Here is a 136,580-nt window from a genome sequence, read left to right on the forward strand (position 1 = left end):
ATCCCTGGTATGTTTTTGTCTTCTTATGGATGTCCTGTTGGATTAGACCTCCACCCTTATGACCTCATTTAAAGTTAATTACCTCTGGGTAATTGAGCCTGGCTGGATCAATCAGTTAAGCGTCTGACTCTTCATTTCAGCTCAGGTTGTGATCTCAGGTTCATGAGATCAAGCCTCATGCTGGGCTCCATGCTCAGCATGGAGTCTGCTTGAGATTTTCCCTCTCCCTCTGCTCCTCCCCACCAGTCATGTGCTCATGCATATGCTATTTAAAAAAAAAAAAAAGTTAATTACCTCTTTAGAGGTCCTGTCTTCAACACAATTACATTGAAATTTGGGGCTTCAACATATGAATGGGGCTGGGGACCACAATTTAGTCCATAACACCTCTAAAACCTGGACTGCATGTCTTTTTTTTTTTTTTTTGCTTTTGAATTTTCTTTTGTTTAATTTAATTTTATTTTTTCAGTGTTCCAAGGGTCATTGTTTATGCACCACACCCATGCAATACGTGCCCTCCATAATACCCACCACTAGGCTGGCCCATCCCCCCACCCTCCTCCCTTCCAAAACCCTCAGTTTCTTTTGTGGAGTCCAGTCTCTCATGGTTCCTCTCCCCCTCTGATTTACCCTAATTAACTTTTCCTTTTGGAATGCATGTCTTAACTCATAATCTGTCGCCCTTGCTAGTAATATCTACATCAACAGCACTCCCTTTTCCTGAAAAGTACAAAGACTTGGGTGTTTTCGTTGTCACTCCTCTCTTCTCCTACCCTCGAGGAGCTAAATAGAACATCATAATTCTGCTAGACTTTCTTATTCAAACAAAAAGTGTCATGTCACTTAAATTCATGTTTTCGTCCCATTGATTTATGGGCTGGGGCTGAAACAGCGACGTGAGAAAATTGCTTTCACATGAAAAATGCTGGTGCGCCTGTATCTTCTAAATGGTGGGAGTAAGTCTGGTGCTGTGACATTGCTGTGCATCTGATTTGATTTAGGACTGGACTGATTCCAATTCTGAAAGGCTCAAGAGGACAGACTCAGCCCAGGGAAAGAGAGCTAGCTGGGTTCTCTCTGATGGGAAAGAAAAGGAAGCCGATTCCATCACGCCCCCCACGCTGAAGATCCAAGCTGTCAAATGGACCCACTGGGGGAGCTGCTATAGCCACCTCCTAGAACAGTGGGGACTCAAAAAGCTGCTACTACTGGAATTGTTGGCTCCAGAACCACGCCACGCTTGCTAGAATCACACAGATAAGAGCTCTCAAAATGCACAAAGCCAGTCACTGGTGGTGCCCCAGAAAAAGACACCAGCCTCTCCACAACTATGCTTGTCAGAATCCGTGGCAGAAGCATCATAAGCTTGGCCCCCACTTCACTTCTCCTTTCCAAATCTCACGAAGTATGTCATATTGGCAGAACCCGGGCTTCGAGGGAAGGGAGGAAGTGTGGTTTTAGCTTCCCGGTCTCTATAGCACGGAGAGGCACACCAGAAGAAAGAAGGCTTGAGCCAACAAATTCACAGTCTAAAACCCCTGGGACATTTTCTCTTCAGGTTCCTACATCCAGGGGAAAACCCAAATCTGGTCTTTTCCCTGCCTAAGTAGGGCCTGCTTTGCAGAAAAAGCTCCAGATAATCTCAGTTTCTTTGCACCTACTTTTCTACCAGTAACTGGGCAGAGACTTAAGATCTCAATGAATATCACCTTTCATCCTGGCCTAAAGGCAGAACTAATAGAGAGAGAGAGAGAGAGAGATGCAGAAGTAAACGAGAGAGAGAAGGCAACATGTTGGCTTTATTACCTGAACAATAAAGAGTATCAGGAAACCTGAGTGAGCTATGTGCCCCAATGGATTTGCCATTACCTCCCTCTTTTCTGCTCCCTTAAATTGAGCAGCTTAATTTAGGATATAAATTTGGCTGTGTATGACAGTCAAAATAAGAATAGCTTTAGTTACATACAAATACATGGAAATGTATTCTCTCTGCTGTAACAGTGCAACCGCTCTGTTCTGTGAAGGTGTCAGGAGCCTGGGCTCTTCCATCCCGTTCTTGGCCATCCCTATGGAGTTGTGCTTGTCCCCATGGTCCAAGATGTCACGCCACCTCGTCCCCACCCTAGACCGAAGGAAGGGAAAACAAGAAAGGAAGGGCCCAGTCCTTTAAGGGCATGACCCCAAAACTGCACTTCTGTTCACACCTCATTGACCAGAACCTGGCCTCCAAGCCACACCTGCTGCAAGGGAGGCTGGGAAATGTAGTCTTTATTCCAGGCAACAGTGTGCCCAGCAAGAATTTCTTTAACTGTGAAAGAGGGAGCTAATAGATCAGGGTTGTGGGCACCACTAATTTCTCTCCCGTATAACCTTACCTCCAGTAGGCCCTTTATCACGTGGCAGACCAAAATGGACTCTTTTTAGAGAAAAGCAAATCCAAAAATGGAGGGAGGGGGTCTGAGCCATGCAAGCTCAGTTTCCTCTCCCAGACTCATCAATCTCATAACAAGTCTGTGTCACAGAGGACAGTCCCTCCTATTACTGCAGGACATTTAGCCCAGTAAACACGAGTACTGTTCTGTCCTCAAGCATGGTGACAACCAAAATGTAGGCAGATATTTCCAACCCCCCCGGAAGGAGCTGGGGCACTAGACCTTCCATGGAAACAGGAAACACATGGGATAGGACCTCACTCTATCCAAACCTAGCCCTGGCGGGATGCGGTGTCCTTCGGCCTTCCAGCTGCCTTTTACAATTCGTCTTTGTCCAGAGCCCCCCAGTACCGGCTATTTGTCCTGTTATTAGTGAAATGATGCTTTACTGCTCCCCTCTAACACATCACGCCCTTGCACATGTGCGCATGCCTGTGCACGCACCCGCACGCCAAGAGACTTGAATGATGATGTTGCCAGGAATACAGGACCTAATCTGGCCTCAGGGAACTCATCATCCCAGGACCGGAGGAAGTGAAGCTGGCTTGGAGTGAGCATGCCTTAAAAGGTTTTGGCTTTGGACTCTCTCCTCCAAGTGGAACTCATGTTCTTCCTTTCTTTCTTTCTTTCTTTCTTTCTTTCTTTCTTTCTTTCTTTTTAACTCTAAACATGATTCAAATTTCACCAATTTTTCCATTAATGCCCTTCTTCTGTTCCAGGACCCCATCCAGGATCCCATGTTGCATTTAGTTTTCATGTCTCCTGAGTCCCCTTTGTGACAAGTTCTCAGTCCTACCTTATTTTTTCATGGTCATGATCATTTTAAGGAACACAGGGTATTTGGTAGAATATCCCTCCGTTTGGGTTTGTCTAAATTTTCTCCCACTTAGACTGGAGTTCTGGATTTGGGGGTGGGGGAGAATACCATTAGATGAAGTGGTTCTTCTCCTCCTCCTCCTCATCTTCCCCCTCATTCTCCTCCTCCCCCTCCTTTTTCTTCTCCTCCTCCCCTTTGTCCCCCAACATCCCTTCCCCCCTTCTTCCTCCTCCTCTTTTCCTCCTCCGCCTTCTTCTTGAAGTATCCTTCTTATCATATTATTTCAGGGCCTACATAATATTCACATGACATCACTAGCCAGGTTAAACTTGCTCCATCGGTTAAGCTATCTGACCCTAATGAAAGAGAATGACTCATTAGATGTTGTATCTGCCATTTGCATGCTGTTTTCCTACTTGATTAATCCCTTCCCCAAATTATCTATGGGTTTGATGATGATTTGTTCTGATTTCTGCAAATGTAACTTAGCTATTTCCTGGAGTACAAGCAAGGGTTGATTTCAACTTCATCCAACCTTGACTGGATGATAAAGACAAACTATGTATATGACTGCTCCTTGTCTTTTTTCTTTAAATAATTTTAAAAACTTTTAATGGTTTTTTTTTTAAAGCTCATGAAATAAAAGTTACCATCTTAACCATTTTAAAGGTACAGCTCAGCAGTAAGTGTCTTCAGATCGTTGTGCAACAGATCAGGGCTCATGTTCTTTCAGTGACACACCCAAATTTTTTGCAGTTATGTGGACAGATATGTTTCATTTTATCATTATGTTTTTGCTGTCATCTGCATTGATGAAAGTAGCCTATTAGTGAGAGTAATTTTGTGGGTGGTGTTTAAAAACTGAGTTGAGCTTATTTTAGTGGTTTTAAAGTCAAATGTTGAGTAAATAAATAAAAGCGCAGATGGGGTGTGACTATGAAAGGAATTAGGATGTGGTATAAGAAAGGCTGAGGTTTGGGAAATGCAGACTGCTAAATCCTCCTCCTCCCCCCAGGGCATCCCTTGCCCATCCTCAGTTTCCACTAGATCCCAAACCACGTGCTCTCAAAAAAACTCTGTTTTTCACCTTTCTTTCCATCAGAGTTCCTTTGGAAGCATGTAACTAAACCCCAAATCAAACTTCCATGAAGATCAGTGGGAATCTATAGCCTCAGATGACACAAAAGCTGAAAGATTAGACCAGCTTCAGGCACAACTGGATCTAGCTGCTTAAATGATGTCATCAGAAATCTGTTCATCTATCTATTCGCTATGCTTTCTTCTGTGTTGGCCTCCTTCTAGGCAGCCTTTGTAGGCATGGTGGAAAGAAGGCCACAGCTGCTCCACAATTAGTTCCCTTCAGCTTTGCAAGGCAGACAGAAAGAAAATGCTTTACTCCCCAGAGTTCCAACAGAAGTCCTCTGTTTAATTTCCCTGGGCTTGTGTGGGTGGTGCGCCCAGCTATCACAGAAACACGGGGTTGAAATGCTCTTGTTGGCTAGGCTTGGGTCACGTGCCCAACCCTCCCCCAATCACTGTGATCGGAAGAAGAAACGCTCTGATTAGCCAGACCCAGGCCTCCTCTCCCTGGAACCGTGGGAAGGCTGGTTTCTGAAAGCAAAATCCAGATGCTGTTACCCCAATAAAAGAGGCAGCAAGCTAGATAAGCTGGAACCCCAGACTCCTCATCCACAGATGGTTATTAATCGTGTTGCAAATATTTGCTTATCACCCGCTGGTAGTCCTGTGGCCTGGTTAGTCGCCCCAGCAAGGTCTCATAAAAGTCATAGAAAAAGGCAGTGTGGGTAATGCTAATAAAGATATCACCAAGTCACTTGATAAAGACTATTTTCAAAGACTTGTTAGTGAAACTTTGCCCCAGAGAAGAAACCTGGACCTCACCAGGAGGGGAAAGCATGAGCTTCTGAGTCAGATATGAGTTCAAATTCCAACACTCCCATGACACTCACTCACTTACTCATTATTCATTCACTATTGAAAAAAAAACAATTACTGAGCACCCATGATATGCCAGGCACTGTCCTAGACAATGTGGACACAGCCAGACAAAATCTGGACAAAACCGCTACCCTCCTGATGTTCTAAAGATGGTGTGGGAATGGGGAGATAAAGAATAAACAAGTGAATGAAGAAATGAATCATTTCAGACAGTAGCAATTTTTGGAAAGAAAAGAAAACAGTGTATCTTGCCAGCAAGAAGCTGGGGTTTCCCCTGGTGCAGACACTAGGGAAGACCCTTTGGAGGAGTTGCTACTTGATTTGAGAATGGAACAATGAGATGGAATCAGCCATGAGATGACTTGTGAAAGGTGCTAAGGCAAGACAGCAGCAAGTGCTGAGAGCCTGAGGTGACTACCTCCAAGAATTGACAAAAGCCATTGTGAATAGCTGTGAGGTTAGGTGAATTGCTTAGCCTCTGTGAGCCACTGGAAAGTGAGGACTATCATACTGACTCCCCAAGGTTGCTAGGAAGATTCAATTCAACAACAATCCTTAAAAGTCAAGTGCTGTGCCTGGCATATAGTAGGTGTTCAATAAATGCCAGCTATCTGTTTGAACGATACAACTATTGAGGAGGAAAGAATGGGTCCAAAGGATAAGAAAATGGAGCTTTTGTAGCTTATTCTTCCAGAATCCAAATTCAGGATATAGTATGAGCAAGGCCCTAAGAAAGGGCTTCTCAACATGCCTCCAGGACATCCTGGATACCAACAACAATACTTCGCATTATTTTAATAGCTATTGTCATTCATCGAGTACCTACTCTATGCCAGGTACTCTGCTGGGCATCTGATGTCCACGGGCCCCCCTGACTCTGAGGCAGGCACTATCATCAGCACCCTCATTTCACAGAGGAGAAAAGTGGAGACTCTGAGCTGATAGTCATGGAGTCTGGAGCCAAGTCAGGAGGCAAGAGAGGCCCCTGCCACCTCCTACGTGATGACCTTTGGCCATTCCTCTCTGGTGTGACGTGACAGAGGCGGGCCAATTCCGCCCCACCCTCCATCTTCATCCTCCTCCAATGCAGAAGGGCTGGAAAAGGGAGGCAGGGAGGGAAGAGAGCGAAACCCCAGAACCTCTCCTCCCAGAATCCCATCCCTGCATGCTCCCCACCCACCGCTACCATTAACCCAGTGATGGAGAAGAGCGCAGGTCTGGGAGGTGAATTCCCAGCCAAGAGCAGGAGCCAGGCAGGGAAGCAGGGGTGTGGCCAGGCCGGGGGCAGGGCCAAAGTCACATACTTGACTGTGAAGTCTAGAAGGCCCCACTCCTGACAGGGCAACCTCCCCTGCGTGACGCCACATCTGGACAGAACGCGGCATGAGGTGTCCTCTGGACGCCAGACCGGGCCACAGCCCTGCCTGGAAGGGGCTACTTCTAACAGGTGCGTAAGGAGCAATGGGTTCACCCGCAGGTTGGGGACAGGGAGAGGACACCCCCAGGGAGAGTCTCTATCCAAGTCAGACTTGCCCCCCTCAGAGCTCTGCCTCTAGTCAGTTGAAAGAGGTACAAGAGCTCTTGAGGTCCCCCAAGAGGCTGTGTTCTTTTTATTTTTTATTTTTTTTTTAAGATTTTTAGACACACAGTGAGACAGGGAACACAAGCGGGGGGGGGGGGGGCGGGAGAGGGAGAAGCAGGCTTCCCGCTAAGCAGAGAGCCCGATGCAGGGCCCTATCTCAGGACCCTGGGATCATGACCCAAGCTGAAGGCGGACGCTTAATGACTGAGCCACCCAGGCTTGACCCTTTTTACCAAGGAAGGAAGTGAGGCTCGGAGAGGGGCAGAGTCACCTGTCCAAGATTGCAGGCTGGGGAGGGTAGAATCAGAACTCAGGACCAGGACCACCCCCGCCCAGTCCTTTTCCACTGAGCACCATGGCTCACCCCAGCTAACTACATTTAATAATAATTTTTAAATAATAATAATAAGATAGGGGCACCTGGCTGGCTCAGCTGGTTGAGTGTGGGATTCTTGGTTTTAGAGCAGGTCACAATTTCATGAGTCGTGGAATGGAGCCTCTCCTGGGGCACCACACTCATCACAGAGTCGGCTTGAAGATTCTCTCTCTCCCTCTGTCCCTCCCTCCACCCACATGCTCTCTCTCTCAAAATAAGTAAATGTCTTTTAATAATAATAATAATAATAATAGGGATGCCTGGGTGGCTCAGTCAGTTAAGCATCTGCCTTCAGCTAGGGACATGATCCCGGAGTCCTGGGATGGAGCCCTGAGCCTGGCTCCCTGTTCAGTGGGGAATCTGCTTAAGACTCTTCTTCTCCCTCTGCCCCTCCCCCTGCCCGTGCTCTTTCTCTCTCTCAAATAAATAAATAAAATCTTAAAAAATAATAATAAAATAGAGTCATAATATCAAGAGGTCACGTGACTGACTTCTCCATGCCATTCTGTTCTAAGTGCTTTCATGTTGTAACATATAATTCTTAACCCTATGAGGCAATGGCTGGATGATCTCCACTCTATGGTAGGGGAAACTGAGGCACGGAGAGGTTATGTGCCTTCCCCAGGCCACCCAGTTTAGAAGTGGCAGAGGGAGAATTTGAACCCAGATGGTCTGGCTACCAAGACCATACTTTCCAAAGATGACACACACGCACCTCTCAGAAAGTGAATGAATTGCCTCCTTTTCCAGGTCTTAAAAGGTCTGGTTCCATGTCGTTTCAAAACCCCAAACGCCACCCTATGTTGTTTCCTCTTCCCCAGCTCAGGCCTGTGTCTGACTATAGTGAGATTGTAGTGGGACATGGTGCTCCTCGGGCCGATTTCTCTGTGTGTCCTTCCTCCCCACCCAGAGATGTGGTCCATGGCCTCCTCAGGGCCATGGGCAGAGAGGAGGAAGGCAAGGAAGGGGGCAGGAAAGCTCCTATTTGGCTACTGTACTTGTAACGAGTGAAGGTCTTCTGTATGGTTGAGGCACCGTAGCCGGATCTGTTGGGGGGCGGGGGACACTTTGAGGACCCTTGTCACTGCAGACTATGTTCCTGGGGCTCCATGAACTGGGCCCCACTAGAGGCTCGCCACCATCTCCCAGCGCCCTCCAGCCTCTTTCTGCCAAGGTCAGCCCCTTGGGAGCCCCGTCCCATGAGGGTCTTTGCCAGATAGCCTCCGCCTGGCTCCCTGCAGAGGCATCCGCCACTGCCTCATGGGAAACACGAGGACACATCTGTTGTCCCACGGAACGTGGAGGCGTGGGTCATGTCCACTCCGGCCTCTATTTCCTCAACCCCGCAGGCCCTTCCCTCTCCATCCCTCACTTGGGAGACCTAGAGGTCTAAGTCCCTGCAAATTCCAGCCGACACATTTCTAGCTCTCCGGGACAGGTTCCCTTGGAGCCGCCCTCACTTGGCCTGGGGAGGAGGAAAGCCCCAGGACTCCCCTCACCCCTGTGGCGAGGGCTCGAAGTTCATTCTCCCCCAGAAAGTCTCGCTCTGGGCCTCCCCCTCTTCTCCAGGGGCTCTTGGCCTCCATTCCCACAGAATGGCAGGGGCTGGAGTGGCGGAGGCCGAGGCCAGCAGAGCTAGTGACGTAATCCCGATTTTGAGACCTCAGCTGGGCATGGAGGTTCTTGGCAGCTGCTGTTCCGCTCTCAGCCTCCGGGACCGCTGTGGAAATTTTGAGAGCCTGAGGAAGTCAAGTATAACATCTCGAACGTGTCTCTATATTTAACTGCCGATTCGGGAAGTGTCCCTGACTGAAATAGCCACGCTCCTAAAACCTAAGAGTTCTGGAATCATCTTGATGGTTCCAGCTCTGAAATTCCATCCTTCATCCTGCATACTTAAAATATATGTGTGTGTATATATAAAATCTATATAATACCTGAATGAGACAGTCCTCAGCCCTGAAAATTCATGATCTCACTGAATGTCAGGCACTGCTGTGAAACGATTACTATCCAGAACCTTCCTTGAGGTGAGCAGGGAACCTGAGGCTCGGCCAGAAATAATAAGTGGCAGAGTCAGGGTTACAAACCAGGCTCCAGTGGCCTCCAAGTCTCCAAGTGAAATCATGATTTTTTTTTAATTTTTTAAAGATTTTATTTATTTATTTGACAGAGAGATCACAAGTAGGCAGAGAGGCAGGCAGAGAGAGAGGGGGAAGCAGGCTCCCTGCTGAGCAGAGAGCCGGATGTGGGGCTCGATCCCAGGACCCTGGGACCTGAGCAAGGCAGAGGCTTTAACCCACTGAGCCACCCAGGCGCCCCTGAAACCATGATTCTACAGCAGCTGAAGGAAGGGTCTCCAAGATGCGAGGTCTCCTTAAGGTGCCTTGGGGACACTCGTGGAATCACCAGGGACCTGCAATGGTGTCAGAGTCAGAACTCCACCTCAGACTGCAGACCCGGTGACCTGAGATCTTCCACTTCAATTACTTATTCGACAAACACCCCTGCTCTCTTGGGGCTCATGGTCCAGAGAAAAGGCAGACCCATCCCGGAGTGGGTAGGGTAGGAATGTGGGGGCCCAAAGAAGCCAGCTGAGGCCTGAAGCTGGGGAGGTGCTGGCCAGGGAAGGCCCTTTCAAAATAAGAGCTCAGGAAAATGTGATGTCACTTTTGCAAATTGCATCCCTGTGCCCTTTGTTTCATAAAAGGGTAAGAATGCGGATTTTTTTTCCATCAAAAAAAAGCAACACCCTGAGAGCTCCCATCACTCCACCTCCTGAGGTCCCTGCCCGGACACGGTAGTGTCCATCACCAAGCATCCCTGAGGGTCAGGGTGGGGTTCAGAAGGGGGGTGCCTGGGCTGAACCTGGAATCACAGCTGGATGAAGAGATTCCAGGTAGGGGGACCCACGCGTGCCAAGGCCTGGAGGCCGGGGCAACTGCACAGAGCTCAGTCTGCCTGATGCAGACAGTGAGGGAAGAGCGGTAAGACGGGCGTGGAGATGTAGGAGTGCTAGGTGAGGGGATCTGTGCTGTGTCCTGAGAGCACTGGCGAGCCACGGAAGGCTTATGAGCAGGGGAACAGAAAAGTCACACCAGGGGTGCCTGGTGGCTCCGTGGGTTAAGTGTCTGACTCTCGATTTTGGCTCAGGTCATGATCTCACAGTTGTGAGATCAAGCCCCAGGCGGGGCTCTGTGCTCAGCGGAGGAGGCCACTTGAGATTCTCTCTCCCTCTGCCCCTTCCCCAACTCTCTCTCAAATAAATAAATCTTTTTTTAAAGATTTTATTTATTTATTTGACAGAGGGGACACAGCGAGAGAGGGAACACAAGCAGGGGGAGTGGGAGAGGGAGAAGCAGGCTCCCTGCTGAGCAGGGAGCCCAATGTGGGGCTCGATCCCAGGACCCCGGGATCATGACCTGAGCCGAAGGCAGACACTTAACAACTGAGCTACCCAAGTGCCCCGAAATAAATGTTTTTTTTAAGAAGAAAAACATACCAGTTGCCCACTCAGAGATAAAAATCAGTGGAGGTACGAGGGGGGCAGTGAGCCCCACCCACCCACCCAGAACGCCCTATAACGGCGTCCTATATTTCTGATCCTTAAAATGTAATCTCTTATTGTATTGGATTTTTTTTTCATTTTTAAAAGACATATTTACAGCACACCGAGGACTTGCGATTACAGAAGCAAGAATGGTTAACAGTGATGGTAATGATAATGCTAATGTCAAGCATTGATCTGGCGGTCACCTTGTTGGCACACCGTTCTAAGCCTTTTATAAGCATAAGATCAGGGCTTTTCAACATCGACACTACTTGCATTTGGGGTCCAGTGCTTCCTTGTTGCCAGGGCTGTCCTGAGCATGGTAGGAGGCCGAGCAGCCTCCTTGGCCTCTACCCACGGGGGTCCAGCAGCAGCCCCCCACTGTCATGACAACCAGAAAGACTTCTACATATTGCCAATGTCCCCTGTGAGGAGCACATCATCCCCAGTTGAAAATCACTGGAGGCATTATTATTCCCATTTTATAGATAAGGAAACTGATGCTCAGAGAGGATAAGTAGCTTTCCCAAAGTCACTAGAGCTAGTAAGTTTCAGGACTTGCACGCTGGCAGTCCAGTTCCGGATCTTACACTCTGGTGTGTGTGTGTGTTTGTGTGTGTGTACGTGTGTGTGCATGTATGTGTAAAAGACTACTGAGAACATTTATGCTTTCTTATTTCCTTTATTCAAACTTAAATTTTTGAAGGGGTTGTACGTTCCAACGCTTCAAATCTCAAAGATATAGAAAAGACCTTGTGAAGTCTCTGTCGACCCACCCAGTACCTCTGACCCTTCTCTCCCCGCTGTCACACACACAGAGACACTGTTTTTGTGTTTCCGGGGTTCCTTTGCATGCTTATAAGAAATGAAAATATATATTTACTTCTCTTCCATTTTTACACCAAAGGTAGCATATCATAAGGACTGGCCAGCAGCACGCATTCATTTCTTAACTACATACCCTAGAGCTCTTTCCCTCTCAGTTCATGCCATTCTGGACTTCTTCCTCCTCCTTTTGTATAGGTGTATCATTCCACTGTGTGGATGGACCATAATGTATTCAATTGGTTCCCTATGGATGGGCACGTGGATATTTCCAATCCTTAACCATTATAACTAAGGTGTGGCAAAAGAACCCCGCCCATTCGTCATTTTACATTGAGAAAGTGTATCTGTAGAACACATTCCCTGACATTTAATTTCAGGATCAAAGGATATAGAGGGGCACCTAGGTGGATCAGTTGGGAAAGCGTCTGCTTTAGGCTCACGTCATGATCTCAGGGTCCTAGGATCGAGTCCCATATTGGGCTCCCTGCTCAGTGGAGAGTCTGCTTCTCTCTCTGCCTGCTGCTCCCCCTGCTTGTGCACTTGCTCTCTCTCTCTCTCTCTCTCTCTCTCTCTCTGTGTCAAATAAATAAATACAGTCTTTAAAAACAATAATAATAACATGCATTTCTCTTACCATGAGCATGACTGAGCATTTCCTAATGTTGACACATCTGAATTTTCTTTTCTATGAATTGCCTACCCATATTCCTTGTATATGTTTCTGTTAGGTTGCTGATATTTTTCTTACTGATATCTCAGAGCTTTTTACATATTAGTGAAATGAGCCCTTGGTCTGTGAGATCTGTTGCAAACCGTCTTTCCTGGTATGTCATTGTTCTTTTGATTGGTGGGTGGTTATTTGTTGTTGTTGTTTTTTTTCCACTTGGCCAAAGTCTTTTATGTTTTCATCTCAGTTGTTTCAGTCTTTTATGGCTGGACCTTGTGTTCTTACTGCAACAGCCATCAATCCAATGAGAGGCAGAAGACTGGGGTGGCTGGGTATGTGCATAGGGTCTGAAGCCAGACCCCGAGGATTCCACTCCAAGCACTAAGCCACATGGAAATTTAATTAAAGGAAGTGAGAGCAACTGGAGATGATAGGGGCACACTCACCAGTCTACTTTACTGACAGATGTGTGCCTGCCTGGGTGTGGATCACAGCCCTGCTTTTACCACCTAGGACATCCTAGACAATGGTCTTCAGGTCTCTGAACTTCCATTTCCTCAGTCCCCCTGGGGGTGTAATAATTGTGTCATTCAGGGTTGAGGCAGGAAAATGGTCTACTCAGAAGGAGTCATGGGGGGAGGGTAAAAAAAGGGACTATTTGCAGAGGTGTAGACAGAGCATAGATAAAACCATCTGAGATCGTGCAGCACCCAGAGGCCAGTCATGGCAGAAAGTTCTTACCTCCTCTGTGCTAGAAACCCTAAGAGGAAGACCAGACCTCCCAAACCCAAAGACAATGAGTGGTATATGGAGAGGGACACCAACAGGAGCTCTAATAGAGGGACACAGCTGACTGGTGTTGATGGAGCAGGGAGGGAGTTGGGGGACCAGCTACCTCAAGGTCACTCCCATTGGCAAAAGCCGACCTGAAGCAAAAGACACAGGGACCTAACAATGCAGATCAAAGAAGTCAGCCTTCCAGGAAGCAGAGCGGGGCAGAGAAGGTCAGAAAATGGGTTGGCAGGATTCCCTGAGTAATGTGTGCTTGGTGGCGTCGATGAAGGAGTAAGTAAAATAATAAAGGCTCAGTGCTTAGAACAGTGTCTGGCTTGTGGGAGGTGTTCAGTGAGCATTTCCTTTTATTTCTTTTAAGATTTCTTTATTTGAGAGAGAGAGAGAGAGAGAGAGAACAAGCAGGGGGAGGGGCAGAGGAAGAGGGAGAGAGAGAATCCTCAAGCAGACTCCCCATTGAATACGGAGCTCAAGCCCAGGACCCTGAGATCATGACCTGAGCAGATGTCAAGAGTCAGACACGTGACTGACCGACTGAGCTCCCCAGGCACCCCCCCACACACACTATCTCTGTTATCATCACTGTTATCGACTCTCAATGTGCCACACTCCTCGCAAGCTCGGGAAGGGTTACTTGCTGGGGCAGCATCTCACCTTTGGTCCCATTTGCTCCCTCTGCTCTCTCCTCTCCCTTCCTACCTCTTCCAAGGCATCCTGATCGCCTCCTGCACCTGTTCTGCCTCCTTGGAGCTGCCCGCCCCTGCATCTCCAGATGCCCTGACTGAAGGAGCCAGTGCCCGCCTGCCTGTCCCCAGAAGCCCGAATGATGTTCTCTCCACTTCTTGGTTCCGAGGGCACAATGCCCAGCCAGAGACTATGATCTTCTCCCCTGAGGGCCTCCCAGGGCCCAAACACATGGGCCAAGAGACACTGGACACCCAAAGCAGCCTGATCATAGGAAACCCAACAGCTCAAGACGCAGTGCTGGAAACCAGCAGAGGACGCAGGAGTGCGACAGAGCAGATAGCTGACCTAGGTGAGTGGGGCCCATAGGGACCGAGTTCTCAGGCAGAGAGAACAGCGTGGGCAAGGCTGGAGGGTCCAGAGAGATCCGTGAAGCACAAGAAATTGGGAGCAGAGCCCTGTAGGGGGTGTGGGCCATGAGAGGCTTTGGGAGGCAGGCAGAGCTGGTGGTCTGCAGGGCTGACCATACAGGGCCTGAGATTTCCACTCAACAAAACACTTAACAGCGCTGATGCTTGCGTATGCATCAAATCCTTTTTTAGTGCTTCTCTGTCCTGGGTGCGGCTGGGCTCATGAGCAGAGACATGGGAGAATCCAGCCTAGGAGACAGGTAGGGCTCACCAGGGGAGGGGCCATCTGAGCTAGGACCTGCAGGCAGAGCAGGAGTTGGCCCCAGGCCGAGTGGGAGAAAGTGCTCCTACGGAGAGGTGAGCTGGAGTGAACACCAAAATGCAGGACGGACTGGCTCCAACTTACTAAGCTCTTCCACTACATACCAAACACAGGGGATTTCACAATGACCAGAGAAAGAAGATGCTCTGAGCACCAACACCACTGCACAGGTGGGGAATTAAGGCCGAGAGGTGATGTCAATAGTCTGTGGTCACCTAGAAGCCAAAGGCCAAGCCGGGATCCATAAGACTTTTTATGGTCCTGGAGCTTATCTCCTTCCCCCATGACCTCTCTAGCCCAGCACCATCTTCAGCATACCAAATGGGGGAGAGGCCTCCCCATGCCATGCTCAGCCCAGAGCTTGTGCAGACCCTGAAACCAGGACGGCCTTGCAAAGATGTGGCTGTTCCGCCTCTGACCAGCCAGGTGTCCTTGTAAATTGACTTCCCATCTGTGTACTTCAGTGTCCTCATCTGTAAAATTGAGTCATGGTAGAACCTACCCCATAAGGTTGTTTTGAGGATTTCAGAAGTAAATATGGTGGTTTTCAAGCTTTGTTGATGATGACCCACCGTGAGAAAAGAACTTCACATCGTGACCCAGTGTGAACACACACACACACACACACACGCGAGTAAGACATGTGTCATAAAATAAGTTACTGCTATGCACAATGCATTCTGATATTTTCTATCATATTATAGTTCATATCACGTTTCAAATGTTGATTATAACTTCCTAAATGACTTCGGCCAATCATGGATGGGTCTCACTCACTCATAACCAGCCGTGAGTTAGCATGTGTTTGGAATGGTGTCTGGCTCCTCGTAAGAGCCGGATCCAGGTAGATATTACACTGATTCTTGTTTCTACACCTGGAGTGCTCTTTCTCCTCCTGCAAGGCTTAGCTGAGATACCATCTCCTCCAGGAAGCCTTCCATGAGTTCCTGGTTGGATCTAAAGTTCTTTTCACTTTATCACCATAGCACTGAAATTGGGAATCAGTTCAGTGGGGAGGCTCCTGACACTCACCATGACATCAGACTTCCAGGTCCAAATACTCACTGTGCCTCTCTGATCACGAAGCCTGGGTCTAAGAACCCCTGGACCTCAAGTCTTTAATCTGGAAAGAGAACTGTTATGGGTGTCCCATCTCTGTAAAGAGGGTTCCCAGCAGCCAGTGGCACAGGTCCCAAGCCTTGGAGGCCCTCCCTTGACTCCTCTCTCTCTCTCTCTCTCTCTCCAATCCATCAGCAAATCCTGGGGGTTCTGCTTTCAAACTGATCCAGAATCCAGGCACTCCTTCCAGGTCCTTGGCTTTGCCCTGGGCCAGCTGAGGGATGGGCAGCTGGGATATTTATACAACAGTCCATGTCAGTCATTGCACAATGCCCTGGCTCGGCCCATCTCCCAATTCTCTGGCCTGCTCCCTCCTTGGCCGGAGCAGGCTCTGGCAGCTGAAGAAAGCGCCCGGGCAACAGGTGCAATGTAGCCGTTGGACGTGGTGAGGGTGAGGGGCTGGGACAGGGGCACCAACAACTATGCTACGGCCCCGTGTCTGGAGCAGCCCTGGACACCGATCAGGAACTCCAAACACACTTGTTGAATGAATGAATGAATGTTAGACAAGAGAAGTGCTTGGCCTCTGTGAGTGCTCCCCATCCACATGACCGTGCTCTCCGTTCACACAGCCAGCTCCAACGGCGTGATGCTGCTGACATTCCCCTATGACTCTGAGGGCGTTATCCAGAGTGACCTAAACTACTCAGTGATCCTGGAGTGTCTGGCTTCTTCCATCCAACCCAAACCTGTGCTGCACTGGACCTTCAATGGGGAGCCCTACCAGACTGGGGCTAAGCTGATCATCCGGAGGCTGTCCCAGGAGCATCTGGGCACCTATGTGTGCACAGCCGAGAACAGCCAGGGACAGCACTCCTCCTCTCCTGTGACCCTCGCGCTGCCACGTGAGTCCCCCACTCCCACCCCAGACTTTTGCCTCCCCGGTTGCATTGAGTCACTTACACAGCAGTCCCCTCTGAGTGCCTTTCTAGCCAAGATGTCGTCCTGTCCTTCCATCTGCCCAGCAGAGTGGGGACTATTAGCCCATTTTACAGAGTCTGCAGCTGATAGAGATGAACTCTAATGAAAGCTCAGCTTGGGATCTGGAACTAGTTGTTTGAGTCCCAGCTCCAACAATTTATTGGCTATGTGAACTTGACTTCTCTAGGTCTCAGCACACATCTGCAACACACACACACACACACACACACACACACACAATGCAGGTGGTAATGAGTGGTTCTGAGCACAGGCTTTGCAATTTGAATTCTGACTCTGCCACTTCCTAGCTGTGTGACTTTAGACCACTTCCTTGACTTCTCTGTGCCTCAGTGTCCTCATCTATAAATTGGGAAAATAATAGCTCCCACCCCGAAATGTAGCTGTGAGCATTCAATAAGGAGGCGAACAGCTTAAAATCATAGTGCCCAGTGCTACTGAATGCTAGTGCTCAGAAAGCATGAGTTAGTATCATGGCTGCAATTGCCATTATCCATATTAGTGTTAATTTTGTGACCATAACTATACGCGGTGGCATGTGTGGAGCCCCATGTGGCAGCTGGGATCAGGAAAGTGGTCTGGGAGAGGGTTAAGCCTGGGTTCAATTCCCACCCTTGTGCCTTCCTAGCCAGGTGATTTAGGATAAGTGACATCCCTTCTCCGGGCCTCTGTTTCTTCCTGGGTGTAACAGGAAGTGACAACAGGGGTGACTCTGTATACCTCCGCATGACTGTCATAAGGAGCAGAAATAATACATGAGTGAGGCCAGCAGAACACCTGTTAGAAAGCAGATGCTTTAAGGGTGCCTGGCCCGTTCTGTCAGTGGAGCATGTGACTCTTGATCTTGGCCTTGTGAACTCAAGCCTACTTTTAAAAAGAAGAGGAAAGCAGGTCCTTTAAATAGAAGCTATCCTCATGAATATTATTTTTCATGTACTTATGCATGGAGGATGAGAGGCCTGGAGTGAACTAGAATGGTACAGAGAACCTGGCCAGTAGGGAAGCCAGGGAAGGATCTGGGCAGCAGGGAACACATGAGCCAAGGTCTAGAGCATGGAAAGGGCAGGGGTGATGGAAGGTCTGGCTTGGCTGGGTCTCAGAGAACTGCTACTTCTTCCCAGCCAGGCTCCAGTAGGAGCTTCAGGATTTGGTTTGGGAGTGATTCATTGGGAGAAAAAGGGTTTAAATCCTGTAGCAGCAGGATATGTTCATTGAGAATGACTTTCAAGACTCCCTTTATTCGTTCATCAACTGTTCTAGAAATGTTTACTGGCTGCCTACTACATGACCACCCCGTACTGGGGGGTGCTGGGGACATCCTGGAAGACAGCCCTGGCCCTGTCCTCAAGTAGTAATGTTTGAGCAGAGCAGCAGGGGACAGACCCTTCCACAAACAGTAATGGTCAGAGTGGGCAAGACTGGGGTGGGGGAGCCAAGGGATGTGGGACCCAAGGGGCCACCTGACCCAGCAAGTAGGTCAGGGAGGGCTTCCTGGAGGAGGGGACATCTGAGCTGGTACTTGGATACATAAGAATTATCCAGGCCAAGGGAAGGAAAATGGCGTAAATTGCATTCAGGCCAGGAGGTTGGAAAGAAAAGTGAACTTAGAAAATTGAGTAGAGTCCAATGGAACTAAGTTATAAAGGTGAGGAGAGAGAGAGGGCTGGCCAAGTGGCAGGGCATCAAAGGCCAAAATGAGGGATGCTTCCTCCCCAGGTCCTGGGAAGCCACAGCAAGGTTCTGAGCAGGGGAGGGACAGGGTCAAGTCTGATCTTTCCACAAACCTCTCTGACTTCTAGTGGTGGGGAAGTAGAAAGGGAAAGACTAGGGCGGGAGAGCCAGGAGGAGGCTGGAGTGGAGACCAGAGTGGGGAAGAGGGGGTAGACTGAAGACACATTTAGGGGGTGAAAGGGTGGGAGCAGGGGTGTGGAGGGAAGATGGCTCCTCCAGTCTTGCCCCTTCTTGGTCCCCAGAAGACAACGTGGATCCCACAGACGCTGAGCCCATCGAGCCAGACCCCATTCTCTCTGTGTCAGGAGGAGGTGCCATTGCCCTCCTCTTGGCTGGAAATGTGGGGGCCGCGATGCTGATAGGAGGCATAGGCTTCATCATCGTCCAAAGCATAAGGTATGTGCTGTCCTTCACCCCTGTCCACTGCCTGACGTGCTCAGTCCCCACAAGTCAGAGCTCACTCTGCAGCAAGGCAGAAGCCCAACTAGTAGCCTCATCCAAGAAGCTTTGGACTCAGGGAAGAGCATACAGATACTGATGCACCCACCCAACAGGACACCGGGGAACAAAGAGACAGAGAAGGATTCTGGAGCTCATCTGCCTAGGTTCAAACCCCAGCTCTACTCCTTACCCACAGTGAGGCCATGGGCAAGTCACTCCTGTGGTCTGTGCCTCAGTTTGGCCATCTGCAAAATGCCATCCCCGGGGCCGTTGTGAGGATGAAACAAGTTAGTATTTCTACAGTATTTACACCTGTGCCTGGGATGTGGTCCACATCGTATTCAATCCTTCTACAAGTATCGACCCACTGCACACTCTGCCCACACTGGAGAAACCATGGGAATAGCAGCAAGAAGTCCTGGACCTCATGAACTTGCATCTGAGTCAGAAACACCAGCAATTTACATGATGGCCAAGTAAAATATAGATAGCATGTTGGATAATGATGAGTGCTAAGCAGAGGAGTAAGGCTGGGAAGTAATGCCAGGGTTGGGTGAGGCACGGTTTAACTAAGTCAGTGAAGGCCTCCCCAAAAAAGTGACATCTGAACAAAGACACTGAGCAAAGGAGGGATGGATGTCAGTGGATGTCTGGCAGAAGGGCATACCCAGCAGGGAAAACAGCCAGTGCAAAGTCCCTGAGGTAGGACTTGCCTGGTGTGTTCAAGCCATAGCAAGCCACAGCATGGCTGGAGCGGTATGAGGACTGGAAAGAGATCAGAGAGGGAATGGGGGTAGGGATGGACAGACAGCGTTAAGGTCTTGCAGGCCCTATAAGGACCTGGTTTGTGTTCTGAGTGACACAAAAGCCATGGACGTACATCTGACTTGCATTTCAATCCTAGATGTATTAGCTATTACTGTAACACTATAATATCTTACCATGTATTGAGTGTCTATTATGTGCTGGCTAAACAGTATTCTATTTAATTTCCACAAGAGCTCTGCAGGTGTCGGGGAGGAGAGGGAGGAGGAAGGGCGGCTATAGATAAGAAAGAAACTTGTTTTTGTCAAAGAGGAAATTAAGGCTTAGAGAGAAGTGACTGGCCCCAGACCCCATACCTAGAGAGGGTTTCAAACCCAGAACCCTGCCTCACTCCTAGTTCTCGCCCCTCACCTCAACTGCCTCTTTTCCTGCCATAACAACACAAGCCTTCATAGTTTAGGTACTACAAGCTGACATGGTTCGCAAAGGCCTTGCCGATCAACAGGGAGAGGCTGGGGCCAGGTGTCCAGTCCCAGAGTCCCATGTAGAACCTTCCAGGGGTGGGGGAGGGCGAGACTGTTGCCTGAACCCCCTGCATCATCCTCATCACTGTAGCAGCTGCAACTTCCCGGACCCTCAGTAAGTGCCGAGAGCCTTCAAGTCACAGCTACTCTGAGGGACAGGGACGTTCTTGTCCTCATTTTCCAAGTGAGTAAACCAGAGAAACTCACCTTGCCCGGGCACGCGCCTCTGCCAAATGGCTCACGCCGAACCAAGCCCAGATCCACATCCAAAACCACGTTCTTAGAAAGGAAGCATGATGAGATGATGAGACACCCAGTCCCTGCCTCCACGGGCAGGGAGGAGGGGTCACTTCCGGTCCTCCCACCATTTTGGCCAAGGCGTACAAGGACGTATGAGGACATACGAGGACATATGAGGACGTATGAGGGCGTACGAGGACGTACGAGAACGTATGAGGATGGACGGAAGTGACGTCAACCAGGAGGAACCAGCCTCTTCCAATCATGGCAGCTTTGGAGATGAGGTCATGAGAACAGGCGTGGCTGTCTTGCCCCTCCCAGTGGGGAAGAGCAGTGCTGGAGAAAGAGGGTTACGGGCTCCCGGAATCCCCACACATGTTCATCACACCCACCCACGACCACCGGAGTTCCCTGTTGTTCGCGGTTAAGGCCATGGGCTCTGAAGCCAGGCTAACCCTCTGCCTTATCAGTAAAACAAGGATAATGGTAATTCCTACCTCCAAGGGGAGGTGTGTGGATTACACGACACAGCGGGAGTGAAACACGGCAAATAGTGCCTGGCAGTGGTAAACCTTTCATAAATGTCTGCCACACTAATAATGATGATGATGATGGCGATCGATCTCTCTCTCTCTCTCTCTCTCTCATTTTAGGTCTAACAGACGAAGAATACGGTCATGCTGCTGAAGTGGGCCCTTGTCTCTCAGCATCAGAGGTGATGCTGGGAAGGCAACAAGAGAATCCTGGGGCTGGGACAAGATGAAGTTCCCGGGGGCTCCAGATGCGACCTCCTCCATCCTGATAATTTGTCGGGATGTTCCCATCTTGCTGAGAGTCCCAGAGGTTGCCTTTCTCTCCCTCACTCCAGCTGCCAGTGCCCCATCTGCCTAGCTCACCAAATCCCTGGAAGCCACCTACACAAGCAGTCCATACTTCATAAAATTCATGGGCTGAAAGCAAAGGATACTTCCTTAAGTGGTTCAATAAAAACAAAAGGAGGAATTTAATACAAGGATCCGGGAAGATTTCCAAAACTCTAAGGACCTATCAGTTAGCACTTGCTGTGTAACAAACTACCTCTCCTCCACCAACCCCCAGTTTAATGGTTTGAAAAGACAGCCATGGGTTTAGCTTACAATTCTGTGGGGGTACCAGTTTGGGCTGTGTTTGGCTGGGCTGTTCTTCTGGTCTCTGCTGGGCCCACTCGTGCACCTGTGATGAGTTGGCAGTTACCCAGGGGCTGTCTGGACTAGGACAATTGTCCGGAATAATTCACCTGTCCTCCACATCATCTCTCATTCTGTAGCAGGCCGACCCAAGCTTGTTCACATGACAGAGGGAGGATTCCAGGAGTAAGAGCAGAGGAGCAGTGCCTCTGAGGGCCAAGGTTAAGAATGGCAGTCATCATTCCTGGGGCGCCTGGGTGGCTCAGTTTGTTAAGCATCTGCCTTTGGCTCAGGTCATGATCCCAGGGTCCTAGGATCAAGTTCCCTTGTTGGGGGTGGGAGTCCCCTATTCAACAGGAAGTCTGCTTCTCCCTCTCCCTCTACCTCTCCCCTGACTCGTGTTTTGTCTCTCAAATACATAAAATTTTAAAAATAAATAAATAAAAAAAATTTTTTTTATTAAGAAATAAAAAATAAAAAAAAATAAAGGATGGCACATCATCATTTCTGCCACATTCTTCTGGCCAAAGCTAGCCATGTGGCCAGTCCAGATTTGAGGGGTGGGAAAAGGACAGCACCTCTTGATGAGAAGGAAAGAATCCGTGGCTCTCTCTCTGCCCACGGGTGCTCAGTGTTTCTCCAACCATGTGGGGAAAGGCACAATCCCATAACTTCTAAGACCACAGAATTCCTTCACCTTGTCCCCAAAACCCCTGGAGAAAGCATCTGATTGGCTCACTCGGGTCAAGTGTCAACCATGGTCCCATTCCTGTGGCTGAGGTGGGGGCCAGGAGGATTTGTACAAGCAGAGTTCAGGGGCTCAGCCCTGCCTGTGGGGTTTGTTGCTCATAAAACCGGGGAGGTTTTGCCTTGTAAACTGAGCAGACACCCCAAAATGTCTTCTACACATGCGGTTTATTTTTGCTCCTTTTCAAAAAAAGAGAAAAAAAAAAAAACCTGGACACAGAGAAGTGGGGGAGGTGGTCACAAGCTCCAAAAGTCTGTGGCCCATTTTTTAAAAGATTTTATTTACTTCTCAGAGAGAGAGAGGTAGAGAGAGAAAGCACAAGCAGGGGGGATTGGCAGGTAGAGGAAGAAGCAGGATCCCCGCTGAGCAAGGACCCCCCCCCCCCCCAATGCGGGACCTGATCCCAGGACCCTGGGATCAGGACCTGGGCCAAAGGCAGCCACTTAACCCACTGAGCCACCCAGGCGTCCCTTCATGGCCCATTGGTAAATAAGACTGACCACTTGATTTTGAGCTGTTGGAGAATCCCGGTAGATGGCAGGAGGAGGGGAAAGGAGTATGAATGAAGCTTTGGCTGGGGAGCATCCGTGCTTTGTGACCAACAAAAAACCACCTACCACATCATCATGATTCACAGTGATAGGAGCAGACCTGGGTTCAAATGTTGTCTGCCAAGGGCTGTCTCTGTGTCAGCCCCTACACTATGTACCTTTGAGGATTCATGGGTCATATCTTCTTCACTGAACCCACTGAGGAAAGGAGAACCCACCTCCGTTTTCCTGACAAAGCAGGGGAGGCTCAGAGAGAGAGTGACTTGCCAGGGTCACACGGGGTAGCACAAAGGGGAGCTGTTCTCCAAGACAGGTTGCCTGGCTCTGAAATCCCTGTTCCCAATCACCCTGCTTTCCTGCCACTCCCTCCTTGGGGCCAGACCCCCCCTTCCCCTTCTTTCATAAGCTCCCACCTCCTGTATCAGGTAGTGGTCATTGTGCTTGAGTACACAGGATAAAAGTGATGCTCAGAGAGGGCAAGTGATTGGCCCGAGGCAACACAGTCATGCATGATCTCAACTCAAGTCCGCCCAACTCCAAAACCCGTGCCTTAGACCAGTGCTGTCTGACAGAACTCTCTGCGGCGATGGAAACGTTCTATACTTGCACCATCCAGTCCCTGTGGCTACTGAGTTCTTGCAGTATGGATAGTGTAACTGATGAACTCAATTTTTGTTTTTAATTCAATTTAATTGCCGTTTATATTACCCCCTGTGGCTAGCCGCTATTGTACTAGACAGTGCAACTCTAACTCCTCATTGTTAAAAATAAATAAATCCCCCCAGGACCCGTATGTGTCAACCACTGACTCTGGGGTCCTTGCCCTGGTCTGTCCAAGGGCTCAGATTTGCTTAGAAACCCCTAATATCTAACCAGTTCCTTGGTCACCTGAGGCATCCTGCTGTTCCCCACCCGTCCTCCCCTCTCCCTCCACTGTTAAAGAAGTTAGTCATTTCCTGCTTGGGTGGTGGCAGGGCAGGAACTGGTTCTTGCAGCTCCAAAACTGGCCAGGTCTCAGCGGGTGACACTGAAGCCACTGCCCAAACCAGCCCACCGCCTGCTGTCCTCTGTAGCAAGTCCATTTCCCTTGCCCTCGGGAACAGCTGAGAATCTTTGTGAAGTCCCTCCCCACTCCTAAAAGTAAACTGGGAAAGTTTCCTCAAAGAGACCTCCTGATGACCCCGTTATAAATTTAGTCCGCTGGTGGAACACTGTCCTAGCCCCGTCCTGCTTAATAGCAGTTAACCACATCGTGTCACTAAATGTTTGTTGGTGTGAATATTGCTATTTATCTCATCTGTTAGACTGAAAGCTCCACCACAGCAAGATCTGTCTCTGTCACACAGGTACGCGCTCCACGAACCTTGCTACAGCGTGCTCACCATGGAAATTGGAACAGTACAAGTCAGAGGTTTTGTGGGCTTTGTTTTGTTTTTTTTGGAATGCCAGTTTACCAACATCCCCCTGAAAAATGGGTGCCATTTTTCAGAGATGAAAGAGACTCCGTGAAGCCATCCAATTGGCTCTGTCTTAAATTCCTCTGGATTCTTTGTACCTGAAAGAAGAAACAGCCCTCTTTTTTAAAAAAAGATTGTATTTATTTATTTGACAGACAGAGATCACAAGTAGGCAGAGAGGCAGGCAGAGAGAGAGGGGGGAAGCAGGCTCCCCGCTGAGCAGAGAGCCCGATGTGGGGCTCCATCCCAGGACCCTGAGATCATGACCCGAGCCGAAGGCAGAGGCTTTAACCCACTGAGCCACCCAAGCGCCCCAAGAAACAGCCCTCTTTCTTACTTACACCACTGTTGCCTTCGTTCCATGGTTCCTTGTAGCCAGTCTAATACCCATGCATACATCTAACCCTAAGATGTAAGCCATAAAGTCAAGGATTTAAACAACACTTGGCAAAACAAAGCTGGTGTGACTAGGAGGAAAGCTGTGCCCACAGGTAGGTGTGGAGGAGTTGGTCAGTGAAAATGTGAGCCGAGAATAAGCACAAGCGTATCCCAACATCCCCCCGGGGGGGGGGGGGTGGAAAGTGCTGTCAAAGGCAAGAGATGCAGGACAAGAAAATTGAGAATCCTGCACCTGTTCTTACTCTGTGACTGTGTAGACATTACACACTTTGTATCCAGGTAGAAGACAAAAACAAAGAAAACCTGGAACTTTCCTCCTCTCTCCAGGCATTCCATACATCCCAGGCAGCCATACGGGTTGTCGTGTTCTTGAGGACCACAGGCAGAAATCAAAGAAGGAAGAAGTGGGAGAAGGGAGATAGAATTTCTGGCTGTAACTCTGGCCACAATTCCTCTCCATTTTCACATCCATTTTGCCAGGATGCATTCCTCCTCAACTACTATTTTTTTAAAAGATTTTATTTATTTATTTGTCAGAGAGAGAGAGAGCACAAGCAGAGGGAGCAGCAGGCAGAGAGAGGGAGAGAAGCAGGCTCTCCGCTTAGCAGGGAGCTCAATATGGGGCTTGGTCCCAGGACCCCAGGATTATGACCTGAGCCGAAGGCAGACACTTAACCAACTGAGCCACCCAGGTGCCCTCAGTCCCCCCCCCCCCTTTTTTTATTCGTTTATTTGACAGAGAGAGAGCACAAGTAAGCAGAGAAGCAGTCAGAGGCAGAGAGAGAAGCAGGCTCTCTGCTAAGCAGGGAGCCTGATGCGGGGCTCGATCCCAGGACCCTGGGATCATGACCTGAGCCGAAGGCAGCTGCTTAACCAACTGAACCACCCAGGCGCCCCCTCAGTTCCCATTTTTGATAGACTGGCAGTAGCTCCTCTAAGTAGTATACTGAGAGTTCTAGAAGCCCACCCACACTCCCCAAGAAGGAGTGCCGGGACTGATGTTCCCCATCTAGAATAGAGTGGTGACAGCAATCCCATATTTGTCTCCCATGCTTATCAGCAATGAGTCAGACTCTCTCCTCCCTGAAAGGGACAAAAAACATATTTTCAGTTCAAGACCTGCCCAAAGCATACCATGATCAGCAATTATAGAGGCACAGCGAGATTCCTAGGCTACTTTAACAACACCTGGTTCATTCACTCACCCAAGGAATATTTATCAAGGCTCTTCTGTGCGGCTAGATGCTGGACACGGCCCCAAACAAGACAGACATGGCTTCTGCCCTTTCCGGGCTCAGACTCCATCTCCAAAGTCTAAACTCCAGCCCATGCCTTGCCCAAGTCCTCAGCCCTCCCTGCTTCCTACCCCGCCCCTGTCTCTTCCCTCTTGGAACACACCCAAACTCTCAATCTTGCTCTCACTCTCGCTCTCTCTCTCTCACACACAACTTCATAAGAAAGTTCCTTCTAAATTCCAGTATTGACAGGAAACATAAATTTATGGGCTAAGGTGGGAAAGAGGACTAACAGACAGATAACAGTCAGATCAAATAATTGCTAAAGCCATCCATCCATCCATCCATCCATCCATCCATCCATCCATCCATTTGTTCAACGTGCCTTCCCCTGGGCCCTGGTCCATGTAGAACCCTGTGCTGGGAAGTACTGGGTCCTCAGAGCTGACCACAGCAGCTGCAGCCCTGCCCTCCTAGAGCTCATGGTCCAGTGGGGGAGAAAATCCATTCCCAGTGGTGACAACCCAGAGTAGTCTAAGTTGGGACGTGGGAGCCCAGAGGAGACTCCAGATCTAGCCTGGGGAGGGGAGGTCCAAGAGGGCTGCCTGGGGAAGGGGTCAGCTATGTTGGAGAACACATTAAGAGGATCACAAGAGTAGCCATGTCCCTTGAAGGCATTATTTATGCTAAAGGGTTCTAAGGCATCATTTCTGTTTATTAACCCAAACCCTGGAGAGTAGATGCTATTATTAGCTCCATTTTAGAAATGAGGAAGTTGGGGCGCCTGCGTGGCTCCATCAGTTAGGTGTCCAATTCTTGATTTGACTCAGATCATGATCTCAGGGTCGTGGGATCAAGCCCTGCATCTGGGACTCTGAGCTCAGTGGTCAGCCTGCTTGAGATTCTCTCCCTCTCCCTCTGCCTCTTCCTACACCTCGCTCGCTCTCTCTCGCTCTCTCTCAAATAAATACATCTCTTTAAAAAAACAGAAATGAGGAAATGGAATTCTCAGCACCCTGGGCCCTGCCTCCATGGAACTTATAGCTTCAGAGACTCAGGAACACCAGAGAAGGGATTGCCCAGCCTGGGGATCCAGGAAGGCTTCTAGGAGGAGGCACAATCTCAGTCATGAACTGAAGTGTTAACAGCCATTGCCAATCCAGAAAGGCTTCTAGGAGGAGGCACCATCTCAGTTATGGACTGAAGTGTTAACAGCCATTGCCAGGTGGAGAACAGAGGAAACATGTCCCAGCCTGAAGGTGAGCAAATACACTTTATTTAGAGGGACTGCAAGGGCTTTGCTCTTTTTGACTTGTAAAGCGGAAGAAGTGATCATTGCTGTCGTCAGGGACCAGGTCATGTAGGAGCTACAATCTGGACCTTGTCCTTCATACAACAGAGAGCTGCCTGTCGGAGGGTATGGCTCTGATTAGTCACCAGTGGTAGAAGTAGGCTGGGGAGGGCAGGTTTCAATTCCTTCCTTGGGCTGTGAGAGGCCTGTGGGATTTGGAAAGAAGAAAGAGGGAACAACCGTGCGGCGGCACCAGTACACCCCTGCACGGCAGTGGACGTGGGGGAGCTGGCCGGAGATGTCGGAGAGGAAATGATCTCAGGGTTGTGGTCTGGTAACCAGCCGGTGTTTGGGGAAGGGCAGGCAGGTGGTGGTGGTGGTTTGGGGATTTCTTTCCATCTTTTTTCCTGCCTAGCTTCAGAGTGTAGAAGATGAAAATTTTACCCCAGGACACCAAGAATAGTTTCTGCTATTTGTGGACCACATGAACAAATTTACTTGTTTAACCGTATAGCTTACTTGCAAATAACTTATTTAACCATCATCACACAGTTTCTTGATCCTCTGTTTTACAAATGAGAAAAAAAGGAGGCAAGAGAAATGATCCGGGTTGTTTAGGATCACCAGCTACTACTAATTGGTGAAACCAGAATTTGAAGAAAAAGAGTAACTCTCCGGAACCCCTCCCTTCCCTCCCTCCCCTCTCCCTGCTCTCTTTCTCCCTTCCCCACCCCTCCCCTCTCTCCTGCCCCTTGTCTCTCCTCTCCACTCTTTCTGGACCCCCTCCATCTCCCTTCCTCCCCTACCCAGTCTCCAGGTTCCTATGTCAAAGTCTTGGGACAAAGCTTCACATCTGAAATTCTGGAAGCTCCAGTTTACTGCCATGCGGGTCCCTGGACTGCCACCCTCTACCTTGCCGGTAAGAGCGCTAGATGACAATCCGGCGATGTCCTCCTAAACCACAAATGTGCATGCCCTTGGACCCAGCCAGTCAGCTTCTAGAAACTACCGTGGACCTGACTGCATCCCACACCAAGGGAAATGGCGTGGACATGGTTTCTCTGGGCGCCTCCCTTTGCACGGGCGAAGCAATGGAAATACCCAAAAGGACAGGTTCAAAACTGATGGTGTGTTTGAACACAGGAACGGTTCGACTAAAGGAGAGTGGTTTCAAGGAGATCCCAGACCAACCCTAGGGCTCAGAGGTGGGGAGGGGTCCCAGCAGGGGCTGTCTAGGGAATGGTAGAACATCTTGCCTCAGACTACCCATTCCAACTGGCAACAATCTCCCCCACCCCCCACCCCATGATGCTCTCATTGAGGTTCATCCAGTCCTAAAAGAAGACACTTACTTGAATTCAGAGATTTTGATAGCATGGGTGTTTCGGCCTTCCCAAGTATCTATTGACCCAACTTTTGGGGGGGGAGTGGCCAGAAATACCAGCCACCGAAGGCCCTCCCCCTCCCACTGACCCTCCTGTCATCCCAGCCCCATCCCGAAGCCCTCCCTTTTCTTGACCCCATCTCTGGTTCCATCCTTAACCTTCACCACATCCCTGACCCTTGGCTCTGCCTTGACCCCACTTTTGTGCTTCAGTGACCGAGGGCCGGTATCATTCCCTTTATGTGCCCGTTGTTTAGGACCAGGATTCTGATGGCCCATTTTCAGACCCAGGCTCCATTCCTGTCAAAGAGGAGTCAGATGTCCAGGGGTGAAGAGGTAGAGTATGGGATGAGGTGGGCCCCAGATCTGAAGCTCAAACATCAGTGGAGGAGGAGGCAGCCTCTGACCAGCTGAGCTCTGCGAGGAGGCTCCCCACGTGCGGTAGCTGGGGAGCCCTGGAGGAGGGGGAACCCCGGAGGGTGAGAGCACGGTCCACAGGAGGAACGCAGTAGCAGCCACAGGTTCCGGATTCAGAGAGAACTCAGCATCCCAGAACGAGAGTGCCAGAAAATTCAGAGATTTCCCAGTGACTAGCATTCTGTGTTTCCATTCAGAAATTCACCCACAACCAGGGCAAGAGACACCAGGCATCAGAGCCACCCTCCCACGGCCATGCACCATCAGTGGACACCAGCTCCAAGTCAAAGACGTCGGCGGGATCACAAAAGCCTCCAAACTGGCCAAAGTCTAAAAGGGGACTTGTCTAGAAAGATAGAGAGATGTCACAGAATAAGGGTCAGAGCTGCTGGGCGGGGCCGGGTGGCGGGGGGGGGGGGGGGACCACCAACTATAGCCAGGATAGACAGAGCTGGGGAGAAAGCCGTCTCCCAAGCTCTGTGTCTGAGCACGCGGCTCCCTGGGTCTCTCTGTCACCTCTCAGTTCTCTCTCGTCTCTCTCTATGCTGTGTCTGCCTCTCCTCTCTCTCGGTCTCTCATCTTGTGTCTCTCTCTGTGTACGTTTTTCTCTCTCCCTGCTTCCCAATCACTGTCTCTGAGTGGCTCTGTTTCTCTCCTCTCTCTCTCCCTCCCTCGCTCCCTCCCTCATCCTTCTCCCTGTTGTATGTGACCCTGGGACCATCATCACCACCAAACAGGACAGTGTTCTCTGCATTCATTTGTTAACACCTGTTTCCCTCCGGTAGAAGGTGGGCTTCATGAAGGCAGAGATTTTTGTCTGTGTTATTTTCTGCTGCCTTCCCTGTGCCAGGAATAGGGCCGGATTCAATAAATTGATGTTGAATGCAGAATGGGTGAATCATCGTTCTCGCCAACATGATTATTCAGTGATATCTGTAAAAACACTGATACTGGTTGTTACTGGTATAGCTACTGCCTATACCAATCGAGTATTTGTCGAGTGCAAACGGTAATACCAGAAATCGGGCTAAGCAGTTACTTCTTTCAGCCTTACAAACCTTCCTGTGTAGGCGAGTCCTGTTACCGTGCCCATTTTTCGGATGAGGAAAGTGAGGGAAGCAACTCACCCAATATGAGCCCAGGCCGTGTCTGACTCCAAAGTCCAGAGGGTTTAGACCTGGTGGTTAAGAACTCGGGATCTATCCCAATTGTAGGTTGGAATGTCAGCTGCAGCCCTTAGCAACCTTGACCTTTAAAAAGTGAAGTAAGTCAGTGAGAAAAAGACAAATACCAGATGATTTCATTAGGTAGAATTTAAGAAACAGAACACGGTGGGGGTTGGGTGGGGGAGACAGGTTCTTCAATACAGAGAAGGAACTGGGGGCTGCCAGCGGGGAGGTGAGTGGCGGGTAATGGGAAAACAGGTGAGGGGGACTAATAGCACTTGTCAGGGGCGAGTACCGAGAAATGTACAGAAGTGTTGAATCATAGGGGCGCCTGGGTGGCTCAGTGGGTTAAAGCCTCTGCCTTGGGCTCAGGTCATGATCCCAGGGCCCGGGATAGAGCCCCGCATCCAGCTCTCTGCTCAGCCCGGAGTCAGCTTCCTCCTCTCTCTCTCTCTCTCTCTCTCTGCCTACTTGTGATCTCTGTCAAATAAAAAGTGTTAGATCACTATACTGTACACCTGAAATTAATACAGCACTGTGCTTATTACGCCTCCATAAAAAAGAAGAAAGCACCCGCTAAATCCTGGACAGCCTGGGCGGTGTCTGGGGTGGCGCAGGCGCAGAGGCAGCTTCCCCCCCCCCCCGCCACCCCCCCCCCCTCCCGGCAGGGCTGGGTCTAGAGGTGAAGATCGGGGAACTTCCCACTCGCCTGCTCGCTAGGGCAGGCTGGGGTGCCTCGGGGTCTAGACTGCTGCTCCCAGTCCGCAGCGGCGGGCGAGGGAGAAGGAGCCCGGCAAACCAGGGAGGAGGCTAGTCCGGAGCGGCGGAGCGGCGACCTAGCTGCGGGAGGAACCCAGTATGGTGCCGCCGCCGCCAAAGCTGCCGCCCTTACTGCTGTCGCTGCCGCTGTTCCTGCTGTCGCTGCCCTCGGTGACCACGGAAGCCAGTAAGTGACACCTCCCCCCATCGCGGCGCGGCGGCCGCGGCTTTCCCCCCACACATCCCGCACTGGCAGGATGGTCGGCCTCCCCCAGGGCTGAACGGGGAGGGACCCCAGCCTCCCAGAAAGCAGCCGGAGTTCCTTACGGTAGAACCGTCAGTCAGTCTAGGAAAGCCGAGAATGAATGGCACATGCCCAGACACCTCACCTCCTGCCAGACCCCAAAGGCTGGGCCCACTGACCTCATCAGAGAATGCTTGATGGGATGAGTGGGGGGCGGTGGGGGGGTGTAGAAGAGGGCAGGAGCACATAACCTCTTCCCCCTTCTGACCCCAAATGTATGGCTCTAAGGCATGGCCATTCATTTATCCATGCAGCCCGGCAGTTCATCCCACACACGTTCACCGGGTGTCTCACAATGTTCCAGGCCCTGGGGATATAGCTCTGAAGTCAGATGGCCCCGGTTTCAAAACAGCTTTTGGCATTTAATACCTGTGTGAGCTCAAGAGAGTTTTAGGGAAACTAAAACTGTTTCCCTAAAAAGTGTTTCCCTAAAAAGTGTTGGGGATGGGGGGGATGGAGATTCTACCTACCTTCTAAGACTCTGTCTTGGGTGGATGCCGAGCAAAGTCGGTTGCACTGGGTAAGAATAATAACATGGTAATTCAGATGAACAATATTAATACTGAATGCAGACTTGGGGAAGCCACAGTCGATCATCTCAGCATTTCCCAAAAGGTGATTCCCAGAACTCTGGGCACTTCTCCAGAAAAGAGGGGCCCAAGGCTCGAGAACTTCACAGAGAGCTACCAACCCAAACCTCTTAAGGAGATTCCCAATACGAGCCCCACTGTGACCTCCATTTACAGATGAGGAGACTAAGGCACGGAGAAGGGAAGCAACTTGCCCAAGGCAGCAGCAGGTCCAATGAGTGAACCAAAATGGTGCATGGAGCCCCCTCCACCAGGATGGGAGAGCCTGGTGTCCAGGAGCAGGGGCGCAGGGTAGACCTAGGCAAGTGGCTTGACCCTCGGAGGTGCACCTGACCTCTCCGTCCAGTGGGGATGAAAATGCGAGTGCACATCTCACAGGGTCGTGGAGAGGGTTGGGGGAGGCCACCTGTAAGGAAACAGCTTGGTGTCTGGCACAGAGGAGGCACTTGAGTGTGGTCGTTATGCTGCACCCAATGTCATCTTCATGGCAACCATGCCAGGGACGAGACCTGCCATCGGGTGGACGAAAGCACCGGAGAAGGAGACCCGCGTGCCCAGAGCCACACAGCACATCAGTGGCACAGCCGGCATTCAGACCCACACTAGCAGGCTCCCCACTCTCCAACTGCCTGTGTCCAAACCGTGCCATCCTCCACACAGCACGCTCTAGGCACCCCTGTCCGCTACTTCCCAGCTTCCTCTTCCTCATAACCAATAATTACAATATTCACCTTGACAGAGTCATTGGCACATGCTAATCCCTCTAGGTAGAGTTCATTGCCTCGTCCACTCGGCAACTCTAACCACCCCCAGTTTACAGATGACAAAACTGAGACTCGGAGAAGTGACACCACCCACGCAGACTCACAGCTCTGCTAGCAGTGCCAGGATTCAAAAAACTTACCTCCTTCCCACCTTCTACATTCTCTTTTATTATTACTACTAAGAAAGGATAGCATTGTGTTTATTAACAGCAGTATGCACCAAGACATATTGAGGACCTACCATGTGCTGGAGCCTGAGGCTGAAAGATTTTAATATGGAGCCTGGTGGGTTAGAGGTCAGGACTCGGGAGCGCAGAGCGCAGGGTTCAAATCCCCCTTCGGCCATTTACCTTCTCTGTGACCTGGAGGAAACGATTCTGTGCCTTGGTTTCCCCATCTATAAAGTGGGGCTGATGGTAGTGTTCACTTCAAGGAGCTGTTTAAGGACTAAACCCTGAGAGAGACACGTGAAGCACTCAGAACAGCCTGTGCATGTTAACTGTTATTAGTCCCACATTACAAACTAGGAAAAAGAATCAGAGAGGTTAGGTAACCTGCCTGAAGCCTCACAGCAGAGATGGGAAGGGATCCAAAATCCTCGGGTTATAATTGCCTCCCTTCTTGTGCCAGGATCCCCTACAAACCTTCTCCCAACTGGGGTCCATGCATAGTAATCATAATAATAATATCATATTTCATGGATTCTAGGACTTAGATGTGCTGCGCCTTTTCCCGCCCCTCAGTCAGAGTTCCTGTAAATGACAGTGTCACAGTGGCATTGATGACAGTGAGCTGATGAAAACGCTGTGGAACTAGATAGTGGTGGTAGTTACATGCACAGCTCAGTGCCACGAACTGTGCGCTTTAAAATGGTTTAAATGGGAGATTTAAGTTTTCAACCTCAGTATGGACCACAGTTTAAAGCGTCGATGGGGAAATACGGTAATCACAGCCCCGCGAAGGTGCTCGGATGCAGACAGGGAGCAGCAGACCCAGTCCAGCCCAGGAAGGGTGAGTGGCCTCCCGGGCGCCCCTCGGCATCCCGACCTCGGACTCCCGGGTCTGATCAGCCCGCGTTTCCCCCGCAGGGACCGGGATGGTCGATGTGCTGGCGCCCCGGGAGGTGAGCGGCCTCCTGGGCGACACGGTGGAGCTGTCCTGCAAACTGCCGCCGCTGGAGCACAAGGTGCACGTGACGCAGGTGACGTGGACGCGGCAGGACGCGGCGGGGAACGAGCTCAACGTGGCGGTCTTCCACCCCATACAGGGCGCCAGCTTCCCCGAGCCCGGCCGGTTGGAATTTGTGGCCGCCAGGCCGGGCCTGGAGCTGCGGGACGGGTCGCTGGCCCTGCGGGGGTTGCACGCCCAAGATGAAGCCAACTACACCTGCCGCTTCGCCATGTTCCCTGAGGGCAGCAGGAGCGCACGAACCTGGCTCCGCGTGCTGGGTGAGCTGAGGAGGGGGGACCGAAGAGAGTTGCGGAGGTGGGAGGGGCTGGAGGGGTGGCGCAGGGATGGAGGGGGGAGATTTTGTGAGGAGGAAAAGGGGAGATGGGGCAATGATGGGGAGGGGGGCGGGAGGAAGGGGCTGTAGGCTAGGAAGAGAGTTGGGATCCTGGAGAGTAAGGTTAAGCTCTTGCAGACTGAGGGCAGAGCATGGGGGTGGTGGATAAGAAGGGGGGATAGGTAGAGCCCTGGCAGGGGCCTGGGAGGCCTGGAGGCCAGGGTTTGCCTCCCAGCTGGCTACCACCAGCTTGGCAAACACCTTCATCTCAGACTCTCCTTTCCTCGACTGTAAGGTATGGTTAGTTAGAAGAGGGCGGTCCTCAGAACGCTGTCCCTGGGGTCTCCGGAGTTTATCCAGCTGAACCTTAGAACAGAGGCCCCTGTGAGCTCCTGATGGCTGTCAATCATTGTTACTCCCTTTGGTGAGGAAGGGAGAGTTGAAATACACAGACAGGAAGGAGGGCCATTCTGACACCCAGGAGAAGAGGTTTTCCCCACCATGGGCCCAGACGCCCCAGGCATTGTCATGGACTCAAGGTTCATGTTCCCCAGCAGAACATTTCCTTTTTGAAGTTGAGTAAGTCCCTAAGCCTCTGGGAAGGAGAGATCACCCTGAGGATTAGTAAGAGCTGCTGAGTACTTACCGGGTACTCCCTTCCTGTGCTGGGAAGGGATCCAGGCCCTTACAAGACGGACTCCTGCACCGTTAACGGTGCCCACAGCGCCCAGCCAAAGGCAGCGCTTTCAGCAAATCTGGGACTTCAGGTCTTCGGATTGAGAGTAACCCAGAACCAGTGAGCAGCCCCGGGGCCAGGGGCCCGGATCCCAGCATCTAGCGGCCGCTTGCCAGGCAGCCTGGGCTGGATCCCAAGGATGCTGTACTGAGTTTCCTGTTAGCGGGGACTTTGCTGGGGATGGAGCAGGTGACATGAAGGATGGCAGCTCGTGGTGGCTTCAAAGCTGTTCTGGCGGATTTCAGTGGCACACTTCACACTAAAGGTGCCGCTGTCCTGGGCGCATGGGACACTCTTAAAAGGTTATGTGGCACTTCGGTCGCGGTTAGGTGTGTGATGAGTACCAACCAAGAGAAGAAGAAAGACCTGTTGGGAAGGTGGAAAAAAATCGTGGTTTGAGATCTCTGCAGCTAAGATAACATCTCCTCTGGCTGCTGCCAGAACTTTAGTAGAGCAGAGGGGCGCCTGGGTGACTCAGTCAGTGGAGCGCCCGATGCTTGATTTCAGCTCAGGTCATGATCTCAGGGTCATGAGATCGAACCCCGTGTCGGGCCCCACACTAGGCATGGAAACTTCTCGGGATTCTTTCTTTCCCTCTGTCCCATCCCACCCCTGCACAAGACCTCACTCATGCTCTCTCTCGCTCTCTCTCTCAAAAAAGAAAAAATTTAGTAGAGCAGAAACAAGTTGGACCTATGCTACTAGACGATCGGGTACTACCCGATTCCAAAAGAAAACAAATGAGTCATCCTAACCCTGTGGTCATAGGATTGGCATCAGAACATTTTCATTATCAAATTCTGCAGGGAGCTTTCTGGTTACTCCCAGATGGGGCACCTCTGTTAGCACTCTACCAAGCCAGGGGCGCTGGCCATGAACTGAGGAGGTCATTGTGATAGGAGACCTTGGTGGGGCTCAGACCGTCAGCATGCTGGTACCTTAGTTACAACTGGGAAATATCAAGCAGCCCGTGAAGAAAAAAATTAATCTACCTCCTTAACTTTGGAGAGCTTCCCTCGGGCTGTAGGCCACATTCCGCAGCCTCTACTGTGATCCTTTAGGTGAGTCAGAGGCAACTGGAAACACAGCTTTTCGTGTCTGCAATGAATCCCTCCCCAGCTCCACGCCAAAGTAGATAGACCCAGACCAATCTTCCTCTACTCTACGTTAATCAGAAAGAAAGGTGTCGAATTGCAGCAGCCCCTAAGCCTTGCTTATGTCTTTTATTTTATTTTTGTAAAAGATAATGAGACCTAAAGAAAGGGAAGGGTGAGATTTCATGCTATGCTTTCACATACTTCAGTGAGGCTGGGCTGGAAGGGAGCCTCCTCTCCAGGAAATCAAGTTCTCTGCTGCCTCCTCGCTGGTGCCCTGGCAGTGGGGAGTGTTCCAATTGTGGCTAAAATTGAAGGGCGTTTCGCAAATTATAAAATAATGCGTTTTTGAAAAGCGCATTTGGCTGTAGTTTTAAGAATGAGTTCAGCTGTGAAATCCATCAGACATGCCAAGCGAAGCACAAATTGGGAAAAGCAAAATAAATTGAACTTGAGCCCAAGTGATGGAGGGAATTTGCTTCAAGAGAAGTGGAAAACTAGATCGTCTAGCAGATTATTTCCAGCACCTGTGATTTCCTTTTCTCTTCATTAGCCAGAGATGACTAATTTAAATTTAGAAGCTGATTTTAACTTAAAATTTCCATGAATAAACTATTCATTGCAGATGCCTATTATACTGTGTAACCATTGTTTTGGAAATTTTGTGTAAAATTAAAACTACCAGTATTTTACCAAAAAAAAAAAAAAAAAAAGACAAAAAACCCACAACCAGTGAGTCAAATTTAAGAGAAATCTCCAGTCCATAATAACACTACAGTAACAAGTAATAATGAGGAAGGAACCAAGCGGAGCCCCGGGTTTGGGAATTACCAGAATAATGAGGAGACGGTCACACGAGGGGTTTGGAGTGGAAGCCCAGTTCTGTCCCGTAGAACTGTGTGACCTCAAGCCTGTCTTCCCTTCTCAACCTCCACAGCACTGCTCTCAGCCCTCCCCTCCTCCATGAAGCCCTCCTTCACCACTCCCCCAACATGGAGACACCCCTTCTGGGCTCCCCCATCCCAGCCTTGCCCATTCTGGGTTGCCACTCTCTGAGGAAGTCTGTCTTCCGGTTGGACTGTGTACCCCCTAAAGGCAGGGCTGGGGGCTGCCTCGGGCATTGCTGGGTCCCCAACATCGCCCATCCTCCAGCCAGGCACTGTATTCCATTCCCAATAATAATAGCAGCATTTCGTGAGCATGTATTATGCGCCAGGTACCATCTTGGGAGCTTCACCTGCATGTTCTCATTGCCTGTGATCCTGTCCTTATCTCCCATTGACGAAGAAACTGAGCACAGACATGCCCATAGCCACCCAACAGCTTGCGGACGGAGCTAGGATTTGAACCCGGACCTCCAGTGCACTTGCCTAGCTGCCCCCCTCTCCTGGTGTGCTGTTGGCTGAAAGACCACAGGCGAGGACTGACCAGTCCTTTTCGCTCTTGTCCGCAGCCCAGCCAGAGAACAAGGCCGAGGCTGAGGAGGTACCGCTCAGCCCACTCGGCCTGGAGCCTGTGCCTGTGGCCCGCTGCATCTCCAGTGAGGGCCGCCCGCCCGCCCAGGTCTCCTGGCCACACCTGGATGGGAAGACCAATGAGAGCCAGGTGCCAGGACACCAGCCTGGCACGTACACCGTCACCAGCTTCTTACTCGTAATACCCTCAAGCCAGACAGATGGCAAGCCTGTCACCTGCAGAGTGGAACACGAGAGCTTCAAGGAGCCCGTCCTGCTGCCCGTGACTCTCGATGTGCCTTGTGAGTGTGCCCAGATGTGAGCAAGGACAAGGACCACTATCCCACTGTCTCCGCTACCACCCCCACATTGTCTACTGGGGCCCACGGGGACTTTGAAAATCTTCCCTGTCGATCATATTTGGGGCGGATAAACAGCAGCTGAGGCAGGTCATCCAGGATTCTTCCCAGCAGGACTTGTCAGAGCCTTGAATGTGCTCCTGTATGTGATGGGTGTCCAAGAGGCCTTTTCTCACAGAACACCCATGCCATGCCAGGACTTGGCTACCCACGAAAATGACTAGAGAGAAACAGATCCCCAAAAGCCTTCTCAGCACCCCGCTACCTCCCACCCTGCCATGGACTTCTGGCCTTCTTTGCTCTGAGGGAATCCATTACCCCAGACTCCTCACAGGCCTCTCTGTCTTGGGCTGTTTCTGAAACCCACTGAAGCCTTTTCTCGTTATGATACGATCCCACGTATCTTTAGGCCCCTCTGAAGGGTCCCTGTCTTTGAGCCTGCGTGTCTGTTTCCCTCAGACCCCCCAGAGGTCTCCATCTCCGGCTACGATGACAACTGGTACCTCGGCCGCAGGGAGGTCACCCTGAGCTGTGACGTCCGCAGCAAACCGGAGCCCACAGGCTATGACTGGAGCACGTGAGTCCTGGGTGGACCTGGGCACCTGGGTCCTGGGTCTGAGGGAGTCAGGTCCTGAGTCTGAGAGAGGAGGGGCCAGGGTCTGGACCCCTGAGTCTGAGGGAGGAGAGGCTGGGGGCAGGACCCCTGGGTCTGAGGGAGGAGGGACTGGGGGTCTGGACTCCTGGGTCTGAGAGAGGAGGGGGCTGGGGGCCTGGGCTCCTGGGTCTGAAGGAGGAGGGGAATGGGGGCCTGGGCTCCTGGGGTCTGAGGGAGGAGGGGGCTGGGGGCCTGGACCACTGGGTCTGAGGGAGGATACGGGTACAAGAAAGTGAAGAGAGAGAAGTGGAGTCTAGGCCGCAGTACGATTTCTGTCTCACATGCACAGTTTATGAGGCGGTTTAGGGCAGGTTCACTATTATACCTGCTCTTTTCGGCTGTCTGCTGTGTGCCAGTGGTCACCTTATCCCATGTGACCCCCACACCCCAGGCAACACTGTCACCGTGCCCGGGGTTAAAGATGAGTTGGGCCCCAGTAGATGCCGTCACCTGCCTGGGTCCCACGGCCACAAGGGTGCAGAAGTGGCTCCACACTGTTCCTCCTAACCTCTGGCTTCTGCCACCTCCGCGGTCGCCTCATGTAACCCACCCAGTCACTTCTGGTGGAGTGGGTGCCATCCCCATTGTCTCGATGAGGAGGCTCAGAGCACTCCGATTCCCTCAAGTTCAGACCAAGGCGGGGAAAGAAAAAGGTAAAGGGATCAATTGTTTTTCACGCTCCTTATTGGGCTCTTGTTCTTATTATAAATAACTTACGGCCGTTGTAGAAACTTCAGACAATCCGGTTATGAGCAAAAAGAAAATCTGTGGGCAAGTGTCCAGAAATATACACCGTTACCCTTTGTTACACAGCCCTCCTGCCTTTTGTTCTCTTTCTCAGCAAAAACTGTGCCACGGGCACCTTTTTGAAACTTTCCCTCTGTCTCAGGATCGCCTTCCCGCGTGACCCCATGTAGATCCCCGTTGCCATGTCCCCCAGCGTTTCATCAGGCCAATTTGTAGACGTACAGAAAAGAAGTACGACTTTCCCAGCGAGCACTCAGGAACCCACCCGGGGCATTCTCCTGCTTACCTTTTACTGGATTTGCCCAATCGCATCCATCAGTCTGTCCCCTCTCCCCATCCATCCATCTTCTACCTGTTAGGCATGTCAGAGCCCCCACAGCGCCCTTTTCAGTGCTGCTGGGACCCCGTTCCATCCAATGCACATGCCATCAATTATTTAACCAACCCTGGACGGGGCTCACGTCCCGGCTTGCAACCCTGCAGATGCCACGGGAGCGCCCATCCCCCACCAGCCCACCTCTGTGGATAACCACTGCTGTGTCTCTATGGTCAGTCAAGGGAATCATGGTCAAATGTTTTCCAGTGGTGAAGGCAGACGCCTCTCCCGTCCTGCCTCAAAGCACTGTGATCCAGGCTCGTGAGCCACGGGGCTGGGTTTCCGTCTGGGCTATGCCGGATGCCCAGAAACCCATGCTTGCGTCTTCTCTGTCCACTAAACTGAAGCGTGTTGACCGCTTGCTCTGTGCCAGATCACAGGGGCCAGCGTGCCCTGGTAAATGAAACGGACCAAATTCTCTCCCCTCCTGGGGCTTCCAGTCTAGTGGGACAGGAAAATAATAGACAAAATAACGCTGTGAAGTCGGTAGTGCGTCAGATGGGGAGAAAGGCTGAGTTAGAGGTAAAGCAGAGGTGGGGGGGCATTGCAGTTGAAATCAGGGTGGGGGCAAGAAAGGTCTTGCTAGGGTGATGTCTGAGCAGCAGACTGCAGGAAAGGAGGATGAACTGGGCACATACCCAGAAGAGCATTCCAGGCAGAGGGAACAGCATGCAAGGACCCTGAGGCGGGGGTATTCAAAGACCACAAGGAGGCCACCGTGGACATAGAGCAGAGGGGAGAGTCACAGACAGTGTGGTCGGTGGTATCTGCCGCCGGCACGTGGGGTCTGTGGCTGTGTAGACACTTTGGGTTTATGCTGAGTGAGGTGGGAGCCACAGGAGGGCTCTGAACAGTGAAGGGAGGTGAACAAGTTCGTTCTAACCAGATCTCTCCAGCCGCTGCATGCGGGGCAGAGAGGGGTGGGCATGGGGTGGAGGCAGGGAGTCCTGGGAGAAGGTGGCCGCGGCAGCCCAGAGGCAGGGAGATCAGCCCGGGGTGGTGGCCGGGGAGGCCTGTGGCATGGTCAGAGTCTGGAGAGGTTTTTCAGATGGGGCAGACGGCACCTGCTGCTAGGTGGGATGTGGGTATGAGAGGAAGAGTTGGGAAATTCCAGGATTGCTCTCAACTGAGATCAGAGACATCATGAGTACGTAGTGAGAGCTCACACCTGTCGCTTCCTCCCGCCTTGGTCTCTCCCAGGACCAACGGGACCCTGCCACCCTCTGCTGTGGCCCAGGGCTCACGGCTCCTGATCCAGACCGTGGATGAGTCCATCAACACGACTTTCATCTGCCAAGTCACCAACGCCGTAGGGACTGGCCAGGCAGAACTGCCCGTCCTGGTCAGAGGTGAGGAGCCCCTTGGGTGGCAAGAATAGAGGGACCGAAGGAGGAGGTCACAGCAGGATTCTCTCTGACGGAGGAGTTTGGAGGTGGTTCCTGGTTAAGGGAGTCCTCAGATGCAAGAATGCTTTCTGATTCCCATCCTTCCCCTAACGCCCCTCATGAAAGGACCAATGGAGTCAGCTTTAGTCTCATTAACTCACCATCTGTACCCCTGGAACCACTGTGCAGTCTCCCGGATACACCCCATCTGCAAACCCAGGCTTAGGTAGCTGTGTGGGCTTGTCCCCACGACTCAGAAAGGCCTTTCCAAGCATGTGAGGCAGGAGTCTCTATCAGTTGCAATTGATAGAAGCACAATTCTAAATAGCCTAAGCAAAAATGGCACTTTACTGAAAATGCACCTTCAGGTATGGTTGGATCCAGATGCTCCAACTGTGAAACCCAGGAACTTTCCTTTACATCTCTTGTCTCTGCTTTTCTCTGCATTCTCAGGGAGGTGAGATGTCCCTCAGCAGCTACAGTCTCCTGTCTCACCTGTCTAGTAGTCCCAGTTGAAAGAATACACCACTTTCAGTAGCTCTAGCCAAAGTCCCAGGGCTGACTGTCATTGGCTTAGCTGGGGTCCCAGCAGCCCCGTGAATCTATCCCAACAGCCAAGGAGAATGGGGTGCTCTGATCAGCCAGGCCTGGGTCAAAGTCCCGTCCTAGGAACCAGGGGATGGAGTCAAGTCCACCTGAGACATGACCAGGAGAGGCCGGGCGGTAGCTTCCATAAAGGATGAGGAATCATGTTTTAGGGGCACGTGAAGACCCCAGGAGCCCCTGAACTTAACCCTGCTTACTTCTTCTCTTCCAGAAGAACCTCCCAACGAGGCGCCACAACAAGGCTTGTCCACTCTGGGCATCGCTTTCCTGATAGTGGTAGTCCTAGTTCTGGTCCTGCTGGCCTTCCTGATTTGTTTCTGGCTGTCCAGACGCTCCCGTGAGTCCCTCCTCTTTGGCATATCTCCTGTCTGTCAGCCGAGAATGAGCATCCCCACAGCTGCCATGCTTGGCCACCTACTATGATCTAGACTCAGCCCCAAGTATGGCAGCCTCAGACTGAACCCTCGGTACCATGAGCTTCCCCTATTTGACACAGGAGGACACTAAGTTTGGAAAATCCTGCTCACTGGATCATTGATTCCTTTTTGCAAACCTTTGGGGAGGAGGGGCCCTAGCTAGCACCCTGATCCCAGCTCTTAAGGGCCTGATCCTCTTGACTAAAGGGCTCCACATAGGCTGTTCCCTTGCCTGCAACACCCTCCCCACGGCTCTTTCGGGTGAAGTCCTTTGGCTTCATCAATGGAGCTGAAGAAGAGCTGTTTTGCTGAGCACTTTCCGAGTGCTGAGCACTGAGCCCCACTCCATGGATGAGGAAATGTTTGCTTGCAGAGAGGAGGTCTGCCAACGGGCTCGCAGCCCGAAAGTCAGGAGGAGAGGGCATTTCTGCCGACGACAAAGCTTCTTCCCTCAACCCCTAAACAAAACTGCCTCCCCACATCCCAGCTGGAGGCCTCCTCCTCCAGGAAGCCCTCCCTGATCTCCCAGAGTGAGCCAAACACCTGCTCTGGACTTCCCCCCAGCCCCCTCCCCAGGCCTTGGCCACTCGGGAATGCACCACTGTGTGGGAACTCATCTATCTCTTCAGCGAACTGTGATCCCCAGGAGGGCAGAGCTAGAACTCTCATGGCCACAGCTGTGTCCCCAGCCCTGCCTGCCCCTGTGCCAGGCACACAGGAGGCACTTGAGGAAGGGTTTGCCAAGCGTGGCATCTCCGGAGCCAGACTGCCTGTGTCTGTGCCCTCAGTCTACTGCTTTATTAATCGTGTCATCAAGGGCAAATGACCTACTCTCTGTGATTCAGTTTCCTCCCCTGTGAAATGGGAGTAACCATCCCATATGGGTGAAGCACTCAGGGCAGCATTTGGCACATTGTAAACAACAGGCCGAGCATATGCAGGCTCTGAGTCCAGTTGTCGCCGGTATCAGCAGTTAGTCCGAGCTCTGTGAGAGCAGAGATCGGGGCTGTTTGCTCACGGCTGTATCTCCGGCACCTAGAAGGCCCCTGGCGCAAAGTAGACATTTCCTCTTTGCTGAAGAAATCCCTGTGTGATGGTTGAGGAAACTGAGGCACAGAGCGTCAATTGCCCGAGGTCACACAACTCCTGAAGGACAGAGCTGGGATCTGAAACCTTCTCTCAGGTTCCAGAACCCATGGCGAATAAATATTTATTCATGCTTAATAACTGCACGGAGAGCTGGGTGGGACACATACCCCAGTCCTGTTTCACGCATAACCACTGCGGGGAGTGGCTTCCCCATGTCAGCAGCACAGCTGGGGCTGAGAACTCAACGGGCTCCGCCACCCACATGTGTCCTCTCGCCATGCTGTCCGGCACTGCCATTCATTCCCGAAACTTCTTCTCTTTTCCTAGGTCAGGGTCAACACCGCTCCTCGGCTAATGGCGTGAGTGTCGTGGTGGGGCTGAGGAGGGTGTGGGGCTCTGCACGAACCACAGACTAATTGCGTGGACATTCCCAAGGAGGGGACAGGCATCTCTGGGCACCTGTAGCATTTAACCAAACGCCAGCATGGTGTCAGGAGCCGGGTCCTGGATTTTCTTTCCAGATGCCTCGAGCCGTGGTGCCCAACCCCTCCTGCCGGGCAGACTCCCCTGAAAAGTTTGCTTAAAATGCAGGTTCCCGAGCCCTGCCCCCTGAGCATCTGGTCTGGTGGGTCTGTGCTGGGGCCTGAGGATCTGCATTTCCATAGGTGCCCCTTCCCTCCCCGCTCATGACCACACCTTAAGAACTGCTGCCCCAGTCACTTCCTGGCCTTTTGGCTAAGCTCAACTGAGGAAGCACCGCCCTGACTTCCAGGGAGAGGGGAGGGAACAGGCCCGCAGCTCTTTGCACACTGGGCTCCAGTGGGCAGATTCTGTTGGGAAGGGCCCTGAGGCTAACGTTTTAATATCTGCCTTCTAGCATGTCTCCTATACGGTTGTGGATGTCAATGCCAGCTCTTCCGAGGATCCACCGAAAGAGAGCACAAAGTGACAGCGTCAGGACTGCTGGAGAGAGAGACTGGGGCCGGCGAGGGCATGGACCTTGCAGCTGGCCCCTGGCCCCAGGGGAGGAAGCTCCCTCCAAAGAGACGGGCCACCCTTCTCATGCCAGACCTCAAGAATGTCCCATCCGCCCTACACTGCAGTGGCAGATGCAAGTTCAAGTGCCCCCACGACCCCTCTCAGGTGCAGTCATTCACTGGAAGGAATCACAGCACTCAGGAAAGCCGGTGCACTTACAGTTACAGTTTATTACAATGAAAGGATGAGGTTAACAGTCACGTGAGAAGCCGCACGGGGCACTACTGGGAGAGACCTTACACCAGCTCTCAGTTGCATGCACAGCACTGAATTCTCCCAGCAATGATGTATGACAACACAGAGTCTCGCCAACCAAAGACACTCACCTGAGCCTTGGTTTCCAGGGTTTTTACCTGGGGTACATCATTGCAGCTGTGGCTGACGAGCCATGGAGCTGACCTTAGTCTCCAGCACCACCACAGGTCAGGGCCCCACTATGAACCACACTGTTAGCATAGACTCTCTGGTGCCGCCCACCGCCCCAGGCAAAATAAGACTCCTTTCAGCCAAAACACTCCAAAGGCTTAGGGTTACCTCCTGGAGCCAGGGAAAAAGGGCCCAGTCTCTCTTTGGGCAAGATTAACCCTTTCCTGCCTCGTGGAGCCACACAGACTATTCCAACTGCCAGATAATTTTTATAAGAATTTGACCTCTGGCCTTGAGCTTCTAAATCTCTGTATCCATGGCATCCCTTGGTTAGAAGAGCGAGCTGCCAACCTTCGTCCAGAAGAGAACCCAAGTCTGGAATTCAGCTGCTTAGAGCTGTTCAAGGAGCAGGAACGATGGCGGACATGAACTTGAAGGATGTGAGATCCTAGCACCTTCTGCCAAGACTCAGGCCACGGGAGATCATCTGTAGCCAGCATGCTGGGCTGGACAGGAACCCGGGGAACAGGAGCTAGTCATCCACCAAGGAAAGCAAAGTGTGAAAAACAAGAAGGAAGAGGTTCTGGGGGAGCAGAAGCTACAGCTGTTCAAGACACAAGACGGCCCTCAGACCAGGAAGGATACAGCCCAAGGTCCCGGAGGCAGAGCTGCTCAGATGCAACAGGCCTGTTTCCTATTTTATAACAGACGCTGATCTTGGGAGCAGGAACCAGAATTCCTCTTACAGTGAGACCTGTCTGTTGGGGAAGACCATGGGCCAGGGTGCTAAACCGGAGAGTGAGGCATGAGCTGCTGTGCAAGAGAAAACAAGTTCTTGGGGTCTTCTCTGGACGGAGAGGAGAGTGTGAACACAGAAGAATGGGAGGAGTGAGGGGCAAGGGCGTGGCAAGGCCCATAGGGCTCCACATTGTCAGGGAGATGTTGCTGCTACATAAACCCCTGTTCATCCCCAGCCCCAATATTAAAGTTAATTTATTATATCTGGAGTGGCTGTGTGCACTGTGTGTGTCTTTTTGTAGGAATTGGCTGTGTGTGGTCTTTTTGTAGGAATTGGGGAGGGGCTGCATTTTGTGTGGACTTTCAGCATGTGGGACAGAACCAGAGATGTGGGAGCAAAATCCTGAATCAAGGGAGTGCCTGGGTGGCTCAGTTGGTTAAGCATCTGACTCTGGATCTCTGCTCAGATCTTGATCTCAGGATCATGAGTTAAAGCCCCATGCTGGGCTCCACGGTGGGCATGGCAAAAGAAAACTACAGGGACATGAGCCCCCAGGATTCTCAGACACCCTGGGGAAAGTTCATCTTATTTATCTCTCTCTTTTTAATATTTTTAACTAGGTCCGATATAAACATCCCCAAATCAAAAGTTATGAAAAGCAAGGGGAGTCTACCTTGAGTTAATTTGCACATAGAGAATAAGGTGAGGGTCCAACTTCATGCTTTTGCTTACAGATACCCAGTTTTGCACAACCTTGTGACTGTGATTAATGCCACAAAACTGTACACTTAAAAATGCCGAGAATGGTCAATGTTGTCATCCCTATTTTCCCATGATTTTTACAACAGAATTTTTAAAAAATTTTTTTAAGATTTTATTCATTTATTTGACAGAGAGAGATCACAAGTAGGCAGAGAGGAAGGCAGGCTGAGACAGAAGGAAGCAGGCTCCCCACTGAGCGGAGAGCCCAATGCGGGGCTCAATCCCAAGACCTTGAGATCATGACCTGATCCAAAGGCAGTGGCTTAACCCACTGAGCCATCCAGGCGACCCTTCCTATAATTTTTAAAAGTTGATAATGTAATATACCAAAAACCACCAAATAGTACATCTTAATTTTTTAATAATTTATTTATTTATTTGACAGAGAGCACAAGCAGGGGGAGCAGCAGAGGGAGAGGGGGAAGCAGGCTCCCCGCTGAGCAAGGAGCCCAACGTGGGGCTCGATCCCAGGACCCTAAGATCATGACCCAAGCCGAAGGTAGATGCCCAGCCAATTGCGCCACCCAGGCGCCTTCTGAATAGTACTTTTTTTTTTTTAAGATTTTATTTATTGGGGCGCCTGGGTGGCTCAGTGGGTTAAAGCCTCTGCCTTCAGGTCAGGTCATGATCCCAGGGTCCTGGGATCGAGCCCCGCATTGGGCTCTCTGCTCAGCAGGGAGCCTGCTTCCCTTCCTCTCTCTCTCCCTGCCTCTCTGCCTACCCGTGATCTCTGTCAAATAAATAAATAAAATCTTAAAACAAACAAACAAACAAAAAATAGTACCCTCTAGTTCGTTCCATCCACATCATTGCAAAAGGCAAGGTCTCATTCTTTAAGAAAAAAAAAAAAGATTTTATTTATTTATTTGACAGACAGAGATCACAAGTAGACAGAGAGGCAGACAGAGAGAAGAAGGGAAGCAGGCTCCCCGCTGAGCAGAGAGCCCGACGCGGGGCTCGATCCCAGGACCCTGAGATCACGACCCGAGCCGAAGGCAGAGGCTTTAACCCACTGAGCCACCCAGGCGCCCCTGAATAGTACATTTTAGATGGGGGAACTGTATCACCACAAACAGTGGCTTCAAACACACAATTCTTCTCTTATAGCTCTGGAGTCGGAAGTCCAGAGTCTCCTGGGGCTAGAATCAAGGTGTCGGCTGGGGCTGGTTCCTCTTGAGGCTCCAGGGGGGAACCCATTTCCTGCCTTTCCGGCTTCTAGAGGTACGGGCCAACACTGCTTAGCATACAGCCCATCAAGTGGGCTTTCCTCCTCCTGCTCCCTCCTCCCTCCTTCCTCCTGTGGCCTTCTCACCTCCCTCTTCCCTTAAAGATCCCTGCAATTACACCAGGCCCCCTCGGGTCATCTAGAATCTAAGTTCCCCATCTCAAGGTCCTCAACTTAATCACACCTGCAAAGTCCTTTCGCCATATAAGAGAACATATCTTATCTACCACTCCCACCAGAACAACCATGGCATTGCTTGTCGGGTAAGGTTATTAATGCACAGAGAACAAATAGGCATTGTTTTTTCTGTACTAGGTAGTGTCTCAGACACACCATCCTGCACCTTACTTGTATTAGTAGAGTTTCTGGAAATTCTGATGGAGTGTCTTCAGTTTTTTTACAAAAAGCCACATAGTGGGGCACCTGGGTGGCTCAGTCACTTAAGCGTCTGCCTTCAGCTCAGGTCATGATCCTGGGGTCCTGGGATCGAGTCCCACATGGGGCTCCTTGCTCAGCAGGGAGCCTGCTTCTCCCTTTCCTGTTCCCCCTGCTTGTGAGTGTGTGCTCTGTGTGTGTGTGTGTGTGTAAACACATCCACAGGAGGATATCCGGAACTTTTTTCAACCAAGACCTTACTGGACAGATGTTTGTGGTATTTCTGCCTCTTTACCATTACAGTGATGTGGTGGGTGGCCTTGTGCCCTGTCACCCCCCACCCCCAGCTCATGTTGACACACTCCTGGAGGTGAAATTCCTAGTCAGAGAGTATGTGCCCCTATGGCTGCGATAGATACTGACAAACGGTCCTCCACAGAAGTCTGTGTTCCCAGCAGTAATGGACGCGACTGCTTGTGTTGGTGGGGAAAGCATCTGTGGGTTCCACAAAAGCCAGGAGTCGAGAATGGACCCTGTATTTCAGTGTACAAGTTGTATAAACTCCACATACGACTGAGAGAACCACGATCATCCATCCCAGACAAGGAAGGGGAGGGGGGTCTGATGAAGAGACTAAAACAGCCCCCAACCCTCCCTCTGCGCTGCTCGGACTCTGAGGAAGGGGAGTTCCAGGCCGACACTACCTTGCCTTGAGGGGAGCTTCAAGATTCTGGAAACCTCTGGGTGGCAGACGGCTCGGTCTCCCGAAATCTGAGTGAAAAACGAGGTGACCCCACATTTCCACTTCCAGGCAGGTACCCAGAAACACTGACGCTAGGTCATCAGAGAAACACCCACACACGAGGTTTCACAGCGACACTATTCCCAGCGGCCAACAGGCCGAGATGCCCCAAACGCCCATCAACGGATGGGAAACCAAATGTGATCTGTCCACACAGTGGAATGTTTATCCACGAGAAAAGGAGGGAAGCACTCACATGTGCTACAACAGGAATGAACCCCAAAACACTGAAAGAAGCCAGACACGAAAGGCTACAGGGTGTAGGAGTTCATCTGTAGGAAATGAGTGGGCAAATACGGAGACAGAAGAGAGATCAGCAGTTGCCAGGGCCTGGGGGAAGGAGGTGACAGGGAGTGACCACTTAACAAGATTAGTCAGCTCTAGACACAGCAGGGACAAGTGGGACTTTTAACCAAGGTGCAGGGCGGGAGGGCAGCCGGTGGGACTTTACTAAGAGGTAACATCAGGGGTCAGGGGGATCCTGGCTAACCTGACCTGACAAGATTCTTATCAGAGGGGTGAGGAACCTGATCCCACGTGGAGAGCAAGCAGCTATCAAAGGGGGGGGGGGTCTGTTTAAACAGACTTAGGAGGCTACTTGCCAAAACTGGACAAAAAAGACATGAACACGGAAGTCAGTTCTCATAGGAAGAGTGCAGGATGCATAGGTGGAGTCCCGTTATGAGAGAATCTCCATCAGTGAGGACACTTCAGGCGCCAAGAGCAGAGAACACCTCTCGCCACCACCCTCTCTCACCACCACTCCCCAGTCTGGGATGAAACACAAGGAACTGGATTGTCTGTTTCTACTGCAGGCACCACCTGTGGAGTTCAGCGGTGCTACTCTGTTTGTTCCATTTTCCACCACATATTCATCCTCAGGCTGGTGCCAAGATGGCTGCTGCATTCAAGCCATCGCAACCAGACCCAGACCCAGAAAAACAGGCCACCTTGTCCTGGGTGAACTTAACCAGCGGCCTTCTCTCCAAGGTCACTGGCCAGCATCGCCCACAGCTCAGCCAGTCCCTAGCCAAAAGAAGAGGACTACCTGGGAGGCTTGGGCCAATCAGGACCTGTCCTCTGGGGCTGCGGAAAAACCAGGGCTGTCCTCTGGGGCTGCAGAACGGATGACAGAAGTCTGGGCCTCTGGTATCTATTAGCGGTGACTCTCTCTGGGTAGTTGGAAGGTGGGTGAATTTTACTCTCTACTTTTTGAGATCATTCCATCTAAATTTCCTATATTACACCTTGACTTTTCTTTTAATGATACAAAAGGAATCAAAGTCATTATCTGAGGTAGAGACAGACAGAAAGGAAGAGAAGTGGGGCAATGTCATCTATATCAGGTTTGAAAAACTGCAGAGCCAATGCCATAGATTATATGGGGACGCATCTGGATGTGATCACAGTATGAAAACACAGGAGGGGGGCGCCTGGGTGGCTCAGTGGATTAAGCCTCTGCCTTCAGCTCAGGTCATGATCCCAGGGTCCTGGGATCGAGCCCCACATTGGGCTCTCTGCTCAGCAGGGAGCCTGCTCCCCCTCCACTCTGCCTGCCTCTCTGTCTACTTGTGATCTCTCTCTCTGTGTCAAATAAATAAATAAAATGTTAAAAAGAGAGAGAGAGAGAGAAGCTTCAGCACCTAGAAAATTCAGGATAACTGGCTTTGCTTTATAGGCTGCCTAAGCCCTGCTTACAGAGCCTTTGCTCCAGGTGGTTAGTGGTGATAATGTATCAGAGTCCCTCTGACTCCTAAACTCCCCTCTTTCTGCCCAGCCAAATTCCTACCAGAATGAGGCTGGTTTGTGCAATTTTGTTGCAGCCCAGACTTGGAGCTGTCTCCCCTAGGTGGCTCCACTTGGAGACAATGGCTGGGTTTGCAACACTCTCTCTCTCCAGCAGATGGACAGAGAAACTTACAAAACTGCAGCCAGAAGGACTGAGGGAAAATCCCTGTGAACAGGGCAGTAAACATCATACAAAACCTTCCAGGCATTAGGGACCTTTCAGGAGGTGGGGGATCGGTAACTCCTCCAGAGAAAATGCACTTCCCTTGAGCAGGGTCACAGAGGGGCAGGGAGAATTCAGGAGGTAGCTCAAGTCCAAAGACAAGGTCAACACCACCATCATGAGATAGCTGTCGCCTGCTTCTGAGCCTCCTGCATGAGCATCTCCTTGCCCCTCCCAGCAACCTTGTGAGCTGGCGATGCTTGTCCCCATTCTCCAGAGGAGGAAGCCAAGCCTCAGACAGGTGATGGACGTCATTTGCTACCAAGTCAAAATTTCTCTCTCACTCCAACCTGGGGACCCTGGTAGATGCCACCACCTCCAGCAATCTGGTGACAGACACAGACAAACTGCTACTGACTTATGGCACCCCAACCTAGTATTCTTCCCATAGACCCCGAAACTTTGCCTGGAGCTGCCCCCTTCAGATCCGTAGACAAGTGCTGTCCAGCAGAAATGTCTGTGATGGTGATGGAAATGTTCCGTAGCTGCGCTATCAAATGTGACGGCCACTGGTCCCGTAGGATAACTGATCACTTGAAAGTGACCAGGTCAAGAAACTAATTTTGAAGGCAGTGAATTTTAATTAATTTAAGGGTCTATTTCAGTCACCTGAGATGACTACTGACTATGGTATAAGCACAACCCTGGACCCTCCATCACCTAGACCCTGTCCCAACAGAGCTCAAAATTGCAATCAATCCCTCCTTCTTCTCCAACCTCACCCCCTCCTGCTCAGCCCGTTCAGCTAGGACTGTCAGCCTCCACACCTTGCATGTGCTGTTTATGACGCTTGGTAAACCTCACACCCCTCCCGCACCTTACCATCTGTCTCATTGCCACTCCTACTCCAGGTCTCTGTTCAGATGTCTCCTCCTCCAGGAAGCCCTCCCTGCCCCTCAGGCTGAGTGAAGTACCCCTTTGGGCTCTCCCGGCCCCCTGGGCTCTTCCCTCTCAGTATTGATCACTCCGGATCATCACTGCCTGGGGATGGGTCTGCTGCCCCCAACAGAGACAGAGAACTGTGAGACCCACTGTAGGCTGAGGACAAAGCAGGAATTGTCTCAGTCACCACTGTGTCTGCAGCACCACCCAGCACAGCACTGAGCACAGGAGTATGTGTTGGAATGAATGAATGAATGAATGATGGATGGATGGATGGATGGATGGATGGATGGATGCTTTTAAAAACTGTGCTAAAAGCTTTAGAGTGAGCTAGTCACAGGTCAAGTCCCATCTCCACCTACTGGCAGACTTGCCTGCTTCGTCAAGCCTCAGTTTCCTCATCTGTAAAATGGGCACAGTTATGTGTGATGGGTGTTGGATGAGGCAGTTGTGTTGGGCTTCCCTGCAGGGACCTGCCTGGCCCAGGGGGATTGCTCAAGCAGAGGCTTCCTCGACTCCTTCCTCCCCCAACCCCTCCCGCTGTGATTACTGCTGTTGTTCCTGTCACACTGGGTGGGAAGAAGAGGTTGAAGGGGATTGAGGGAGGAGTCCGGGGAAGTCCCAGGAAGGTCCCAAGTCACCCTGAAAAGCTGGTTCAACCGGTGTCTGTGTCCATCCCAGAGAAAACAGGTGAAGCCTCTGGAGTCTGTGGAAAGGGGGTGCTGGGGCTTGGCCTGCCTCAGCCATGTCTGGAAGGCACCCCCAGGGTCCCCACTAAGCTGACCCACTTCACACGGCCAAGGCCCAGCCCTCCTGTCCAGTCGGCATCTGCTGTGGACCCTTGGCATCTCTACAGGACACCAAGATGGAGACTCCTGAGAGAGCCCAGTGCCACTTCTCAAAGGGCCTCCTGCTCACAGGTAAGGGGGAACACCCCCAGGCTGAGTGGGGGAGGGTGGGACTCAGCCCAGGGGCTAAGATCTCCTCTTGGAAGAAGGGATGAAATTATTGGAAGAAGATGAAATTATTAGAGTAAGATGGGGAGGGGAGAGATGTAAGCTGTAGAATCACAGTCTGGTACTCAATTTCACCTATGGAATTTTCTAGAATATCAGTCTTATCCAGGAGGATAAGAGTTTTGTTTTGTTTGTTTGTGGGGGCTTCTTATGGGGGGTGCTTTGTTCTTTTGTCCTATTGCAGTATCACCCATGGTCATCAAACTGCTGCTACAATGCTCACACCTGTTACTGCAAATTCAAGCCCCAAGAAAAAAAAACATTCCAGGGAATTTACTTAGGTCAGGGTCTAGGTCAGGGTACCAGGCTGCCTGGTATAAGGCAGACCATCATGAGGACAAGAATTTATTTGCATTCGCTTCCCTGCTATATCCCCAGTGCCTAGAAATCTCGGGAATTTTAGACACATCATATATAATTGGTACAGCAGTATAAATTATATGTACGTCTGTATGTATTGGTTAGATGGATGAATGAATGAATTCAGAGAGGCCAACTGTTTCCAGGCAAACCACACAGCATCTCGGGGCAGAAAAATCTGCTGGACCAACGGGATGAGAAATCTGTGGCTTTCATATCTGGGTTCCCGCTCCTGACCCCAAGGGCAGACATCACTAATCAATCCCAGTCCTGTTTCCAGTGAACAGCACTCAGAGTCCTTTTCCCCGGGTAAGGACATATAGCGAGGTAAATGCTATAAACACTCCTGATCTCAGACCACCCCTGTAACTCCCCACAGCCTCAATCCTGGCCCTCTGGACCCCCCAAGGCTCCCAGGCTGCCCTCCACATCCAGAAGATCCCAGAGCATCCTCAAAAGGACCAGAACCTTCTCCTGTCCGTCCAGGGCATCCCAGGCACCTTTCAGGACTTCAACTGGTACCTGGGGGAGGAGACCAATGGTGGCACGATGTTATTCACCTACTTCCCCGACCTCCAGCGGCCCCAGAGGGATGGCAGCGCCATGGGGCAGCGTGACATCGTGGGCTTCCCTAATGGCTCCATGATGCTGCGTCGTGTCCAGCCCACCGACAGTGGCACCGACCAGGTAGCAGTCACCCTCAATCCTGACTGGACCATGAGGGCCAAGACCCAGGTCCAGGTGACTGGTGAGGGTTGTGCCACTGAGGGAGGAAGTGGGTGGACTCATGCGCCCTGAACCATGGGCCAGGACCTAGGCAAATACCCCCTCATGTGGTTCTCTCATTCATTCTTCCAACACATACTGGTCGACCACCGCCGGGTGCTGGGGTCTGAAGATACTGTGTAACCCTCACAGGCATTAACTGATAAAACGTCTATTGAATGCCAGCCTTGTGCCAGACCCTGGAGAATGCACTGCATTTACTCACCGACATTAATTAATGAAATACTTCTCAAGCTCCTACTGTGTGCGTGGCCCTAAGGGTTACACTGCATTTCTCAGTCTTCGTGTCCATAAGTCAAGGATTTAGTGGCGAATCCACTCTAGGCAAAGAGATAGGGTAGTGGCGGGGCGCCTGGTTGGCTCAGTGGGTTAAGACTCTGCCTTTGACTCAGGTCATGGTCTCAGGGTCCTGGATTCGAGCCCCCCTCCCCCAGGCTCAATGGGTTAAGCCTCTGCCTTTGGCTCAGGGTCCCAGGATCGAGCCCCGCATAGGGCTTTCTGCTCAGCAGGGAGCCTGCTTTCTGCTCTCTCTCTCTCTGCCTTCCTCTCTACTTACTTGTGATCTCTCTCTGTGTGTATCAAATAAATAAAATCATTTAAAAAATAAATAAATTAGAAATAAATAAATAAAAGAGGGTGGTGAACGGTAGCAACGGCTAACATTCTTGGGCCCTTGTTCCTTGGGCACACTCACTCCAGAGCGTGGCTTCTCAGCCTGGGTACTGTTAAATCTTAGTCTGGCTAATTCTGTGTAGTCAGGGGCTGCTCTGGGCACTGTAGGATATCTAGCAGCATCTTGGGCCTCTACCCACTAGATGCCGGGAGCATTCACCCAGTTGTGACGATCAAAATTGTCTCCAAACATTACCAAATGTCACCCCGATTGAGAACCACTGCCCTATATTAACTCACTTGTATCTTAAAAACAAGCAAACAAACACACACATGAGGGACGCCTGACTGGCTCAGTCAGAAGAGCATGAGACGGTTGGTCTCCGCGACATGAGTTGGAGCCCCACACTGGGTACAGAGCGTACTCAAAAACAAATAAACTTTTAAAATTAAACTAGGCGTACCTGGGTGCCTCAGTTGTTAAGCATCTGCCTTGGGTTCAGGTCATGATCGCCTCATCCTGGAGTCCAGCCCTGCGTCAGGATCCCTGTACAGCGGGTAGCCGGCCCCTTGCCCTACTTGTGCGCAAGCGCGCACACATGCGCGCTCTCGCTCGCTCGCTCAGATAAATAAAATCCTTAAAATTAAATCAAATTTAGGGCATTTCGGTGGCTCAGTCAGTTAAGCGTCTGCCTTCAGCTCAGGTCCTGATCCCAGGGTCCTGGGATTGAGTCCTGCATCAGGCTCCTGCTCATCTGGGGGCCTACTTCTCCGTCTGCTGCTCCTCCTGCTTGTGCTCTATGGCACTCTCTCAAATAAATAAATAAAATCTTAAAAAATAGGGGCACCTGGGTGACTCAGTGGGTTAAAGCCTCTGCCTTCGGCTCAGGTCGTGATCTCGGGGTTCTGGGATCGAGCCCCGCATCAGGCTCTCTGCTCAGCGGGGAGCCTGCTTCCCCCTATCTCTGCCTGCCTCTCTGCCTACTTGTAGGATCTCTCTCTCTCTGTGTCAAATAAATAAATTCTTTTAAAATTTTAAAAACATAGGGGCACCTGGGTGGCTCAGTGGGTTAAGCCTCTGCCTTCGGCTCAGGTCATGATCCCAGGGTCCTGGGATCGAGCCCCACATTGGGCTCTCTGCTCAGCAGGGAGCCTGCTCCCCCTCCACTCTGCCTGCCTCTCTGTCTACTTGTGATCTCTCTCTCTGTGTCAAATAAATAAATAAAATGTTAAAAAGAGAGAGAGAGAGAGAAGCTTCAGCACCTAGAAAATTCAGGATAACTGGCTTTGCTTTATAGGCTGCCTAAGCCCTGCTTACAGAGCCTTTGCTCCAGGTGGTTAGTGGTGATAATGTATCAGAGTCCCTCTGACTCCTAAACTCCCCTCTTTCTGCCCAGCCAAATTCCTACCAGAATGAGGCTGGTTTGTGCAATTTTGTTGCAGCCCAGACTTGGAGCTGTCTCCCCTAGGTGGCTCCACTTGGAGACAATGGCTGGGTTTGCAACACTCTCTCTCTCCAGCAGATGGACAGAGAAACTTACAAAACTGCAGCCAGAAGGACTGAGGGAAAATCCCTGTGAACAGGGCAGTAAACATCATACAAAACCTTCCAGGCATTAGGGACCTTTCAGGAGGTGGGGGATCGGTAACTCCTCCAGAGAAAATGCACTTCCCTTGAGCAGGGTCACAGAGGGGCAGGGAGAATTCAGGAGGTAGCTCAAGTCCAAAGACAAGGTCAACACCACCATCATGAGATAGCTGTCGCCTGCTTCTGAGCCTCCTGCATGAGCATCTCCTTGCCCCTCCCAGCAACCTTGTGAGCTGGCGATGCTTGTCCCCATTCTCCAGAGGAGGAAGCCAAGCCTCAGACAGGTGATGGACGTCATTTGCTACCAAGTCAAAATTTCTCTCTCACTCCAACCTGGGGACCCTGGTAGATGCCACCACCTCCAGCAATCTGGTGACAGACACAGACAAACTGCTACTGACTTATGGCACCCCAACCTAGTATTCTTCCCATAGACCCCGAAACTTTGCCTGGAGCTGCCCCCTTCAGATCCGTAGACAAGTGCTGTCCAGCAGAAATGTCTGTGATGGTGATGGAAATGTTCCGTAGCTGCGCTATCAAATGTGACGGCCACTGGTCCCGTAGGATAACTGATCACTTGAAAGTGACCAGGTCAAGAAACTAATTTTGAAGGCAGTGAATTTTAATTAATTTAAGGGTCTATTTCAGTCACCTGAGATGACTACTGACTATGGTATAAGCACAACCCTGGACCCTCCATCACCTAGACCCTGTCCCAACAGAGCTCAAAATTGCAATCAATCCCTCCTTCTTCTCCAACCTCACCCCCTCCTGCTCAGCCCGTTCAGCTAGGACTGTCAGCCTCCACACCTTGCATGTGCTGTTTATGACGCTTGGTAAACCTCACACCCCTCCCGCACCTTACCATCTGTCTCATTGCCACTCCTACTCCAGGTCTCTGTTCAGATGTCTCCTCCTCCAGGAAGCCCTCCCTGCCCCTCAGGCTGAGTGAAGTACCCCTTTGGGCTCTCCCGGCCCCCTGGGCTCTTCCCTCTCAGTATTGATCACTCCGGATCATCACTGCCTGGGGATGGGTCTGCTGCCCCCAACAGAGACAGAGAACTGTGAGACCCACTGTAGGCTGAGGACAAAGCAGGAATTGTCTCAGTCACCACTGTGTCTGCAGCACCACCCAGCACAGCACTGAGCACAGGAGTATGTGTTGGAATGAATGAATGAATGAATGATGGATGGATGGATGGATGGATGGATGGATGGATGGATGCTTTTAAAAACTGTGCTAAAAGCTTTAGAGTGAGCTAGTCACAGGTCAAGTCCCATCTCCACCTACTGGCAGACTTGCCTGCTTCGTCAAGCCTCAGTTTCCTCATCTGTAAAATGGGCACAGTTATGTGTGATGGGTGTTGGATGAGGCAGTTGTGTTGGGCTTCCCTGCAGGGACCTGCCTGGCCCAGGGGGATTGCTCAAGCAGAGGCTTCCTCGACTCCTTCCTCCCCCAACCCCTCCCGCTGTGATTACTGCTGTTGTTCCTGTCACACTGGGTGGGAAGAAGAGGTTGAAGGGGATTGAGGGAGGAGTCCGGGGAAGTCCCAGGAAGGTCCCAAGTCACCCTGAAAAGCTGGTTCAACCGGTGTCTGTGTCCATCCCAGAGAAAACAGGTGAAGCCTCTGGAGTCTGTGGAAAGGGGGTGCTGGGGCTTGGCCTGCCTCAGCCATGTCTGGAAGGCACCCCCAGGGTCCCCACTAAGCTGACCCACTTCACACGGCCAAGGCCCAGCCCTCCTGTCCAGTCGGCATCTGCTGTGGACCCTTGGCATCTCTACAGGACACCAAGATGGAGACTCCTGAGAGAGCCCAGTGCCACTTCTCAAAGGGCCTCCTGCTCACAGGTAAGGGGGAACACCCCCAGGCTGAGTGGGGGAGGGTGGGACTCAGCCCAGGGGCTAAGATCTCCTCTTGGAAGAAGGGATGAAATTATTGGAAGAAGATGAAATTATTAGAGTAAGATGGGGAGGGGAGAGATGTAAGCTGTAGAATCACAGTCTGGTACTCAATTTCACCTATGGAATTTTCTAGAATATCAGTCTTATCCAGGAGGATAAGAGTTTTGTTTTGTTTGTTTGTGGGGGCTTCTTATGGGGGGTGCTTTGTTCTTTTGTCCTATTGCAGTATCACCCATGGTCATCAAACTGCTGCTACAATGCTCACACCTGTTACTGCAAATTCAAGCCCCAAGAAAAAAAAACATTCCAGGGAATTTACTTAGGTCAGGGTCTAGGTCAGGGTACCAGGCTGCCTGGTATAAGGCAGACCATCATGAGGACAAGAATTTATTTGCATTCGCTTCCCTGCTATATCCCCAGTGCCTAGAAATCTCGGGAATTTTAGACACATCATATATAATTGGTACAGCAGTATAAATTATATGTACGTCTGTATGTATTGGTTAGATGGATGAATGAATGAATTCAGAGAGGCCAACTGTTTCCAGGCAAACCACACAGCATCTCGGGGCAGAAAAATCTGCTGGACCAACGGGATGAGAAATCTGTGGCTTTCATATCTGGGTTCCCGCTCCTGACCCCAAGGGCAGACATCACTAATCAATCCCAGTCCTGTTTCCAGTGAACAGCACTCAGAGTCCTTTTCCCCGGGTAAGGACATATAGCGAGGTAAATGCTATAAACACTCCTGATCTCAGACCACCCCTGTAACTCCCCACAGCCTCAATCCTGGCCCTCTGGACCCCCCAAGGCTCCCAGGCTGCCCTCCACATCCAGAAGATCCCAGAGCATCCTCAAAAGGACCAGAACCTTCTCCTGTCCGTCCAGGGCATCCCAGGCACCTTTCAGGACTTCAACTGGTACCTGGGGGAGGAGACCAATGGTGGCACGATGTTATTCACCTACTTCCCCGACCTCCAGCGGCCCCAGAGGGATGGCAGCGCCATGGGGCAGCGTGACATCGTGGGCTTCCCTAATGGCTCCATGATGCTGCGTCGTGTCCAGCCCACCGACAGTGGCACCGACCAGGTAGCAGTCACCCTCAATCCTGACTGGACCATGAGGGCCAAGACCCAGGTCCAGGTGACTGGTGAGGGTTGTGCCACTGAGGGAGGAAGTGGGTGGACTCATGCGCCCTGAACCATGGGCCAGGACCTAGGCAAATACCCCCTCATGTGGTTCTCTCATTCATTCTTCCAACACATACTGGTCGACCACCGCCGGGTGCTGGGGTCTGAAGATACTGTGTAACCCTCACAGGCATTAACTGATAAAACGTCTATTGAATGCCAGCCTTGTGCCAGACCCTGGAGAATGCACTGCATTTACTCACCGACATTAATTAATGAAATACTTCTCAAGCTCCTACTGTGTGCATGGCCCTAAGGGTTACACTGCATTTCTCAGTCTTCGTGTCCATAAGTCAAGGATTTAGTGGCGAATCCACTCTAGGCAAAGAGATAGGGTAGTGGCGGGGCGCCTGGTTGGCTCAGTGGGTTAAGACTCTGCCTTTGACTCAGGTCATGGTCTCAGGGTCCTGGATTCGAGCCCCCCTCCCCCAGGCTCAATGGGTTAAGCCTCTGCCTTTGGCTCAGGGTCCCAGGATCGAGCCCCGCATAGGGCTTTCTGCTCAGCAGGGAGCCTGCTTTCTGCTCTCTCTCTCTCTGCCTTCCTCTCTACTTACTTGTGATCTCTCTCTGTGTGTATCAAATAAATAAAATCATTTAAAAAATAAATAAATTAGAAATAAATAAATAAAAGAGGGTGGTGAACGGTAGCAACGGCTAACATTCTTGGGCCCTTGTTCCTTGGGCACACTCACTCCAGAGCGTGGCTTCTCAGCCTGGGCACTGTTAAATCTTAGTCTGGCTAATTCTGTGTAGTCGGGGGCTGCTCTGGGTACTGTGGGATATATCTAGCAGCATCTTGGGCCTCTACCCACTAGATGCCGGGAGCATTCACCCAGTTGTGACGATCAAAATTGTCTCCAAACATTACCAAATGTCACCCCGATTGAGAACCACTGCCCTATATTAACTCACTTGTATCTTAAAAACAAGCAAACAAACACACACATGAGGGACGCCTGACTGGCTCAGTCAGAAGAGCATGAGACGGTTGGTCTCCGCGACATGAGTTGGAGCCCCACACTGGGTACAGAGCGTACTCAAAAACAAATAAACTTTTAAAATTAAACTAGGCGTACCTGGGTGCCTCAGTTGTTAAGCATCTGCCTTGGGTTCAGGTCATGATCGCCTCATCCTGGAGTCCAGCCCTGCGTCAGGATCCCTGTACAGCGGGTAGCCGGCCCCTTGCCCTACTTGTGCGCAAGCGCGCACACATGCGCGCTCTCGCTCGCTCGCTCAGATAAATAAAATCCTTAAAATTAAATCAAATTTAGGGCATTTCGGTGGCTCAGTCAGTTAAGCGTCTGCCTTCAGCTCAGGTCCTGATCCCAGGGTCCTGGGATTGAGTCCTGCATCAGGCTCCTGCTCATCTGGGGGCCTACTTCTCCGTCTGCTGCTCCTCCTGCTTGTGCTCTATGGCACTCTCTCAAATAAATAAATAAAATCTTAAAAAATAGGGGCACCTGGGTGACTCAGTGGGTTAAAGCCTCTGCCTTCGGCTCAGGTCGTGATCTCGGGGTTCTGGGATCGAGCCCCGCATCAGGCTCTCTGCTCAGCGGGGAGCCTGCTTCCCCCTATCTCTGCCTGCCTCTCTGCCTACTTGTAGGATCTCTCTCTCTCTGTGTCAAATAAATAAATTCTTTTAAAATTTTAAAAACATAGGGGCACCTGGGTGGCTCAGTGGGTTAAGCCTCTGCCTTCGGCTCAGGTCATGATCCCAGGGTCCTGGGATCGAGCCCCACATCGGGCTCTCTGCTCCGCGGGGAGCCTGCTTCCTCCTCTCTCTCTGCCTGCCTGCCTACTTGTGATCTCTGTCTGTCAAATAAATAAATAAATAAATAATCTTTTTTAAAAAATAAAATATATATTTTAATTAATTTAATTTAATTTAAAAACCTTATGAAAGTGATATGCCATTTACATCTTAATAGAGCTGGGGGAACAAAATAAGTTCTCAACCCTCCCAGGCAGACTTGGTCATTAACCATCCACATCCCCAGAGGACTCTGATCATCCCACTACCTCTGTGATTTTCATAATGCGTCACATTCCAAGCATGTCTCACCAGCAGAGTAATTCTTCAAAGTGAGAGAATGAAAACATACTTGTCTTTTTTTTTTTCATACTCCTGTCTTTTTATCATCCAGCATCTTCTACGGGGTGGGGTGGGAGGGACACACAGTAGGTTCTGTTAATGTTTGTTGGATGAAGAAATGAATGAAAACTTTCTCCTTTTTTTGAAGGGGTGGGGCAGAGGGAGAGAAAAAATCTCAAGCAGCCTCCCCCCCGAGCACGGAGCCTGACTTGGGGCTCAATCTCATGACACTGAGATCACGACCTGAGCTGAAGTCAAGAGGCAGACACTTCAATGATCAAGTCACCCAGGAACCCCTGAATGAAAGTTTTCAAAACCAAAAACTCCATAAGGCAGGCTCCATTATTGTCTTCATTTTACAGCTGGGGAAGCTGAGGCATAGAGTATGGAAGTGCTGGGATTTGATCCCACAAACTCACCATACCAGAGTCTGGGAGCTTAACCACTTCCTCTCAAAGCAAATAAAGAGGGAGAAAAAAATCTCCTTACCTTCATTCATATGTGGGATGCTGAAAATGAGCATGTAAATAGTAAATTAAGCTCATATTTCAGAGACATTAACAATAATAGTTATAGCTAACATTATTTGGGGCTTATTACATGCTGACTGTATGTATCCTCACTGCAGCTCTGTGAGGTAGATAATATCGTTGGACTCATTTTACAGATGAGGAAACTGAGGCACACAGAGTTTACAATTTGCCCTGTAAAAAAAAATTAAAATTAAACAGGATAATGTGATTTGGGATGGGAGGTCATCAAGGAGTGACATTTGAGCAGAGGAAAGGAAGGCAGACTTGCAGATTTCTGAGGGACAGAGTTCCTGGCAGAGGGAACAGCAAGTGCAAAGGCCCTGAGGCAAGACTAGCTAGCTTAGTGTGTTCAAAGCATACGGACAGAAAGATGCCGTGGCTATAAGGCAGCGAGCAAGTTGGGTGTTAGGAGTTGAGGTCTGAGAGGCACACAGGGGCCAGGCTTGTTGGCCATGGGGGGATTGAAAGAAGCCACTAAAGGGTTTTAAATAGAGGAGTGATCTGATTCCCAGTTTAACCCAGCCACAGTGAAATGTGGGCCAAATCTCCATTCTATCCAGAAAGAAGCTGAGGCTCGGGTGGTTTAAGGCATGCTCTGAATATCAGGCATCCAACCATGGAATCAGTGACAGGGTTGGGATTCGAGCGGATTGCTATCTGAATGAGACACGCAGCTGCCCCTGCTGCGTGCTGAGCAGCTCATTTACTCATCCCTTCAGCAAGGCTTCCCCCCAGCGCCTCTTCCTCAAGTCTGCCTCTACATCTGGACTGTACTGGGCAGTGCTGGGGACACAGTGCAGACTGAGGCAGCCCTGGCCCTGCCCTCCCGGGGCTCACAGCCCACGGTGGGGGCGGGGGGGGGGGATGCGGCAGAGGGACTGATATTAACCAACAATCACATACACAAAATACATCGTTATGGGGATGCCTGGGTGGCTCAGTTGGTTAAGCGGCTGCCTTTGGCTCAGGTCATGTTCCCAGGGTCCTGGGATCAAATCCCATATCGGACTCCTTGCTTGGCAGGGAGCCTGTTTCTCTTCCTGCCTCTGCCTGCCACTCTGCCTGCTTGTGCACTTGCTCTCTCTCTCTCTCTCTCTCTCTCTCTGACAAATAAATAAATAAAATCTTAAAAAAAAATACATCATTATGCACAGTACAGGTAACCATGAAGGAAAGGCACATATGGGGATGATGAGAGTGTAAGCTGGGGTAGCAGGGAAGTTGCCCTGGGAAAGTAATCCTTCAACAAAGCTTGAATGATGACTGGTAGTTCTAAGTAGAGGGGAAAGGAGCTTTGGGAGGTGTTTGGGCAGAAGGCTTGGTCTGTGAAAAGGGCCTGTGGCAGGAAGCTGTAGGGCTCATGAACTGAGCTGGCAGGAGGCCAGCATGACAGGCTGGAGAGCAGGAGGAGCATCCTGGGAGGCCAGCGCAGTGGGATGTATTCAAGCCAAGGCCCAGGTTGTAAGGACAGAAGCTCTCTGCAACTGACTCACAGGGTAGGGAGCCTTGTAGGACCCCAGGATAGTCCCTGGGATGGTCAACTCTGGGAGCCCTGGGTTCACAGGTGGCTCCTCAGAGCCTAGAACAGGGACAGACATCCTCGAATAAATGAATGATTGGGGAGCCCAGCAGAGCTGATGAAAATGGTTGTCAGAAAGGCAAGCGCACCTTCCTCCTCCAGAGGGCACCATCCCTGGTCTCGCCTCTTATCAGGGTCCCCTTACAGGCCCCCCCGCCCCCCCCCCCCCCCCCGTTCTCCTTTTCATGGCCAAGGATCCCTGCCTGAACTGGGTATCAGCCTAGGCTTCTTTGCATATTCTGAATCTCCCCTTCCAAAATGCAGAAGTAGAAATAAAGAGAGCTGGGGAGACAGACAGACCAAGATAGAATTTAGTTGGTCCAGGGCGCCAAGGTGGCTAAGTCAGTTGAGCGTTCGACTCTTGGTTTCGGCTCAGGTCATCATCTCCTGCTTGTGGGACTGAGCCCCACACAGGGCTCCAGGCTCAGTGGGGAGTCTGCTTGTCCGTCTCCCTCTGCTCCCTGCCCAACCCCACTCCCACCCACTCACGCTCTCTCTCCCACACTCTCAAGTAAATGAACAAATAAAATCTTTAAAAATAATAATAATTATAATCTGGTTGGTCCAACCTGGCCTGTGGTTTCCTTCGCCATGAATGAAGGGTCCACCCCTTGTCCAAGGGGGTGGGATCAAGTAGGACCAACGAGATGGGGAGCCAGATGCCGGGGAACCCAGGGCGGGGAAGATGAGCAAGAAGTCAACACCTGCTCTCCAAGTAATAATCGTAACGTATGTTTCTATTATGGTTTTGTTCACCACCGAGCCCCAGTGCAGAGCAGTGCTTAGCACACAGTAGGTCCTCCGTTAATAATTGCGACTCCATCTCCCATCTGTGAGCACTTCCGGTATGCCAGGCACCTCCAAGCCAAGTCCTTTGCCGACCACACTACATCTCATTCCCACAAGAACCTGGCAGGTCCCGGAATGATCCCCATCTTACAGAGGGGCAAACAGAGACCCCGAGGGCCCACCAGCACGCGGCTGGGGAAGGCAGGAACCAAGGGCCCTGCCAGGTCTGAGTCCATGTCCCTGTGCCACCTGGCTTTTTCTCAGCCCCAGTGGAATCCACTCCCTCATGGGAAATGCCTTGGCGTCCAGACAGCTGAATACAGGGGACAGGGAAGTTGCGTGATTCAGCAAAAGGAACAGCAAAGAAAAAGGCGGAGGGGATGAGGCATAGGGCTGGGCATGTCTTCCTGTCAGGTTCGGTCACCTCAGCAGCTGAGGCATTTTTATTTGAGGACAGCTGTGGCTGCGAATCCAGCCCCCAGGAGGGGGGAATGGGGATGGGCCTGGCTGGGAGCTCTTTCTGTGTCCCCGGTAAATCCCACGCTTTACCTCTCTCAATCATGAGGGGATGGGGTATGCCTTCAGGGGTTGGAACAGGAGCTAAGCCCAGCTGGCATGTACAGAAAAGGGCTTAGTGAAGGGTACTGCAGGCTCACGGGACCCCAAGGAAGCCGGGAACCAGAAACAAGGTGTAAACTTCTTGCAGAATTCTGCAAGAGTTAGCATTGCCCATGAACCCCTGTGGGGGGGGGGGGGGCGGGAGATACACTGGGAAGCTTCATTCATTCAACAAACATCTACTGAGCACGTCCTGTGTGCCAGGCACTGAGTGTACAGAAGGAACAGACAGAGATCTCCGCGCTCGTGGAGTTGATCTGTTGGTGGGCATGTCCCTGAATGGGGCCCTGGGTCACGTGACACTGCCCCATGGAAAAAGAAGCCAGGAAAGCCAGTCTCTGGCAGAACTCCCAAAGGGAAGGGTTCACAGGCTCAGGGAGGATTGAAAACATAAGAAATGCCCAGGACGCATAGGTCCCCAGTGTACCAATGAGGAAACAGACATTCAGAGAGGTCCCACAGCCAGTAAGCCTCCTAAACCAGGCTCAGAAGCCACAGTGGGATCATGTTATTGACATCCGGTGTCTGATCTCCCATAAATTCAGTCGTGGAGACTTGGGGGTCTCCAAGTAACACTGCACGGGTTCCTCAAAGCCTTCGAGGCCCTCTGGCACCCAAGGCAGCTCATTATAGAGCATAGCTAGCACGACTTTACCAAACGTGTGGAGTGTTCCCACACATTTCTCCTTTGTGTCCTCCCTGTCATGGCAAGATGATCCCCATTATGCAGATGGGGAAACTGAGGCACAGAGCTTAAGTAACTTGCCCAGGTCACCCAGCTAAGGGACAGCAGGAGCCAGACTTGAACCCAGGCTGGTAGGCTCCAGAGCCCACACTTTTAGGACTTCATTCTGCTTCATCATTAACAACCACTAACTGACTGGCATCATGGGTTTATATGACCTTGAGTCAAATGCCCATACCTTTCAGTGCCTCTGTTTCCGCTCCCCCCCCCCCCCGTGCCAAATACCTGTAAGATGGTGGCAATCACACCTCTCGCCATGGATCGTTGTGAGGACTGGCTGGCAAATCCATGTCAAGTTGTGGAAACCCACTAAGCCCAGTCAATAGGAAAAGCAAAGACCATTTACTCAGAGCTGGCTAGAGTAAGGGAGTTGGCTCCTGTCACTTGCAATTGGGCAGAGACTCAAAGGCAGGCTGAGGGATGGGAAATCTTCATAGTGGAAAAAAGAGAAGGCTTCAGCTATGCCCTGATTGATGGTTGTTGGCACAGGGACACTGGAGGCCCCTGGTTAGGGTGTATATCTGGCTTTCTTAGGAGCTGGTCCTAAGTTAGAAGCAGGGACAAAAATCAGGGAAGCTCTCAGTTATTAATCAAGTTCTGTCCATTTAGGGTCAATTCTTACAGAAGTTACTATTTGTCTTCCTGTATTGTCACTGGAGATAGCAATCTTGCTTCCCACAAGTGTGACTCAAAGCAGGCTGTCATTGTGGGCTGTTTGTAAGAGGATTGGTCTTCTAGGCAGGCTGGTCCTTGCTGCAGGTTGTAGATTGGAATTCTATTTTTATGTGTGGTCTGAACCGTTTCTGCTTTTCTAATGGTTTCTCAAAGCACTTTTCCAAATGTGTTTGTATCTACTAAAAGATAAACACAGTTAGGGGTGCCTGGGTGGCTCAGTGGGTTAAATCCTCTGCCTTTGGCTCAGGTCATAATTTCAGGGTCCTGGGATCAAGGCCCACATCAGGGTCTCTGCTTGGTAGGGAGCCTGCTTCCCCCCTCCTCTCTGCCTGCCTCTCTGCCTACTTGTGATCTCTGTCTGTCAAATAAATAAATAAATAAATTTTTAAAAAGATACACATTTTGGTCCATAGAAGAAGACCCAGATGATTCTTTGCTGGTAGAACTGAGGATAGATGGTCCCAGTTGATTGGTAAAGAAAAAAGCCAAAAAGAAAACTTTCAGTCCTGGAAGAAGAAACAGAAGAGGGGGGCTCTGTTCTAGTTACTTGTTTTTTATTTTTTAAGATTTTATTTCTTTGAGAGAATGAGAGATATAGAGAGACAAAGAGAGAGAGAGTGTAAGGGGGCAGAGGTCAGAGGGAGAAGCAGACTCCCTGCCGAGCAGGGAGCCCAATGCAGGACTTGATCCTGAGACTCCAGGATCATGACCCGAGTCGAAGGCTGTTGCCCAAACAACTGAGCCACCCAGGTGCCCCTGTTCTAGTACTTCTTGGTGCAGAACAAACTCAGTTGTATAGAACAACAACCATTTTATGATGCTCATGATCTCTGGGATCAGGAATTCGGACAGGGCAAGCAGAAGTGGTCTGTCTGCTTCATGATGTCAGGGGCCTCAGATGAGAAGCCTCAAAAGGCTGAGTCTGGCTGAAATGCTGGAGTATGGAATCATCCAGAGGTGTGTTCACTCAGATATGTGGAGGCTCGCCCTGGCCGTTAGCTGGAAACTTAGCCGGGGTTATCCACCAGATCTTCATCACATGGTCTCTCCAATGTGACTGCTTGGGCTTCCTCATGACATGGAGACTGGGTCCTGGGGAAGATCAGGTAGAGAGCATATGTTCCAAAAGACCAAGGCAGAAACTCTGTGGCTTCTTCTGACCTAGCCTTGGAAGTCACACAGCATTGCTTACATTGTATTCTTTTGATTACAACAGGAGCCACTAAGATTAGCCAAGATTCAAGGGAATTAGATCCTTCTACCAGATAAGAGATGGTATCACAGAAGAGATCCTGCCACAATGACTTTGAAAAAGACAGTGATTCACAGGCTCCCTCTTTTAAGCTCACTGCCTATGATAAAAGGCAGGAAATATAACAAGTTCTAAAGAGGGGACACTTAATCATGTGGTTCGGGTAGGGTTCTTGCTACAGCAACAGAAACTACTTCTAGCTGATTTAAGCAGAAAAGAAATAGATTCAAGATTCTGAGCAGCTCAACGATGCCTCAGGATAGCAGGGAACCAAGCTTGGCAGGTGTTGCATGTTAAATGCTGTCCCCTCAAAAAAGACACTGACTTTTTTGACCCCCAGTACATCAGAATATAACCTTACTTAGAAATAGCTTCTTTATAGAGGTAATCAGGTTAAAATGAGATCACTAGGCTTAGCCCTCATCCACTATGACTGGTATCCTTATAAAATGGGGAAATTCAGACACAGAATGTTGTATGTGAACTTGCCTGGGGTTCTAATGTTACCACTGCTTGAGGGAGTAGTTTCTGTTCCCATCACAGGATGCCTTGGGTGGGTCTTTTCCATGAGAGACAAGCTTAAGCACAGACTGAGGTCAGAATGGAGGTAGGTGAAATTCGTTCATTCTTTCTTTCTTTCTTTTATTTATTTATTTATTTAAGAGAGAGCATGCATTCATGCGTGCAAGCAGGGTGAGGGGCAGAGGAAGAGGGAGAGAGAGAATCTAAAGCAGACCCCCTGCTGAGTGGGGAGCCCAACACGGGGCTCGATCTCATGACCCTGGGATCCTGACCCGAGTCGAAATCAAGAGTCAGCACTTAGCCGACTGACCCACCCAGGCGCCCCTGAGGTATTCCTTCCTATCCCATCTACCAACATGAATCAACGGAAAAGCCTATCAGGGGTCTCCTTGGCCTGGGGTTGTCAGAGAAGGCTTGCAGAGGGACTAGGAATGGAAAAGTGAGCAGGAGTTATGTATTGTGTGTGGAGAAAAGCGTGCCAGGCAGAGGGGACAGCATGGGCAAAGGCTGGGCAGCCCAGAGGGTAAGGAAGGGAGCTGTGGGTGATGGAACTTTGTGGGTGGACAGCGCAGCAGGGGGCAGCCCAAGCAGATCCTGGGGAAGGGACTCTGGATGCTATAAGAAGACTGGGCAACAGGGTTGGGGTGGGGAGGAAGTAGGGGGCTCCTTGACTCAACCCATCTAGCCTCCACCCCTCCCCACCTCCTGAGTGACTCATAGAAGCCACTGAATTTCCACTTACTGTTGCAGGGATCCAAAACCTAGAAGGTAGGGGCACCTGGCTGGCTCAATCACTAAAGCATGTGACTCTTGATCTCTGGGTCTTGAGTTCAAGCCCCATGTTGGGTGGGAAGCCTACCTAAAAATAAATTAATAATCAATTAAAAGGTAGAAGGTGCAAAAGTTGCTACGTTCCAGTGTCTGAAAGAGGGGCTGCCTTCTATCCTCTGCCCAAATGCAACCTCTCTGGGCCTTGGTGCACACATCTGCAAAATGGGCCTGACTTAGCCATCTCCCCGGGTTGTGGGAGCAACAACCACATATGCCCAGACACAGCCTATCCTCTTTCTCCCAGTGAGAAGAGTACATTTTAAAATGGGTTAGAACTGATAAACTTTTAGGGAAATGGATGAAATAGACAAATACTGATTAATTTAATTACACACACAAATATATATGTATATTATATATATGTATATTTTATATATATATGTGTATATATATATATATAGAGAGAGAGAGAGAGAGGAAGATACATGTATATCTCCATATGTATATATGGTGACACTCTAGTCCCTCTGGATTTAATGGTCTTCACTCCAGTCATGCAAAACTTGATACAGTTCCTTCCCATCCTTCAAGGGCTCCTGGGACACAGGCCCCTCCTTTGGAAGCCACACAGAGTGGTCATTAGAAGCTCAGGTGGCCCACATGTAATCCCAGCACTGCACCTACTGTGATCCCTTGGCCATGTTAGCTCACCTCTCTGTGCCTCAGTTTACTCATCTTTAAAATGGCACAGATCCTACATTCTTGGATAATTAAAGGAACTGTGTGCATGTGTGCGTGTGTGTGTGTATGCAAACTCATTCAGTCTTCACAACCCTACAAGGTAGACACTCCTATTGTCCCCATTTCACAAATGGGAAGAGACACAGAGAGATTGAGTAATCTGCCCAGGGACATGAACCCCAGCATTCTGATCTCAGAGTCTACAAGCTTAGGTGCCAAGAAGGACTGGGGACAGGTGTTCTGCCTGATAGTCAAGCTAGAGGTCCTCATGGTGGGGGTAGGAAGTCAGGTAGGCTTTGTCCCAAACCTGGCAGGTAGTGTTTGAGAACCCCATGCATTGAGACCCTATGAGGACCCAGAACTGCATTCTTTCCCTAGAAGGATAGAGGTGCCAACCAACTGAGGCGAGAAAAAGCAGGTAGGTGGGGTGAGGTGGGGGAGTGTGTCGGAGGTAGGTTTCAGATATGCCAAATATGGTAGGAAATCTTAGGGAAGCAAAGATTTTGAGGTGGGGTGAGCCACGGAATTCCTTCTGGGGACGTTGAGTTTTTTTTTTTTTAATAAATTCTTTTTTTGTTAAGAGTTCATTTATTTATTTGACAGACAGATCACAAGTAGGCAGAGAGGCAGGCAGAGAGTGAGAGGGAAGCAGGCTCCCCACTGAGCAGAGAATCCCACACGGGGCTTGATCCCAGGACCCTGAGATCATGACCTGAGCTGAAGGCAGAGGCTTTAACCCACTGAGCCACCCAGGCGCCCCGGACATTGAGTTTTATGTGCAGAATCAACCAGACAGTGGATGCTCAACTCTGAAAAGCAGGAGAAAGCTCTGGGCTGGGGAAAGGAAACTGGACATCAGTGCTCTATGGACAGTCACTGATGCAGGGGTGAGGGGAGTGGGGAGACCCTCCTAGAACATCTCACAGACCTCTCTTTCTTTCTCATGCCCCTCGGAAAAGCTTAAGGAGCTGCCCATTACACACCTGCCCGTGAGTGCTGGGATCATGGCTGCCATTATAATTGGGTCCCTTGCTGCCTGGTCCCTCTTCGTCGGTTGCATTGTCCATCTCCTGTTAACAAGAGGCTGGAAGGGCCAGAGCCACATGTACAGGGGCCCCAGGCCTCTCTCTCCTTCTGTCTGTCTTCTTCCCCACTACTTGATTAATTGATTCTTCCCTGAGTCCTGTCCTCTGACTCATACACAATCTTATCAAATCTCAGAACTCTTGAGGTGAAAAGGGCCTTTCTATCCTGTATGAAACAGAATTCTAGGGACAGACATCCTAACTTTGGACGGCCTTACAAAAAATTAGAAAGCTTTTTTGGTCCTGCCTGAGCTTCAGATATGGCTGGATCTAGGGACTCAATTTTGTCAAGAGACTCCTCCATACACCTCTCAACTCTGCTTTTCTCTGTGGTGGCTTCATTCTCAGACAGGCCCTCTCCTTGTGGTGTGATAAGATAGCTCCCAGGGGCTCCAGGCTTATATCCCACCAGTTCAGTGATCACAGACAGAAGACAGCACCTGGCTCCTGATGCCTCCAACAAAAGCCCCAGGGCTGCTTCTCACTGGCTTAACTCAAACCACATGTCCTCATGTGGACCAATCACTGTGGCCTGGTGCTGGAATACCCTGATTGGCCAAACCGGGGCTATTTGCATAGCTCCCGAGTCAGAGAACAAGCCAGCTCCACATGACTAAATGGATTCATAGAGGGGAGGGGCTCCCCCCCCCCAAAAAAAAGACGCTAGTGCCAAAGAAGCAGAGTGAATGGTGGGCTGGCAAAGGCATCAGATGGTGCCTACTTCTGTATGGGGGACAGAGTCAAGGGCCTATTTTTCCAGGAAACAGTCTATTCATGAAAAATTCCTTCCTCGTGAGATCAGCCTGTTCAGAACTTTGTCTCCTGACTTGGGTTCTGAGCTGCTTGGAAATGTGTAGTTTTTCTGCTCTCCCTAATCCCCAGGAAATGAAGGCAGCCACCTTTTCTCCCCCCCCCCCCCCCGCCTCCTCCTTCACTTTTGCAACTTTTCTATAAGTTTGAAATATTTCCAAAGAGAAATCCCTCTTCCTATTCTCTCCCTCAGGTGCTGTGGCCTCCAGATCTCCATCCTTCCATTTACTTGTCTTTCTCCCAACACACTCCCATTTAGGGGTGGCAAACAGCTTTCACCTCCTTCTGGGTGCCCTAGAGAGCTTGGTGGAAAGGGAGTTGGAGGTGGTGTCTCAGGGCAGTGGGAACGGATGCTGTGATTGATTTATCATGTCTACCACAGGAGTTGGAGGTGGTGTCTGAGTGTATAGGAACAGATGCTGTGATTGATTAATCATGTCTGCTGCCCTTGTAACAAGGCAATTGGAGGGCTATCGCTGCTAACCCCCCACCCCCACCCCCCACCCCCGCAACACACACTCCTTCTTAGCTCACTGGTGGTACGAAAAGAGGTGATGCTGGTCCATAACCCTTCAATTAGCCTGAAACCAGGTGTAGCCTGAAGCCAGCCCCCAAACACAGAGAGGAAGGAGGGAGAGACCAAGGAAAGAGGCAGGCCCCTCCTTTTTGGCAGGTGGCCCTTTCAATAAACTAAAGGAACTTACACTGGAGACTCGTCTCAGGCGGCAGCAAGAGGAATGGATCCCCACACTCACCCTCCAAATCTTACAGATTTATAAAGAGGCCCCAGCTGGGCTTAGCCAGACACACCATGCAGGTGTTCTCAGCATTACACACCATCTCAAGGGCACGTCCTTGGAGCAGCCTCTGGGAGCAGGAAAGGCAGGGAGCACCCAGATTGCAAGGGCACAGGAAGGAATGAGAAGACTCCAAGTGCCCATGTCTGGTTCACAGCTCAGTCAGTAGTCACATCTTTTTCCTGCCATTCCCCAGCAAGCGAGGGGGCTGATTTGGCCCTCAGTGGGTGGTTGCTTTCGTCTCTAGAGACAACTAAGGTTTAGAGACATGAAGTCATTTACCAAATGGCACAGAACTGGCCTGTGAGTGGCAGCAGGTCCCCGAGATGGGAACCCACACCTGAGTGACCCGTAAGCTCTAGAACCAAAACTGGAGTCCACATGTCCGGACCTTCTGACCAGCTCGCCCGCTACTGCCAGCGATTCAGAGAATCTCACAGATCCTCAAAGAACTGCCCTGAAAAGGGCAAATTGACATGGCATTCTGGGCTGTAGTGTTAAAAAAAAAAAGGCAAAATGAAAATAGTTCAATACCTGGAAGTGTTTACAAGTGAAGGGCCATGATCCATGAGCCTTACCCTCAGATGGTTCAGGAAAACAAAATATTCATGGGAGACACAGACAGAGAGAGAAAGCAGATGCTGAAACAAATGGATTAAAAACAATAGGCTGATGTGAGTGAAAATTAACAGATGTTCTTTGTACCATTTTTGCAACTTTTCTATAAATCTGAAATATTTCCACAGAGAAATTCCTTTTCCTGTTCTCTTTGTAGCCTTCTGACTGTGGCAAGAGAATATCTCAATCTGGTTCGAGTCAGCTTTAACGCCCTTCTAACACTTGCTAGCTTTTCCCAAGAGAAAGCCAAGAACCCTGTCGAGCCACAGATTAAACCCACTGTTTGGCTTTTCTTCATTTCCCCCATCACTTTCTACTTATGTCCGGTTTCATTACAATATGGCAGTTTCTGACTGTCTCCCGTTTCTGCTCTTGCCCACACAGTCTGTTTCCCACTCAGCAGCCAGAAATATCCTGTGAAAATCAGTCAGCTTGAGTCCCTCAGAGTCGAGGCCAAAGTCCTCACCATGGACACAAGACCTAGCTTGACCTGCTGCCCCCTCTGGCCTCACCCTTCCCCACACACACACACTCTCTGCCCCAGCCATATTCTTCTCTTTGCTGTTCCTGCTCCTGCCCCAAGGCCTTTGCACAGGCTGTTAGAGCTCTTTTCCCATGATTTCTGCAAAGCTGGTTCACTTGTCTACATCAGACCTTTGTTCAAATGTCGCCTTCTCCATGAGCCCCCCGCCAATACCATTCTACTCGAAACTTCACACACACACACACACACACACACACACACACACACACTTCCACCCTCTGCCTCTTTCCATCTTCATTTTCTTTAGCACTTTTCATTCCCTGACATTCTAGGGCCAGTCATTTTTTTGGACTTCTCTCTCTCTCTCTCTCTGTCTCTCTCCTAGAGACCCCCCACTCCAGGGGGCCAGGGGTCTTTGTCTATCTTTTTCCCAGCTGTGTCCCCAGTGGCTTCAGCAGGACACAGCCCATGGCCCATGTTCCGTAAATATGTGTTTAGTGAATTAATGAATTTGCTGCAGGGATGCCAAGTGTACTTTTTATTTTTTAAAAAAATTTTTTATAAATATATAACATATTTTTATCCCCAGGGGTACAGGTCTGTGAATCGCCAGGTTTACACACTTCACAGCACTACCATAGCACATACCCTCCCCCATGTCCCCAAGTGTACTTTTTAAATAAAAGTATTCAGTTGAGCTGATTCACAGAGAAATATCAAGGAAATCATGAAACAGGTGGGTGGAGCAGAATCATTTAGAAGGTCGCCTAAAGTGTGACATTAGGGAAATGTTACTCATTGGCATATGGTGGCGGCTGGGGAAACTGAGGAAGGGCTCAGTGGCTGGAGATTATGAGAGAAGAGGTGGGGATAAAGGAGACCTTCTCCTAGCTCACACTGAAGCAGGGATCATCTCTCTCTCTCTGATGAACTGACGGGCTTCCCAGTTTCTCTGAGTTTCTCTCCATCCACCTGAGCAGCTCACTACCGTAATACTGGTTCTCTCCATATGTCCTCAGGATGACACCCACAGAGAAGTCGGAGGCCCACCCCAGTCACAATGCTGGTAAGCCAGAGGTCCCGGTGGGTGCCTATCGACACCCCTCCCAGCTCCTTCCTCTTCTCCCCATCAGCCACACACACCCTCACCCTCCCCAACGAGGGCCTCCCAATCACTCGTCCCACCCAGACTTCTCTGGAGCCCCCCAGACTCAGCCCACAGATTCCAAGTACATCATCACTCACCCCAAATCTGCTCTTCCTCCTCTTCTCAGTGGCTGGCATATCCAATCCCGGTGGTTCCACTCCCAGGTGCCCACACCCAGCTCCTTATTGGGCTCCCGGCCCCCAGGCTGGCCTCCACCCCACGGTGGGTGGGAAGGACCCCATCCCCGGGCAGAGTGCTGCCAAAACTCTCACCCTGTCTCTCCTCTGCGCAGAGGCCCTCTGTAGCTCTCCAGGGTCCTTAGGACAAAGTTAGCCTCCTTTACATGGCTCTCTAGACCCCCCTAAACTGGTCTCCACTGTCTTTCCTGGTTTCATCTCCCACATGTAACATTCCCACCCTCAGAAACAAAACAATATAAAATAAACTATATGTATAATCCAGACAGACCAAATATGTCGCAGCTCTTCAAACACGGCAGGCTATCTCCCACCAGCCACTCCCTCCTGCTTTGGCGTACTTCTCACTTCTCTTCCCAGTCTCAGATGTCCCCTCCTCCAGGAAGCCCTCCCTGGCTCCCCTCCAGGAGCTCTCTGGGCTCCGCCACTCAGCCCTACCCACTCTGGCGACAGATCTGACTACCCCACTGGATGTGAGCCCTGGAAGGGCAGGGACAGCACTGCCTCAGTCTCTGCTGTGTCCCCAGCACAGGGCTGGGCAAGGAAAGGGATTTGTACCAATGTTAGATGAATAAATGACCACTGACAGCAGCCAGCATGGGCCTGCGGGCTGTGTGTCAGCCAGCTCTTCCCTTGTCCTCTGCTTCAGGTGACCAGAACATCTATGAAGTGCTGCTGTCTCCGACCTTCCTGGTGTCTCCCCCCGGTGACGCGGGGTCCACGAACACCTCCATGGTGAGTCCCACCCCTATGGTGCCCATCACCTTGTCCCACACTGTAGGAACACGACTCACCCTGGGGTGCTCCCTATTTTAAAACCGCCAGGAAAAGAGACTGGAAGGACACAACACAAGGAGCATTAGTCTCTGGGGCATGGAGGTTGTCGGGGGGGCACACACAGGGGTGCTTTCTTTTCCCCTTCCCTTTGTCTGTCGTTTCCACACTGAACAGATACTCCCTTTATAATCAGGTGGGAAGGGATGATAAGAAGAAGAATTCAAATGAGTAACAGGAGAAATTTCAAAAGCCGAGATGAAAAGCTTAGAATCACAGGCGTGTGTGGGAGGCTAAGCGCATTATGGGGGTCATTGTCAGAACACAGGCCACACCACCCGTGGAGTCAGGAAGGGGCGATGGGGACTTGGAAGCCAGGTCTGTCCTCACAGCAAAGGTCAAAGGTGGGAGGGTGTCAGGGTGTCGGGGGCCTGACTCACCCGTGCTCTTCCCTTGTAGCCCCTACCCCAGCAGCAGCCGGATCCAGAGAACCACCCCTACCAGGTATGGAGCTGGGACGTGGGAGGGATCCCGACCAGGGGCAGGTTGGGGCGGGGGAGGGACAGGGCTGTCCTCACTGACCGCCCACCTGCTCTTGGGGTCTGTAGCTCCCCTGGGAAGCACAGCACAGTTTCTCCCCTCCTGGGGTTGTACCTTCCTCCTTCTTAGAAGGATTCCAAGGCTGCAGGTCCTAGCCTCTCTTGTGATCCACCCCTGGATCTCTGATCTCTGTATCCATGTGTCTGTCTACATTTCTCCGCATTTCTCTACACCTTTCAGGGTGCCTCCTGCTGTCATTCTTTGGTTCCCCACATCCTTTTTTTCTTTCTATCTCTATCTCTTCACCCATCTTTGTTTCTTGATGTCTCTCTCCTTCTCTCCCTCTCTGTGCTCCTGTCCCTTCTATCTCCCCATCCCTGTTGCTCTGTGTCCACCCCTTTCTCTGGCCGTCCCGGTGGCTGGTGTCTCCCGCCTCTGCGCGCCTCTCTCCTCCCACCGTTCTCTCCGGCTGTGTTCTCCCCACGTCCCTCAGCCTCTGCCTGGCTCCCCCTACCCCCACCCACGATCCCTCTCTTCCCCTTCCCCCCAAGGAGCTGCTGAACCCCAACCCTGCCCCTTACTGCCAGCTCGTGCCAACCCCCTGAAGAAGTCCCAGGCCCTTGGAAGAGCGAAAGCCTCAGCCCTCCCCTGGGGGCCTGGTGCGCCCAGAGAAGCCACACCAGAGACCCCACAGGACCAGCACAGCCGGGGGGCCGACAAGGTGGCCTGAAATGAACACTCAGCACAGCACTGGGCCAGGGTCAAGAGATTGTGATGGGCACAGCACCTCTCTGACCCTCTGAGTATATAATCCACCCTCAAGTCTGGTCTGTGCAGCAAGCTGGCCTGGGCCTCGTGCCTGGGAAAGGCAGGCTCTTGCCTTCTCCTAACCCAAAGTACCCCCAGACACACCCTGGATATTTGGGTGTGAGGAGAGCAGTCTCAGGCCTGCTTCAAGCCATACTCACAGGCTCCTACTTGCTGGGCTTCTAACTGTCAGCCCACAATGCCTCACACCCCTGCTCCCTGTTTTTCCTTGGAGCCCCTTCCCCTAGAGACAAGGCAGCCCCCTACCACACAGGCCCCAAAGGATAAGGTGCATGAACTGGGAGGCCCCCGATGACAGTCCTGGCCAGTGAGCACAGCGTCAGACCCCTTCCCTGCTGGAGATTCAGTCTCTCAGAACCTGTGACCAATTTCTGCCTGTTGCTCCCGACCCTGAATCATACCAAGGCCCTCAGGGCAGCAGATCCCTTTCCTACCCCCTCCCAACCTTCACCCAGTCCCAAATGTGGGCCCAATCTGTCACCCTTAATTTATTCATTCATTCAGCAATAAATAAGCCATGTGCTATGCACGGTTCTGGATCCTGCAGCTTTGGGAGGGAACGAAACAGACTGTGGCAGAGGCGAGAGCCAGCAATCAGAGTAACTAACATACGTGGTGTGCTGGATGGTGATAAGAAGAGGAGGGGAATGAAGAGAGAAGGGGATTGGGAGCACGGAGAGACCGTGATTTTAAATAGGAAGGGCAGAGAAGGCCTTGCAGAGGTGATGATGAGCAAAGAACTAAAGGAGGAGAAAGAGGAAGCCATGTAAGGATCTGAAGGGAGAGTATTCGAGGCAGCGAATACAGCAAGTGCAAAGGCCCTGAGGCAGGAGTATGCCTTGCGGGGGGCAGTGGTCAAGGAGCAGCAAAGAGGCCAGGGTGGTGGGAGCAGAGGAAGGAAGGGGGAAAGGTGGGAGGCGAGGTCAGGGAGATGAGGAGCCGCTGACAGGGCCGGGGATAAAAATCCCCCCCACATAAGGTACAGCAGACTGTCACTTTTGTTCTGGGAGCTGAAAAACAAGACTGTGCCAGGCTGAATATGGTTGTCTCTGTGCTAATGCTCTGTGAATGTTACCTTAGGCGGCCAAAGGGACTAGGCAGGTGTAATTGGATAAAGGATCTTGAGATGGGGAGGTTATCCTGGGTGACCCTACTGGGCCCAAAATATAATCACAAGGGTCTTTGTAAAAGGGACCAGGGGGAGAAAGAGTCAGAGGAGGAGCTGTAAGAAAGGAGGCAGAGATTGGAGTGACATCGGACTCTCAAGATGGAGAAAGGGCCCCAAAGCCGAGGCCACACAGAGTTAGAGCCACATGATGGGAGAAAGATTTCATCGGCTCTTGCTGGCATTGAAGACAGAAGGAGGCCACGAGCAGAGCCAGAAGCTGGAAAGGGTAAGAACACAGATTCTCCCCCTAGAACTTCCAGAAAGCAACCCTGCCCTGCTGACACCTTGGGTTTGGCCCCGTGAGACCCATTTCGGACTCCTGACCTCCCAAACTGTAAGCGAATAAATTCCTGTTGTCTTAAGTTACTACACACTCGTAGCAAAGGGTTACAGCAGCCACCGGAAATTAATATAGAGGATGAGGGAAGTTGCATCTCCTGCTGACTCGACACACAAATACTCCCTGTAAGGATTTCTCCATCCCCAGACCTCTCCGGACACCCTGATCTCCTGGGCCCCTGATCTGCTGCGTCTGAGAAGGTCAGCCAGGTCAAGGCATGGTCAGGGTCAGCCCCAGCACAGGGCGCTCGGGCCTAGAGTATGGGGGGATCCTGTGCCTGCCCACCTCTCCTCTTGTCCAGCAACCCCTCATCAAACCCCAATATCTGTTCTTTTTTCTCAGTAATAGGGTTTTGAACCAAGTGTATGCCTGCTGAGCATAAAAACTACATTTCCCAGATTACCCTGCAGCTCAATGTAGCCATGTGACTAACTCCTGGCCAATGGGATGCGAGCAGAAGTGATGACTGCGCTCAGTCCTCAAGTCACACCGTTAAAGGGAGAGCATTCCCCCTTCCCAGAGCCTAAAGATGTGGTGGTGAGAGCCATCTGGGATCGCATGGACAGGGGTGCACAGATCCGGGTTAGAGAGAGCTAGGGCAGGGACAGCCACCGGGACAGAGCCACCATGCCAGGTTAGATAAGTTACCTGAGAGAGAAAGACTCCTCTCTCATTCAAGCTACTAAATTACTTTGGGATTCTTTGCAACCACCTCCTTCTAAATCTTGATTCATACAACCCCCACCTTCAAGACCACGGTATTTTTTCAAGAGTAAACTCTCTGAGTCTGACTGATTGCTCACTTAGTATCAACCCTGACATGGGCTGGATTGCATCCCCTGAAACTGTGTCTGTTGAAGCCCTAGCCCTTACTGTGACTATATTTGGAGATAGGACCTTACAAAAGGGAGAGGACATGGCAAAGCATGCAGGCTTTTAAAGGCCTTCACCCAGAAGTGACAGTCCCACTCACATCTCCTTGGCCAAGGGAAGGCACGTGATACAATCCAATGTCAAGAGTGCTGGGCAGGGGCAATGCTCCCATGTATGCAGAATAGGCGAAACGGGGGCACCTGGGGGGCTCAGTCGGTTACGAGTCTGCCATCAGCTCAGGTCATGCTCTCAGGGTGCTGGGATCGAGTCCTGCACTGGGCTCCTTGCTCAACAGAGAGTCTGCTTCTCCCTCTCCATCTGCCCTTCCCCCTGCTTGTGCTCTCTCTCGCTCTCAAATAAATAAATAAAATCTTAAAAAAAAAAAGAATAGGGAAAATCAATATGTATGAACAGCCTAATCAATACGCTACCATAATGCACACCAGAGTCCACGTTCTTAACCTCCACATCCCCCTGAGAGAACTTCCCAGGAGGACCTGCTCTCCTCCACCTCTTCAATGACTCATTCGTTCATTCAGCAGGTGCTGGACTAGGGTGGTGGGCATGGCTGGAGAAGAAATGCACAGAGACAAAAGATGTTTAGAACAACACATTGACAGGATTTGGTCCTGGGTTGGATGTGGGGGGATGAGGGAGAAGGGTGTGTCACAAACGTGTTTGCTCATTAGCTCAGCAGTCATTTATTGATCGCCTGCTGTGTGCAGTTGTAGGCTCTGAGGAGATAGCCGAGGACAAAACAGAGATCCCCGCCCTCAGAAAACTGACACAAATGGCATCAGACGTAATTTCCAGGGGAGTGATGTTATGGAGGAGAATGAGCAGGTGCCAGGAAAGCCAGGGGAGGGGGGAGCTGGAGTGGGGGACCACCCTCTCGCCCCGTATCTGTCTTGCTGACCAGAAGCAGGGGCAGTGGCGGCATTCACAGTACAAGAGGGCCAGGTATGCAAGGAGGGAAAACGTGTCCATGCGAAAACTCGGTAGGCAAATGTTCACAGCACTTTTCCTGATAGCCAGAAAGTGAAAACAACCCAAATGTCCATCCGTGGATGAATGGGGAAACAAAACAAGGTGTACCCAGACAAGGGGGTGTAATTGGCCAAAACTGAGGACCGAAGTACTGAGCCATGGCACAACATGGATGAACCTTAAGAACGTGATGCTGAGGGGCACCTGGGTTAAAGCCTCTGCCTTCGGCTCAGGTCATGATCCCGGGGTCATGACATTTCTGAGAGCCAGAGAGCATCTGGCTCTCTGCTTGGAGGGGCGGGGGGGAGCCTGCTTCCTCCTCTCTCTCTGCCTGCCTCTCTGCCTACTTGTGATCTTTCTGTCAAATAAATAAATAAAACCTTTAAAAAAAAAAAAAAAGAGGGGCTCCTGAGTGGCTCAGTGTGTTAAAGCCTCTGCCTTCAACTCAGGTCATGATCCCAGGGTTCTGGGATCGAGCCCTGCATGGAGACCCAGCATCAAGTCCCACATCAAGCCCTGCATTGAGCCCCTCCCCCCCCATCAAGCCCCACATCGGGCTCTCTGCTCAGCAGGGAGCCTACTTCCCCCTCTCTCTCTCCGCCTGCCTCTCTGCCTATTTGTGATCTCTCTCTGTCAAATAAATAAATAAAATCTTAAAAAAAAAAAAAAAAGAACGCGATGCTGAGTGAAAGCAGCGAGACACAGAAAGTTACATATTGTCTGATTTCATTGATGGGAAATGTCCAGAATAGCCAAATCCATAGAGACAGGAAGCAGCTGAGTGGTTGCCAGCAGCTGGAGGGACAGGGACACGGGGCTGGGGGGGAGGGGCGGAGGATGGGGAGTGACTAATAAGGGGTACAGGGTTTCTTTTGGGGTGATGGGAATGTTCTAAAATTGATCATGCAGATGGTTGCACAACCCTATGCAAATATTAAAAACACCGAACTGTACACTTTAAATGGGTGAATGGTCTGGTATGTGAATTATATCTCAATGAAACCAAGAAAGAGCAAGAAGGAAGGGAGGGAAGGAAGGAGGGAAGAACAGGGCAGGTTTGGGAGGTCAGTTTTGACTTTTTTTCAGTGTGCTGGAGAAGACAGCTGAAGACCCAGGGGCACGGCGGCAGTGGGGTGGACACGGGTGCACCCTGCCGCACGGTCGCCCCAGAAATGTCATCTTTTATCACTGGTTAGGATTGAAGTTGATTGGGTCTGTCCTTCCTGCCAGACTTGCAGGCGGGACCCGTGTCAACGCAGAGCCAGCAGGGGGCAGCAGAGGACCACATAGACCCACAGACAATTCCTCTGGTGGCTTGGAGGAGCTCCCCACCTCACCTGTCTCCATCTTCTGCCCCTTCATTTACCCTTTTGAGAGCCCAGAGAAGGCACCCAACTGCCCAGGCCCAAAACCTGGGCGCCTCCTTCCCTCAGGGAGGGGCAAACACGGGAACCTACCTCCTGGGCCTCCCGAACTTGGGGTCTCTACAGTCCAGCCCTGGACCAGGACTTGTCTCCCCATCACCTTCCCAGACTCCTACCTAGTTTCCTGCCCCCTCCCAGCCTCCCACCCCAAGACAGCCCAATGGATCTTTCTAAATCCCAAACTCAGCCCTGCCCCTCCCTGCTCGGAACAATCCATGGCTCCCCTGTGCCTTAAAGTCCAGGCTTCTCCCATAGCCTGCAAAAGCCTGGGAGATCTGGACCCTAGAGGCCCCTCAGGCTCCCCTGACCCTCACCCCCACCCTGTGGTCTGCGGTCTTTCGCCCACCACACTGAACTGCTCCGGGCCTTTCCCATTTTGCCCCCTGCGCAGGGAGCATCCCCACTGGCAGTGCTCCACCCCCCTGGCCCCAACCCCATTCATCTCCCAGGTCTCAGCTCAGACACCTCTTCCCCCAGGAAGGCCTCCCTGACCCTCAGGCTGGGTTGGGTCCTTCTCCTGAGTTCCTCCATCTCAGCCCTGCCCACTCTGGGTGGTCCCTGTCTAGAGATTTGTCTCGCCACTGGACTGTAAGCCCTGGAAGGACAGGGCCAACCAAGGCGGCCAGGGTCAGGGACGGGTCCCAGCAGCTCCCCATTTGGCAGGCACAGAGCAAGGGCTCGGGGTGGGGGGGCTCACGTGAGATAAGTGAATGTGTGTATATTCTCTTTATATAGCCTCCCTTCCTGTACCTGGCAGTCTCCGCTCACTGAGCAGCTGCTGGCCACCCAGCTCTGTTGAATGAGCCGACTCCCAGGCTCCGGAGACAGGAAGAGAAAGCAGAGGAGCCCCTACTCTTGGGAAGCTGGTTGTTGGGGATGGGGGGGTTGGGCAACGGGACCTGCCAGGCACTCTGCTGAGTGTTTCCCATTTACCCACTTATTTGATCCTCACCATGGTTCTGTGAGGGAAGTGCTAGGATCATCCCCATCTCACAGATAAGAAAACTGAGGCACAGAAAATTCAGGTCACCGGGCCTAGAAAACGGACACACCGGGGAATAGAGCAAAATCTCTCTAACACCCGGCTTTCTCCTCTACTCATTCTAGTCTGGAAAGAAGGACCAAAAGTAACCCAGGGCTGCTACCATGGTGGGGTCCGCTTGTCCTAGCAGAGGGGTCTGCCTTCCATACGAGGGCCCACGGAGAAGGCACTGTTCATGGCGAGGAGAGAGGCGTCGCTGAAGGGGGAGCCTGAGGCACTGGGTGAAGTGTTTGGCCCGATCTGGAAGAGACCAGTGTCCTCAGCTGGGACTAGGAGCACCCTGCCACCACCCCAAGCAGTCCTTCACTGTCTCCACCCAAGCTCTGCCCCTCAAGGCTCAGTGCGGACCCCCGCTCCCTTCCTCTGAGCCCTGGTCACCACTAGATTCTCAGGGCTGTGGCTCCTCGTTCTACAAATGAAGAAGTGGCTGTCTGGGGAAGGAAATGGCTAGCCCATGACCAAGACTGATTATGATTCATGGGGAAAACCCTTCCCTCCCAAACTCAACCCCTTTGCAGGCAGAGGGCATTGCCCTCTGAGAGTCCGTCTGGGGCAGGGGGTGCGGGCGGAGGGGTGTGGCCCGCAGGGGTGGAGCCCCTGATGCACGGCATCCCCCCCCCCAAGCCTGTGTCGTGGACTCAGGTCATGATCCCAGGGTCCTGGTCTCTGGTTATCAGGGAGCCTTCTTCCTCCCCCCCAATGCCCCACCTACTTGTGATCTCTATCAAATAAATAAATAAATAAAATCTTTTTAAAAAAAGAAAGAAAAGAAAATCACGCCTGTTGGAGGGTGCCCCTGGCTCAGCGGGTGCAGTGTGTGACTCTTGACCTCAGGGTTGTGAGTTTGAGCCCCACGGGGGGCGTAGAGATGACTTAAAAAAGGAATCCTAAAAAAAAGAAAAAGAAAAAAGTATGCCCCAGTGAAGTTAAGAAAGAGATGATGTTTTTGAGACTGGAAATCTGAAGACTGACTAGGTATTTGAGGATAGTAAGGAAGTGTTTTTTTGTTCATTTTATTTTCACGCGTTAGGTGAAAATATGACATTGTGTGTGTGTGTGTGTGTGTGTGTGTGTGTGTGTGTGTGTTTTAATGAGTCCCTGTCTTTGAGGGATTCAGGTGAGGTAGCTATGAATAAGATGATAAAGTGCCTGGAAATTGCTTTCAAATACTGTAGGTCAGGGGCGCCTGGGTGGCTCAGTGGGTTAAAGCCTCTGCCTTCCGCTCGGGTTGTGATCCCGGGGTCCTGGGATCGAGCCCTGCATCGGGCTCTCTGCTCGACAGGGGGTCTTCTTCCTCCTCTCTCTCTCTGCCTACTTGTGATCTCTGTCTGTCAAATATAAAAAAAATAAAATCTTCAAATACTATAGGTCAGGGGTGGGTGCGGGAAGGGAAGGAAAGTTAGAAGCTGGGGGATGGGCAGGAGGCATTACTGTCCCCTCTACTTTGGATGAGTGTGTGGAATTTGGAAATTTTCCAGAATAAAAAGTTATTAAAATTTTTTACAGGTGTTAAATTGTTTATACCTAACTCTAAGTCCAAATCCACCCCCTTCCCGTATTCCTGACAGATAAAATGAGGTTCAGAGAAAGGACATCTAGCCAGGTTCCCACCCAGAGCCTTCTGGACCCTTGGGGACCCCCTGAGAAGGCTGGTACTCTCTCTCTACTTCCCTCCACCTCCCTAACTCCAGAAAAGCCCAGTTTCTCACACTTACCAACCCAGCCCCCTGCAGCCCCTCATTCCAGGCCTAGATCCTTCTCTGCCGTCCTCATTGGCTCTCTTATCCCAAGCTGCACCTTACCATCACCCCACTCAGCTCTAATGGGCCATCTCTTGCATCCCAAGTCTTACTCCCTAGGTCCCCTGCTCCCTCTGTAACTATCTCTTCCCCACAGCCCCCTCCCTCACTCAGCTCCAGCCACACCAGCTGCCTTGCTCTCCTCACAGTCACCAAAGACCCTCCTGCCTCAGGGCCTTTGTACTTGCTGTGCCTGCTACCCCAAAACACCCTTCCCCCAGATGTATCACCTCCTTCAGGTCTCAGCTCACACCTTCAGAAAGGACCTCCCTGACCTCCCTGGCTAAGAGAGCGGCAACCCCCGTCCCTCCTATCCTCTGGCCCGACTTTATTTTTTTATAGCAGTTATCTCTCCTTGACAAGATATGCCGTATCAATTTTTTTATTAGTGTTCCTCTCCCTCCAATAGGATTACGCCCCACAAGGAAAGGGATGTTGTCTGTACCCCAGCACAGCCCGACTGATAGTTGGCACTCAATAAATGTTTATCTAATGATTGAAGGACTTGGAAACCACCCCCCTCCCCCTCCCTGGCTGAACGAGGTGAGAGGGAGAGACAGGGTGGTGGGGGGGGGGGGTAGATGAGAATCCAGACACAGGGAAAGAGCCTGTGCTAAGGCGTGAGTCTCGCTCCTCCGATCCACCCGTCCCCACCTGCATGGTACCCCAGGTCCTCTTCCCGGGGTGAAGGGTCTGTGGTCCTTTGGGGGATCTGGGGGTCCCTTCTCCCTAAGGACAGCCCCCCCAGGACCAAGCCCAGACCTTGCCTGCCAGACGGGTGCAGGAAGCCACACCTAGAGGTCAGGTTCATGAGTAAATATTGCAGCACCCAGGCCTCCTCTCAGCAGATAAGGGGGTGTGGGGGGGGGTCATAAACCTGCTTTGGCCTCGCTGAGGGATTAGCTCCAGCCAACCCCTCAGCTCCAAGGTCTCTGCCCTGGAGGATGGGACATGGGTCCCACCGCAGGAGCCCAGGACTGTTTCCATCTAACAAATACTGATTTAAGTCCCGCAGTGGATGGGGTCAGAAGCACCCGGCACTAGGCCTTCTTCCCAGGGAGCTATTGACGTGGCTGGTCAGATAAGAAGGTGGGGGCCGGAAGAGCTGACAAAACAAGATCAGGGAACCTTGTCCCCAGTCTGCTGTGCAGCATGGAGAAGATAAGACTTGCCCACTCCAAACTCTGGAGGCAATGGCCCTGAGCCTCAGTTTCCCAGGCTGCAAAATGGATCCTCAGGGAAGAAGGGAGACGGGGTGCCCAATGAGGTAACAGGTAAAGCCAATGATTTCAAAATGAATGATAGCGTTGGTGTAAACTAGGTCCACGCAATCCGTCCATTTCCCCGTGCCCGGTCCAGCCACCACCACCCCCTGCCTGTTCTAGTGCCTTCCGACAGAAGGGATGCAAGCCCCATACACAGGAGAGGACGTCTTGCCATCACATGAAGCAAAGCAAAAACAACAAAAAACAAAAACCAGGGGCGCCTGGGTGGCTCAGTGGATTAAGCCACTGCCTTCGGCTCAGGTCATAATCTCAGGGTCCTGGGATCGAGCCCCGCATTGGGCTCTCTGCTCTGCAGGGAGCCTGCTTCCTCCTCTCTCTCTGCCTGCCTCTCTGCCTACTTGTGATCTCTCTGTCAAAAAACAAAAACCAGGTGAAATGAATTGATTTAGCCCATGTTATCATCTCCACATGGAATCAATATAAAAAAATGAGTGATCTGGGGCACCTGGGTGGCTCGGTCGTTAAGTGTCTGCCTTTGGCTCAGGTCTTGATCCTGGGGTCCTCGGATCGATCCCCACATCAGGCTTCCCACTCAGTGGGAAGCCTGCTTCTCCCTCTCCCACTCCCCCTCCTTGTGTTCCCTCTCTCACTGTCTCTCTCTGTCAAATAAACAAATAAAATATTTAAAAAGAAAATTAGTGGTCTATTTCATTTTACTTTTTTGTTTTGTTTTTGCCAGCAATAGGTCCTCAAGTATTTGGCGTCGTCATTTTACTCAGCACTCATCTCCGGTGGCTACCATACTGGACACAGCTAGACTGTTGCAAACACCCCCTCAGGGCCTCCCAGATTGGGCCCTCACACCCCACCCCCATCTGTTCCCCACAAGGCAGCCAGAAGTTTCTATCAACACCTAAGTCAGCCCCCGTCCTCTGCTCAAAGTGGCTGTCATAGGTCTGGTCTCAGAGCAAAGCCAAAGTCCTCCCATGGCCCATGAGACCCTGCAGGATCTGCCCCCACCCCCACCCCAGCCCCTTCGTTCTTCCTCACACTCATCAAAACGCTCCTGCCTCAGGACCTTTGCACTTGCTATGTCCTCTTCCTGGAATGTTCTTCCCCCAGATTCAGCACGGCTTCCTTAGTTAAGTGCTGCCTCCTACAACATCTTCTCACTGCTGGACATAAACCAGTGCCCAGGCCACCTCTAATGCCTCCCCCGCTTTCTTTTTCCCCATGGCATTATCCCCATCTGAAAGTTAGATGTGTTTGTGTTTATTTGCCTATTGACTGCCTCCCCAAACAAAAGGTCAGTTCTATGAGGCAGAGATTTCTGTCCTATTCACGACTGTGATCTAAGGCCTGGACTAGGTGCTCAAGAAACTCCAGCTCTCAAACGAACCAAGGATCTAGGCTGGTGTCCAGGAGCACCAGAGTAGAGGCAGTGGGGTGGGGGCTGCAGCGGACCCGGAAGGGCAAGGACAGTAGAGAGCGGTCAGCATGGCCCCATGAGGGGTAGGGAGCCACGCAGAGTCTGGACAAAAGCCTGGATATGTCTCAAGCCTCCCAGAGATGCGGCCTCATCACGCTCTTCAACCAGACAGCAAATCACCAGAAACCCGGGCCTCCCTGGAGACTCCTGTTTCTGTCAACCACAGCCGGTGTCCGCTTCCACAAACACCCTTTGAGCCCCTGCTCTGTGCCCGACCCTCGGCTGGGCAGCAATGGGGACACAGTAGTGACCTCAACAGCCCAGGTTCTGCCCTCCCAGGACTCCTAGTCTAGGTGGGGGGCCCACCCCCTGACTGTGAGGACCCGTGGTGGTCAGGGCTGGGCTTGAGGATCCCAGGGTGTCCTTAACCCAGCCTGAGAGTCCAGGGGGACTTCCTGGAGGAGGAGGAGTTGGGCAGGTAATGGAATAGAGCAGAGGGAAGCAGGGATCTAGAGTTCTCAGCTGGAGGGGGTATCCATGAGGCTGGTCAAGCCGGCGGGGCTCGGCCCTGCAGGGCCTCATGGGCCTCACCAAGGAGCTGGGCTTTTTCCTAAGGGCACTGGGGAGTCCTGGCAGGTTCTGAGCCTCGTGGAAGGAGGAGGGTGAGACCAGGGCCAGGGACCTGGGAGAACTTGCAGGGGGAAGCCAGATGGGAGGCGGGGCAGACGCCTGGACCAGGGAAGGGGTACAGGGAGGGAGAGAAAGGCACATACGGAAGAGAGTTTAAGAGCAGGTGCCACAGGGTGTGTGGTGTGCTGGGGGAGGGGGAGGCGGAAGCATCACGGACACAGTCCTGGGTCTGTGTGTCCCAATGACAGGTGGATGGTGGCGCCATCCCTGATAAGAGGAGGAGGAGGAGGAGCAGGTCTGGGGGAAGATGCCAAGGTCAGTTTGGGACAAGGTGAGTGAACAGTGCCCAGGGACATCAAGGGGGAGGCGTCCTGAATGACTCCGGGACGCGTCCCAGGGCTCCAGGGAGAGGCCTGGGTCAGGACAGAAAAGGATGAGGTGAGTTTGCAGGCGGGGTGGGGAGAACTGGAGGTCCCAGGGCACCCACACCTCCTGCCAAGCCCCCGCCCTCCCAACCGAACAGAGCCCTGCCCGGCAAGGGTAGCTCAGGACACCGGGCAAATTAGGAGCAAAGCAGGACAGGTGAGCCACAGGTAAGGCTCCTGCCAGGCGCAGGCCTCTGGGGCCTGACAAGGACCAGGACCCAGAAGCCCTCAAGGCTTCAACAGGAACTCATCTGTCAAAAACACTTCCCCTAGCTCCCCCCATGGCCCTGCCAACCTCACCTTTCTAGAGACGCTGTCCCTGATCCCCTCCCCCACCTCCAATTTAAAAATCACAAACCCCCTTCTTGGCTTTATTTTTCCCCAACAACACTTAGGTCCATCTGACATGGAATAGAGTTTATATTTTTTTTATTTTTTTAAAGATTTTATTTATTTATTTGACAGAGATCACAAGTAGGCAGAGAGGCAGGCAGAGAGAGAGGAAGGAAAGCAGGCTCCCCGCGGAGCAGAGAGCCCGATGCTGGGGCTCCATCCCAGAACCCTGAGATCATGACCTGAGCCAAAGGCAGAGGCTTAATGACTGAGCCCCCCAGGCACCCTAGAGTTTTCTATTTTATTTGTTTACCCCACGCATGTCAGCCCCGCAAGGCCAGGGATTTTATCTACTTGCACCTAGAACATGGCCGGGCAAACAGGAGATGCCCATTCAATATCTGTTGAATAAAAGAGCCTTATGAGGTGGGTACGGTCATTGTTCCCATTTCACAGATGAGGACACTGAGGCCCAGCCGGCTCCACAACTTGCCCAGGGTCATGGAGGTAGGGGTCCATGAACTAAGCGCAGGGCCACTGCCCCTTTAACGGCAGTCACACGAACCAGACCCCGTGTGTGCGGCCCCAGCCTGCCAGGGGCTGTCCATCTCACTAAGTACTGGCAACAAACGTGAGCAGGGTCTACACCCAGCCTGCTTTTTGGAGCAGCAAATAGAGACTCAGCAAGGGGCTGCCTCCAGCCCCACTAGGGGGAAGAGAAGGGCCAAGGTCAAAACCGGACTCTCTCTGGCCCCAAGCTCTCCACACGCACACTTGACAGGCAGGGAAAACAAGGCCGAAGAAGGGCAGAGAGAATGTGGGTTTCTCGGCCCCAAAGAAAGTGTGTAGCTGCCCCGCCTCCCTCCCTCTGTGTGGCTTTGGAGACAGCAGGCTTCAAATTCCCTCTCCCTGCAGGAACTTGGGCGAGTCAGAGCCCCTGCCCGGTGCCTCACTTTCCCTATCTGCGAACAGGGGTTCTAACAGTGCCCACCTCGCAGGACATCCCCTGAGAGGGCAGCTGAAGGTCACGCACGTTCCCAGAGGCGGGGAAAGGACAGCCACTGCTGTCTGGTTTTATCCCTCTGTGACCCCCGATTTCACCAGGGAGGCCGAGGCCTGGGCCCCGGGTAAGAATTGCCCTAAAATCTTCCCCCGCACCTCCCCCCGCCTCCCTGGCGACCTGGTTCTTCTCCTGGTACCAAACCCAGGCCATTGGCACAAAGAAGGTTAGGCAGTGCCCCAGGAGGCCTGGCCAGGTCATGGCCCCTGGCCCGGGCCTGCCACACCCACTCTGGTACCCACACGGGGCCCCAGATCCTCGGTGACTCGATCCCTCCAAATTCAGGTGATCTCCCCCGGCTCCAAATCACCGAACCCTCCCAGGTCCCAAGCCAGACGGAGCCAGGTCCCCACCGGGAAGGGCCTCAGAGCACCGGGACGCCAACACCGCTGCCTTCCAGACCAGGTTGGGGCGAAAGATGGCACTGACTAGCCACAGCTGGCTCTTCCTCAGTGGTGAGCAAGAACGGTGTCCCCCACAACCTCAGCACTCCATCAGCCCCAGGGAAGGGTGGGGATCCCTGCAGCCCGGGAGAGGGCAGGTGGGAGCCAGAAGTCCAGCAGACTAGGTCGGGAGGGCATCGTTGGCTCCTCCGGGAGGCACCGGCGTTGGGCTGGTCAGGGAGGCTTGCAGAGTGAACCTCACAGATTTCTAAGATCGGGGCATGAACTAAGGCAAGGGAGCCACCGAGCCTCCTTGGAAGCTTGGCTGGGGTGCACTCTAGCCAGCAGTTTGGCCTCTCCGCCCGAGGATGTGGCTTGGGGCAGCCAGTCGCCTGCCCCTTCTCTGCCTGTTTCTTCAACTGTGAAATGGGCTAAACTTACAGGGTCGTTTGAAGGTCAGAATAAGCAGCATTGGCTAGCACTGGCCGTGCCCTTGGAGCTGTTCTAAATGTTTTCCCTATGGGAACCACCACCTTAGGGAGGAGACCCGCTCACGACCCCCACTCCATCAACGAGAGACCTGAGGCTCAGAGAGGGGAGGCCACTGGCTGGGGTCACACAGCCAGTAGGTAGGGCTGAGTGCTAGACCCAGAGCCCTCACCCCTAGCCATGCTTTATCAGCCTGGAAAGTACCAGAAACTGGGCCAGCCACGCCAGCATTTCTTCCCCAAGAACCTGCATGGCCACCCGTTCCGGGCAACCAGTCACACACAGTTCAAACCCAAGCTGCCCTGACCAGCCAGTCGGGTTTGGGGCTTATCTCCCGGGGCTGAAAGGAAAAGGGCAGAGTCAATTCATCACACCCCTACTAGCTGCTGTGGTCAGACCTGGAGAGGCAGAGGAAAAGCACTGGACTAAGAGTCACCGCCCAGAGGCTAGACAGGCCTGCCTGATTGTGTAAGGCTTGGTTTGGTGACTCGCCCCAGAAAACCCTCTCACGGGCTGAGCACGTGCCACATGCCAGATCCTTGGCACAGCCCGTCCAATTCAATCCTCAGGCCTACTCCAGGACCAAGACGCTACGGCTGGCTAACACTTAGTGAGCACTTACTATATACCAGGAACCCATGGGCCAGGAGCCCGCGTCTCCTCCTCTGTTGAAGGGGGGCCATGGTCGAGCTGGCCTCATCCTATCCCTCTGGCTTCTTTTCCTCAGCCGCTTTCCTGAGTGTGGGGGCCGAGATCTCTATCACCCCCGAGCCTGCCCAGCCAGCCGAGGGGGACAACGTCACACTGACTGTCCACGGGCTTCTGGGGGAGCTGCTTGCCTACAGCTGGTACGCAGGGCCCACTCTCAGCCTGAATTACCTGGTGGCCAGCTACATCGTGAGCACGGGCGACGAGACCCCTGGCCCAGCCCACACAGGGCGGGAGGCCGTACGCCCCGACGGCAGCCTGGACATCCATGGCGTCCTGCCCGGGCACTCGGGCACCTACATCCTGCAGACTCTCAACAGGCAGCTACAGACGGAGGTGGGCTACGGACACTTGCAGGTCTATGGTGAGACACCCCTCCCGCCCCCCCTCGACTCCCCTCTGCCCCAGCCAGCCTTCCCATCTCCTTCCCAGTCCCTCTTCAAAAAAATAAAATAAAATAAAAACTTAAAACCATAAAAAAGGAAAAATAACATTAAAATGCTCACCTCGGGGCGCCTGGGTGGTTCAGTGGGTTAAGCCTCTGCCTTTGGCTCAGGTCATGATCTCAGGGTCCTAGGATCAAGCCCCGCATCAGGCTCTCTGCTCAGCAGGGAACCTGCTTCCTCCTCTCTCTCTGCCTGACTCTCTGCCTCCTTGTGATCACTCTCTGTCAAATAAACAAATAAAATCTTTTAAAATAAAATAAAATGCTCACCTCCTTCAGGTGACTCCAGGACTCCAGGACTACACCTGCCTCCTATCCCATTTGTTGTCCCTCCAGCTGGGGGTCCTGGGACACCACCAGGATCCAACCATGCCCCTGGACAGGGGAGGGGGGTGGCCGGGGGAGCAGGCAGTGCCCGGCCCCCTCCCCCTCTGTCTCTTGCCCCCACAGAGATCCTGGCCCAACCTGTGGTCATGGCCAACGACACGGCACTGGTGGAGCGCCGAGACACCCTGCGCCTGACGTGCAGCAGCCCCAGCCCCGCAGAGGTCCGCTGGTTCTTCAATGGCGAAGCCCTGCCCATCGCCATCCGCCTCGGCCAGTCCGCCGATGGCCGGGTGCTGACCCGGCACGGCGTCCGCAGGGAGGAGGCTGGAGCCTACCAGTGTGAGGTCTGGAACCCGGTCAGTGTCAGCCGCAGCAAGCCCATCAACCTGACCGTGTACTGTGAGTCCTCCTGGCCCCACTTAGAAATACCCAGTGCCCAAACCTCATAGATGGGTAAACTGAGGCCAGGAGAGGGCGCCTGAGGGCACACAGTGAGTCAGGAGATGAACTGGGGTTAGGAGCCAGGGATCCCTCTTAAAATGCACTTGACCCATCTTCCTAAGGACTAAAAACCACCCGAGAAATGGAATAAGCCTTCAGCCTGAACCAACACCCACAGGAAGGGACCCAGGGCTGGTGGGTTTTGAAAGGGAGGTGGGAAGTGAGTGGTGGGTGGGAGGGGAGATCAAACAAAAAAATGTAACCAAAGCATGGAGTCGTTCCCAGGGGCAGCAGATCCGCAGTGTGGAATCCGGGGCAAGTAAATCTCGGAGGTACGCAGGGGCCGCTGATGTAGAAAAACTTGGAGCCTAGAATCCTACGACCAGGGAATGCTGGATTTAAGAAGCCCTGAATTCTAGACTCAGAATCCTAGAAACTCTAGAAGCAGAGATTCTTAGAATCTTAGAGTTGAATTCTAAAATCTTAGAGCCACCCAATCCTAGAATTTTAGAAACCTAGATTTCTAGAATCTTAGAGCCCTAGAGCCTAGAAGCATTGACTAGAAGCATTGACTCTTGGAGCCCTAGAATTCTAGACTCTTAGAATGCCTTATGAGAAACCGATAGTCTAGTCGTCGTCTCCTTCTTCTTCTTCTTCTTCTTCTTCTTCTTCTTCTTCTTTTTTTAATGGGGCCATAGATTTCGAAAATATCTTGAAATTTTGTCTGGCCCCACGTCCTCTTTTTACAGAAGAGAAAACAAGTCCCCGGAAAGGGGAAAGTGACTCTCGAGATCCTAGAGCAAATTAGAGATCTGTGTGGGATCTGAAAAGACCAGAGCTTTCTCCCTCGGCTAGGCCCACACGTTCCCAGGGGTGCCCACCTCTACGCCCCTGTCCCTCCACTGGCCCGTCTCTCTCCCTCCTGCCCCCACAGATGGCCCAGAACGCGTGGCCATCCTCCAGGACTCTACCACCCGCACGGGCTGCACCATCAAACTTGACTTCAACACGTCCCTCACCCTGTGGTGTGTGTCCCAGTCCTGTCCAGAGCCCGAGTACGTGTGGGCCTTCAACGGGCGGGCCCTCAAGAACGGGCGAGACCACCTCAACATCAGTAGCATGACCGCGGCCCAGGAGGGCACATACACGTGTATTGCTAAGAACCCCAAGACCCTGCTTTCCGGATCCGCCTCAGTGGTGGTCAAGCTCTCTGGTGAGTCGCCCCTGGCCTGACCGCCACCCCCTCCCCACGGAGGCCCAGGTGGACCGTGAAAGGCTTGGCCGCGGCTCCAACAGTTAAGGGTACCCTTTGCCCAGAAGATAATTGGAAAGTAAGAGAGTCTCAACCCATTCTTTGGCCAAGTGACAAAGTGGCGTGGCGGGGGGACCTCTCTTCGTTCGGGTGACAGAAGGAGACAGCCCCTACCTCGTCACCTGGAAAACGAACAAGGAATCAGACTCTTCCGTGAGGGGTGGCGAAGTGAGAGAGGGGGCACCTGTCTGTCTCACACACGGGGTAGAGTGGGGACACATTCCCTTCACATGCGTGCGCGCCCCCCCCCGCCCCGTTCTGAACTCAGCCTGCCGCAGCTGCGGGGGACCCCGCCCCATTCCTTCCATGCAGACACTGAACAACGGTGCGCAGCCAACTACGTGATGTGGTTATCTGGCCCCTGTGACTGTGTGCGCGTGCATGCATGCACACACATACACACACACAACACACACACAGAAAATCACAGCCAGTTGTTGGCGAGTGGAAAAACCCAGCCAGGGAGGCTCTGTCTTGCCTCTGTCCTCAAACAACCTGGGGGCTGGGGAGAGTGCAGACACAGCTGGTGTTTTGAGAGCTATCAGCATCCTCAGGGGACACTTTCTCATCCCCTGGGGATGGTGGCTTTGAACATTAAGGCCTCATTAATTCTGCCTTGGTTCCTTCCCAAGTGGCCACCATCCCCCAGGGACAGTGGGAACAGTCCTTCCCTCCCTTCCTCCCCCTTCCCTCCTACTAACAGGCTGGGTTTCATCCAAAGGGTGGATACTCTTTCACCCAAAGCAGAAATGGCGTCCCCAGAGGTAAGTGTACCTCCTGCCCCACCCCCACCTGGGGCCTTGGCAGCTGGTCTCAGCAAGAGACGGGGGGTATTCCAGATGACCCCAGGTGCTGCCCCTAGCCCTGCCTGTGCAGGCCAAGATGGGGGGTGTCCAAGTGTGCAGGTATGTGCAGGGAGTAGGTACAGCACCCCCAAGGGCCTCCTGAACGGTCAGCAACCCTGTGGCAGGTGCCAGGGAGAGACAGAGGAAAAGGAAACACTCCCCCACCCCCATGTGGGGGAGACTCTGATCTGATGGAGGAGACATGGTCTCTGCTCTTGGAGAGATGATCCTGGAATAGGGAAGCATGACTTCCTTATTCAGGGAGCTGCCAGTCAGAGAGAAGAGGCAATGCCTCACACTCCATGTTTTTAAGCAGTGATGGAGGAGACATGACACCCAGTCAGATGGAGGAGACAATCACACTTGGGGACATTTTGTAGTCTGATGGGAGAGATGTGGTCTTGAGGAGACATGGTCCTCTCTCTCTCTCTCTCTCTTTTTTTTTTTTTTTTTTTTTTTTTGAGAATTCCTAGTCTGATGGGGGAGACACAGTTCCCACCTCTGGGTTACTCCCAATCTGATGGGGGAGTATAAGCCCCCCATTTTCTAGGAATTTCCTGTCTGATGGGATAGACATGCCCCCAGTCCAACTTCTGGAATCCCCAGGCTGATTGGAGAGATCTATAATCTGGAATTTCAAATCTGATGGAAGAGACATGGCCTCCCACCCTTTGGAATCTTTCTATTTGATAAGAAACTATTGCCCCCATATTCTGAGGTCTCTTGGTTTGACAGAAGAGATACAGCCTGGGGTACATAACTCCCAACTATCTGATAAGGAAGGCAGGGCCCCCATATTCTGAGAATTTCCAGTCTGTTAGGGGAGATATGCCCCCCATACTCTAGAATTTCCAATCTGATAGGGGAGACATGGGCCCTATATTTTGGGAATTTTCAATCTGATGGAGGAGACATGGCTTGACCCTCTAGGGTCTTATAGTTAAATGGGAGAAATATCCCCCAAGGGCTGGAAATTCCTAGTCTGATGGGGGAGAGACAGCTCCCACTCTCTGGGGTCTCCCAGTCTCATGGGAGAAAATACAGCTCCCTGGCAGGCATTGTCAGGACACAAAACCCCCCTCCACTACCACAAAAGTCAGCTCCTTCCTCTGTCTCCTTCCCGGCACCCCTCCAGGGGGAGCACCTGCCAGTTGTGGGGAGGCACGGATGAGCTGGCTGAGGGGGGGGTGGGGGACACTCTGCCCCATGCAGGCCCAGCTGACCCAGCCTCCCCTCACTCTTTCCCCAGCCGCAGCAGTTGCCATGACAATCGTGCCTGTGCCGACCAAGCCGATGGAGGGCCAGGATGTGACCCTGACTGTCCAGGGCTACCCCAAGGACCTACTGGTCTATGCCTGGTACCGCGGGCCTGCCTCAGAGCCCAACCGGCTGCTCAGCCAACTGCCATCTGGGAACTGGATCGCAGGCCCCGCGCACACAGGCCGGGAAGTGGGCTTCGCCAACTGCTCACTGCTGGTGCAGAAGCTGAACCTCACGGATGCCGGCCGCTACATGCTCAAGACCGTCACGTTGCAGGGCAAGACCGAGACACTGGAAGTGGAGCTGCAGGTGGCCCGTGAGTGAGCCAGAGAGGGCGGAGGGTGAATCTTTTCAGACACAGGCTCCCAAAAGGGGGCTCTGCCTCCTCCATGGGCTGGCAAATACAGATGGAGAGTGGTTATGCCACCCCGTCAGACTGAAAGAAGGGACTTTGTCTCCTCCATCTGACTCAAAGATCTCTAAATAGAGTTCTTTCCTCTTCCATCCAACTGATGACCTAGACTAGGGGTAGACAGGCCTCCTCCATTAGACTGAAGGCTACTACGGGGGACTTCTGTGCCTTCTCTCTCACACAAGAGGTTCACCAGACTGAAGGTTTTCAAAGAGGAGACATAGTCTGTGAGTAGGGCATCCTTTTCCCGGCAGACGCATAGACTCCGAAACATGGGAGATATTGCCTCTGCTACTATATTGGGAAAATGGGTTAATGATGGGAGTTTACCTCCCCCATCAGAATAAATGTATAGTATGAGAGAGGATCCTACCTCCCTCTTCAGCCTGGGAGATCCTAGATAATTAGGATTGTGTCTCATCCTTTGCATTACAGTAAGAGTAAGGACAGAATTTCTACCATCAGAGGGTAGAATTTTTCTCATAATGGAGGAAGTGAAATCCTCCATTAGGATAGAGGCTTCTAGATGGTAGGAATTGTGTCTCTTCCCTCAGACTAGGAGTTTCCAGTGGTCAGGAACAATGTCTCTTCCATCAGCCTGACAATTCCCAGATGTTGAAGACCATGTCTTGCCCATGAGAGTAGGGACTCCCAGGGGCCATGTCTCTTCCATCAGTCTGGGAGCTCCCAGAGGCAGGAAACATGTCTCCTCCATCAGACTGGGAGCTCCCAGAATCAGGGACCAGGCCTCCTCTATCAGACTGGAACCTCCCAGAGTTAAAGACCATGCCTCCTCCATCAGACTGGGAGCTCCCAGAGTCAAGGACCATGTCTCCTCCATCAGACTGGGAGCTCCCAGAGTCAAGGACCATGTCTCCTCCATCAGTCTGGGAGCTCCCAGAGTCAAGGACCATGTCTCCTCCATCAGACTGGGAGCTCCCAGAGTCAGGGACCAGGTCTCTGCCATCAGACTGGGGGCTCCCAGAGTCAGGGGCCTGGTCTCCTCCATCAGACTGGGAGCTTCCAGAGTCAGGGACCAGGTCAACCCCCATCAGACTAAGTATCCCTGGAGGTCCAAGAGCCATGTCCCTGAGGCAGGTTTCATCCCATCAGACTAGAAGCTCTCAGACACTGGAAACTAGGTCATTCTCCATTCTGGAGTCTCACCTCCCCCATCAGACCAGGTACTTTTGGAAGCCCTGAGTCAGGCATGGCGTCACCCAGCTCAGACGTGAAGCTTCCAGGATCAGGAAATCAATCACTTCCAGGTACCCCCTAGATACCCTCCTTCATCAAACCCTGGTCCCAGGTCAGTGCTGGAGGTAGAATGCTCTTCGATCGTAGCCATCCACCCCCCACCTCCAATGAAGGCTCGGGATTCCTTTTCACCCTGTCTCTCTTCTCACAGTCAACCTCCCTCCCCTGAATGAGGACCAACGCCAACTTCCTGAACCTGAACCTGGCACAGGCTGAGCGTGTTGAGGGGGCGCGTGGGAGGCTGGGGGTGGACAGGGGAGCAGGAGGGGTGAGGGTCCTGGGACCTGGTCCTCTACCTCCCTGACAGCCTCTTCCACCCTTTCCCCCACCCCACCCCCCTCAGCCCTGAAGTAGCAGCACAGCTGTGGCCGTGGGAACCTCGGAGAGAAGAGCTCTTCATGCCACCCATCCCTCCCATCTCCTCCCCCTGGGTGGAGGACCACTTGCTCCCAGTGAGGATACCAGACTGACCGTGGTCGGCCGTTCTCCTGCTTCCACACTAGAGTTAGAACTGACAGGGCCCTACTCCCTCCCTGAGTTGTCGGAGAGCCACAGAGGCCATAAATGTCCTGGTTAACACACGCACGTGTCGGCCTCTCCTTCATGACCGTCAGCCCTGCCATTTCCCAGTGCCCACACTTGCCTCCTTCCCTACCCGGGGTGACTCTCAGTTTAGGTGCATGCGTGCAAAGGGATGCCTAAATGACAGTGAGGTGAGTCCCTACTGCTCAGTGTCAGGGCCTCGGGCTCCTCCCACACCTCCCCAGGTTATATCTGATGGTCCTGCTTCCCAAGGGACCAAAGACTGCCCCTCCCTGGGACACCAACAGAGCTGGGATCTATAGGACATGGCCCTCCCCTATACTGCACCTCACTCCACCTGGGCCCTGAAGCAAGATCGCTCATGCCACAACAGGAAGTGACCAAATTTCCCATGAAGTGTGCCTTCTATCTAACCAAAGATGCTCCTTTGTGTCCTCCATTGTCCTGAGATTACCCCCCTCAACCTCATTTCCCTCTCAAACATTACCTGCACAACTCTAAAAATATCTTCCTCTTCTTAAAAATGCAAATGTGTATTGTGGGGGTGAGGAAAGGAGATCAGGGGAATGAGAGCCAGAGAAATGGTGTCTTCTAACTCCTGTCACTACTAGGACCTGACCCACAGGCCCTACTCAGCCAAGATGTCCCACTAGAGACAGACTCTTGGTATTGGTCAGAAGTAGTGATCACAGACTCCATTGGGGGTAGAAAGAGATGTTTGCATAGGGATAGAAGGGCCTAATAGAGAGATTTCCCAGAAACTTTCAAGACTGAGTCTTTCTAAGGATGACCATGTTGAGATAAGACAGTGGGTGGTGAAAGTGCCCCAGAATGAGGGCTATGACATATGGATTATGATCTACAATTTGCCATGGATTCAATAGACCCTCAGTCTGAATATCAGCTAAAAGGTGTGGGCTTAGGGCAGACTAGAATTTTTCAAACCATTTTATTAGCCTCAGAGCCCTTGAAATGCCAGCTTACATGGTAGGTCAATATATTATTTGAAATAGTAATGCAATAAAAGTAGCTATCAAATCAGCAGCTACAGCCCTCTCTCCCCCAAAGTTTATACACAGTTGAAAAAATTCCCCAAATGTAAATTAAATAAACCTTGGATTACAGAGGAAGTTACAATGCAAAATAGCAACCAGAATCAAATACCAGTGAAAACAGTAGATATAGAAACCTGTGGGCAGGGCCCCTGGGTGCCTCAGTTGGCTGGGCCACTGCCTTTGGTTCAGGTCATGGTCATGGAATCCTAGGATCAAGTCCTGCATTGGTCTCCCAGCTCCATGGGAGCTGACCTCCCCTCTCATGCTCTCTCTCATTCTGTCTCTCTCTATTTCAAAATGAATAAATAAAATCTTAAAAAGAAAAGAAACCTGTGGGATATGGCCAAAGCCACACTTCGAGGGGGAATGATAGTCTAAATGGTTTATATGTAATGAGAATACTAAAAAGAAAAGAGCTTGTAGATGAACAAAATAAGCTTTCCACTCAAGAAACTAGAAAACGTTCACAAAATATACCAAAGATAAAAGGTAAGGAATGTAAAAAGGTAAAAGCAGATATGGATGAAATAGAAAACAAAACATAGAGTTAGTCTATAAAACCTAAACCTGCTTCTTTGAAACTGCTGATGGACTAGACACACATTTTGCAAGAGAGACAGAGAAGACTAATATTTAAAAATATTGAATATCTAAGATAAAACAGGGGCACCTGGCTGGCTCAGTGGGGAAAGCATGGGGCTCTTGATCTCGGGTTTGTAAATTCAAGCTCCACATTGGGTATAGAGATTATTTAAAAATAAAAATCTTTAGGGCACCTGGGTGGCTCAGTGGGTTAAGCCTCTGCCTTCCGCTCAGGTCATGATCTCAGGCTCCTGGGATTGAGTCCCGCATCAGGCTCTCTGCTCCGCAGGGAGCCAGCTTCCTCCTCTCTCTCACTCTCTGTCTGCCTCTCTGCCTACTTGTGATCTCTCTCTGTCAAATAAATAATAAAATCTTAAAAAAATAAAATAAAAATAAATAAAAATCTTTAAGAAAAAGAAAAAGAAACACTGGTCTGGTTGTAGTAGAAGGTTGGTTCCTGGTTAGATACACAATCAACATAGACCTCGAGGGAAGAGAGTCTGGGATACCTGTGAATAGCTAGCTCCCCAGCAGCTACTCAACCTCCCTCTTTCAGGATAGCCAGGCACGGCCTCAGGTAAAAGCCCCTGAAATTGGCAGGTACTCACTTTCCCAGAAGGCTTTGCAGATCCAAGTGGCCATGTGACCAAACTCTGGCCAAGGAAAGAAGGAGAAAGCCGGAAGTCCCACCCACTGCTTCTGCCCACCTGAGGGAGGCACTAGGAGAGCTCCACGGAGTTTGAAAGCTATTACCAGAATCGGTGGTCCCTAATATAAGAGTTCCAGGAAGCGCAGATGGATTTGAGCCCCGACTCTTAACCCCAACATCATCCAGGTCCCCAAATGGGAAATGGCGCTCACATCTACCCCCTCCACCAAGTTCGCATAAGAGTCAGCGACACATACATGGGACCAGAGCCTAGGTATATAGTTAGAATGTCTCTTCAGTGGCAAGTCAAAGACTGGACACAACTCAAGACAGAGAGAGGAGGACTAAAATACGAGATGAAGGAGAAACTGGGATGGGTAAGAGGAGCTTACGTGGATAGAAGACTGTTTCTCTCTCACATGAAAAGTGCCCAGAAGCAGATTGTTCAGAACTGGAATCAGGGCTCTGTGGTGTCATTAGAGACACGGCTCCTCCCGTGTTTCTGCCCCACCATTCCCAGCTTGGGGGTCTCCATTCTCTTGGCCTCCTCGTGGTCCAAGATGGCTGCTGGAGCTGCTGGGTCAGTGCTCCAAGAAGGAAGTGTAAAGAAACGGACAAAAGGACAACACAACCCCACACAGGTTATAGACTATGCCCCTTTTAAGGAAGCTTCCCCAAAGTCCCATCCTACAACTTCTACTTACATCTGATTGGCCAGTGCTTAGTCACATGGTCATCCAAGCTGCAAGGGAGGCTGGGACATGTAGTCTTTCGCCTGGGTCAATTGCTGCCCCCAAACAACCCAGGGTCCTGATATCAAGGAAGAGAGGAAGAGTGGATCCCAAGTGGGCAGCTGGCGGCCTCCCCCATGCCAGACCTTGGAAATCCCACTTCCCCAGCTGGACAAAATGTCCTTTCTCATCTGAGCCCAAAGGGAGATCACCACAGCCACAGGATCCAGGGTTGGGAAAAGACAGTGGTTGTATTCGGTGGTGGTTTGCTTTGTGCAATGCAGAACGAGGGCAGCAGAAGGGATGAGATAGAGGGAGCCAAGGAGGAGGCAGCTCAGGTTTCTAGGTCGGTCAGATCCTATATCCTCAGGGTGTGGAGGCTCAGTGTCCTCAGGACCAAAGTTCCGGTCCCTCTAGACACCTCTGCGCTCCTGAACTGAATCCCAGGTGGTCCCAACCCCTTCTGTTCACAGTCCAGGAAAGAACGACAGGAACCACAAAATAAGACTAGCATGGATTGTCCTTTTGCAAACACGTTCTCAGTGAATGTCTACAACAACCCCTTCAAGTCGTCACTGCCAGTTCCTCCACTTTACAAGAGGAGGAAACTAAGGCATTCCTTAAAAACCTTGCTCTGGGTCCCACAGATTCCCACAACTGCTGGCTGGAGGAGCTGGCCGGTAAGTCCCCTTCATTCCTCAGCAGGGCAGGCCGGTCAAGGGCACAGGCTCTGGAGCCCAGATGGAGCTGAGTTGGCCATTTTTAGCTGTGAGGCTTGGGACACGTTGCTTTTTCTCACTTGTAAAACAGAAAAGACTAACAGTGCCCACTCCTAGAGTCATTGAAGAGCCACTACAAGTAAAGGTTCTGGGGCAGGCAGATGGCAATGTCAAAAATAGTGATTTTTCGGGGAGCGTGGGTGGCTCAGTGGGTAAGCATCTGCCTTTGGCTCAGGTCATGATCATCAGGGTCCTGGGATCGAGCCCTGAATCAGGCTCTCTGCTCAGCGGGCAGCCTGCTTCTCCTTCTCCCACTCCCCTGCTTGTGTTCCCTCTCTCGATGTGTCTCTCTCTCTGTCAAATAAATAAAATCTTTAAAAAAAAATTGTAATCACTGAAAATGGCTTCCAAAAAAATAATAATGAATACATGTGAGCTTTTAGAATCATGACGCTAATCATCAGTGGTTCAAGGATAATATGCTCTTAGCACAGACTTTCCCACCTGCTCCTTTGAAATGGGGACACATTACAATGGGGGTATTTATTAAAAATACACATCCCAGGTCCCTGCCTGGGTCCAGGAAATCTGTGTCTCCAGAGAAGAGATGTGGACACTGAATTTTTCAAATAAAGAGCCTGGGTGGTTTTTGTTAACTGGGAAGTTAAAGGACCTAGATGCATGGAGTGTTGGGGGGGCCGGGAGCAGGGTAGGGGGGGCACAAAGAGGAGGAGGCAACGTGCCCAAGGCTACTCAGCCAGGAAGGGGCAGGGCCACAAATTGGCCCAGAGGTGGCAGGAACGAGCCCAGGATCACACAGAAAGGGGGGGACAGGAACCAGGATCACACAGAAGGTTTCAGACTGAAGGCTGAGACTGGGGTGCTCCTCTGCCCCACCTCCCCCAACAAAGCCACAAAGCCGGAATGGTGCCAGTTGGGGCTTGGGTCCCTGGATTCCACCAGCTGGGGGTGAGGGCCAGACTCTGCCCTGTCTCTGCCCCCATGCCTCCCCCCTCACCTAAGAGGCCTTTTCTCAAGTAACCTTCTACAGTGGGGAGGGGAGGGCGGGGCAGGGGCAGAAATGACCTTGAGGCCAGAACACACAATGGCCCAGTGGCTGTCTGGAGCCCCGCCAGGAAGAGGAAGGAAATCTGCCCCGTTTTTCTCCCCTGGGCTGGAATGTTGATTCAGGATGGAGAGAGGGGAGGGTGAGCAGAAAAGAGGGGGGAGGAGAAAGGAGAAAGGAGCAGGAGGGGAGGGAGGAGAGATGAAGAAAGAGAGGGATGAAAAGGAAGAGAAGGGGCAGGGCAGAGGGGTCCTGGCACCAGGTTGCCAAGACCAGACTTTGGGAACCAATCAGGGAGTCTGCTCAGCTCCAGCCCAGCCTGACACACAGTGCAGAGACCAGGGAGGACATCCCAGGACCCTAAGGTTGCACAGGACCGGGGCACCCAAAAGGGTTCACCTTTGCTGCTAACCACAGGCAGGAGCTCCCTGAGTTCCCACAGTGACCTTCAGAAGCAGGTGTCAACCCTTCCATTCCTCAGAGGAGGAAAGAGAGGCCCCCAGACATAAGGTCACATTTCTGGAATCATCTCCCGTTTGGATCACAGTCCATACCCTTCTCCTCTTCTCTCACTCCAATCTGGCCACACTGGCCTTCCGGCTATTGTTTGAACAAACCACACAACTCCTGCCCCAGGGCCTTTGCACTGGCCTTGCGTTCTGCCAATAATGTTCTTGGTCTAGATACCAGAATCACTCTATTCAGGTTTCTGCTCAAACGTCACCTCCTCATGGGGCCCCCTGAACACCCAATGTTGTCTAGCTTTGTCCTTCACAGCCTTTACAGCACACACCCCCAACTTTATATTCGATACCCCGTTCTTCACTTGTACACTGTCTTTCCCACTGGACTGCGAGCTCCACAAAGCAGGGATTTTCTCGCTTTTTGTTCCCCGCAGTGTGTTTATCACCTACACTAGTGTCAAGAGAGCCTGTTGGCATTATTCAGCCTCCAGAGCTCAGAGGAGCTGGGCAGAAAGTAGGCAGGGAAAAGCATTCAGACAGAGGGCACAGAATGTGCAAAGCCCAGGAGGCAGGGAACCAAGTTCAAGGCCAATACGGCTAGAGTGGTTGTGGGCCACCATGAGGACTTTGGCTGTCCCCTTGAATGGGAGCCACACGGTGGTGGGGGGGCAGTGCTGGACAGGCTCTGTCTCAGGTTCTAGCATGATCCCTCTGCCCACACGTCGGAAGAGACGTAAGAGCAGGGAGCCCAGTGAGGAGGCCACAGCAGTGGAGACAGGAGGTGATGGCAGCTGGGTGGAGGAAGTGGGGAGGCCTTGGAGATGGGGATAGAATTGATTTTAAAGGTGGAACCGACAACATTTGTAGATAGACAGGACGCCATGGAGGGAAGAAAGGAGTCAAGGGGTCTCGAAGCTTTGGGCCTGAACCGGCACAGGATGGAGCCTGGAAGGAAGGCTTGGGGTATTTGAGAGGCCAGGGAACTGGGAAGCGGCCCCGACCCCAAGGCGCCCAGGCTCCAGGAGGGAAATTGGCACTGGCTGTGGACTGCGGTTTTCACCCACCTCGAGGGGCCCCTTATCCTCTCCCCCAACTTCCCCTCTGGCCGCCGGGTGGAGCTGGCCTTGTTTGTTTCCCTCTCCGTCATCCGTTTTATGATGGGGAAGGCTGGTTTTCCCCTAACCCAGCAGGCACCTCTTCCCTCTGCCTGGCCCCGGCCCTCCCGCCTCGGGAAGCCCCGCGCCGGCCTCCTGAAATGTCCCTATAGGAGAGGACCCCTGCCACCCGTTCATCCAGCCAGATGGGACCTGAAAGGGGAAGTGGGTCACCCCTAGTCACCCAGCATGTGGTCAACTCCGGACTTCGGGGTTGCATCTCCTCAGTGCCCCAGCACAGCCCTGGGAGACGGTGGGGAGGAACCAGCAATTCTTTCCACATTTCACATGGGAAAACTGGGGCTCCCGGGGGGGGGGCCTGAGCTCACCCACGACACTCTGCGAACAGGGGAGTCAGAATTGAAACCCAGCTCCCAACAGCAGGACGGTTCTGTTCTGAGCTCTGAGGAGAAGGCAAGGGGAAACAGAACCCAGCCCTGTCCTGCCAGTGCAGCTGGGGTACAGACAATGACAAAGAAGCACTGGTCAGGGCTGAGGTGGGGGAGACCCAGGAGATTAGGTGGGGGAACACCTGACCCAGCCAGGGGTCATGGAGGGCTTCCAGGAGGAGGTGACCTAGAGAGTTGAGCAGAAGTTAACAATGTTCCAAGGAGAGGGAATAGCACAGGCAAAGGCCCACCACTGACAAGGAAACTTGGGGGCTTCTCAGTGACCATGTCCCTTAACTCTCCTCTGACCAAACTGTTCAGTCTGGCCTGTGTTCATTCATTAAAACAATGGGGGGTAGTTAGTGTCATGCCCCATGGGAACCCAGCAGTGACTCCAATGGCCACTCCAGACTGGGACCCTGGGCATCAGGGAGGGGCTCCTGCAGGAGGAGGCATCTACTTGAGACCTGAAGAGGTAACAGGAGTGAGGCTGGGAAAGAGGCAAGGAAGGGTGTTGCAGGCAGAGGGAACAGCCTGTGCAAAGGCCTGACGGCAAGTTCCCAGTAGAACAGCGGCTGGTGGTTCAGCTGAAGCACAGGGTGGTTTGGGAGAGGCTAGAGAGGCCAACCTCGTGGCCTGTGGAGGGCGCGGTGGGGGGGGGGGGGGGGGCTTCCTTCCAAGCCCCTGGGGAGCCCTGGGAACCTTGTGAGCAGAGGGACGGGCAGAAAAGTAGACTGGTAAGTCAGAAAGATCTCCCCATCGTCCACGCGGAAAGTGAACAGAGGAAAAGCCACAGAATCACAGGTGGGGTTTTGCCGCAAGGAGACTTGCACCGGGGTGTGAGGGGGGGGATCCAGGACTTGGGGGCACAGCCTTCCCGCAACTGGGGATGGGAAGCCTGGCCCACAGCCACCACGAGGTGGCGCCAGCACACCGCTACGCCAGGTCTGAGCCCGCAGAAGGCCCTCTGGCCCAGCGTCCCCGGGTCAAGGGAGCAAATTTCACACGCCCCTGGCCTCTCCGTGCGGGGGTCCTGGCTCCCTCCTGAGCCGGAGCTTGCAAACAGTGAGACTGCAAGCACCCCGAGGCTGCTCGGACCCCGGGGCTCCAGGGTTGAGGTAGCTGAGCCGCAAACGCGCTCGGACATCCCCCGGGAAGCCGAGACCCGAGCACCTTGCCTCCCCTTCCGAACGGGAGGATTTGGACCTCTTCCCATAGACTGGTTTGACGGGTCTCCTCCACCTGATTAGAAACTCATCATCTCACACATCAGAATGGGGCCTCCTTACTTCCCCTCAACGGGCTAGAACTGGGATTTTTCTTCTCTATCCGATTTGGGAAATTCTGCCTCCCTCATCGGACTTGCTGAGGGCTCCTTATGCCCCCAGCCAGTTGGGTCTCCTTGTTTCCCCTATCCCGACAGAGGAAAGCTTTGTCTCCTGGTTAGACCAAAGGAGAAGATTCTTCCGCCCTTGCAAAGCTTTGCGGGTCCTTCCTCTGTCCGTGGAAGGAACAGCGTAGGATTCAGGGGGAGGGAAATTGAGGCACAAAGTGGCAAAGCAGCTCGGACCCACGGAGCCGCAGATGCTCTCGTTCTCCCTCTCCCCCCTTCCCCACACCTGCCCTCCGCCCTCCCTGCGCTCTGGGTAACTCCCCTGGCACTGGAACTAGGGGAATTTTGCGCTGGCCTCCTGCTTAACTCGCCTTTATCGGTGGCGCCCAGTGGCCCCGGGGTTAAAGTCCCCCCAGAGCTGGGCTTGGGGCTTAGAGCAGGGAGGGAGGGAGGGGCAGTGGCCTAACTGGCAGTGGGGACTCCCCAGAAGGACAAGCCTTCGCAGCTGGGAAGGGTGGGGGATGGGCTGGGAGGGTAGGGGTAGGGCGAGGCAGCACCCATGTTCCTGCAGGAGCGGGTGGGGTTTGAATCTCCCCACCCGGGTTGCTGACTGTGTGGCCTTGGACCAGGAACTTTGCAGCTCGGTCAGCCTCAGTTTCCCCCGCTGTGAAAAGGGTGTGATACTTTTCTGTTGTGAGGACTCTGAGTTTATGGGAAAGAAATCCTAGAAACAGTGGCAGATTGTGGTCCCTCTGTCCCCCCCCGCCATGGTTTCCTTTTAAACCTCTGGAATTGACCTTCTTTACCCCCAACCCAAGCCACCTGCATAGCAGGTCTCCCGACACAGCCAGAGAGGTCTTCCCCAAATTCAACCCGATCCCAGTTCAGGACCTGCTGTGGCTCCCCAGTGCCCTCAGAACACTGATGCTGTACCAAGGCCACAGGCAGACTAGGCACTGTGTGACCTGACCACTGTTCCCCTCCACCCTCCTTGCTGTCTTTCTAAGCTCCCTCCTCTTTCCAACATTTCCCCACTCACTTCAGGTCCCTGCTAAAACATCAGGGCTCCAGGAATGCCTTCCCTGATCTCCACAAACCAGGCCTGCTTCCCGCCCCCCCCACCCCACCCTCCTTCCCGGCGCCCCTCCACGCAGCTCTGGCCACGGTAGCCGGAACATGTATTGGAATGCCGCCTTCAAACTCGCCTCTGAATCCTGCCACTTCTCCCCCTCTCAGCTACCCCACACACCCGCCCTCCACCCTGATGGGGCCCAGCCTACCCTCACCTGTAGTCTGGACCGTTCCAGTCCCCTCACTGGGTTCCCGCCTCCGTCCTTGCCCCCCACAGGCAGCCAGAGGGACCCTGTTAAAGCCGAGGTCACGCCACATCCCTCCCCTGCTCAGAACCCTCCATGGCTCCCATCTCCCTCTGAGCAAAAGCTCAAGTCCTCAAAGTGGCCCGCCCAATCTGCTCAACACCCCCCGCTCATCTCCCCAAGCTCACTTCCACTCTCCCCCATGGCCCACCCTGCTCCAGCCACACTGTTCTCAGTCAATGGGAACCGCCTCAAGGCCTCCGCACTTGCTGTTCCCTTGGTCTGGACACTCTTCCCCCAGACGCCCAAGGCTCCTCTCACCTCCTTCATGTTTCTCCCCAAACATCACTCCTTATAGGGGCCTCTTTTGGCCACTCAATTTAAAAATCACTTTTTTTTAAGGGGGGACAGGGTCAAACAGAAAGGGAGAGAGAATCTCAGGCAGATTCCCTGCTGAGCCCAGAATCCCGTGTTGGGCTCTGGGCTCAATCTCACGACCCCTGAGGTCATGACCGGAGCCAAAATCAAGAGTCACAGGTTTAACCTACTGAGTCGCCAGGGTGCCCCCAAAACACAAAACACACTCTAAACCACTCCTCACCCCAGCCCCCCGCCAGCATAGCAACTAGCTGACACTGTCCTTACTCTCCCTGGTCTTACTGACAGTCTGTCTCGGGGACCGGACTGGGACTCCCTGAGGGCTGGAAGGCGACTTGTTCGCTACCACTTGTTCTGGGGCCTAAACTACTTGTTGGAACAGCCAGTGGACCATATGTGCTTATTTTGGAGAGGTAAGACGCTCACGAGTTTCAAAATCCAAAAAGTACAAAATGGAAATGAGAAGTCACGTCTCCACCATGTTCTGGGGGCCCGTCCCGCCCCAGCCCTGCTCCCCCTCCGGGTCTGCACCTTTTCCAGTCTCCTGTGTTTCTTTCCAAAGATTGTGCACCAACAAGAACATTGAGGCTTACATGTCGTCCCCCTGCCCCGTGTGTGCCAATGGCACATACTTGGAGCCTGCACCGCACTTTTTTTTTTCTCACCAGCTTCTGGAAGATCCCGCTGCTCAGCCCAGGAATCACCCTTTTTTTTCTTCCTAATTTATTTATCTTATTTTTTGGCTAGCAGCTGCATGGATGGCGACTACGGTAGACACAGCTTTTGTCACAATTGTTATTTATCGAAGCAGTGCGCCTGGGTGGCACGGGCAGTTAAGTGTCTGCCTTCTGCTGGGGTGATGATCCCGGGGTCCTAGGGGAGCCTGCTTCTCCCTGTGCTCCCCCTGCTTGTGCTCTCATGCGCATTCTCTCTCAAATAAATAATAAAATCTTAGAGACTGGTGCAGCTCGTTGGTCAGGAGCTCAGATCCATCTCACAGACCCCCACTCGGGTCGCAGCCTGCAGCCCGGCCACCAATGCCCTTGCACGCTGCTGGCAGGAGGTCCGGCCAGAGGAGCCGCCTTGGAAAACGGTTTGCCAATTTCCCCAGAGGTTCAACATACACTTCCCATGAGACCCAGCAATTTCATTCCCCGGGTATTTACACAAGAGAAATAAAAACCTATGGTCATACAAAAACCTGTGCGCACTTGTCTCCAGCAGCTCTATTCATAATCACCAATAAGTGGAAACAACCCAGGTGTCCTTCAGCGGGCGGGTAAGTAAGCAAACTGCGGTGCGCCCACGCAGCGGAAGGAACACTGCGGGACGCCGAGACCCGGCAAGTTACCCACGCACACGACCACGTGCGTGATCTCGGGTTCACGAAGCAGAGCGGAGGAAGCCAGGCTCCAAAGGCAACGTTATTCCCTGTTATCAGACATTCGGAAAAAGGCCAGAGGATGGGGATGGAGAGCAGATCGCTGGGTGGTTGCCAGAGGTGGGACGACAGGGAAAAGGTGCGACCACAGATGACCAGCATGCGGGGATTTTGCAGGGGGGAGGGGGGATGGAAATCATCTGTAAAGCGATTCTGGTGGTGGCTACGCAAAGGCATGCAGAGAGCAAGGCTGACAGAACAATCCACCAGAAAGAGTGAATTTTACTGCATGCCAGTTTTTAAATAATTTTTTATTTGTCAGAGCAAAAGCGAGAGCGAGAGAGAGCACAAGCGGGTGGGGGGCGGGGGGAGCAGCCGGCAGAGGTAGAGGAAGAAGCAGGCTTCCTGCTGAGCAAGGAACCCAAGGCACTACTCAATCCCAGGACCCTGAGATCATGACCTGGGCCGAAGGCAGACGCTTAACCCACTGAGCCACCCAGGCGCCCCCAATTTTTTTATTTTTATTTTTTTTAAAGATTTTACTTATTTATTTGACAGACAGAGATCACAGGTAGGCAGAGAGGCAGGCAGAGAGAGAGGAAGCAGGCTCCCTGCTGAGCAGAGAGCCCAATGTGGGGCTCGATCTCAGGACCCTGAGATCATGACCCCAGCCAAAGGCAGAGGCTTTAACCCACTGAGCCACCCAAGTGCCCCCAATTTTTTAAAATAATTTTTCAAAGACCACATACTGGGGGCGCCTGGGTGGCTCAGTGGGTTAAGCCGCTGCCTTCGGCTCAGGTCATGATCTCAGGGTCCTGGGATCGAGTCCCGCATGGGGCTCTCTGCTCAGCGGGGAGCCTGCTTCCCCCTCTCTCTCTCTGCCTGCCTCTCTGCCTACTTGTGATCTCTCTCTGTCAAATAAATAAATAAAATCTTTTTTTTCCATTTTATTTATTTTTTCAGCGTAACAGTATTCATAAATAAAATCTTTTTAAAAATTTTTTAAAAATAAAAAAAGACCACATACTGTATGATCGCATTCCTGTGACATTCTAGAAAAGCAAAACTATAGAGATAAAACAGACAAACAAACAAACAAAAAACCAGATCAGTGGCTGCCAGAGACTGGAAATCTGGGGGTGGGTGACTGCAAAGGAGCACAGGGAAGGTTTTGGGGTGATGGAAATGTCTATATCTGGCTTGGGATATGAAGAGAGGACTATCAACTTTTATCAGACCTCATCCAATGTACACATTTAAAATGGGTGCATTTTATTGTCTATAAATGATACTTCAATAAAGTTGGTTTTTTTAAGTCAATTTTTTTAAAAGATTTTATTTATTTGAGAGAGAGTGAGAGAGAGCATGAGAAGGGAGAAGGTCAGAGGGAGCGGGCTCCCCATGGAGCATGGAGCCTGATGCGGGACTCGATCCCAGAACTCTGGGATCATGACCTGGGCTGAAGGCAGTCGCTGAACCAACTGAGCCACCCAGGAGCCCTTAAAGTTGATTTTTGAAAGCTTATCTCCCTTGCCCTTCCCTGGCTGTGTGAGCTTAGGCAAAGCCCCTAACCTCTCTGTGCCTCAAGTGAAGGAGGAGGGAGGTGGAAGAGGGTAAGGGATCGAATTCAGGGTGGGTGTTAAGGTCTCAGATCTCACCTATGGGTACACAGGTACACGCAAGGAATACTTATAAATGAAACAGAAGGTCTTTGTGAGTCTTTAGGGCAGAACACAGACCTGAGCTGGTGACCAGGACCGGTTCCTGTGTCTCAGGAGGGCGGGTCCTGGACTGAGATCTGTCAGGTTTTACTTGGGTCCCTTTGAACCACTGGGCACTCCTTGGTTGACCTAGAAAAGCCAGTGGAGCCATCCATGTGTCCCAGAGGGACGGGATCAAGAGGTACAATTCAGAGCATTGTGAGAAAGCCTTTTTCAATGGGCAAATGGGACTGACACACTGGTTCCCTGAGGTCTCAACTGCTTGGAGCTGTGTTTGTGGGTATACAAACCTATCCTCACAAGGGATATAGGGAGACATAGGGGAGACTGGGTTGCCCCCCAGAGAGGGACGTGACATCCCAGCACAGTTAGGACTCCGGTGGGAGAACCCAGGAAAGGCACCCCACCCAGCCTAGGGAGAGAAATCAGGGCAAGCTTCCTGGAGGAGAGGCTGCTGGAGTTGGGGCCCCACTATGGAACCCCTCCTACCATGTGCCCTGGTTCGCGGATCTCAGAGGAAGAGGTATTTTTGAGGCTGCCGTGGAAAGGGTGTGTATGGGCAGGAGGGTGGGGGGGGGGAGAGGCTGCTATTGAAAGCAGGGGTGTAGGTGGGGACAGAGGGGGAGATCAGGTGAGGGGAGGGGGGGAAGGTGGTGCCTGGTGCAGAGGGGCCCTCTGTGGCCGGAGCCTGAGGCCCAGGTGGGAGCAGCTTGGTCAGGAGCCATCCACAGGTGCGGGGAGGACCAGCGAGGGGGGCCAGTGGAAGTAAGTGGTGGGAACCGCCCCCATAAAGAATGAGAGCTAGTAAGGCCTCGTCCTCAGGCCTCCCCCAGACCCTTCACACCCTGAGTCAGGGGGCCTTTGCCCCTGGAGCATCCTCATTTCTGAGACTTTAAGACAGAGCCCCTGAGATTTGCCAAGAATGCATTTCTATCATTCCTTAGTTCCGACGCTGCTCTGATCTGACCCTTCTCCCTTCTGAATCTCCATCTGTCTTCACTCCTCGCGGTCCACGACGACCAGTTTCTCGGAGCCTTTGATCGTTTGAGTCTAAGATTCATTCATTCTCTTTGCAACAGTTTACTGAGCCTCTCTCCTGTTGTAGGGACTGAGGATACGGAAAAGAACGAAATGGGTAAGATTCCTGCCTTAAGGGAAACCACACTTACTGAGCTTGCCATGTGCCAGGCCCCATTCTAGCCAACCCTGTGGCTGAAGTAATTGTTCAGCCAACCCTGTGAGTGAGAGACCCTTATCACCCTCATGACGTGAATGAGGAAACCAGCCACAGCACTCTGGAATGCCTTGTTCCAGAAAGTCTGGGACTCCAGAATTCTTTACCCTTAAGATTTTAGGGTTCTAGATTTTTTTTAAAAGACTTCATCTATTTATTTGAAAGAGAGAGAGAGAGATCATGAGCAGGGAGGGAAGGGTAGAGGGAGAAGCAGGCTCCCCGCAGAGTAGGGAGTTTGGTACAGGGCTTGATCCCAGGACCCCAGCCAGGGCCATGATCTGAGCCAAAGGCAGACGCTTAACCGACTGAGCCACCCAGGTGCCCGGGGTTCTAGAATTTTTCGTCATGAAGATTCTGTTGCGCTTGGATTCAAGTAGACAATGGACACAGGAAAAGGTACTCAACCTTGTTATTGAGCCAGGAATTACAAATTAGAACCACCCTGAGATTCTTATACACACACACACACACACACACACACACACGCAGGCATGCAGGCTGACTCATACTTTAAAAGTCTGGCCAGAACTAGTGCTGGCAAGGAGAGAAGTAGAACCCACAGCAGACATTGGAGATGGGAGTCAAAATTTGTGCAGGCAGGATGTCTCGGTGGTTTAGTTGGTTAAGCATCTGCCTTTGGCTCAGGTCATGGTCCCAGGGTCCTGGGATCAAGTCCACTGTGGGGGTTCCTTGCTCAGTGGGGAGTCTGCTTCTGCCTCTGCCCCTCCCCCTGCTTGTGCTCTCTTTCTCTCTCTCTCTCTGACAAATAAATAAATAAAATCTTTTTTAAAAAATGGTGCAATCACAGGGAAAAACTGTCTGGCCATCTCTTGCACCCCTGGACTAGACCCATCATCGGCCCCATCCTACGACAACCCCGCTCTTGGGGAATGCAGTAAAAGGGGTGCTCACGGGCACCAGGAGAGGCACACAGCTTTGTCAAAAGAGCCGCTCACACGTCAAAATCATGCACGTGCCTGTCAACAGGAGACTGCATTGACAAACTGGTATATTGTGCAAAAAAAATAGTACACAGCCACGCCCACAAAGGCACTCCCACAGACACAACCATATGCCCACAGCACACAGGGATACAGCTGAGCACAAGAAGCCACCTCCACTGTAAGATCCCATTATTAAAAACGCAAGACTGTCGTGGTCACGGGCGTATTCATAGGCAGCAAACGTATCAAAGAAAGCCATAAAACCATAAAAGAATTTATGGGTTGCGGGCGCCTGGGTGGCTCAGTGGGTTAAGCCGCTGCCTTCGGCTCAGGTCATGATCTTGGGGTCCTGGGATCGAGTCCCGCGTCGGGCTCTCTGCTCGGCAGGGAGCCTGCTTCCCTCTCACTCTCTCTGCCTGCCTCTCTGCCTACTTGTGATCTCTCTCTGTCAAATAAATAAATAAAATCTTAAAAAAAAAAAAAAGAATTTATGGGTTGCTTTGGCGGGGGGCAAGTGCTGTGGGGCTTCTAAGGAAAGGGCAAAACCATTTCTGACCGCAGCGACTATTCCCTTTATAACGGGTCGTGATATGGAACATTCTTATTTTATGCAAAGCCCCCCCTTATATTTCATCACTTGAAAATACATATTTTTTTGAAAATACAGATATTTTTTAATCCCGCAATTGCGCATCTCTCTGGTCCTCAGAGGACTTTGTTCTCCAGGCGGCAGGGACACAAAATTCCTGAGCCGGGAGGCAGGAGGGGGCAGTGAGAAGCCACAAGAGAACTGGGATGTGAAACACACAATACGATTTGATTTTCCCAGAAGTGAGCAAATGTACTGTGACAATGTGCTACCGCAGGAGGCCAAAGTGACAAGTTCCGCGGTGGGTGATGTCCAAAGCAGACGCCACAAGCCAACCGCCACCTCCCCCCCACCCCCGGCAGTGCATGGCTGTAGGGGCCCCGTTTATCCCATCCCTCGCCAGCCAGCCCAGAGCTAGGTGCCCTGTGGGTACAGCTGCACCAGCGGCTGGAGCCAGCCCCACGCTTCTCAGGTGAGCAAACAGCCTGCCCTGGGGTGCAGGGCTGGGAGACGGTGTGAAGGTTTCTTCCAGCTGGCGACCCCATTCCACTAAGTGGGGGGCTGGAGACCCACACCCCTGGTCCTCACCCTCCTGGGAAGGTGTTGGAGGGTTGGGGGGGTCCCCCACTGGGACAGACGATGGTTGGGGGGACAGGGGAGGTGAGTCTTTCGTGTCCCTGGCTCAAATGAGGAAGAGGCTGGCGTGACCTTGGCTTTCCCAGGAGCCCAGGGAACTTTTGCATCTATATTTTTAGGCCCTGGTGGCCGCAGGGGCGGTTGTGGCCTCACACAGGGGAGATGCCAACTTCCAGGAAAAAGTCTGGCTTTTCAGGGAGGGTGCTGTCCCTTCCTCCGGGATGGGCTCCATGCTCTGCCCTGGGGAGTGGGATTGGAAAGGGGTGGGGGCTCCAAGTTCATTGGGGGAGGCTTGCCCCATCTCAGGGAGTGGCTAGGTTGGTGGGAGAGAGATACTTCCCTAATTCAAATCTCTGGAAGCAAGCACTAATCTGATGGAGGAGGCAGGCAACAGCTCCCTCCAGGGTAATTCATACCTCATATTTAATACTGGGGACAAGATTAATCTCACTCTCACAGTGCTCCTGGTACAACGGCTGAGTCAAGCTGTGCAGCTTAGTGAGATGGTCTGATGGAGGAAGCAGGAACCACACTCAGTCTCAGGGAACTTCAGTCTGATGGTGGAGGCATGCCTACTATCTTCAGGAAGCTCTGGTCTAGTCTAATATTTAGCTGAATGTCCCCTGGAAGGGGACAAAAAAGCTCCCCTCAATTGACAACCACTGTCCCAGACAGATGAGGGAAATGTGCCTCCTTATCTCCGAGGAACTCCCAGTCTCATGAGAGGCACCCCCTAGCCCCGCATCCAGGGAGAGTTCTGGGTCTGATAGAAGAGGCATCACTCACTCTTCGAGATCCCTAATCCATACAGATGTCACACCTTCTTTGCCAGGGAGATCCTGGTCTGGTGGAGGAGAAAGAACGCACCTCAAACACACCACAAACTCCCACATGGACGCAGAGAGTGTCCCACCTCACGGACCTCCCAGTCCGAAGGTAGAGGTCCTCCTCCCACCCTTGGGGAGATCAAGCTTGATGAAAGAGGCAGCCTTGTTTCTTGTACATTTTTCCTCCTCCCTTGTCCACTGAATGAGGGCTCCCCCTCCCCCGCTCTGTGGTGTATCCTAGAATCAGGGAGCTTCTACAGGAGGACACCACGGTTTCCCAGCCCTGGGATTTCCCTGCATGGGTCAGCCCAAGATCAGGGGCCCCCCCGGGGGTCAGATGTGCCTGCCCTACAGCTCACCCACCACCACCCCTGGCTCGGCCCCTCAGGGGGATCTCAGGAATGACACCAGCCAGCTCTTGAACTTCCTGTGTGCCAGCCTTCCCTGGGGCTTTCCACACCTGACCCCGCCGGTGCCCTACCCTAGGAAGGACGAGGTCCATCTCCACCTTCCAGGCTCAGAGGGCAGAGACTTACCAGAGGCCACCTAGCCGGAAACCGGCTCCTGAAGGATGAGTGTGATGTATGTGTGTCAGGTAAGTGTGCCGAAAGCTTTCCTGCTGACTCATGGGGAGTCTCTCGGCCATCACGTGACTCTTCTCCTGACTCTGGGTGGGGGGGAAACTGAGGCTCAGGGAGATAGATCAGCTCCTGCTGCAAAGCCACCCAGGCAGAGATAATACTCGCCCTCAGACTGCCTGATCCCCAGAGTCTGTCCTCACTGATCCGGTCCTCCAGAAAGTGGAGGCTTAGAGGCAGGGGGGGCATAAAGTTATGGAGGGCCATCCATGAGGAAGGGTAGGGGGGAGGCGGGATTGGGTAGAGGGGAAGGAATCATCAGGCCACCACGTCAGCCCAAGGGGAAGCCCCTGCAGCAAAGACTGCCCATTGGAGGAACCCCACAGTAGGCAGAAATGGCTAGAAACCCCTACCTCGCCCAGCTCCCTCAATGGCCAGAGGCTGCCCAGGAGATGGTGTCCCTGACTGGCAAGCCTCAGCTGAACTTGAAGGAGCCAACTGTGGGAGACTGTCCGGCAGCCATCTGCACGCCTAGCAGCCATGCCACAAGTCTTTTCTTAAAGGGGAATCCAAGAGGCGTGTCTCTGAGGCAGCCCCTCCGTACTGGTATTGGTAATAGCAATCGCAGAAAAACGATACCTTCTGTTCACCAAGAACTTAGCTCCTTGCCAGCTTGAGCTGATGTGCCTGAACTGCGACCCTCACAACTCTGTGAGGATTCACTGCTTTGCCCCCACTTTATAGATAAGGAAACTGAGGTTCAGAGAGGGTAAATCACTTGCCCAGGGTCACACAGCTGGTAAGTGGCAGAGCTGGGATTCGAACCCAATTACACAGTGACCCCCCCCCCCATTGACAGATGAGGATGCTGGGACCCCGCATGGCACTGTCCATCTGTCTGCCATCACCTCCCCGGACCCCTCTGACCTTCCCCAACCACCCCCCTCCCCAACCCAGGGCGGATGCCAATAGCTGCGGATCTCTCCCTCCACATCACCTTTGTCTGATCAAGGCGGTGCATGGGGCAGAGGGTGTCTGGTCCCAACGCCTGGGGAGAGATGTTGCAATCCTCTGACTCAGCGTCGTGCGTGCAGACCCAGCAAGAGGGAGAAAGGGGAAGATTAAGTCTTGGCCAAGGCCCCAGATGAGCTGATCCTGCCTGGTGCCAGGGGTTCCAGAAGCTGCCAAGGCCCCAGGGTGGGGAGGAACCAGGAGGTACGGAGCATGCTGCAGGAAGCTGGCCTGCATTCTACCCTTGGGGTGGCATAGGGGCAGCCTCTGGGAGCAGAGCTGTGTCCGCAGACCCAAAGCCATGTGACCTGGGGCAGGGCCCTCCAGCTCCTGCCTCACGTCTGTTTTCTTCTGCCTGTAATTTTGCTTGCTCTCCCCAAACCTCTCTTAAATCCGAATCTATACCTTCCTGCTGCAAGGCGACCTTCCCTCCATCAGCTGGACCTGCTTTACTCCCTCCCTCCCTGTGCCTAGAGGCAGGAGAGGAGCCTGCAGACAGACCATAGTCCCGGCACATCTCTGACCACAGCTTTGCCTTTTTGTGTCTGAGTTTCCCCTTCTACATCCTTCCCACCCAGGGAAGGGTCTGGAGTTAGAGAGGAAAGGTCTCTAACCGGTCTCCAGGGACCAGCTGCCCCTCCCAGCTCAGCAGGTGCAGCCATCAGGGTGCTGAGGACACAGAGACCTGGCAGAAAATCTCGATCCTCCCTCCACTCCAACGTCCCTTGCCATATGACCCTATGGCAGTGACTTCCCTCCTTGGTGTTTGCTTCTTTCTCTGTAAAATGGGACTTTTTGTTGGATTTCCTCATGAGACTGCACAAGGATTGAATGGGCCAGTTCCTAGTGGGAGCTCAGCCCAGAGTGAATGGGCCCGTCTTGTCTCACCTCTGGATGGAGAGGGGTGATAAGGAAGGGCAGGTAATATGGAGACAAGAAGAGACATCACGCTTTCCTTCATTCCCTGGTGTCAGTCGGCTCAGCAGCAATCCTGTGAAGTGGGAGTTCTTATTACCCCAACTATAAAGCCACCACGAAGGCACAGAGAGGGAAAGCCACCTATCCAAGGTCACACAGCAAACACACGGCAGAGCCGGGTGTCTCCCAGCCTAGCATGGGGAAATCCTAATTTCCTCAATGAAATGGGTCCTGCTGTTGAGACTCTGTGATTAATTGATAATAATAATAATGATCATTGTTCCTATGGCTATAATAAGACTAATAATAATAATTGCAGCCCCATGGCATCCAGTCCTTCCTATGCATCAGGCCCTGAGGCATGGAAGTATCAGTTTCCTGATCCGGTCTGTTCTGTGAATGAGGAAGCTGGGGCTCCATGAGGTTCATTAAGCAAATGCGTGGATGTCCCACAGCTAATGAGGACAGAACACAGGACTTGCAGCCAGGCCTCAGCTGGGAGCAAAAACTGGGGCAGAAAAGGGCCCAGGAATTAAGCCCATGGGAACCCAGGGTCTGACAAATACCATCCTCCCCTCCAGAAAGCCCCCAAGAGCTAGGAAGCTGCCCCAGGCCCATGAACAGGTACAGCCTTGGTCCTTCCTTCCCCAGAAGCATGTAGGGTGGTGAGGAGAAAGGAAGAAGCAGTAGGAAGCTGGGAAAGATTGGGACAGAAGCAAAGGGCGGCCTGCATGAGGGAAAGTGGTTAGACCCGCTGTAGGACTTCCGAGCTCTCTCTGGGAAGCTTCTGGGACTCATCCAGGGGCTGCCCCTGCCAGCAGGGGGCCTCCAGAGCTCAAGCCCAGAGAGGGGAGACCCTAGTTCTCCCCGCCTGGGGCACAGGGAGCCAGGGGGGAAAGGAGGGGGCAGCCATCCTGGTTCCGCATCCTCCATTCCCGACACTGGAGGGAGGCGGTTGTGGGAGCTGGGACTTTCCTGAGCCGTAGAAGATTCTGGGAAATTAGACAGCTGCAGGGCGGGGCTGACTCCAGGCCTCCCTTCTCTTCCCTTGCCTCAGTCCCTGCTTGGTCCCAAGTTCGCCTCTCTTTCCTCTGCCCCCAGGGAGGCTCCTTCTTCAAAATGCTCCTCCTCCCTCAGACCATGCTTTCCACCCTCAGACCCTCAGGTCTTCACGCTCAAGTCTCCTCTTCCCTCAGAACCCCCCCCCCCCCATGCACACCATCACCAACTCTCTCCTCCTCTCTCAGAGTTGCTCTTCTCACTTGGTCCTTCTCACACTTTCTCAGACAGTGCTCTCTCCTTCAGACCTCCTTCTCCTCTCTCAGACCCTCCTCCCTCAGACATTCCTCCTCTCCCTCAGCCCTTCACTTCCTCCTTCAGAACTTTTCTCTCCCCCTTCTCCCCCTCCCTTAGACCATTTACTTCTCTCAGACCTGTCTTCTCCTTTAGAGCCTCCTCCCTCAGACTTTTATCCCTCATCCATCCTCAGTCTAAGAACCCCCAGCACTCTCTCTCTCAGCTCTTCCAACCCCTCTCTGGGCCAAGTGCAGACACCACCCCCACCAGTCCTGCCTAGGCCCAAAGCCACTGCTCTACCTGCTACAGGGAGACAGGGAGTAGGAGGAAGTTGGGTGTCCTTCCAACCCTACCGCTTAGGGTCACCACCTTGACAAGCCCCACCCCTCTGAGGCTCAGCTTCCCCTTTTGTGCAGCGAGCCGTGCTCCGTACAGGACCTGTGTGCCATCTGAGAGTCCCCACAGGCCGGGTGTGAGTAGATGAGAACAGCAGCCCCGAAACTGGACAACCTAATTACCTAATTCCTTTACTTGAAGCGACCCCACCATGGGGAGGCAGGGCATGACACTGGCCCCATTTGCCTGAAGACCAAACTGAGTCTCGAGACAAAGGACTCGTATGAGTTCCCACGGGGAGCAAGAGGTGGAGATGTGATTTGGGCCCAGGCCTTGCCCCCAGATGTTTTCCCATTACAGGGGCTAAGGAGGAGTGGGGGGGGGGGGTACCCAGAAAGAGGCAGAAAGGAGAGAAGGGGGAAAGGGTGAGGCCTCTCTCTGCCCACAGCTGCTCCTCATATCCCTGGTTAAAGATCCACCGGGGTGGAGCTGGAGTCCTGGGCAAAGTCCTTTCCTGGGGACCGGGGCCCCACACCGACTTTCAGGGTCCCAGAGAGACGCTGCTAGGGAGACAGAGACACAGAGATTGGGAGACAAAAAGAGCTAGGGAGCGGGGCCGGAGAAGGAGAGAGAGGCCAGGGATGGATGGAGGGACAGAGTTGCAGAGACAAGGGGAGACACAAAAAGAACCAGGGGGACCTGCGTGCCTCCTGGACAGATCCGGGGTGCAGCCCCCATTCCTCTGCTCCCCCTTCCCCACGTCCCCAAAGCCTCCCCCTTGGCCTCCCGTAACTCATTGACCCGGACGCAACCCCAGCGACGGCCCCGCCTCAAGGGAAATCCGGGAAAGCCCCGCGCCGCTAGGGTCCCGCCCCGGGGCGGAGAGAATGGCCGTAGGGGCGGGGACCCGGAAAAGGCCCGCCTCTGCCCCTCCCCGCCCACCAGCTCCAGCCTGCCTCTGAGTCATGCCCCCAACCCGCCCGGCCTGTTCTCCACCCACCAACCCCACCCGGAGGGGAAGGGAAAGTGGGGGAGAAGGGGTAGCCAGACGGCCATCCCCACCCCTACCCCCACCCCGGCCCGGACTGTGGTCGCCCTGACTCTGGTCTTGTGTCTCTGCTTCTCCTGCTTATCTCTCTGTCTCTCTTTCCCTTCGTCTCTCACGATCTCTTCGCCCAGAAGCTCGGGCTGGGTGCAGGGATCCCTCAGAGGGAGGCACATTCAGTGTTTCTCTGGGCACTTCCCCACCGTACCCGACCCCCAGCGAAGTTCAGATCCACCGTGGGGACACCTGGAGGAGGCAGAGATGGCGAGAGGGCAGGCAGAGGGATAGCGCCTGGACGCCTACAGAGAGCAGTCCCTGACCTGGGTGCGTCTTTTCTCCTCCCGCAAAGGAGGAAACGGCTCAGCGAAGGGAAGTGCCTGGTCAAGGTCACCCGGCGAGGAAGTGGGAGTCGGGACTCGAACCCGCGCCCTAGTGAGCCCAGGGCCTCCTGGAATCCCACCCTAGGGGAGAGGCTGAGGGCAGACAGCCACTGGAGAAAAGAGGGATAGTGAGAGACACAGACACAAGAGAGACAGAGGCAGGAAGACCAGAGAGAGACAGAGACAGAGATACATGGAGAGAGAGACAGACCGAGACCCAGGAAGACACCCATCCAAACGGGAGAGTCAGAGACAGAGTCACAGACTCAGAGGCCCAGAGAGGGAGACAAACAACCAGAAACACCGAAACACTGTGGCAGCGACTGAGAGAGGCCCGCAGCTGCAGGGGTGGGGACCCCCAGCGCCTGACCCCGCCTCCTGTCCCCCACACCCCCGCCCCCCGCCCGGGCCCAGCCGCCGGGGGCGCCGCGGGGTCGGGAGGGGGCGGGCGCGGGGCGCGGCGCAGGCGAGACGCTCGGCGAGCAGCATTGCGAGCCGAAGGGAGCGGCGGCGGGTCCAGGAAACCCCTGGGGCGGACGGGTGGCCCCGGGGGGGCCGGGGGCGGGGAGGCGGGCGACCGGCACCGCCCCGGCCGACAAAAGTCCCTTCAGTTCAGCCGGCTGCAGGGGAAGTCCCGGCGCCCGGCGCAGCCACCCTCCCGTGCCGCCGAGCCGAGCCGCGCTCCGGCCGCCTGCTCGGCCGCCGTCTCCGGCGGCCCCATGCCCCGATGCCCCGCGGGGGCCATGGACGAGGGGCCCGTGGACCTGCGCACCCGGCCCAAGGCCGCCGGGCCCCCCGGCGCCGCGCTGCCGCTCCGCAAGCGCCCGCTGCGCGCACCCTCCCCGGAACCCGCCGCCCCCCGCGGCGCGGCGGGCCCCGTGGTCCCTCCGGATCCCCTAGGCGGCAGCTCCGATTCCCCGGCGGTCCCCGCGGCCCCCCACGGACTGGCCCGGCCAGAGGCGCTTTACTACCAGGGTGAGTGGCTCCCAAGGATCCTGGCCAGGTGGGGGTCAGACAGGGCATAGGGTCACCAGAGCCAGGGAACAGAGTTCAGGACGCAAATACAGGGACTCCCAGGGAGCCGAGAAGCTGGGGAACAGAATCCCAAGGACACAGGTATGGGATTCCTGAGGAGCTGGAGGTCCTAGGGACGCAGTTATGGGAACATCCGGGAGCAGTGCCTTGGGACACAGATATGGGGGTCCCAGGACGCTGGGTGCCAGGGGGCCCTGAGGGACAGAGCCCAAAGTCTGAAAGCCACAGATATGCAGACCCAGCGGACAGTGCCTAGCGGTACAGATATGAAAGTCTCCAGAAGTCTAGAGGGCAGAGCCCGTAGTCCCAAGAACACAGAGTTATACGCTTTTTAGAACCCAGATATCTAGGATTATGAGGACTCAGTGCTTGGCAGTCGGGCCCAAGAAATTGGGGTTCTTGGCATCCAGATATGCGGTGTCAAAGGGAGTTAGGGAAACAGCGACTCGGGTTCTAAGAGGACATACTAGGGATGTCAGCCAACAGATCAGAATCTCAGGAACCAGGATATCAGGGAACAGTGGGGATCAGGAGAACAGAGTTGGAGTTTTAAGCACCTCCAGTATCTGGGATCACAAGGATCCAAGGAAACAGACCCAGGCGTTGGGGGTCTTGAGGATCCAGCAGGACAGAGATCTGGGGTTCTGGGCACCCAGTTATGTATGGTCATAACACAGGCTCAAGGTGTCATCTGAGGTCAGGAAGTCAGGTGGTCACAAAGTCAAGGCTTGGAGTTGGAGGGTTCTAGGAACCAGGGACCGGCGGGGGAATTCTGGGACTGAAGGATTTAGGGCCAGGGTGAAGAATTTGGGGGTGTTCAGGCAAAAGGCTGCAGGGCACCAAGGCCTGGTACTGGAGATACGAGGACCTGCAAATTTGGGGGTGCACAGATGGGGCCCTCAAGAGTCAGGAGATGACAGAAGGCCAAGCACCATTCTCCCCATTCTGTCTCAAGGAAGGGGGATCCCCTTCCACAGCTGTGCCCACATCACCCACCCCTGAGTGACCCCAAAGCTGCAGAGAGCCCACGCCTAGTGCTTCCAGACTTTGGCCCAGTGCCTACACCTTCCACCCCATCAGACTACAGCAGTTAGAAAGCCTCAGGGTGTGTATCAGGAAGCCTGCCACTGCCCCCCTTCCCTTTCCCATTCCCTGGATGAGAACCCTGGCCTCAGTTTTCCCCATCTGTGTGATGGGTGGAAATGACTTTGCTGCCATGGTGTCTGGCGTCTGACTCCACTCCTCTCTCCTTCTGACCCCCCCTTCTCCCCAACTCTCTACACAGTCACCCCACACCCTACACCCAGTGCTTCAGCCATTCCTAACTTCCTTCAGTCACAAATTTACTCAGCAAATGGGCCCTGGGGTCCCCCTGATGGGTGATGATAGGGTTCAGGCCTGTCCTTAAGGGATTCTGCCTAGTAGGGCACGGGGAGTCAGACTAGTGAAGAGATAAGTGACAAAGACCGTGACCAGGGCTTAGGGGGAGATAGTGGAGTGGGGAAGCCACCTGAGCCCAGAAGGATGTGGAAGACCAGTCTGTCTTGGACATTTGGGGCCCAGTATGAAACGAAAAAGGGACCTAGAAAAAGGGGCAGGTGACACAGCATGTGCGAAGGCCTGGATGTAAGGGGGTGGGTCAGGGGGCTGCGGGCTTGGCCTCACCCATGTCCTTTCTCTGTCCAGGACCTTTACTGCCCATATACCCCACCCCGACTATGGGCTCACTCTTTCCTCTCCTGAACCTGCCTACACCCCTGTACCCCATGGTATGCTCCATGGAACACCCCTTGTCAGCTGACATCGCCGTGGCCACCCGTGCAGATGAGGACGGAGACACGTGAGTAAAGCACCCCCCATAAATGGGGGAGCCGGCCCTCCCTTCGCTCCCCTCGGCTCACCCACCACAACACAGAGACACTCAGCTTGGGCTTTCGAGTTCCCTCAGCCTGAGTTAGAGTCCCGTCTCCCCTGCTGGTTATGATTTGGAGCGAGGTCCCCCCCCCATCTCCCCCGCTCTATGCCTCGGTTTCCTCTTCTGGAAAATGGGCACTCTGAGAGCCCTTACCGCCCAGGACTGTCTCTGAAGCAGGGGGCTTCAAAATGTTAATCAGACTCCAGACCCGAGAGGGGCGCCTGGCGGGCTCAGTTGGTAGAGCATACAAGCTCTTGATCTCGCGGTCATGAGTTCAAGCTCCACATTGGGTATAGGGATTGCTTTTAAAAAAATAAAATAATAAAATATACCCAGTGATACCCAAAAATTATTTTTAAAGAAATCCAGACATGCGAAAGATCTTTAAGCAATTGATTTGTTACGTGAATTATGCATGTTAAGCTCTTAGCACTGAGCCTGCTAAGTTATGAGTGCTCAGTAAGTATTACTTAATACTATTGTCATCATTACTTTGCGTATACCCAGCACACGTCTACACATAGAAGCTTGAAGTAAAAATTGCCCAGAACAAGAGTCACCTTCCTAGATAGAATCTACTCTGTATTTTCTCTTCTAGTCTGTTCCACTGTTTCATGGTCATAGAGGTCAGTCAATTAAGTTGACTGGTCCGTGTAAACTGATTTCACAAATGCCATAGATCACCAGCAGTTTGGAGAGCATGCCCTTGAGGCTGCTGAGAACCCCTGCAGGGGAAGGGTCTGCTCTGTGCCTGGCACACAGTAAGCGCTCCACACCCTTGACCATGCCCATTATTATTTTATCCACCCAGGTTTGAATTCCAGCTGGCCGCTTTCTCGCCCCTCTCTGCCAGAGTCTCCCCCCCCACCCCCCCACCCCCACCCCCCCCACCCCCGTAAAAACAAGAACCATCAGCGTGTGAAAGTGTGAGGCAGACAAGGAATGGCTTCTATAAACCGCCTAGGCATCTGGGAATTGTAGGGATGAAAAGGACAAGCTCACTACTGCAGAAAGTGGGGGGCGGGGGGTCCTCCATCACTGACCAACTTGGTGACTTCACATCGTGGAGCCTCGGCGCCCCTTTCTGGAATCGGGGCTCATACCGGACCTATCAAAATTAGGATTCAGTGCAACGATGTACAGGTGCAGAGAACAGAGAACCGCCAGGCACACAGTAGGTCCTCCATATGGGATTGGGGGGGGAGGGGTTGTTCTCACAGAGCTCCCCAGGTGCTTCTGGGCCATTCTGTGGGTCCAAGCAGGAGAAAGTGTCAGAGCTATCCAAAAGGCTGAATAAAACTAGTTCCTCCCACTCTGGGTACCTCTGGGGTCATCAGCGAAATAGATTTTGTATCTGCAAAAAAAATCATCCGGGGATGATTTGTTTGCAGCCTGTGAACGCGGGGCGCAGAAGGCGACCTTGGCACACCAATCTCGAATCCTGCGCCCCACCCGCCCTCCCCCTCTCCCCCCCCCCCCCCTTTCCCTCCAAAGCAAACACTTCAGCCTCAGCTGCCTGTTGGGGGAAATCCCTTCCCGCAGAACTTGACCGCAGCCCAGCTGCTCTGCCTCCCCCACGTCAGCAGCCGTCACTCACTCGCAGCCTCCCCCTCCCGGCGCTCAGTCTAACCTTAACCCCTTCCGCTGGGGCCAAGACTTTACCGGAATGGACAGCTGGCTATCCTGGGAGTGGGGGAGGGGGACAGGCTAAATCTGGGTCCCCAAAGCAGCAAAGCTTAGTTGGGAGCCTGGACTTCTAGGGACTCAAGAGAGCAAGAATCTCAGGGCATCTGGACCCTCAAGAGGTCCAGGTACTGTATTCGGTACAGCACCGGGAAGCTGGAGATCTGGGTCTCCCTCCAAGAGAGAGGGGAGGTGTTCCGAGTCCCTGAGAGCAGAGGTCCGGGTACTGTGTTCCTTGATCCCTGGGGAAGTTAAGGAACAGGGTACAGAACAGCTTGGGGGTTTGTAACTCACAGGGACTGGGGAAGTTGCTATCTGCCAAGAGTTGGGGCACCGTATAACCGGACCCTAAGAGATCTCAGGGGTGGATGCCAGGATATGGGGGATAAGGAGCCAGCTGGATTCTGAGCCCAGAAGGGTGGAGTTCCAGAGGAGCCCCTAAGCTGGAAAACTTGGGGTTCTTCCCCCCCGGGGAATCTTGGGTCTCTTTGATTGGCCTCCCTCCTCCACCCCACGCGAGGATGGAAGTGGGGGTGCCGGGGGTGGCCGGGGTAGATCCCCGGCGGGAGGCTTCCCTCCCCCGGGAGCAGGAAGCGGAGCCCCGCCCAGCAGACCTGTTACTGGAAGTCCGAGGGCTGGGCCGCCCCTCCCGTCCCCACTTCCTCCAGCCCCGCCCCACCCCCTGCAGCCCGCGCGTTTATGGGAACTCAGGCCTGGACGGTTTCTCTGAAATCATTCGCTCTCTCTGCCCTCACTTAACCCCGCCCGCCCCAAGAGGGACCCAGGACGAGCTTCCTGGGAGATGGAGGGAGGGAAGGGAGCCGTTCTCGGGGCCCCTCCCCACCCCCCCTCCCTCCCCCGGCCCAGGTCCGGCCCCTCCCCCAACATTTTCCTTTTAAATTTGGCTTTCACGGATCAGAATCTCCAGGTTCCCCATTTCACCCGCAGAGCCCTCTGTGGGCGATGCCGTCTGGGGGAGAAAAGCGGAGGGCCACGTGACTTTGCTCTGGCGCTCCCACAGCTAGGGAGGGCTGCAGGCCAGTCTGCACCCCGGCCTGCTTAACCCCCTCAAAGCCTCCAGGGGAGCGGGGTGGGGGCAGGGTGGGGTGAAGCTGCTGCAGGATCTCTCCACCGCCACCAAAGCACTTAGGGAGCTGGTTTACCGTGCGAATTCTGGAAGCACGTTCCACGGTGGGGAGGACCGCTGTTCACCTGCTTTACTTAGCGAGACTCTGGTTAGGAAGCGGTAGTGGTGGATGAGAAAGTCGTTGCTCTAGTAAATGGAGACGTGCAGGAGAACGTTGTGCAGACCGTGTGTATGCAGTCACCCCTGTAAGCTCAGTGTTCATGTGCCCCTTCCCCCGCCCCCAGACACACAAACATGCACAAAGTCATCACAGACTTCCCTGGCTCTTCCAGGTTGGCAGCTGTGGGCAGGAGCCCAGAGTGTATTGGGAAACTTCTCCAGCTCAAGGCTGGTGGGGAGGAAGCAGGATTAGGCAGAAATCGGACTGCTGGGGGTCGCAGCAGGGCCTCAGCTGACACCACCACCACCACCCCCCCGCCCCGGAATGCAGCAGCTGTAGTGGCGTTTAGAGATGGGGCCAAAAAGCTAGGCCCTCTGTGCCAGCACTGACCAGCCGCTGGATGCCATGGGATGGCAGCTGTCCCCCGCTCATGACCCGGACAAGCAGTGCTTTTCAGTGGAGGGTAATTCCCAGAGAAAGCTGAGAGCCCACAAGCTTCCCAGAAGCTGGCGGAGTGAGTCCTTCAGTCCGGAAGGACGGGGGAGGATCTGGGCTGTGCAGCCCCTGGTGTCCAGAGCAGTGACCCCATCCCAGTATATCCCACCTCCCCTTTGGGCAAAAATCCCTCCAAATAAGTGAATGCTCAGGGGTTGGAGGCTGAGTGTGACTTGCAATCCCGACTGCTGGAGAGAACGCCCCGCACTCAGGTCACAGATGAGCAGCAGGGGCAGGGAGAGAAGGGGGGAGCGCGCTCGCCAGCTTCAAGGATGGCCAGGGATCACCGCGATGGATTCATTCATTGAGGGCATGCTTGTGGGGCACCTACTCAGCCCCAGCTGCGCTCCTAGGCACCTCGCAGGGACCCAAGCAGACAAAAGGCCCAGCCCTGGGTGGCGCTGACATTCTAGAAGGGGAGATTCAGACAGGAAACAAGTAAAACTGTACAATGTCAGGTGATGATGTGGAGGAAAATTAAGCAGGGGAAGGGGGGAAAGGGGAGTGAGCCGTGGCCACACCATTTCATTTCATTTGGGCAGAGGCCCAAATGAGAGCAGGTTGTGCAGAGGATGGGGCGGGGGCGGGCGTGGGAGTGACTCTTCCAGACAGAGGAACAGCCAGTGCAAAGGCTCTAGGAGGCACGCAAGTGTGCTTGTTCTGTTTGAGGCACAGCAAGGAAGCCAGGAAGGCTGAAGGGAGCAGATGGAGAAGCCAAATGGATTGAAAAGGGGGAGGCAGGATCACAGAGGGCTGGTTTGGCCTTGATGTCGAGGGTTCTGAGCAGGGGAGGGACTTGACCTGATTGAGGTTGCAGAAAGGTCTCTCTGGCTGCTAGGTGGGCGACAAGACAGTGGGGCAGAGGTGGGAGGCAGCAGGGAGGCCAGTGAGGAGGGAACAGTCCAGGAGGGAGGGCGATGGTGGCTGAAAGGGATAAGGGAGTGAGGCTCAGAAGTGGTTGGATTCTGTATCCTCTCCAAAGTAGCCAGCACGTGTTGGACTTAGCAAAGTGTGTGGCAGTGAGAGGTGACCAGCCCCTAACGCCTGTGATTTCCCCACCCCAGGCCACTCCACATCGCTGTGGTCCAGGGCAATCTGACAGCGGTGCACCGCCTGGTCAGTCTCTTCCAGCATGGGGGCCGGGAGCTGGATATCTACAACAACCTGCGGCAGGTGAGCCTGGGGGCCTAGATCTGATGGAAGAGAGGCTTGAGGGTCTGGATTCCTGAGTCCTAGGAGCTGGGGGCGGTGGGGTGCTGACTCTTGAATCTGATGGAGGGCTGACTGCAGATTTCTGGTCCCCTGAGTAAAACTGGAGCTGGGAGGGGGTGGTCAGGACGGGGGCACAGGGCAAGGCCCAGGTCCCTCACAGTCTCTGTGCCCCCCCAGACACCGCTACACCTGGCTGTGATCACCACATTGCCATCTGTGGTCCGGCTGCTAGTGATGGCTGGTGCCAGCCCAATGGCACTGGACCGCCATGGCCAGACGGCGGCCCACCTGGCGTGTGAGCACCGCAGCCCTACCTGCTTGCGGGCCCTGCTGGACAGCGCAGCCCCGGGCACTGTGGATCTGGAGGCCCGCAATTACGATGGTGAGCACCTACCCCGGCGCCGGGTGGGGCTGTCTGGCAAGACTTTGAGGTCCAGCCTCAGACCCAGGTTAACTGAGTCCTCCTGTACCGCAGGGCTCACCGCCCTGCACGTGGCGGTGAACATGGAGTGCCCCGAAGCCGTTCTGCTCTTGCTGGAGCGGGGTGCGGACGTCGATGCGGTGGTGAGCGGGCGCCGGCCAAGGGGGTGGGGCCGAGAGGCGTTGGGGGGCGGGGCGGGACCCCCAAGGGGGCGGGGCTTACGTGGAGACCGCGCGAGTTTGTGGGGTGGGGCTTCCAGTGTCTGACCGGATTGGGATGCTGGACCAAGCAGCTGGGATATTGGCGGGCTGATTGGGCAGAGCTTAGAAAGGCTCAAAGACCTTCCCTCCCTTCTGCAGGACATTAAAAGCGGCCGCTCCCCGCTCATCCACGCAGTGGAAAACAACAGCCTTAGTATGGTGCAGCTGCTGCTGCAGGTGGGTACAGCCCCTGCCCCTGGCCTCTCGCCCACCCTTTTCTCCAGCACTGGTCTAGCAGTCGCCCCTGTCCCTGGCACCGACCCTGCTTTCCTGTCTGGCTCCCGCTCTTGTTACACTTCCAGATCTGTCCCTTCCTTCTAGGCTCGTTATGTCAACCCTGTGCTTCACCACCCGCCCCCTCTTGTCCGGGACCTTCTCCCTTTCTTCCCCCCCCGCCAAAATGAGCCAGGCCGGAGCAACGCCTGCCTTGCGCACCCTGCCTTCCCGCTTCGGCCCTTTCGGCGTGCTGTCCTTCCGCCCCGTCTAGACTCTGGACCTTTCCTTTCTCTGACTCCGCCCCTACTTCGGCGGGCCCGGACCGGCGGGCGGATCCGCCGGTGTCTATCCCGGGTTGATCACGCTGCCTGTTCAGTCCTGCTCCGGCCCACCTTGGGTTCTGGCTTTCGTCCTTCTGTCACCCATCCCGGATCTAGTCCCGCCCAGGTCCTTGCCTCCGTCCGGGGACCCCAGCCTGGGTCCCCGGCCCTTCGCTCAGACCCTATCCCGGCCCCGCCCCATCCGCCGCCCCTCCCGCCGGGCGGTGGGGGTCCTAACCCGTCCGTCCCGCCCCGCAGCACGGCGCCAACGTGAACGCTCAGATGTACTCGGGCAGCTCGGCGCTGCACTCGGCGTCCGGCCGCGGGCTCCTCCCGCTCGTGCGCACGCTGGTCCGCAGCGGCGCCGACAGCGGCCTCAAGAACTGCCACAACGACACGCCGCTCATGGTGGCAAGGAGCCGCCGGGTGAGTGTGCGCGCTGGAGGGGGGTGCCTTGCCGGAGGCCGGCCCGCGTGAATGTGACATCTCGGTGCGCGCGGGGGAGGGGGCGGCCTGTGGGTCCCAGCGAGCTCTGACATCGGACACAGAGACACAGCCGACTCCGTGCACGAAGAGAACGGAGAGAGAGAGAGAGCAGTGTGGGCTGGACACTGGGTGGGCTGGTGCTGACCCCCATTTTCCATCCTCTGCAGGTCATCGACATCCTGAGGGGGAAGGCGACCCGGCCTGCTCCGGCATCACAGCCAGAGCCCTCGCCAGAGCGCAGTGCCACCACCTCCCCTGAGAGCAGCAGCCTCCTCAGCTCTAACGGTGAGAACCTAGCTCTCGGCCACCAACTGCCAGCCCCTCCTCCCCCAGAGCCTTCCAGGCCCCTGTGCCCTCCCCCAGACCCCAGAGCGCCCATCCCGGTGGGTTTGGGTCCTGTGGCTCATGACTCCCACCCCTCTCTTCTTCCCACAGGTCTCCTTTCTGCGTCACCCTCCTCGTCACCCTCCCAGTCTCCCCCCAAGGATCCACCTGGATTCCCCATGGCTCCCCCCAGTTTCTTCCTTCCTCCCTCATCTCCGCCCGGCTTCCTGCCCTTCGCTGGGGTCCTGCGAGCCCCTGGCCGGCCGGTGCCCCCCTCCCCAGCTCCAGGAGGCAGCTGAGAGGGATGGGGGGGGCAGATCTCAGACTCATGCGGGGGGGTACCTCCCTGCCCTGTGGGGCCAACCCTCCTAGAAACTGTGAAGACCTCACTCTGCCTCCCCCCCCCCCCAGGACCAGGATTTGCACAGAGGCACAAGCATCTACCCATAAGCCCCCTCTTCTGAGCAGATATCCTCCCGCTGTGTGGCCCACCCGGGACTCTTACCCTGTTATTCTCAGGCACCAGTCCCCTGTCTGGAATTCCACCCAGATTCCTTCTCCTCTCCCAGAGCTGGTTTGGAACCAGGGAATAGTCACTCCTCTCGCGCCCCCCCACTCCACCAAGATGGATGAGTGGGGGAGATGGGCTGTAGCCAGGCACTGATAACAATGTAAATTATTAGGCATTTTGGTTGGATTTCTTTTGTAATAAACTATTTTTGTACCATACCCTGGCCGGGCTGGGTCTCTTTCATGGGGAGGCCTGGAGGAAGTGTGTTTGTGTGTGCACACAGCTGGGCTGGGCATCCTCTCCAGCTGCCTCCAGGAATGACCTTGTGAGTCTCCCACTGAGGATGACACGTGCGGGTGACTCTGGGACGTCTAGTGTGTTCCTTGTGTCATGTCACTGTGCCATCACTTGTGGGGATGACACAGTGAGAGATCTTTCCAGGGGACCCTTTTGGATTCCATAGAGACCCTGGCCATCTGCATGGGTGTGTTGTATGTGTGTGTTTCTGAGGTTTGTGGGTCCCTGCGATGTCACAGCTGTCACGTGACCTTGGGCTCAGCAGTTGGGTGAGCGTTCCCAGGGTTGAAACCTGTGGTCATCCTGTGATACTGGTATGCGACTGCCTCGCTTGGCGGGCCACATTTTGTATGTCAGAGCCCCCCTGACATAGGAGGTTTGGGTTTTGACTCTGTGGGTGTGTCACTTCTAAGTCACTCAGGGTTTGCCTTCATCTCCTGTCACCTATGTCCCAAAGCACCCCATTTAGCAGCTTAAAACAACTGATAGATTCCCTTACAGTTCCAGAGGTCATAAGTCCAAAATCAGTTTCACTGGCCCAATGTCAAGGTGTCAGTAGGGCTGGTCCTTCCAGAAGCTCTAGGGGATGATCTGTCCCCTTTCCTTTTCCAGCCTCTAGAGGTGCTTGCCCGCCCTGTCTCATGGTCCCTGCTATCACTTGGACCTCTTGCTTCCATCTGCATTTCTTCTTCAGTTTTTGTTTTTGTTTTTTAGATTTTATTTTTTATTTATTTTTTAGATTTTATTTATTTACTTGACAGAGATCACAAGTAGGCAGAGAGGCAGGCAGAGAGAGCGAGGAGGAAGCAGGCACCCCACTGAGCAGAGCTGGATGCGGGGCTCGATCCCAGGACCCTGGGATCATGACCTGAGCCGAAGCAGAGGCTTTAACCCACTGAGCCACCCAGGCGCCCCTCTTCTTTGGTTTTTTAAAGATTTTATTTATTTGGCAGAGAGAGCGCATGGGAGGAGGGGCGGAGGGAGGGAGAGAATCTCAAGCAGGACTCTGTGCTGAGCACAGAGCCAGACGCGGGGCTCAGTCTCATGACCCTGGGATCGTGACCTGAGCCAAATTCAAGAATCGGATGCTCGACCCCATGAAACACCCAGGTGCCCCTCTACTCCATTCCTACCCGGATTACCCTGCGATTATACTGGATCCACCCAAAGAATCCAAGTTTCTCTCCTCATCTCAAGAGACTTAATTCCATCATGTGCAAAGGCCCTTTTGCTATTTAGAGTCACTTCCACAGATTGCAGGGATTCGAACATCGGTATTGCCGAAAGCCTTTGTTCAGCCCACCCTAGGCTTCAATATGAGAAGCAACATTACTAGGAGGTGTGTATAGTGTAAGAGACTTGCTACGGGGATCTGAGCATTGGGGAAGGGAGATGATGGATGGTGGAGGAGACTAAGGACAAGCTGGAAACCCCAAGAAAGGACTCGAACCCATGTTGGTCCCCACTGCCCCCAATCCTGATGAAAAGGGTGTCCTGTAGGAGAAACTTGCAATGCTGGTCCCATTCTTTCTTTTTTTTTTTTTAGATTTTATTTATTTATTTGACAGGCAGAGATCACAAGTAGGCAGAGAGGCAGGCAGATAGAAGTGGAAGCAGGCTCCCTGCTGAGCAGAGGGCCGGATATGGGGCTCGATCCTAGGACCCTGGGATCATGACCTGAGCTGAAGGCAGAGGCTTAACCCACTGAGCCACCCAGGCGCCCCGTGCTGGTCCCATTCTATTGGTGAGTGCTTCTGAGTGACAGTGACTGTCTTTCTTTTCTTTTTTTTTTTGAAGGGGGCCTCACTGAACCTCTGGCTCTTCATCTATCTTGGCCACTGTGACATGTCTGCTGCCACCACTCCCTGACACATTGAATCTTTGGGGCCAGTCACCTTAATGTCTTCCTGGGAGACAATGTTGGGTCCCCCCGACTTAGCTGGATCTACGTCTTGGGGTGTGTTTATGACCACGTGCCACTGTTTCTGAACCCACTTCGGGGCCACAGCGTCCCCACCAGGGTCTGACCTTAGAGGGTCCATTGGTTTCCTAAGGGCTGCTGTCACAAATGGCCACAACCCAGGGGGTGTAAAACAAAGGAAAGTTATCGTCTTGTAGTTCTAGAGGCCAGGGGTCTGAAATCAAGTGATCGGCAGAACAGTGCTCGCTCCGAAGGCCCCGTGCCCCTTCCAGCAGCTCCTAGCCCCAGCGCTGCGGGGCTATGACTGCCTCCCTTGGCTCCCTGCCTCCATCTTCTTGTGGCCTCTCTTCTGCCTGTCTGTGTCTCCTCTACCATCTCTTGGAAGAACACGGGTCAGCTGATTTAGGGCCCACCTAGAAAATTCAAGATGATCTCATCTCGAGATCCTTCCCTTAACTGCACCTGCAAACACCTTCTTCCCCAAATAAGGTCACGTTCACAAGTTCCAGGAGTTAGGATGGGGCCACATTTTTATGGGGGGAGGGACCCACCATTCAACCCCCTACAGAGAGTGAATGTTGGGTCTCCCCCCGATACAAACAGCTGCGTGTGAGAACTTCCCCTGTGATAATTCCCCACCCGTGTAAGACCACACACGATGACCGTCTCTCCAGCAGGCCATGAGCTCTGGAAGGGCAGTGCTGGGTGTCCTTCGCTGTGGCCCCCTCACCACGGCAGCCAGCACATCGCCTGGCACAGAGCAGACCCTTGAGAAGTGAGGGCCGAGTAAATGGGACACCCCACCCTCGCCCATACCCCCCACGTCATGGCATCCGTGATTCTCCGTGGCTGCATCTGGTCCCGTGTCACCATATGTGACCGTTTGAGGGTATGAAAAGAAACATAGGGGTACCTGGGTGGCTCAGTCGGTTAAGGGTTATGATCCCGGGGTTCTGGGATCGTGCACTACATCAGGCTCCCTGTTCAGGTGGGAGGCTGCTTCTCCCTCTCCCTCTGCCCCTCTCCCCTGCCTCCCCATGCTTGCTCTCTCTGTCAAATAAATAAATATGACCTTAAAAAAATAGGAATGTAAATATTAGTAGTCATTTATTGCCCATGACAGCACCCATATTCCAGATGAGAAAACTGAGAGCCGGAGAGAGCAAACTTCCCATCCAAGCCCAGGTCTGCGCCTCCAAAGCCCATGCTCATAATCACGGGGCCCTCTTGCCAGGCAGGAAAGTCGTGCGTCTATTATTTTAACTGTGCACACCAGGCATGTGCTCATGCACACATTGCTACCGGAAAGGATAAAAAGCACATGTGTCATTGAGAGTATAGGCCCTGGAGTCAGACCCGAGTTCGAGTCCGACCCTTCCATTTCCAGGCTGTGTGACCTCCCGCGACATCACAGCCCTGAGCCTGTTTCCTCATCTGTGGAAAGGAGGCATAATAATGGGTTCACCCTGCCAGTTTGCCAAGAGGATTTTTTTTCTAAGATTTTAAAATCTGAGTGGAAGACAGATGCTTTACCCAGTGAGCAGCCCAGCTACCCTGTTGTGAGGATTAAACACCAATGAATTTGTACAGTGCTTACAACAGCATGGTGCTGAGAAAGAAGTTGATAAACAGGAATTGCTGTGGTTATCATCTGGGAATTGGTTTTGAAGGTGGCAGGGCAGGAGAGGAAAGAGGATGGGACCTATTTGTCTTGATGGAAAAATGAGGTAATGAAGACCTAGCCTAGATATGTGTGTTACCTAGACTTTTCATTCAGCTGTTTCTAACAAAAACTAAAAAACAGAGTGGCTTAAATAAGGTGGAAGTCTATTTTTTTCTCATGTAGGGATCCAATTAATGTACCCAGGGCTAGAATAGTAGCTTGAGAATGTCAGAGATCCAGACTCCTACTTTGCTGCTCCGCTGCTTTCACCTGACATATGTACCCCATGGTCCAAGATGGCTGCTCCAGCACCCACCATCACATCCACAGTCCAACCACTGAGAAGAAAAAAGAAAGTCAGGTGTATGCCCCTGCCCTTTAAACCACAACCAAGAAGTTACACATATCACATTCTTTTGCCTAGAATTTAGACATGTGGCCACACGTATCCCAAGGGAGACCAGGAGATGTCATTTTTATCTGGGCAGCATATACCCAACTAATTCTGAGGTTCTGTTTAAAAAGAAGAGGGGAGAAGGGTAATTGAGGGACAAGCATTATCTGCCACACTGGGGGCTGTGCTACCAAACGGCTATGTGACCCTGGGTGAAATGAGTTTACCATTCTGAGCCTCAGCTTCCTTGTTGGCAAGTGGGATTAACACTGGCTGCTCAGGATGGATGAGTTGAGGACTTTTTTTTTTTTTTTTTTTTAAGAGAGAAAGCACAAGTGGAGGGAGAGGGAGAAGTAGATACCCCGCTGAGCAGGGAGTGTGACGTGGGGCTCAGTCTCAGGACCCTGAGAGCATGACAGGAGTGAAATCAAGAGTGGGATACCCAACTGACTGAGCCACCCAGACGCCCCGAGCTGATGAGGATTTAACAAGGGTGTGGGTGCCCAGCGTTTATCAGCCTGGAGTGTGTGTGTTGGGAATCTCCTCGTCCTTTGAGTGCAGGCTGTGGGTCTTTGTGTGTGAGAAACTATCCCTGGGTTCAAGATCAAGAGCTGAACCCAGCCCTGACCTTGGTAAGTCACTTCTCTAAAACAAAGGATCTGGCTTCTCCACACTTGGAAATCCCCTCTCAGCCTCCTGACCTTGGGACTGGGTGCGTGTCCTTACATACCCATCCCCCCCATCCTCTAGAGAAGGACAGACTCTTAGAAATGGGGAGGGGGTCCATAAGCAGGGTCTCCAGCCCCCCAGATGTCACGGAATGAAGCACACATCCCTCCTTCAACCACTACCATGAAGACAGCTCTCCTTGTCTCTGATAGTCCTGACATTCTCAAGCCAAAGTCACATTTTCAAACGCATTTTTTGGGGGCCCCTGCTGCAAGTTTCACTGTTATCACCACCGTGGGTAAATCCAGACAGTCAGAGACTGTCTCTTCCAGGTGCATGCGAGAAATCTGCCAGATGTTAAATGTCAGTGCCATTCCCAAAAAACAAATTTTAAGAGCATGCACAGGAAGCTGAACACATCTGCTGACTAGGTATGTTTGCAGACCTTCGTGGAAGCCAAACATCCACTTTACAGAAAGGGAAACTGAGTCCTGGAGAGGGTAAAAAACTGACTTAGTGAGCCTCATGAGTCCAGGGTTCCAGGATTCACCATAACCAAGGGATGGAACCCATCACCAGTCATGGAATGACCAACACCCTGTGCCTTCTGAGACGCAGTCCAGGTCTGTACCCCCCACCCCCACCAACGGACACAGCATCTCTTCTAGAATATTCCTGCCACCAGAAACGAAATATTAGACAAACTCAAACCCAGGGGAACAAAAGATCTGGCCTGGCCTGTTCAAAAATGTCGACTTCGTGGAACACAAGCCCAAGGCATTGTACCAGATTGGAGGCATCAAGAAGACAGGAAATTAAATACAACTTATGACCTCGGTTTGGACACTGGACTGGAAAAAACGGTTTTGCTCTGAAGGATAGTTTGGGGACAACTGGTGCGGCCAGCCTAGGTTGCACTGGTGAATCCGGGTGAAGGGCACACAAGAAGTCTTTGTCCTAGCGTTGCTACTTTCCTCTAAGTTTATCTTTATTTTTATTTAATTTTTTAAAATTTATTTATTTGACAGAGAGAGAGACAGAGAGAGAGGGAACACAAGCAGGGGGAGTGGGAGAGGGAGAAGCAGGCTTCCCCCTGAGCAGGGAGCCAGATGCGGGGCTGGATTCCAGGACCCTAGCTAGGATCATGACCTGAGCCGGAGGCAGACGCTTAACGACTGAGTCACCCAGGCGCCCCTACTTTCCTGTAAGCCTAAAATGATTTCCGTAGAGAAAAAATGAGAATTAAAAAGTCAGTGCTTGAAAGGGGGGTTTAAGGCTTAAGGCTCTGTGTTTCTACCAGTATCTAAGCCTGTGCAGGTATCTGTGGTCAGAGTTTGGGGAATTGGGAGGGTGAATTCGGAGACAGACGCGGCCTTGGGGCGGGACCGGGGCCTTAGGGCGTGGCTAAGGGGTGTGGCCAAACTCAGAGGCCTGGGTGGGACCAGGGGCAGGCCACCGCCTGAACCTTGGGGCACGGCCAGAGCCCAGAGGCGTGGCCAGACTTTGGGGGCGTGGTCTGAGAAGCTCGGGACCGAAGGA

General features: G+C 52.7%; 5 protein-coding genes and 2 non-coding genes across 11 annotated transcripts; 5 read left to right on the forward strand and 2 right to left on the reverse strand.

The window, feature by feature from the left end:
• The first annotated feature begins 6,324 nt into the window (after nt 1-6,324).
• Nucleotides 6,325-21,185, forward strand: IGSF23 (immunoglobulin superfamily member 23). Its single transcript, XM_045989479.1, has 5 exons — nt 6,325-6,655; nt 13,713-14,039; nt 16,111-16,383; nt 18,451-18,604; nt 20,832-21,185. The coding sequence occupies exons 1-5, from the start codon at nt 6,592-6,594 to the stop codon at nt 20,863-20,865; spliced, it is 852 nt and encodes a 283-aa protein (XP_045845435.1). The 5' UTR covers nt 6,325-6,591; the 3' UTR covers nt 20,866-21,185.
• A 9,475-nt stretch (nt 21,186-30,660) lies between these two features.
• On the forward strand, nt 30,661-45,241 carry PVR (PVR cell adhesion molecule). The gene is made up of 8 exons (XM_045988577.1): nt 30,661-30,938; nt 33,498-33,857; nt 37,197-37,499; nt 38,016-38,133; nt 40,535-40,683; nt 41,537-41,662; nt 43,158-43,189; nt 43,708-45,241. The coding sequence occupies exons 1-8, from the start codon at nt 30,851-30,853 to the stop codon at nt 43,777-43,779; spliced, it is 1,248 nt and encodes a 415-aa protein (XP_045844533.1). The 5' UTR covers nt 30,661-30,850; the 3' UTR covers nt 43,780-45,241.
• Nucleotides 44,651-75,859, forward strand: CEACAM19 (CEA cell adhesion molecule 19). Its single transcript, XM_045986766.1, has 11 exons — nt 44,651-44,674; nt 51,887-51,950; nt 52,816-53,154; nt 57,143-57,241; nt 58,077-58,440; nt 69,752-69,907; nt 72,984-73,067; nt 73,616-73,662; nt 74,590-74,675; nt 75,174-75,218; nt 75,806-75,859. Exons 1-11 carry the CDS (start codon nt 44,651-44,653, stop codon nt 75,857-75,859), a joined length of 1,362 nt encoding a protein of 453 aa, XP_045842722.1.
• On the reverse strand, nt 52,220-52,376 carry LOC123931947. The gene has a single exon (XR_006816365.1). It is a non-coding gene; the product is annotated as a small Cajal body-specific RNA 16 (non-coding RNA).
• Nucleotides 57,511-57,667, reverse strand: LOC123931948. Its single transcript, XR_006816366.1, has one exon. It is a non-coding gene; the product is annotated as a small Cajal body-specific RNA 16 (non-coding RNA).
• Nucleotides 75,860-87,365: 11,506 nt separating the features above from the next.
• On the forward strand, nt 87,366-97,260 carry CEACAM16 (CEA cell adhesion molecule 16, tectorial membrane component). 5 transcript variants are annotated; one of them, XM_045986957.1, is made up of 8 exons: nt 87,388-87,438; nt 88,674-88,885; nt 89,142-89,273; nt 90,418-90,762; nt 91,294-91,569; nt 92,546-92,824; nt 95,018-95,344; nt 97,041-97,260. In XM_045986957.1, the coding sequence occupies exons 1-8, from the start codon at nt 87,434-87,436 to the stop codon at nt 97,049-97,051; spliced, it is 1,587 nt and encodes a 528-aa protein (XP_045842913.1). In that variant the 5' UTR covers nt 87,388-87,433; the 3' UTR covers nt 97,052-97,260. The 5 variants fall into 5 exon arrangements, with proteins under 5 accessions (XP_045842917.1, XP_045842913.1, XP_045842915.1 ...); XM_045986958.1 differs by having other exon boundaries at nt 87,397-87,438; nt 88,731-88,885; XM_045986961.1 differs by lacking the exon at nt 88,674-88,885 and having other exon boundaries at nt 87,366-87,438; nt 89,104-89,273.
• A 22,935-nt stretch (nt 97,261-120,195) lies between these two features.
• BCL3 (BCL3 transcription coactivator) lies at nt 120,196-130,309 on the forward strand. The gene is made up of 9 exons (XM_045989283.1): nt 120,196-120,947; nt 122,694-122,847; nt 127,412-127,520; nt 127,737-127,941; nt 128,035-128,123; nt 128,340-128,417; nt 129,035-129,202; nt 129,430-129,547; nt 129,698-130,309. The coding sequence occupies exons 1-9, from the start codon at nt 120,692-120,694 to the stop codon at nt 129,883-129,885; spliced, it is 1,365 nt and encodes a 454-aa protein (XP_045845239.1). The 5' UTR covers nt 120,196-120,691; the 3' UTR covers nt 129,886-130,309.
• The last annotated feature ends 6,271 nt before the right edge of the window (nt 130,310-136,580 follow it).

This window comes from Meles meles, chromosome 19 (genome assembly GCF_922984935.1).
Source record: "Meles meles chromosome 19, mMelMel3.1 paternal haplotype, whole genome shotgun sequence".
Classification (NCBI taxonomy): Eukaryota; Metazoa; Chordata; class Mammalia; order Carnivora; family Mustelidae; genus Meles; species Meles meles.

Bases quoted from the DNA above. Each gene is read 5' to 3' on its own strand.
- IGSF23 (XM_045989479.1), top strand. From the start codon at position 6,592: ATGAGGTGTCCTCTGGACGCCAGACCGGGCCACAGCCCTGCCTGGAAG. The intron at 6,656-13,712 runs GTGCGTAAGGAG...ACCTCTTCCAAG, and splicing joins GAAGGGGCTACTTCTAACAG to GCATCCTGATCGCCTCCTGC. The intron at 18,605-20,831 runs GTATGTGCTGTC...CTCTCATTTTAG, and splicing joins ATCATCGTCCAAAGCATAAG to GTCTAACAGACGAAGAATAC.
- PVR (XM_045988577.1), top strand. From the start codon at position 30,851: ATGGTGCCGCCGCCGCCAAAGCTGCCGCCCTTACTGCTGTCGCTGCCG. The intron at 38,134-40,534 runs GTGAGTCCTGGG...GGTCTCTCCCAG, and splicing joins ACAGGCTATGACTGGAGCAC to GACCAACGGGACCCTGCCAC. The intron at 43,190-43,707 runs GTGAGTGTCGTG...TCTGCCTTCTAG, and splicing joins ACCGCTCCTCGGCTAATGGC to CATGTCTCCTATACGGTTGT.
- CEACAM19 (XM_045986766.1), top strand. From the start codon at position 44,651: ATGGCGGACATGAACTTGAAGGAT. The intron at 58,441-69,751 runs GACTGGTGAGGG...TTTCTCATGCCC, and splicing joins GCCAAGACCCAGGTCCAGGT to CTCGGAAAAGCTTAAGGAGC. The intron at 75,219-75,805 runs GTATGGAGCTGG...CTTCCCCCCAAG, and splicing joins CAGAGAACCACCCCTACCAG to GAGCTGCTGAACCCCAACCC.
- CEACAM16 (XM_045986957.1), top strand. The intron at 90,763-91,293 runs GTGAGACACCCC...TTGCCCCCACAG, and splicing joins CGGACACTTGCAGGTCTATG to AGATCCTGGCCCAACCTGTG. The intron at 92,825-95,017 runs GTGAGTCGCCCC...CTCTTTCCCCAG, and splicing joins AGTGGTGGTCAAGCTCTCTG to CCGCAGCAGTTGCCATGACA.
- BCL3 (XM_045989283.1), top strand. From the start codon at position 120,692: ATGCCCCGATGCCCCGCGGGGGCCATGGACGAGGGGCCCGTGGACCTG. The intron at 128,124-128,339 runs GTGAGCGGGCGC...TCCCTTCTGCAG, and splicing joins GTGCGGACGTCGATGCGGTG to GACATTAAAAGCGGCCGCTC. The intron at 129,203-129,429 runs GTGAGTGTGCGC...CATCCTCTGCAG, and splicing joins TGGTGGCAAGGAGCCGCCGG to GTCATCGACATCCTGAGGGG.